The 140,505-nt window shown below is 44.5% G+C and overlaps 6 protein-coding genes across 11 annotated transcripts in view; 5 read left to right on the top strand and 1 right to left on the bottom strand.

Moving 5' to 3' along the window:
• The window catches only part of FANCD2 (FA complementation group D2), a 49,658-nt gene extending 18,626 nt beyond the window's left edge, over positions 1 to 31,032 (top strand). For 2 of the 5 annotated variants that reach the window (XM_069561836.1, XM_069561837.1), the window contains exons 18-44: positions 446 to 556; positions 4,444 to 4,553; positions 5,635 to 5,689; positions 6,733 to 6,852; positions 7,290 to 7,363; positions 7,664 to 7,810; positions 8,335 to 8,435; positions 8,738 to 8,853; positions 9,891 to 9,999; positions 10,955 to 11,065; positions 11,324 to 11,436; positions 12,439 to 12,582; positions 13,846 to 13,959; positions 15,035 to 15,163; positions 15,302 to 15,420; positions 18,504 to 18,614; positions 19,677 to 19,807; positions 20,673 to 20,766; positions 21,393 to 21,515; positions 22,332 to 22,425; positions 23,098 to 23,169; positions 23,879 to 23,917; positions 24,851 to 24,925; positions 25,694 to 25,768; positions 27,957 to 28,103; positions 29,550 to 29,645; positions 30,637 to 31,032. In XM_069561836.1, the coding sequence (XP_069417937.1) occupies positions 446 to 556; positions 4,444 to 4,553; positions 5,635 to 5,689; positions 6,733 to 6,852; positions 7,290 to 7,363; positions 7,664 to 7,810; positions 8,335 to 8,435; positions 8,738 to 8,853; positions 9,891 to 9,999; positions 10,955 to 11,065; positions 11,324 to 11,436; positions 12,439 to 12,582; positions 13,846 to 13,959; positions 15,035 to 15,163; positions 15,302 to 15,420; positions 18,504 to 18,614; positions 19,677 to 19,807; positions 20,673 to 20,766; positions 21,393 to 21,515; positions 22,332 to 22,425; positions 23,098 to 23,169; positions 23,879 to 23,917; positions 24,851 to 24,925; positions 25,694 to 25,768; positions 27,957 to 28,103; positions 29,550 to 29,645; positions 30,637 to 30,717 (2,811 nt within the window). In that variant the 3' untranslated portion in view covers positions 30,718 to 31,032. Of the gene's footprint in view, positions 1 to 445; positions 557 to 4,443; positions 4,554 to 5,631; positions 5,690 to 6,732; positions 6,853 to 7,289; positions 7,364 to 7,663; positions 7,811 to 8,334; positions 8,436 to 8,737; positions 8,854 to 9,890; positions 10,000 to 10,954; positions 11,066 to 11,323; positions 11,437 to 12,438; positions 12,583 to 13,845; positions 13,960 to 15,034; positions 15,164 to 15,301; positions 15,421 to 18,503; positions 18,615 to 19,676; positions 19,808 to 20,672; positions 20,767 to 21,392; positions 21,516 to 22,331; positions 22,426 to 23,097; positions 23,170 to 23,878; positions 23,918 to 24,850; positions 24,926 to 25,693; positions 25,769 to 27,956; positions 28,104 to 29,549; positions 29,646 to 30,636 lie in introns of those variants that run through there. The other 3 variants (XM_069561833.1, XM_069561834.1, XM_069561838.1) reach the window with 2 other exon arrangements.
• Positions 31,033 to 31,962: 930 nt separating this feature from the next.
• Positions 31,963 to 32,525, bottom strand: FANCD2OS (FANCD2 opposite strand). The gene has a single exon (XM_069562076.1). The coding sequence runs from the start codon at positions 32,521 to 32,523 to the stop codon at positions 31,987 to 31,989; it is 537 nt and encodes a 178-aa protein (XP_069418177.1). The 5' UTR covers positions 32,524 to 32,525; the 3' UTR covers positions 31,963 to 31,986.
• A 4,506-nt stretch (positions 32,526 to 37,031) lies between these two features.
• Positions 37,032 to 44,499, top strand: BRK1 (BRICK1 subunit of SCAR/WAVE actin nucleating complex). The gene is made up of 3 exons (XM_069561899.1): positions 37,032 to 37,325; positions 43,499 to 43,581; positions 43,853 to 44,499. The coding sequence occupies exons 1-3, from the start codon at positions 37,208 to 37,210 to the stop codon at positions 43,877 to 43,879; spliced, it is 228 nt and encodes a 75-aa protein (XP_069418000.1). The 5' UTR covers positions 37,032 to 37,207; the 3' UTR covers positions 43,880 to 44,499.
• A 4,262-nt stretch (positions 44,500 to 48,761) lies between these two features.
• VHL (von Hippel-Lindau tumor suppressor) lies at positions 48,762 to 56,079 on the top strand. Its single transcript, XM_069561898.1, has 3 exons — positions 48,762 to 49,711; positions 52,067 to 52,189; positions 53,948 to 56,079. The coding sequence occupies exons 1-3, from the start codon at positions 49,447 to 49,449 to the stop codon at positions 54,139 to 54,141; spliced, it is 582 nt and encodes a 193-aa protein (XP_069417999.1). The 5' UTR covers positions 48,762 to 49,446; the 3' UTR covers positions 54,142 to 56,079.
• Positions 56,080 to 62,937: 6,858 nt separating this feature from the next.
• Positions 62,938 to 116,875, top strand: IRAK2 (interleukin 1 receptor associated kinase 2). The gene is made up of 13 exons (XM_069562243.1): positions 62,938 to 63,134; positions 71,501 to 71,683; positions 89,853 to 89,999; positions 95,903 to 95,994; positions 97,742 to 97,936; positions 98,019 to 98,083; positions 100,389 to 100,503; positions 102,029 to 102,138; positions 104,089 to 104,284; positions 108,236 to 108,298; positions 110,313 to 110,513; positions 113,965 to 114,256; positions 115,856 to 116,875. The coding sequence occupies exons 1-13, from the start codon at positions 63,041 to 63,043 to the stop codon at positions 115,966 to 115,968; spliced, it is 1,866 nt and encodes a 621-aa protein (XP_069418344.1). The 5' UTR covers positions 62,938 to 63,040; the 3' UTR covers positions 115,969 to 116,875.
• A 2,257-nt stretch (positions 116,876 to 119,132) lies between these two features.
• TATDN2 (TatD DNase domain containing 2) lies at positions 119,133 to 140,264 on the top strand. 2 transcript variants are annotated; one of them, XR_011250982.1, is made up of 9 exons: positions 119,133 to 119,814; positions 119,948 to 120,379; positions 127,241 to 127,735; positions 132,887 to 133,753; positions 135,851 to 135,978; positions 137,132 to 137,315; positions 137,517 to 137,613; positions 137,734 to 137,909; positions 138,287 to 140,264. XR_011250982.1 is itself a non-coding variant. In XM_069562242.1 (8 exons), exons 2-7 carry the CDS (start codon positions 119,954 to 119,956, stop codon positions 137,872 to 137,874), a joined length of 2,241 nt encoding a protein of 746 aa, XP_069418343.1. In that variant the 5' UTR covers positions 119,133 to 119,814; positions 119,948 to 119,953; the 3' UTR covers positions 137,875 to 137,909; positions 138,287 to 140,264. The 2 variants fall into 2 exon arrangements, 1 of the variants encoding a protein (XP_069418343.1); XM_069562242.1 differs by lacking the exon at positions 137,517 to 137,613.
• Positions 140,265 to 140,505: the final 241 nt, after the last annotated feature.

Below are 140,505 nucleotides of genomic sequence, written 5' to 3'. Positions count from 1 at the left end.
GTGGGAGGTGAAGACCAGATTATGAAGGATCTTAAATATGGAGCCAAAGAGTTGCAACTTTATTTTATAGACAAGAGGGAGCTGGTAAAGGATTTTAATGGGGTTTGACATAAGTCCATCTATTTCTGTAAAGAAGAATAAGTAATTCATGGAGTACAAGCTGAGAAATAAGGTCAGAGACATAACTTTTGGCAGAATATTGTTTTCACTAAGAAAAAGAGAAACGTGGAGAAAAAGTATAGGGAGAACTAGGATCTATGTTAGGATGACTAAGTAGAATATCAACCGTTTGGGCTCTGAGGCATAGTTTTAGAGAACTTGACCTTTTGTGAAACATGACTGGCTATCTGTGTGTGTGCCTTTTATGAGAATTTTAATTTTTTTTATTTAAAGGAAAAAAGAAAAGTTAGTTGCTAATCTCATCGTTAACATTTTTTTCTCCCAGGGCATTTTGGATTATCTGGATAATATGTCCCCTCAGCAAATACGAAAACTCTTTTGTATTCTCAGCACACTGGCATTTGGCAAAGAACATGAAGCCAGTAGTCACATCCAGGTAAGTGACAGTGTGTTGAGAAAGAATCTTTTAAACCTCTTCAGCTGAAATTTGTTGAACAAAATCCCCACAGCCTGTGTAGTAGTATGACTAAAGTACATAGCCATAATCCTAGTATTTGTTTTTTCTTTTCCTGCTACAAACACTAAATGCCTACTGTATGCCAAGCACCGAGACAGTACATGTGTATTAGACCTGCCCTTTAGGAGCTCAGTCTGTTAGTATAAATGAGCCTGTAATCTGCTCATTATGAAACTGAGTAAGACAAGCCATTCAGGTACTGTACCAGGTGCCATGGAAAAACGGAATACTCTTGTTCCACAAGGAACATCTCCATCTAACGGGAACTCCGTCTGGGCCTTCTCTCATTTGTGAACACCATTCACTGAAAAAGCCAAAGCCAAGCAAAGTGTCTAAAGTAAGACTGGGTTGGAATCGACTCATAGCTCTTTTGCATCTTCAGTGCCACCTTGTGGCAGTAATCCGTACTGGTCTTTGAACAACTTTTTTTTTTAAACTGTTTAAAGAATTGGCCAGGTAGTATATATACACCATGGTACAAAATTCAAAAGATATGGAAAGGTAGTGAAGAATGTATCCTCCCTCTCAGTCCTCTAGGCTGAGATTCTCTAAAGGCAATCGCTGTTACTAGCTTATAGCTTTCTGAGATGTGCTGAGTATAGACAAATTTGTATTTACCCATATACCTGTTTTCCACACCATATCCTCTTGTTTTGTGTCTTGCTTGTTTGATCTAGCAGTATAGTTTGACGATTTCATCGTAGCAGGACTAATAGAGCTACATCATTATGTTTTAATTGTGGTAAAACATACATGAGATAAATTTTACTGTTTTAACCAGTTTTAATTATACAGTTCAGTGGCACTGAGCACGTTCATAGTGTTGAGCAACCATCACCATTATCTGTCTCCAGAACTTTTTCATCATCTCAAATAGAAATTCTATCCCCATTAAGCAATAACACCCCATTTCCCTTTCTCTATACCCTGGTAACCTCTTACCTACTTTCTGTGAATTTGTGTGGTCATTTAAATAGTTATACACATTGAATGTGTGATCATTTAAATAGTTATACAATATTTGTCCTTTTGTGTCTGGCTTATTTCACTTAGCATAATGTGTTCACAGTTCCTCCATGTTGTAAGATATATCAGAACTTAATTGCCTTTTTTTTTTTCTAGAGAAAATATATTTTATATTTTATTTTATTTTTTTTATTTTTATTTTTTCTGTTTCAAAACACATAATTTTATTTCACACACATACGAAATATTCAATAAAAATTACCAAATACTAGGCACAAAGAAAACCTCAATAAATTCTCCTATCCCTTTCCCAAACTATCTGTCAGGAGATTAAACAACACACAGAACTCTTGGGTTAAGTAAGAAATACAGCGTGAAATTAAAAAGTAATATAGAAATGAATGACAATGAGGTCAAATATCTAATGAGGCCAAAGTGAGACTCACAGGAAATTTTATGGAATTAACTGAAAATATCAGAAACCAAAAATAATGAATGAATTAAGCATGCTACTCAAGAAGTCAGAAAAAGAACAATAAAATAAAGCCCCCCAGAGGGGAACACTGGACTACTAAAAGAATTTTCATGACATAAACAAAAGGAAGGGTATTTGATCACTGAAATCAAAAGGCAGTTTGTACCATTTAGGAGTTCCCAAGTAAAACGTTCACTTAAACAGGCTTGAAATTTCTGCCTCCTCACTTCAGTGACGGCAACTTCATTGTGAGTCAGTCCCCTTATTGCAAAATGGTGGCCAGTATCTTTCTGCTTCATCATCCACATTAAGAGAGAGAGGATGTATTTCTCTCCTCTCAGGTCTCAGTTCAGTCTCTCAGTCGTGTGTCTTTGCGACCCCATGGACTGCAGGATGTGAGCCCTCCTTGTCCATCACCAACTCCTGGAGTTCACTCAAACTCATGTCCATTGAGTCAGTGATGCCATCCAACTTAATTGCTTTTTATGGCTGAATATTCCATTGTATATATAGACTGTAACTAGTTTATCCATTGATGGATATTGGATTTTCCCCACCTTTTGTTGTTTTGAAGACTGCTGCTATGAACATTGATGTACAAGTATTTCTTTTCAGTCCCTGTTTTCAGTTGGGTATATACTTGGTATATATCTAGGAGTGAGATTTATGAATCATATGAAGATTCTATGTTTAACATTTTGAGGAGCCACAAAACTGTTTTCCACAGTAGCTATACCATTCTGCATTGTAATGAGCAATAGAGGGCTCCAGTTTTTCTACATCCTTATCAACACTTATTTGATAAGTGTGTGTGTAAAGTGGTATCTCATTGTGGTTTGGATTTCTATTTTCCAGATGACTAATGATGTTGAACGTCTTACTGTATGCTTATTGGTTCTTGTATATCTGGTTTAGAAAAAGTCTATTCAAGTCCTTTTGCTCACTTTTTAAATGGGTTGTTTTTTGTTGTTGACATGTAGGAATTCTTTATATATTCTGGATATTAGTCCCTTATCAGATAAATGATTTGCAAATGTTTTCTCCGTTTCTGTGATTGTCTTTCCAGTCTCGATAGTGTCCTCTGGTGCAGTTTTGATGGAGTCCACTCAGTCTTTTTTTCTTTTGTTGCTGGTGCTTTTGGTGTCATGCTTATTTTTTTTAAAAAAATCGCAAAATTTGAAGTCATGAAAAATTTTCCCCAAGTTTTCTTGTCAGAATTTTATAGTTTTAGCTCTTAAATTTAAATCATTGATTCACTTTGAGTTAATTTTTATATATGGTATAAGGTAAGGGCTCTACTTCATTTTTGTGTGTGTGGGTATCCAGTTTTCTCTAGCACCTTTTGTTGAATAGTTTGTCTTTTTCTATTGAGTGGACTTGGCACCTTTGTGGAAAATCAGTTGACCATATGTGTGAGGGTTTATTTCTAGGATCTATTCTATCTGTTGGTCTGAATGTGCTTATGCTGGTAGCACGTTTTGATTACCATAGCTTTGTAATTTTGAAATTGAAAAGTGTGGGCCCTCCAAACTTGTTCTTTTTCAAAATTATTTTGGCTGTTTGGGGTCCCTTGAAATTCCGTATGAATTTTAGTGTGGGTTTTCCTATTTTTGTAAAAATTGCTGTTAGAGATACTTGCCTGGTGGACCACTGAGTAGGACTCTGAGCTCCCAACGCAGGGGGCCCAGGTTAGATCCCTGGCTGAGGAACCAAATAGCACATGCTGCAACTAAGAAGCCCTAATGCTGCAGTGAAGATTCCACAAGCCACAACTAAGACCCAGTGCAGCCTAAAAAAAGAAATATTTTAAAAATACTATTAGAATTTTAAAATACTGTTAGAATTTTTAAAATGATTACATTGAATGAGCATATCATCATCTCAACAGTGTTCTGTCTTTAGTTCCATGAACATGGAATACCTTTCTTTTTATTTAGGTCTTTAATTTATTTCAGTAATGTTTTGCAGGTTTTTCAGTGTGCAAGTCTTTTGCCTCCTTTGTTAAATTTATTCCTAAGCACTTTTTTTTCTGTTTGATTACCACTGCCTGAGTGGCCAACGACAGGATAATTTACATTATCCATATCAAGCAACTATCCCAGCAGTAACAGTAATAGCTATTATTATTGAATGTCTACCATATGACAGATGCTGTTCTTGGAATTTTTTGTAATTTGGTCTCTGATCCTTGCAAAACCTTTCCCATTCTATAGATGAAAAAAATTGAGACTCAAAAAAATTGAGTGACTCATCAAAGACCACACAGTTAATAAATGATAGAAACCTTGCTGTTTAGGTTGTTTGGTTCTAATATTTGACTCTCTTGCTGTACCATTCCAACATCTTCACCATTATTTCCTTGCAGGATGACATGCACCTGGTGATACGAAAACAGCTCTCTAGCACCGTATTCAAGTACAAGCTTATTGGTATTATTGGTGCTGTCACCATGGCTGGCATCATGGCAGCAGATAGGTATGTGTGGAAATTCTGATGATTTCTGTGGCTCATGGTCAGTTAATCGAGTTGCTGTCTTACAAAATAAAGTGTTATATTGTTTAGACATCATTATAACAGGAGAATTAAAACCATAATAAGAGAAGTTAGCAAATGTTTGTTGTTACTTTTCCATGTTCTTTTTAATCTTGACTGTATATGTTACCTATAATTTTTGCAGAATTGTGATTATAGCCATTACATTCTCATTGTTTAAAACTAGGGATTGCTAAGAAATTAAGTTTTAGAAAATGTTTCCACAAGAAAGGAACCCTGATCCTCCTGGGATGCGTTTTTTCTGCATCTGCTCCAATCTTAAGCATTAGACAGTATAGGTTTCTCCATTACTGTGTTACTCTTGTCTGGAACACCTCATCTGAAATAAATAAAGTCTTCTTTTTTAAAAAAAAGTATTTATTTTAATTGTGATATAAATAAAGTCTTCTTGTGGATTTTCCCTCCTAGTACTAGTTCCTTGATTCCACAGTTGTAACGTCTAATAGAAGCTTGGGGCTTGATAAGTTGTTACTGTTGTGAAGTCATGAAATTTGGTTCATGCTTCTTCGAAATGATTTGTCATGAATTCCTCGGAGCTCAAGAAACATCCTTAGAGTTCGCATTAGTTATCTGTAGAGGCTGCACAGTATACTGGTTAAAAGTTCATTCTCTGGAGCCATTCTGCTTGCCTGGGGTCAAATACTGGCTCCATTGTTCTTAGCTGAATGATCTGGGATAAGTCACTTTACTGTTCTGTTTCTGTTCAAATGTGTGAAGTAAAGATATTTATAGTATTTACTTCATAGAGTTGTGTGAGCATTAAATAGAACAATACCAAGTGCTTGCTCTTATGATTTTTACTAGTTTAGTTAATGTCCACTTTAAAAAAATCTAAGGTAGCCATCATTTGCTCTAGTCCACCTCTTGTAAGGCCTTAATAACTACTTGACTGTGCTTTCATTCTCCGTCCTAATCTTAGGGAAGGCAATTTTTAAAAATTTATTGCTGGTTGTTATAAAATATTACAGATGTGAATCTAAAATAACTTGTTTTTTGGAAGTAGATCTTCTAATTTGACCCCAGGGAGTGGAGAGCTGAGCAGTGAACAGTGCACCCAGGTGAGTTCTTATCTTGGGGTTGGATATGTCTATGAGTAACTGAGAAATTGCTTCTGGTCACTGTTGGCTGAGTGCCAAAAAGAATTGATGCTTCCAAACTGTGGTGCTGGAGAAGGCTCTTGAGATTCCCCTGGACTACAAGGAGAGCACACCAGTTAATCCTAAGGAAGTCAGTCCTGAATATTTATTGAAAGGACTGATGTTGAAGGTAAAGCTTCGGTACTTTGGCCACGTTATGCAAAGAGCTGACTCATTGGGAAAGACCTTGATGCTGAGAAAAATTGAAGGCAGGAGAAGAGGACAACAGAGGACAAGATGGTTGGATGGCATCACCAACTCGATGGACATGGGTTTGAGCAAGCTCTAGGAAATGGTAAAGGACAGGGAAGCCTGGCATGCTATGGTCCATGGGGTTGCAAAGAGCTGGACATGACTAAGCAACTGAATAACAACTGTTACCTTACCAAAGAGTGCTTCTTTTTTCAAAATATGTTTTCCTGAACTCATAGCTTTTGTAATTTATACTACTCTTTTGGCCTTTAAAATCCTTTGGCTTAGGTTGTATTTTAATTCTATATCTGATCTCCTAATTAATTTTAAATTCTTAGCAAAATAGGTGGGCCATGTTTGAAGAGTAACAGGTTGACTAGAGCGTAGGGACAAGTAAGTGTATAATTGGAGAGCTGGAGATACAGCTAGTTTGGAGATACAAAACAGAGTGCTCTGAATGTGAATCAAGACATTTTGATTTAATTTTTACACAGAGGTAGTCCTTAAAGGTTTTAGCATAGAAATGGTATAATCCAAGCTTTGCTTTAGAAAAGTTAATCTGGTTCATGTGTCTGGATTGGAAAAGAGGTAAGATTGAAAAGAAAGGATTGGTCAGGAGGCTTAGGAGAAACCTCAAGTGAGAGGTGGTGATGAGAGCTTTGCCGATGCAGTTGGAAAAGGGAAAACTTGTTGTTGAATGGGGTGAATAGTTTTTAACTAGGAAGCATCAGCAACTCAAGGACTGGACCATTCTTTCTCTTCGACTGTTTCAGGTGATCTCCTTGCTACAGTTGGTTCATTCCTGCAGTGAGCAATCTCCTCAGGCCTCTGGACTTTATTATGATGAATTTGCCAACCTGATCCATGGAAGGAGGCTAGCTCCAGAAGCCCTGGTGAGGCCAAGTATCTTTTCTTAAAACAGTGAAGCTCAAGGGCTGCTTTACTATACATTCTTCAAATCATTCTCTCTGTTGTATTGCAAAAATAGATCTGCCTGTGAGCTCTCCCATATTCTAATTGGGAATGCTGTTCTGACTCACTCTGCCCCAGGCCTCTCTTCTGAGGCCTCCTTCACATACTAAGAGTGAGAATCATGATCATTTGGTTAATGATATTGTTAAAAGCTACCATCTATTCTGTGCCAGGCACTGTATTAAGCATTTTTCATGTATTATGTCTATTCCTCATCAGAATAATGCAGTATGTATTACTGTTATTTTCTTTTCAGAAGTGAGGAAACAGGCTTCAGAAAGGTTAATAGTTTATTTAGGGCTTTATAGGATGTACACCCTGGGCTACACAGACCTTTTTGTTTGTTTGCTTCCTGAAGGAATGGCTTGGGCAGACCATCTTTAATGATTTCCAAGATGCGTTTGTGGTGGATGCCTGTGTTGTTCCAGAAGGGTAAGTGCTGTTTACCCACTGACATGGTTATATTGGTAAAGAAATTTTGTTAGTTATGTTGGTAGCTGGTACCAATCTCAGAATGTCTTTGACTTCGTCCAAGTCTATCCTACTCTTCTAACTTCCCTCCTCCCAACCCCAACACCCCAGCAGTTCCAGCTCCAGGATTGCTAGAAGATTCCCCACTTGTTCTTTCTCACTTCTCCTCATAATAGAGAAGATTGGTTTGTTCTAGTGGTTTTTCCCATAGAGTTGCCATACCCTGATGCTGGGACCTCAGATTCTGGGTTCTCTTCACAGTGATTATCCATTTCCTGTGAAAGCACTCTACGGACTAGAAGACTACGATAGTTGTGATGGGATTGTCATCAACCTCCTGCCACTGTTGTTCTCTCAGAACTTTGTGAAAGATGGGAGTACACTGACTTCGCAGGAATCAGACCAAAAGTCAGTATACTTTTTCTTCTCTAAAACCGCTGTTGATATGTTGAATGTTGACAAGGAGTGCCACAGTTCTTGTAATCTGTTGGCAAGTTGATTGAAAAGGATTTCTCCCAAGACAGGTGGTATTTGGATGCATTACCAAGAATGGATCAGACTCCTTGTTTTCGCCCAGATCCTGGGATTGGGATTTGCAGTGGCTCATGACAGCCAACAGATACTTTGCGAGGCTGCTTTTGTTTCTGTTCCTTTTCCCCACCTGGGAATGTGTTTGTCTACCTTTGCCAGTCATGTGCCTTCCTTCTGTGTTACCTGTACTTTATCTTAGTGCGTGGACATTTCACTCTTACCTGTGTCTTGTTCCCATTCAGTTCATTATTTATTTGCTGAGCATCCACTATGTTCTTTGTCATGTTTTTAAAAGTAGACATTTATTTTGGGCAAAACTTGCTAATTACAAGATCGGGCTCTTATAAATATAGACTAATATGTTTATAAACTGTGATCTAGAAATGGATTTTCCTTCCCAGATTGGTTTCTCCGTTATGCCTGGCTCCCTATTTCCGGTTACTGAGACTTTGTGTGGACAGACAACATAATGGAAGCTTGGAGGAGATTGATGGTTTATTAGGTATAGAATGAAGTTATCAGATTGTTTCTTCTTTGTAACCTTTTTTTGGTAAATTTAGGGAAGTGTGGTACATTGGTACTTGTAGGGGGAGGGGAGGGAATCTTCTAACATCACAGAGACTTTTAAATTATATTTGTTGATGCTGCATGGTATGAGGGTATTTTTGAGACTAACTGAAACTTGACCTTCAAATACCCATTAAAGGGGGAAATTAGTAGAAGGAGACCTAGCTCTGGGGGCAGCATCCAGATTCTGTTGACTTCAACTAAAAGAGATTAGAAATGTTTGTTCTTCTCTTTCAGATTGTCCTTTATTCCTCACTGACCTGGAGCCTGGAGAGAGACTCCAGTCCATGTCTGTTAAAGAGCGTTCGTTCCTGTGTTCACTCATATTTCTTACTCTTAACTGGTTCCGAGAGGTGAGCAGAGTTATTGGGACGTTTCACCTACTGTCTGTAATTTCTCTAGAAAGGAAACTATTTTCTTGGTTCCCATGAGACTCCTTGTCCACCAACCTCTAACTCCTGTGTGTCTCTTCAGCGATTGTGTCCCACCCTTCCCTAATCACATGCACCTCTTGATGTAGCCAAATCAAAATGCTTAGAATTCACTTAATGTTGCCCATGCTTTACTGCCTCCAAGCCTTTTCACACTATTCTGCTTCCTGCATGGAATAACTTCACCTTCTCCACTGTGAAAATACTGTTCCTCCTTACAGGTATGCACTTAGTATTTCGATTTAGTGAGATCAAATGAAGATAGTTTTCACCATCCTTTAGAATATATTTGTACTTAATGAAATGCACAATAATAATGAAATATATTGAAAATGACAATAACATCTTATATCTATATCACATTTCCTTTCTCATGCATATTGTTTCTAAGAATATTTATTCACTTGAATGATCTCTTCTTATCCTGACAACTGTATTATGGTACAGGCAGGGTAGGTATTACTATCCTTGTCTTATTCATATGAAATTGCAGTTACAGAGAGTTCAAAGTCATTAAAATTTATCAAACACATGTGCCAAATGCTGGGCTAGTTTCTTTATTCACACTTAATCCACACAACTGCATTCCCATTTTATAAAGAGATAGAAGCACAGAAAGGTTCAAGATTTGGCCAAGGTCACACAGCTAGTAAGTAACAGACCTTGGACTTGTTTCACCAAAGGTTGTACTCTCTAGCTGCAGAAAGTTACTTAACTTCTGTTAAGTAACAAGTTCTGCCTTGTTACTTAACTAGGAATAAGTAAAACTGGTATTAAAATTTAGATCCTCCTATATTGGCCCAGGGCTTTTTTTCTCCAAAGCACCTTGCTGAGAAGACTTTGACATTGCTCACTAGGCTCACAGATCCTTTCACTGAATGGCACTTTTAGCCCTTGCTGAATAATGCAAATGAGGTTAAAATCTGAACAGTTCACAGATATGATTTGTACTCCTACAGGTTGTAAATGCCTTCTGTCGGCAAAAGTTGCCCGAGATGAAGGGGAAGGTGCTCACCCGGTTAAAGCACATTGTAGAACTGCAGCAACTACTGGAAAAGCACTTGGCGGGTGAGGGAAGGGTCCTGGCTGGGAACCCTGCTGGGCAATAGTGAGGAGATAGAGGACAGCCTTTAAGCCAGACTCAATGATAGCTGCCCCTAATTCATGTGGGACATGAAAATGTTTGCTCAACAGAAATTTTAAAAAATGAATACAGCCATTTTCCTCCCATTGTTTTCTCCAGGAGTCCTTGGTGTTTGAGAAAAGACAAGATATAAAACACTGGTTGGGCTTTTGTAAATTACTTTGCTTCTTCAGATGTCAAACTTTCAGTGCCCTTTACCTTCCTGAACATCATCAGGAGTAAAGCTGAGAGGCCTCTTGATACCCTTTGACCATTAAGAAAACTTGTTTTACAGTTCTAGCTTGATTTTTCTGGGGAAAACAGAGCCTCCCTCAGGCTCTCATCTAAATAACTGTGTGTAAAACAAACTACTCTGTGACCAAATATTGCTACTATCTTTAGATTTTAAATGTACGTTTATTTTTAGTTCTTAGCTGTTTGGATACTTTATATCTTTATTTAGAATGATTTTATGTTGCCGCTAAGTTGCTTTAGTAGTGACCGCAGAGACGGCAGCCCACCAGGTTCCCCTGTCCCTGGGATTCTCCAGGCAAGAACACTGGAGCGGGTTGCCATTTCCTTCTCCAATGGATGAAAGTGAAAAGTGAAAGTGAAGTCGCTCAGTCGTGTCCGACTCTTAGCGACCCCATGGACTGTAGCCTACCAGGTTCCTCCGTCCATAGTTGACCATAATCAATCAATGCAGTATTTCTATAAGTTATCTTTGGCCATTTTACTGTGCCAAAATGGTTAGTGTCACATGACCTGCAAGCATCTGATAGATAGTCAGCCATGTTTGGTAGTTCTGGAAAATAGGTTTTAGCTACTTGGGTGATTATCATTCAAATTTAACAGTGGTGTATGGTTGGTATACATTGAGCTTCCTGCTCTCTGTTTCAGTCACCCCAGACTATGTTCCTCCCCTTGCAAACTTTGACTTGGAAACTTTAGAAGTAACACCTCATACCAGTACGGCCGTTTCAGCAAAAATCAGAATGCAAGGAAAGACAGGTATTTTCTTTTCCTCTTATTCCGTGTCCTCCTATGTGTTGTGTTGAATTGACTTAGAGGTTATATGCATCAAAGGATCAGTAATGGGAGAGATTATATAACTGAACTCTTTCTTTAGCATGGTTATCAATGAATTGTAACTTAGGGTTATAAAATTAACGTTCTTCATCTCTAGGTAGTCTTTTTCTTGAAGGCAGTGATGTTTCGCAAACAAGATTATTGATTATTTCAGTTACTTTTCTCCTTTTGAAACATAAGGAGGAAAGAAACGAAAAGCAGATGGCGGCAAGACATCCTCCCCTGATGTGCTTTCAAAGGAGGATAGTTCAGAATGTGACCCTACACTAGCTGAGAGGAGCCAACAGGAAAAGGTATTGGAATGATGAGTCTCCATGAAGGTGTGTAACAACCCAGTGAAATTAGCAAGGGCTAGCATTATCCTATGCATTTCACAGAGAGAAAAGTTATGGAAAGGAGAGGTGAAAAAACTCTGATAGGCCTTGGAGTGACCCTGTGAGTAACAGAGGTTGGTTTAGACTCGAAATATTTATCACTACCACACACTGGTTCTTCTCATTATTTTCTTGATCATATTACTCCCTTTTTTGCACCCCAGGAGTACTTTGAATTATAGCAACTATCAAATTCTGTCTTTGCACCCCAGGAGTACTTTGAATTATAGCAACTATCAAATTCTGTCTTTGGATGTATTCTAAATATACTTCTTTTAGCCTTTTTTCCTCATCTGATCCCAGATTATTCCCTTCTCAGTCAGTTGAGATAACATGAAATGCTTAGTAGAGTTTCCTAATACAGATACTTAACAATTTCCTATAATTGTACCACTCACAGAGTTGGTTTGTGAAATTGCTTAAACCACATGGATCCCAGTTATTTCTGTTCTTTAGCTGTTGTTTAGTGAGTATTTGTTATGTATAACTCCTCTAATCTCTCAAAATCAAGTTTAGTATTGATACCTATATATAATAGATGAGAAAACTTAAGACCCAGAGAGACTAGGTGACTTGTTCAAAGTTATACAGTTAATAAGTGCTTCAGCAAGGGTTTGAAGCCACATTTTTGGTCCTTAAGTTCACAGTTTTCTGATCCACACCATAGTGCCTTGATTTGCCTAATAGTTCATCCCTAAGTGGAAACCAACCAAGAGTCTAGATATGCATCCTATATCCCAGTGTTACATTGGGTACTCTGTCTCAGGAATATTTTGAGACGTTGGAAAAAGAAAGTTGGTAAAAGAATGTAATGAAGTGTAACTTTTTGTATAAAGTAAATGCTTAATTGCACTTTGAAACCTTCATTTAAAATTAGATTAATATAGAAGCCTTGTTCTGTTGGTTACTCGTACTTCTTAGGAATTCAAAGGGAAAGAAGAAAAGACATCAGTGTCATTACAGAATTACCACGCTTTTTTCCGCGAGCTGGACATTGAGGTCTTCTCTATTCTGCGTTGTGGGCTTGTGACCAAGTTCATCTTAGATACTGAAATGCACACCGAAGTAAGTGACAGAACTGAGATCCCAGAACTTAATCTCTTCTTAGGAAGTTCCTCAGCTCTCTTCCTGTTTCACAGAAAACACCATGACACTAGGAGAAGTTGGACTCTGGCTTCCAAAGCCTTTATATGTGAAAGTGCAGATGAATAATTATCCTCATCATCTTGATGTTTATAAATCTAAGTGTTTTTTTTTTTTTATAGTACATTAGACATTACAGAAGATCATGCTAATGGTGTGATCCTTACTTTAGGTTACTAATAACCAGCTGTTTGGATTACTTTTATAAAGCAGCACTATTTTGGTTTATAGTTACTCAGTGTTCTTTTCACTTTTTTATGATATTTGTTCAGTGTCCATGAGATACTTGTTGAGTCAGTTTTTTGTATTTGCCGCTCACCTAGACATTGGCAATTCAGTAGTAGATACAGCTCGATGCTCGCCTTCAAATAGCTCATAATCTAATAAAGGAAGTAGACAACCAGTAGTACATGCTATGTGGATGATCTGAACCAGGTACCAGTGAAACTGAGGAGAGAATGGTATTTATAATGAACTTGAAAGTGGAGGACATTTACACAGAGAAGGTACTTTCTGATATGGGGTTTCACCAGAAGGTAGAGGTTTTCCAGGTTAAAATTTTTTTTTTTATAAGAAATGGTGTGGATTTTGCCATAGATTTTTACAAGAATATGTATTTTTATAAGAATATTTATTTTTTCAATATTTCTATATCAGCCTGTACTTGGAGATTCTCCATAAATGTACAGTTAAGTGAAAAATTTGAAGTGAGACTGCATTGGACCCATTCTATTTCTGGTAGTGCAATGTGCTTATAATGATTCTGCCAGTCTTATCTTAATAGTAGTGAAACATTTCAGGGAGAGAAAATGCAAAATAATCATTTAATGAACAGAGAAAAGCAAAATTTCCTTGAATTAGTCATTTTTTTTTAATCCCAAGGTATTTAGGAAAGGCATTACTGGTCCATAGCTGGAAGGATATACCAGAGGCATTTGTTTCTAGAGAAAAGGTGTGTCATTTAAAACTATACTGCCTCATTCCTATTAATAATTTTAAATTTTGTTTTACTTAGGAAATGCATGACTTTGACTTGTTGATATGTGAGGTGGGGGAAATTTCCCCCCTTTCTTTTGGTAATGATCAGATTCTTTACACATTGTAGACAGTAAAAACATTAAACTGTATCCCCAGAAGATCGCTAGAGCATGCTGGGAATTAGTCTTTCATTCTTCCTTGTAACAGGCTGCAGAAGTTGTGCAACTTCAGCCCCCTGAACTGCTTTTCTTGCTGGAAGATCTCGCCCAGAAGCTGGACAACATGCTAACACCTGTGGCCAGGAGAGTCCCCTTCCTCAAGGTTAATACAGACAGGAGCACTGGGCCTGTCCTATGGATTTGGAAACAGAGAGGTCTGAGTAGTGAATGAGCTGTCAGTTTCTCTGACACTGTTTTTGGGTGGTGTGGTCGTAGCCCGGTTGCCAGCCTACAGTCACCTTGCTTCAGAAAGGAACTCTAAGACCGAGAAAGCAAAAAGCCACCCAGAACAGAAGATATATTTCCAAACGTCCTGAGAATTCCTGAATCCTCTTCTTTGCTTGGGTTTTGGTTTTAATACCTTCCCAAACAGCCTTTGTCCAAGGCTCAGCATGGTAGTTGGCAGTCTAGAACAGTTCACAAGCTCAAGTGTGTATCTAATGGACAAATGCATGTAGCATCTGGGGAAGCAAATGGATGATAGGAACAGCAAAATGTGAGAGTTTTAGGTGTGAATGTTTAAAATATCCAGTTACTTGATTCTTCTTGAATTTAATATTTGGTCTACATTCTTATTAGACTAAATGATTTCTATTTTTGTGTGAGCTTTATCTCATTAGTAATTTGGGGTTTGTATGTCTCAAACACTGTGCTGTGCTTAATTGCTCAATTGTGTCTGACTTTGAGACCTTATGGCCTGTAGCCGGCCAGGTTTCTCTGTCCATGGGGATTCTTCAGGCAAGAATACTGGAGTGGGTTGCCATGCCCTCCTCCAGGGGATCTTCCCAACCCAGAGATTGAACCCAGGTCTCCCTCATTGCAGGTGGATTATTTACCATCTGAGCCATCAGGGAAGCCCAACAATACTGGAGAGGGTAGCCTATCCCTTTCCAGGGGATCTTCTCAATCCAGAAATTGAACCTGGGTCTCTGCATTGCAGGCAGATTCTTTACCAGCTGAGCTACCAGAGAAGTCCCCTCTCAAACACTGTGTACTCTGTAAAAGCCAATCTCTTGGTTATTTGAAGACTGAGTTGAGTTTCCTGTCAAAATATATCCCTAGTTTCTTCTTTTCGCTCTACCTTCTGGCACAAGGTTTGATTAAACCCCATAACAGACTCTTAGTTTCAAAGAAGTTATCCAACAGTTTCTTCCCTAGTAACTCTGCATTTATTATAGAGCAAAGGAAACCGGAATATTGGATTCTCACATCTCCACCAGAGATCTGCCTCAGAAATCGCGTTTAGGGTTGTTCAACTGCTGAACCCCATGTGTAACCATCTGGAGAACATTCACAACTATTTTCAGGTCAGAATCCTATCTTATCATTGTAGAGATTTAGAAATTGCTAAATGAACAAGAGATTTCATTTTTGCCTGAAAAATCTTAAAGGATAATGAGAGCAATTGCTAAAGCAACAGTCTTAAAAACACTTTTCCCTTGTAGTGCTTAACTGCTGAGAATCATGGTGTAGTTGATGGACCCGGAATTAAAGGTCAAGAGTGCCACATAATGTCGTCCTGCTACCTGAGGCTCCTGCAGATTTTTCATGGGCTTTTTGCTTGGTGAGTATGTGGCAAGTACAGCAGGTAGAGATGATCAAGAATGTCCTTGCTTCTGCCTGACAGACACCAAGGCACTGAGGTGTAGAAAAGAAGAAAGGACTCCAAAAGGTTATGTCAATATGACACTTACTCTTTCTGGAGTGTTTTTGTCTGCATCATTTAATTTGGTTTGGCACACTTTATCTATTATTAACTCATTTGAAAATCAGATGACTTGCTCTTTTCTAATCTGTAACAAATCTGGCCATCTGATTCTTGGCTAGTTCGCTGTGGCACCCTTTCCCTAGTAGCACCAGGGTGAGTGTTGTAAGAAGTTGTTACTCAACAAGTTGCAGATAAATTCCAGATTGTGTGGTAAAGAGCTGCAGGCAGTGTAAGCCAGGGTGTGTAGGGATGCCTTCATGAAATTGTGGGACTTGATGGGGCCCTTGGAGGGTAGATGGCTTTGGGAGGTAAAGGAAGAAACTGTAAGGCACGGCATGGACAAGAGTAGAAATGAGGGAGGTGTGTCCCTTACATGCTTCTGTTCCTCAGGGCTGAGTCTTGGCCTCTCTGTTCTCATACAGGTTTCCTGGGCTGTCTCAGATAAGGTTAAATTCGGGCTAAAATTTAATTTCTGAGCTACAGGCATTTAACTCCCAACTGCCTACTCAGCTCCTCCTTATAGCTGTGCCATTGACAGCTCAGATTCATCACATCCAAAGCGTGTTTCATCCTCCCCACCACTCCTTCAGCTTTCCCTGGCGAGACAGATGGCACTACCAGTTGCCTGAGCTAGAAGCTAGGAGTTGTTCTTTGTCCCTTTCCTTCTCTCTACCCTTTCTCTGTTCCCCATCTGATCACAAAATCCTGTTGCATTTATCTTATAGATTGCATCTCGATGGCCACCTGTCCTCTCTTTCTCCACTACTTCCAGACTCCTGTTATCGCTCACCAGACCTAGAACAGCTTTACAGTTGGTCACTCTCTGCCTCCACTTTTCCTCTTTTGGTCCCTTCACACAACAATTAAAGTAATCTTCCCAACATAAATCTGATTGTATCCTAGCCCACCTTTGTTTTGATTGCCGTTAGAGTTCTCTTGAATTCAGTCTCTTCTACTTAGCTTCTAAGGAGTTTTATTATCTGACTCTTGCTATTCTACTCACTGTGGTGCACTCTGCCCTCCAGTTATACTGAAATAATTTCAGCACCCTGTATAGCATTTACCTGGAAGGCTGCACATACTCATCCTTCTGCCAGGATCTTCCCCTTCCTTGACCCTCCAGTCTTTTTTAACTCATCCTTGAGATCTGGATTTAAACTTCAGTTCCTCAGGACCATCTTCCCTGACCCCTAGACTGGGTAAATCTTTCTGCCTCTCTTATCCCCACTTCTTTTCTAATACTCTTAGGATAAAACTTCTCACATTTTATTATAATTATTTGTTCATCTGTCTTTCCTGCTGGACTGTGAGCTCTATGAAGCCCTAGACCAGCCATTATCGTATTCTCAGTATTTAAAAACACTGCCAGACAAAGGATTTGAACAGATGCTTAATCAAGGAGATATGTGGGTGGCAAGTAAACATATGCAAAGATGTGCAGCAGTGTTAGTTATTAAGAAAATACAAATTAATATTATAGCACAAATGCAGTAAAAAAGACTTATCTTGCCAAGTGCTGGTGAGGACATAGAGTAATTGGAGCTCTCACATGCTGCTGTTGTGACTGTAAAACGGTATACTCACTTTTGAAAACCGTTTGGCAGTTCATCAGAAAGTTAGATATACACCCACCATACCACCCAACCATTTTACTGCTAGTAAAAGTAGTAATTTATCCAAGAGAAATGAAAGCATATGTCTGCACAGAGTCTTGTATATGAATATTTATTGGAACTTCATTTGTAATATCCTCAAATTGGAAACAATTAAAAAGTCATAAAATGGTGAATGGATAACAAATTGTAGTGTCTCTCTGTGGTAGAATACTAAATGCAACAACATGGATGAAAAAAGAATTATACTGAATAAAAACCAAGACTGTAAGAGTATGTAGTACTTGGTTCTAGTTATATTAAGTTTTAGAAAAAGTATATAATCTTGTAGTGACAGAAAACAGTTCAATGCTTGCCTCTCATTGGGTGGGAGGATGGAAGGAGGGCTGGATTACGAAAGAATATAAGGAATCTATTAAGAGGAATAGATATGTTTATTGTTTTCATTGGGGTGATGGTTTCTTGGATTTGTATATAAGTCATGAATCAAATTCACCATTTTAAATGCATGCAATTTAGTGTATGTCCATTACACTTTAAAAAAGCTATTCAGGAAAAAACAAAAACAAAAAACATTATAGGCCCTCAGAATTAATTTGTGGAAAGGAAGAGAGACTACCACTGGTGATGCGGAAATGTTTCTAGAGGAGTGAAAGTTCTAGGGGGTCAGGTTGTGCTGGGCTTTGAAGGTCAGGCGAAAGAATTTGAATGTTGTCCAGGGAAGTAATTTTGAAGTTTTATGATCACATCCATGGTATAGTAAAAGCAGTGTTTTAGAAAAATCCTTTTGGCCTAAGAATTGGAAAGGCAGCCAAAAAGACCAGTGAAAAGATGTTGACGGGATCCATGCATGGGATGATGATAAGGGCCTGGCCTAGAGTGATGGTCTTGGCTTGGAAAGGAAGAGATAGTAGGAAAGATAATCAGAAGACAGAGCTGTCAAGATTTGACTTAATCTGGTATGGATTAGACATTGATTTAAGCAGTTTCACAAAATTATTAAAGTTTTTTTGTTGTTTGTTTTGAGAAGATTGACAGTTAACTCTAAAATGAATACAATAAAGGAGAGGTTTTTTTCCCTTGGAAATAAACCTAGGAGGAGGACTGTTACAGATCCTTAAGAAAAGACTGTTTTGGGTGCCCTTCAGCTTCTAGTCTGGTATTCAGAGCTGTGACTAGATTTAGCGCTTGAGTACCTTCAGTACTTTAGTTCTTTTTCTTCTGTTGATTTAATGATGGTACAGAATAGTGGCCAGGATCCTTAAATGCTGTCCACATAATCTTCCTGAAACTGAGCTCAGCTACCTTTCCTTGACTTTCCTTTAGGAGTGGATTCTGTCAAGTTCAAAATAATAATTTACTGTACTCAGCCCTTGGGATCCTTACTAGCCGACTGAAGCCAGGAGAGCATGACCAATCCATGGAGGAGCTGCTCAGGTGGGTTGGACCGTATGTCCCTGAAAGTTATCTAAAGAAATTCCTAGGAATAAAACAGGCAAGATTTCTTGGAGATAACTTGGTGTTTTCAATGCCTTTTCCTCATTTATGTGAGCTTTCTCATCTGTGTATTCAGATATATCCTTAAGCTTTAGAAACTGTTGAATAAATCAAACTAAATCCTCATGTATCCTTCATCCTGTAAAGTTTGCACTTTCAGGTAACAATGATGAAAGTGCTAGCCAGCTGTAGTCATCTCTTGATTATCCAGGTACCTACTCTGTCTCCCAATTGGGTTGGATAATTAGGTAGCAGTCAGTTATCACTTCCCTCGTCTTGAAAGAAGAGGAGCCTAGACTGAGAGCACAAGAGATGAGAAGGAGCTCTAAGGAGCATGGGTTCAGCCTCTACTCCAGCTTCACCCAGAGCAGTTTGGTCTTTCCCCTACCTCCTCTGAGAGCCTAGGCCATCACTGAGTCTGCAGTCTGCCTTTAGAACCTTATTTCATTTTCAATACAGTTCTTTTAAATTTGTTTGACTTACTTCCCACCAGTCAGTCAGTAGTTGACTCTGATTTTATTTTAAATTTTAGATTAATTGTGTTTCTTCATCTGCCATTACTTTAGAACATGAAAAGCTAACTACATATGATACATGTATCAGAAGCTCTGCTTTATCATTTCCTTTTACCTTGTCCCTATGAACCCATAATTTAAACATTATACCCAGTGTGTTGCCTCTTGCCTTAAAGAGCAAATAATTTACCTGGGGTTGCACACGTCAGCATGGCCTAGGCTAGCACTTGGCTATCTTGGCATATATGATCCTCTTCAATGCTGGCATCCCATACACTGGGTCAGGCCTCTACACCCTGGCTTTCTCCATACAAAGTTACATTTCTCTATAAGATCTTGAAAGAAGGTTCTACTAAAGCACCTGCAAATGAGGAAGATTCTGCTTAGACCATCAGGCATTTCAGTGGACTTGTATAACTCATGGATTTAGACACATCTGTAATACTTGTGATGGTGGGTTTTTTATTTTTTTATTGTCTCTTTACAGACAGAGCTTCCATTATTTGCAAAATTTCCATGCCAGCATTCCCAGTTTCCACTGTGCTCTTTATCTCATTCGACTTTTGATGGTCATTTTGGAGAAATCTACAGCTTCTACTGAGAATAAAAGACAAATTGGTGATGGATCCTCTTTTTTTCCTTCATGAATAGACTAGTAAACTTGGAGCTTCCTAGAACCTTGTAAATTTTACAAGCAAATCTCTCCCTCACTGTGGATATGCCTTCTTGCTATACCAAGAAGGACATAGTCCCAGTAGGAGCTATGTCTGAGCTCTGCTGACATGGCTTAAACTGAGTGTGGTTAGTTTACTTTTTACTTGGCTGGATTTGCTGTTTAACTTTTGTTTATTCATATCCTTTTTTTTGTTGTTGTTTAAGTATCTGAGACATTTGACAGAAAAACATAAGCCATTAAGCTAATAAAATGGGACAGAAAGGAGAAATCAGGATTAAGTGTAAAGAAAAGTCTGGTCCATCCCTGATCTTTTTAACTATCTTTTGACATTGCTCTTAGAATGCATCTCACTGATAAATCTTAATTGGCAGCACAGACAGAAAGCAAGAAGAAAATGCAAAACCTTTATTATTCCTGTTGCTTAAAGGGGGAGGGTTTTATATGAATCTTGGAGGCCCATACTATTTATTGTTTATTGGCCTGCCAAGGAGTACCTGAGATGGACTTCCCACTGCCCAGCAGCATTCCTTTACTCTGTGTGTCTGTATGGTTCTGTTTGTGTCAAGACAGGGTAAGAGGGTGGGACATGTTAGATCTTAGAGAAATGGGTTTATTTCTGGTAGGAGGACTAATAGAGCAGGAACTCATGAAGGCTTTTTTTTTTGGTCAAAAATTGTCTGTTAGCCTAGGAACTTCATAGTAAATATAAAAGAATAATGTTTTTGATCAATTATCATCCCCCAAAGACTGCAAAACAAGAATGAAGTTCATTTTCCATGAATGAAATTTGTCTTGTTTCACCAACAGCTTCCCTGGCCAAACAGTTCCTCTGTCGAGTATGGCCTAGTGGAGAGAAAGAGAGGAGCAGCATTCCTAGTGACCAGCTCCAGGCTTTGCTTGGGTAAGAGGCTCAGCTTCTGTCCACAAGCCAAATAGCCTTCCATTTGCCCCTGTTCAGATCCCTTGTCTGGTCAAAAACTGAGAAATTTATCTTGGTTGACGATAATTTGGAAGCAGTGAAATAGGTGTGAAATTAACGTAATTTAGAATATATGGATTTTCAGATCCTCTAGTTCTGTTTTATACTGTCAATGCTTTAGTAAATCAAATCATAGAGGAAGTGGAGGAGTCTGCTGTTGTATCCTGCCTTGTTAACCCATGAGTCAGATATTTATTATTGCCTACCATATCTAAGACACAGCCATCACTTCTATCGTGTCTGACTGTATTTCTAATGGAGACATCATTTCCTTTACTCCTGACAAGTAATTGGAATCTTTATGTTATTAAAAATAAATGTTGGGAATTCCTTGGTGAGCCACTGGTTAGTGCTCAGCACTTTAACTTCTGTGGCCCTGGGTTCAATTCCTGGCCGGGGAACTGAGTGTGTGGCATAGCAAAAAATAGATTAATAAAATAATTGCTAATAGTTGGTTTAAAGCTTAGTACCTGGATATGTCTCAAGAAAGAAATCTAGATTTAGAGATTCTGTAACATGTGTTCATACTCCTGTGACTATCAATACAGCATCTACCTGGAGCACACAGACAGTGTACTGAAGGCCATAGAGGAGATTGCTGGGGTTGGTGTTCCAGAGCTGATCAACTCTCCTAAAGAAGCCTCTTCTTCCACATTCCCTACACTGACCCGGTAAGGGAGCACTCTCCTCTAGTCCTTTCCCTAAGTTAGAATCATACTAATGTATGTAGGTTCCAAATAACTACCTTACTCTTCATCTAGCTCTGATACAGAAGGTATGTGCAGTCATTTGTTCAACACATAGAATGTCTGCTGTGAACGCTCTTCAAGCAGCCCTCACCCTGCCCATATGAAAGGATGTTATTGAGGAATGACTTCAGTAGTTACAGTTTTTAGAGACATTGGGTATTTAATCACCACACTTTTTTCAGTGCATTCACCCTTTATATGCGAAATTATTTTTCCAATATTTTAACCACCTTTAGAAGGATACAGTGATTATTGTGTCTAACCATATGTGTCTCACTTAATGCGTTTTGTGTCTCATAGTATCCATGGTTATCTGATATTCATATAGTCTTTATAGTTTATAATGCATTCTTACATTCCTTATTTCATTTGATCCTTCTGATGAATCTGTGAGGTAGATATCATTTCCCCTCTTTTACTGATGAGGAAAATGAGCTTTAGAGAGGGAGCTTGCTTGGAACTAGAAACTTAAAGTTTAATCTTCTGATCACTACTTTCCTGTTCTTTCTCTGCCACCACACTCTCCCTTCATGAAATTAATCCCATGGTTTCACAGGCCGTCTTCTTGGCTCATTTCTAAATCCTTCCTGCTCTCACATCCCCCTAGAGTGGACTCTAGTGAAAGCATGTTTCGAGAGGTGGGGAGGGAAATCACTTTGGGTTCCCTGGTTTCACCCCAGGACTTTCTTTGTGATGAGTGCATCATCATTGTGTGAGTGTCATACTTTTCTCTTGTAGGACCACGTTCGTCATTTTCTTCCGAGTAATGATGGCTGAACTAGAGAAGACAGTGAAAGGTCTTCAGGCTGGAACAGCAGCAGATTCACAGCAGGTGAGTCAAATTGTCCCACCTCAGGAAGCAGACTCTGGATTATTCAGAAGATTCTGGTTGTTCTTCTCCTTGGGTCTAGAATTTTCTCCTAAGCTATTTCCTTTAACTTATTGAGATCCAGAACTTTTTTCAGAGAGTTCTTGATGTCCTTTCTTCTAGTTGGAAGTGAGAATTAAGCTGTTTTCCCTGGCTACTTCCTGGGGATAACCTTGGACTCCACAGACCTAGTCTGGAAAAAATATCTTTGGTTGCCGCCTCATGTACCCAGCTGCAACTTGTGAGCTGGCATGAGGTTAACAAGCCTGTTTCAGATGCTATGGTCCTAGGCCTTGGCAACCTGCTAACCAGAACAGAGCTAGCCTGCTGGGAGCAAGAGCTTGCTTAGGGAATCAGAGAAACTACAGGGATATGTTGCAGAGGCTTTTTCCTACTTGTAAGTTATTGAAGAGGAGTTGTTTTCTTAAAAAGTCTCAATAAGGTACCCCAGTGATACCATATATGCAGGCCTCCAAACCGTCTTGTGGGTTCACTGGTTGCCACATCTGTTTAGGAGGATAAGTGGTTTAAATCTCTGTATAGCTCTGTAGTTCAAGAACCATATATTAGTGGGAACATGGTAAAAGAAGTATTTGGCTGCAATTCAAAGATGCCTGTATATTCGGCTGCCCCTAGATTCATGAAGAGAAGCTCCTCTACTGGAACATGGCTGTTCGAGACTTCAGTATCCTCATCAACCTGATAAAGGTGAGTATGGAGAGGCTCCCTGTTCCATCTCACTGGCTAACTGCAGAAACTGCCAAGGGGCCTGACTTCCAAAATGGGCCCTCTCAGCTCCTCCCCACCTTTTGTTGGGCACCTGTTTCCCCATCTTATCCCTGTGCCCTGCCCATCCTGGATAGCACCTCCCTGCTTCCTGTGCAGTGTCTTTCCCTTCTCTGCCTTCCTTCTTCCAGTCTGTGCCATACTGTTTACTATTTAATGACTCCTTCCCCCGGTCATTCCCCCATGCTCTCAACACACCATGAATCTGAGCATATTCCCCGTGGTCTCCATCTTCCAACTTGGATGCCTTCTTTATCCCTCATGTACACTCTGCTCTCCCCGACTCCATGATTTTGCCCAGACTGTTCTCCCAGCTTAGAATGTTTTTCTTTCCTTTCTGCCTCTTTCTTCAGGTTTCCCATCAAGGTTTGGCATCTCTGCAATGCCATCTTCTTAACATTCCCTGTTGGAATCAATTCCTTGTTCCTCTATGCTCCCCTCTTCCCTTTCTTGAACTTCAGTTATAGTGATTACTTTATTCTTTGTGATTGGTTTGTTGACATGTTGATGTGCCTCGTTCATTTTAGACGTCTGTACAACACTCAGAGCTGTGTTTTGCACAGTGGGGAAGAGGCTGGGGAGCTCAGAGAAGCAGATCTCAGCTCTGGTTTCTTGTCCTTCATCTTTCCAGGTGTTTGATAGTCGTCCTGTTCTGTTTGCATGTTTGAAGGTGAGCAATAGCCTGGGCCCTCTTTAGTGTTTATTCTTCCTTTGGGTCAGCTGAGTGGAATTGCTTAATACCTTGCCCACAAGCCAGTCTCCAGAATCTCTGCTGATAGGTAGTCTAGAAGAGACCACGGATATGTTTTCCTATATTAATTGGATAACCCAGAGAAGTCAATTTTCCTATGAGTTTGAAAACTTAGAACTAGGATGATTGGCTTAAGGAGCAGTAGTCACTCCCTGCCATTCCTTCCCAGTCAACAGGAGGGAAGGAGGAGTGGGTGAGTCCTCTTTTTAAAGCCCGTGGGTGGCCTCATCGATGTGGGAGCTGGCCTTCTGGTATCCTCCAGGGGGATATCCTGGATTAGCCCTAGATTTGGTGATAAACACATTGGGTTAAGAGCTAAGGAAGGCAGCAGGGAGAATGCTTCTCCCCTTTCCCAGCGGTTCCTTCCGGTGGATGGTGCCCCATACTGTTGTCTCCTGGCTGCTGCTTCCTCTTTCCTCACAGCCCCCACTGGTGCCAGTGTGAGGGATGGTTGAGAGGGGGCAGTCCCTTTCCTGATGGGTGAATTGGGCATTTGGTCGTGTGCTTCCTCAGCTCTACCCTGTTTATTCCTTTTGAGAGTAAGTTGTCCTCTGGGAGCTGAGGCTCCCCTCAGTTCCTCTGTGCCCTCATTCTCAAGCTGAGCAATGCCCCGCACATTGACTGTGTGTGCGGCAGGTAAGGCTGCTTAACTCAGGACGCAACAGGCCTGTTTAGCCTTTGCATTAAGCTGTATTCTCTGGATTAACCTTTTGAACCCTTTCTGATTTATTTTTTACATATAAAAGAAAATAAACCCTCTGGTCTGGGAAATGCTATGCCGTCTCAGGCAGGGGCATTTTCCACAAAAGACCTCAGCGAGAGGTCCTCACCAGCTTTTCTTCTCTTCCTCAGTATGGGCGTCTCTTTGTGGAAGCATTTCTGAAGCAGTGTATGCCGCTCCTAGACTTCAGTTTTAGAAAACACCGGGTAAGAACTGAGAGCAGAGAGCACAGGCATGCTCTGTGTAGTGGTTCAGAAAGTCTGTCCACAGTGGCTCCTAGGCAGCCATGGGGACAGCCCCCTCACCCCAGCTCTGGCCACAGACTGACGCAGGCGCCTCTGGTCACCAGCTCTCCCAGAGACGCCTATGGAGGACTGAAGATTCGCTAGTGGACCCACCTCCCGACTTCTGCTCCAGAGCTGAGGATGGTTGTTTCTTTAAGCCTGATTTTATTATGCTACTGCAGTCCCAGGACCTCACATATTAGTGTGTCATTTGTTTCTGTGTACTTCTCTGGGTCTGATATCAGGAATTACCAAAAAAGGAAAGAAAACTCATTTGTGTCATAAACTGCACTGTAAGCCCGGAGTGCTAACCACTAGACCGCCAGACAAGTCAGGAGATGATTTCTTGCATATATTTACCAAGTTGAACTTTGCAGAACACTCTCATAATATTTGGCTGGTCCCGCATAGCTCAGAAAGAGAAAGAGGGAGGACAGCCAGTGAGTACTCCTCCTTCTGTTTGAGGGCCAAATCCATGTAAACTTGAAAAATTATGAGTCACTGTGTTGTACACCTGCAACTTGTAAAATTTTTAAATCAGCACTACCTCAGTTTGAAAAAGAGATGATTATCCATCTATGGCTGGAACCTGAGGCTTAATCCTCTGGTACTCTTGGTTGCAAGGATATCTTGCACGTAAAATGAAATGAGAATGTTTCATTTGGCATTTGTGCATGTTGTTGGTTGTAGAAAGATGTTCTGAGCTTACTGGAAGCCTTCCAGCTGAGCACGAGACTGCTTCATCACCTGTGTGGGCATTCCAAGGTAAGAGGGAAAGCAGGCCACAACTGTTGGTTTAGTCTGTGGTGCCGTCTTCCTTTTTTACCCTTCTTAAGTCTTTATTTCTGAGGCTATGTCTGTCCAACGGCAGTTTATCAGAGTGGTCAAAGCCTCAGTTGCTGGCTGAGATTGGGTAATCATCGCGAGGGAAATTTTGCATCTGAAATTTGACTCAAACTCCATAGCCCTGTTTCTTCTAGGGCCTCTTCTTTAGTGAGAGAATGTTGGCGGGTGTGTAACTACGTACCATACTCTGGGCAGGAGGAGTATTATGGAAGTGATGACTCTACTGGAGACGAGGAGTTCTAAAAGCAGCTGTTTTTAGAGCTTTTCTGCTGTATTATTTCCTAGTCAAGGAACACATCTGTCTCTTCTGAGAATATTTTAGCATTCAAGGACTTTTCCACTTAAAGTGTACAGTTGAGCCCTTGTCACTTTTTGTCTGAAGGGGCACAGAACTGTGGAATTGTGAAGTCATTGGCAAGCCTATGATTCTTCCACCCAGTGCCTGTCATTCATTTCCTCCCCTGCTTCTAAGTTTTTAAGGTGCTGAACAGTGGAATTTTAAGGACTCCCTCCACTAAAAAGGGTTACTTTCTGTTGATTAATGTCAGTATAATATGTGTTCAAGAATATTTTAGGTAAATTCATTGCTAATTGATCAATGAGAGATTATGATAAGGAACTGAGAGGTGTTGGTGATATGTCTTCTAAGCTGCTTTAGCTTAAAGGACAGCTACCATTCTCTTCAGAGTGCTCTCAGTTCAGCTCACTTCAGTCGCTCAGTCGTGTCCGACTCTTTGCGACCCCATGGACTGTAGCACGCCAGGCTTCCCTGTCCATCACGAGCTCCTGGAGATTATTCAAACTCAAGTCCATTGAGTCGGTGATGCCATCCAACCGTCTCATCCTCTGTCGTCCCCTTTTCCTCCTACCTTCAATCTTTTCCAGCATCAGGGTCTTTTCAAATGAGTCAGCTCTTCACATGAGTTGGCCAAAGTATTGGAGTTTCAGCTTCAACATCAGTCCTTCTTCCAATGAATGTTCAGGGCTGATTTCCTTTAGGATGGACTGCTTGGATCTCCTTGCAGTACAAGGGACTCTCAAGAGTCTTCTCCAACACCACAGTTTAAAAGCATCAATTCTTCAATGCTCAGCTTTCTTACAGTCCAACTCTCACATTTATACATGACTACTGGAAAAACCATAGCCTTGACTAGATGAACCTTTGTTGGCAAAGTAATGTCTTTGCTTTTTAATATACTGTTTAGGTTGGTCATAACTTTCCTTCCAAGGAGTAAGCATCTTTTAATTTCATGGCTGCAGCCACCATCTGCAGTGACTTTGGAGCCCCCAAAAATAAAGTCTGCCACTGTTTCCACTGTTTCTCCATCTATTTGCCTTGAAGTGATGGGATCAGATGCCATGATCTTTGTTTTCTGAATGTTGAGCTTTAAGCCAACTTTTTCACTCTCCTCTTTCACTTTCATCAAGAGGCTCTTTAGTTCTTCACTTTCTGCCACAAGGGTGGTGTCATATGCATATCTGAGGTTATTGATATTTCTCCCAGCAGTCTTGATTCCAGCTTGTGTTTCTTCCAGTCCAGTGTTTCTCATGATGTACTCTGCATAGAAGTTAAATAAGCAGGGTGACAATATACAGCCTTGACGTACTCCTTTTCCTATTTGAACCAGTCTGTTGTTCTGTGTCCAGTTCTAACTGTTGCTTCCTGACCTGCATACAGGTTTCTCAAGAGGCAGGTCAGATGGTCTGGTATTCCTGTCTCTTTCAGAATTTTCCACAGTTTATTGTGATCCACACAGTCAGTCTTTGGCATAGTCAATGAAGCAGAAATAGATGTTTTTCTGGAACTCTCTTGCTTTTTCTATGATCCAATGGATGTTGGCAATATGATCTCTGGTTCCTCTGCCTTTTCTAAAACCAGCTTGAACATCTGGAAGTTCACAGCTCACATACTGTTGAAGCCTGTCTTGGAGAATTTCCAGAGTACTCTATCAGACTACTATTTGGGGAATGTGTCTCTGGTCTATACCGGCAGGGCTTATGCTCTTGTTGAGTGTTCAGGGTGTTAGGAGTTCGAAAGTTTCTGTATAGGAAACGTGAAAGCACAATGATAAATGCAGATGAATTGGTTGCATTTGTTTCCATTCAGATTCGCCAGGACACAAAACTCACCAAACATGTGCCTTTGCTCAAAAAGACCCTGGAACTGTTAGTTTGCCGAGTGAAAGCCATGCTTATCCTCAACAATTGCAGAGAGGCTTTCTGGCTGGGCAATCTTAAAAATCGGGACTTGCAGGTAAGCCTGGGACCCTGCCAATGATAATCTTCTTCTCTTCTCTTCTGTTCTTTGTGAGAGCATTGGAAAGTATCTAAGGAAGGTGACCTAAGCTCCACTCTCTCAATACTCAAAACTGCTTTTCTCTTAAGTGACTGTTTAGCTCTTAAGGTTACTTTGCTCTTGGGCCTTGGTTGCAAGTTGCACCCCTCAGCAGCAGCAGCAGCAGAGGCACCAAAACATACCATTGATGTATTAATAAGAAAGGCCTCAGAGAAGCAGATCAGGAAAACCTTTTTCTACAACTATGGAAAAACTTTTTTTTGTTGTTTAGTTTTGTTTTTTTCACTCTAAAACCAGTCTATTCTATTCCTGAAATTATTCTCTGTGCTGATTTTTTTTTTCTGACTGATTTTAACAAGTAAGCATTTCTTAGTTCTTTCAATTGTCTGACTGACGGGCTGAAATCTTGTATTGTTTATACTATTTCTTTGGTGTAACACCATTTTTCAAATATAGCCCAAGCCCTTCTCATTCATGTTTATAATATGAGTCTCATAATTTATACATGAAAATAATAAATCCCCAGAGAGTTAGCTTCCTTTCTTTACATCAGTGTTATTAGGTAGATACTCTTGTTACTATGAGAATTGAAGCTCAGAGAGGTTAAGTAACTTGCCATTCAGCAATATGAGTGGAGAAAGGGTTTGAGTCCAAACAGTCTTCATCCAGATTTGGTATTCCTAAACCATTTTAGTATACTATCTTTCAGCCTCTAAATGGCCATTTGTGATTGGTGTGGATTTTTTTTTTTTAGATTCAATTTTTAGAAGTTATTTATTTTTATTGTTGGGTGTGCTGTGTCTTCGTTGCTGCTTGAGGGCTTTCTCTCATTGCAGCAAACAGGGGCTACTCTAGTTGCTTTGTACAGGCTGCTCACCGCAGTGGCTCCTTATTGTGGAGCTTGGGCTCCAGGGGTCTTGGGCTTCAGTAATTAATTGCTGCACGTGCTTGAGGCATATGGGATATCCCCAGACCAGGGATTGAACCAGTGTCCCATGCGTTGGCAGGCAGATTTTTAACCACTGGACCACCAGGGAAGCCCTGTATATAGTTGATGTGTTGATGTTCACGTTCACATAGTTTAAGCTATTTGAGAAAGTTTAGAATCGTATTGAGCATTACCTGAAAGAGTCACCAGTACAATCTAGCCTTGTAAAACTAGTATGATACTAGAATACAAAGATGACTCTTTTGTAAAACTATATACTGTGTGAGAGCCAGAAGCATCTCAGAAGCCTTGGGTTGATTATCACTTCTCTAGCTGCTGGATCACAGGTTGGTGTCTATGTTTGATCATGTTTGAATGACTTTCTTTGCCTTGCCTATAAACTTGAGCCTTTCTGCCCTTGAGACCCATGTGTGATCATTATAACCCACCATTTGTCTTGGCCCATTCACATTCAGGGTGAAGAGATTATATCCCAGAATTCCCAGGAGAGCACTGCAAATGAGAGTGAGGGTGAGACATCATTCCAGGTCTCTGAGAGCCAAGGAGCAGAGGTGCGTGCAGGACTTCTCCTGCCCAAGTTTATGATTACTTCCTTCTGTGGCCATCTCTATTCCCTCTAAAAAAGGCTTCTGCACTTAGGTGAATTCTGTGAGGGCCAGAAAACACACACACACACACTGTTATAATCACTCTTGAGGGGAGATAGGAAGAGGTCAAAGTGTTTTGTGAGTGTTGAGAAGAATGAGTTAAACCATTTAAGCATGTTGTTTGAATATGCAAAATAGGGATGTAAAAGCCAAAGCCAGAACCGAAAGCTGCACCGCGGAGGACTGAAATCACAGTGGCAGTCCTTACGCTCTCCTGGGCTCCTCCTGCTGCTGTTTGGATTTTAAAGCAGAGAAAAATGTATTTATAAAAGTTCTTACAATCTGGGCAGGTTATAGATATCGAGAATCTCAGATTTAAGAACCCTGCTCTGGATACAATTTGTAATGCCATTTGAGGCTGCAAAAAGATCACTTAGTATGAAAAATTATTTTATTACATGGTTCTCTGTTTTATTTGTATCGACTACCTCTACCTTGTCCTCATAAAAAAGTTTGAGGCAGACAATATTCTATTACTTTGATGTTTTGTCCTAAGCAAACCTCTCAGATTAGATTTTGCAGATCAGAGAGAATCTTATGCTGGATTCCTATTGCATTTTGAATTTAACCAACATTTCATTCTATACTGAAAGCCCATTTTACTCCTCTGTCACATACCTGCTGTAGTGCTAGAGGGCTGTGGGCTTATTTAAAAATCACACATGGTTGGGTTGCTGAATGGCCTAAGTCAGTGTCAAGATGGCTCCCTCTATCATCTTGGCTTCAAGGCCATGATACGAGAATGGGGCAGCCTCTGATTCTTTTCTCAAAAGAATGGTTTAAACCTATCATTGGTTTTAACAGTGAAACAGTGTAGTTGTACATGCTGTGGGAGCAGTGTTGCAAGCCATGGGGTTGCTCAGATGACCTCAAATAATTATCCTTTGCCTCTTAGGGTGGCGAAGAAGATAAAGCAAGTGATGGAGAAAAGGAGCGAGAGAGTGATGAAGATGAGAGTGATGACGACTCTGATTAGGCTACAGAAAGGTGCTCCTTCCCTGTCTTTGCCAGCCACTCACCACAGTGTTCAGGGTTACAGATGCTGCCGGTCTGCCTTTCTGACTGCAAGCATCCTATTTTGTCCTTAAAGAGGGGGTTCTATTGAATCAACTCAATTGTGGATTTCATGGATTGTCTACTAACGTTAAAGACAGTGGCTTAATGTCTACTATGTTAAAGACGAACATAGCATTGCTTACCCATTTGGGTGAACACGGAAGAACAGTCATAATTCTAGGCTTTGGGAGCTAGTTTTGTACCAGTTTTCAAATAAATTCTAAGTTCTGCCTCAGCTACCTTTTGGAATTTCCTTCATAGGTGGGACTGAATTGGAGTTTGTACAGAGAAATAATGGAGAATTAAAATCATATGTTCCCTATTAAAAGGACTGTCTTATTTGAGATGAAAACACATTTGTGATCTTTTTGGAGGAGTGACAGATTTCTTTTAGTGCTCAAAGTCACATGTTTGGCTGCATTTTAAATTTTTTGGTGGTTATGTAGACATATCAGACAAAGGTGAAAAGGGCAGTATCCAACTCATGTTAACTTTGCATAAATAATTTTTATTTCCACATTATTCTGAGTTATACGTATAATCTAGTTACAAGAAAACTACAAAATTACTTGTAGTTGATTAAAAATAGAACATTAAGCATATACTTCAGCTAAAACGGGGAACTCTTCATGTCTTCTGCTCTTATTTCAGTGCCAGACTGTTAATATTTAATATCTGTTAATATTTCTACCTACTTTCATACTCTCCAGTAATGTTAGGGAGTGGCTGGTTAGGCTTTTATGTTGTTTTTTGGTGGGGAGGTTATTTAATCATTGACCTACATACACATTTTTGACCCCTTCATCCTCATGTATGTAGGAATCCATAATTTCCGTCCTTGACATTCTTTGTTTCTCCACCTCATTGTGGTTTTAGTGCTGAAATGAGTTCACAGTAGGCTCATTGGTATATATGGTTTAATGGTTCTTTATCACATGTACATGTCAGTGCTAGTTTGACTCTCTTTCAAATGGTTGTTCAGCTTTACAGTGGAAATGTTCTCCTCCCTTGCTCGGTCACTGGCCCATTTTTGGAGGGAAAGGGAGGAGAGGGGCTCCTGAATTGTCACTGCCTGACTGAAAAGCAAAATAGCTGGGGCAAGCAGTTTCCTTTGCAGGGACAGCTCTGCGTAAGCTTCAAGCACATAGCGAAAGACATGGTGTTAGGAACAGGGATCAGATGGGACCCTTTACTTGGAATGTTGCAAGGCAAAGGTGCACTTCTTGTATGTCGCATACAGCAAGAGGATGGAGCGTAACATCTGTTTGCACATGGTCACTGTCATCTGAATCTGAGGTTCCTTAAGTCCAGTGGGCCACTGGTGCTCCCGGCTAATGATTTTGCAGAAGGCTGACTTGTCTGAAACTCTGAAGGTCCCAGTCCACTTTGGTGGCTGAGCCGTGATGACCCTGCCAAAGACAGAATCCACTCCACTGAGGCGGACAGGCTGAGGCTTCCTGACCAGCCCTTTCTTGTTGTTCATGGTTCGGAGCTCTGACGTGTGACAGGGCAACTTGGGACTCACCCCAGGCTCCAGGAATGGGCTGTCTAGGACTAGAGTGACCTCTTGAAAGCACAGCTGCACTTCAAGGTCAGAAGGGGTATGTGGAAAGCAGGGGGAAGCCCTAAAGGGGTGCTTGGAGGAAGGGGTAGGTGTTGTATGCCGCAGCCATTGGAAGCTCTCATCCAGTGGGGTCCATGGTGACCAGAGCTGGTATCCTGCCATTGACAGTCCTAGAGGAGAGGAATCAGAACATGGAATTTCCCTAGCATGCTGTTAGGGAAAGGCTAACAGGGTAGGGCTGTTCAAATTCACATCTCTGTCTCAGTATTAACTTTACCTTACTCTTTAGTTCTCATGAACAGATTCCAGTACTTGTTAGGATACAAGTAATTCTATAAAGGGCAGTAGAGGATAGTGACAAGTATTGAATCTGGTAACTGCTGTGTGTACTTTATTAAACCTAATCACAAGCCTCTGAAGGTAGGTTTTTACCCATGGTACAGATGAGGAAATGGGTTTGTCCAAAAGAGTAGCCCTGCTTGGTATTAGGATCTGTGCTGTGTTGATAACTGCTAAAGACAGAATCTGTGCCTCTCAGGTGGCAGAGGCTGCTGGCACTCCACGGTGAGACATTATTTGTGGATGGGTGCTCAGGAAGGCCTAGCTCACCAGATATTTGTGACTAAATCACATGTACTTTATACCGTTGGTTCTCAAAGTATGATTCTGGGACTGGTGCCTTAAGCATCCTGTGGAAACATGGAAGAAATGCAGATTCTTGGGTCCCCTGCATTCTGCACTTAAACAAAGCCTCCAAGGGAGTCTGATGTGCCTTACAGTTTGAGAACTTATACTTTTTCTTTAAGGAACTTCAGCTTTTACTATTCTTAATTATGGACAGTCAGAAGATCAGAACCTCTTTTGACACAAGTGACCGGCTCTCTCAGAGCCCTGAGGTACTTATACAGCACCTCAGAGGAATTACACCAGGCAGGAGGGGAAAAAGTTCCCAGGACTGGTCCGTTTTTAGTTTTTAAAGATTTTTCTGGTTCTCCTATGTGTTTTTTGGGCTTCCCTGGTAACTCAGCTGGTAAAGAATCCGCCTGTAATGCAGGAGACCCTGGTTCAATTCCTGGGTCGGGAAGATCCGCTGGAGAAGGAATAGGCTACCTATTCCAGTATTCTTGGGCTTCCCTGGTGGCTCAGCTGGTAAATGATCCATCTGCAATGCAGGATACCTGGGTTCGAAGCCTGGGTTGGGAAGATCCACTGGAGAGGGGAATGGCTACCCACTCCAGTGCTCTGGCCAGGAGAATTCCATGGACTATACAGAATTATAGAGTCGCAAAGAGTCAGACATGACTAAGCGACTTTCACTTCACTGGGTATGTTTTTGTCTTTGTTTTTTTTCTTATCTGTGAAAGACCCACTGGTTGAGATTTTTTCCTTTCTTCTTTGAAGATAAAGGAAAAGGCATGGAGGATATGTTGCTAACTCAAAATTTACCCAAATAGAATTTAGACTTTCCATCTTTCTACTTTTTTTTTTTCATCTTTCTACTTTAGAATTGTCAGTATATAAAGGATTTCACTGAGTTCAAGAGCGATGTAACATTCAGCACCTACCTACTATGATAAGGGGCATGGCAGACTCTTTTCTTTCTAGTCAAGTGTATTTCTCTGTATCTTCACTATTCTTCCACAAAGGTAGCAGCAAATGGGATCCCATCCCACCCAGTAATGCCCAGGAGAACTTTGACACCCTCACCATAGTTTGTGAGACAGTGAAGTTTTGTTTTGAAAAGAGAATTGTTGGTGACATTTGAAACTGAAGACCTGCCCCTGACAGTGGTTAGTAGAAAGAAGATTTGTTGATTTCCTCCAGCTGGGAATGTTTCTCCTGAGGTATGCAAGCTTTTGTGCATACTGTGTTCAAATATCTGGACTGCCTTAGGATGAGAAAGTGACAACCAAGGGATAGTTATCTGTTCGAAACAGCCTGTGAAAGGCTTCTGGTACTTGATATTCTGACTCTAAGAGCACACATCCAGGATCAGGGCTGCTCTGGTACCCCATCAAGGCAAGGTGGGGGTGGAGAGTGTTAACTCTGAATATATGATACGGAAAAAAAAAAATCCAGGAGTCCTTCTTCCTTGTCTCTTGAGAGGAAATAGGGCCAGAGGGAAAAGACTTTATCAAATGTCCAGCCGAAATACTCAGCAGAACCAACATGGGGTGAAAGAGGGAGTCTGACCCCAGGTCCCTTACACCACTTTTACATAAGGATCAAATAAAGCTAGTTCACCACTCACTCCTACCAGCCACGAGTGTCTCCATCATCCACTTAAGGAGGATTTGAACCTAGTCAGTCTGTTCAAGCTGCTCTTAAGAGCTCCCAGGTAGGGAACACCTGCTTCTAGCCCCAAAGATTTTCCCTTCATACCCTTCCTCCCATGTCAAGAAACTTGGTCCCTTCATTTCCGCACCTGGGAACGGGGAAGACAGCGTCAAAGTGCAGCTGAGGTCCTTATGAACTGGGATCCCAAGGGGCTGGAGCTGCCCTGAGAGGAGCAGGCTACCCCTCCCAGTCAGAAGAGGGGCTTGTCCCCCGGGGATCCCTACCCCAGGGCAGAGGCCAGATGGATCTGGCCGAGGTGGAGGTGGTGGTGGGAGCCCGGGCCCGGTCCCACCATCCGGGCCGTGGTCTCACCTGCTGAACTCCGCGGGCCTCACGCTCCAGAGTGGCGGCGGCTGTTCCCTGGCTGCATCTTTTCTCCACCGGGTGCTTGGCAACAACCTTTGTGACCCAGGACCGTGGCGGCGGGGTGACGGTGGGGGGGGGCGGGGAGCTGGGAGAGCCCGAACCGCGGAAGGGGCGCGGTGAGAGGGGTATCGAAGCGCCCCGCTCGCTCGGAGTTCCCATCTCACTGGAACACCTGGTTCGGGATTCAGCCTTCAGGAGTGCTGAACCGAATTCTGTTCCCCTCCACCTCTTCCCCACCTCGCCACAGCGATGTGCCTTTGATCTATCTGGTCAGAGAGAACTAAGGAGCCCATTTCAAAGACTGGCCAGGAACCTGCCTGCATAAATGTCAGGGGAGGGGGGAGCTGTGGTTAGTATTAAAAGGTTAGCGCTACCCTTTAAACGCTGCTCTGAGTTACCCCGAGTTCTGAATGCTTTTGTGGCTGCATTGACTAATCCCAGTGCAAGGACCCAGACAGGTGCCCCCCTGTCAAGATGGAGAAAAATACATCTCTCCTTGACTTCCCAACCAAAAACTTTGCTTTCTGTTAAACTTCAAAAAGGAAGATTCTCCTTCTCAGTTCAGTTCAGTTGCTCAGTCGTGTCCGACTCTTTGTGACCCCATGAATCGCAGCACGCTAGGCCTCCCTGTCCATCACCATCTCCCGGAGTTCACTCAGACTCACATCCATCGAGTCCGTGATGCCATCCAGCCATCTCATCCTCTGTCATCCCTTCTCCTCCTGCCCCCCATCCCTCCCAGCATCAGAGTCTTTTCCAGGGAGTCAGCTCTAAACTGACACTTTCACCTTAGTAAAAGAGTGATTTGGCTACATTTTAACTTCATTGCAAACAATTACTCTTTAAGGCTGGGGGAAGGGAGGTCTACCCAGTTGACTCCTATATCCACAGTGCCTGACTATCAGTGCCTGGCAGGGGGCAGTATTTGTAGGAAGAATTAACTAATGGCCCACCTGCCTTCCCTTATCCAGAAACCGCCCATGCACTTTGTGAACCCACGGAACACAGCGCAAACAGCTGTCGGGTTTGTGTGACCCTAGGTGAAGCTGAAGGGGAGAGACTGGGCATCTTCGGGATGGGGTCAGGCTGAGACCCTGGTTTGGAAGACCAAATAGTCTTGAGGGACTTGTCAAGGATTGTCAGATGCCCACTGTGTGTATGTGTGTCCCTGTGGAAGGAGAGAGAAGTGGAGAGAGTTGGAGAAGGTTGGTGGCAGAGAGGGGAAAGGGACAGAGAATGATGAATCTTGGAAGAGAAAATATTTTAACTTACCACTTTTTACCCCAGTAAGTTTATTTTCCTCTTGAATAATTTTGCATAGTTGCAATTTTTTAAAAAAGTGTATTTTGTTTTCCGTTTCAATTTATCATCTGTTATGCTGCCATAGTATTTTTCCTGATTAGCATTTAAATGACTACATAATACTGCTCTGAGTGGCTATACCAATGTTTAGCCATTCCCCAACTGTTGAGATTTTTAAAAAACAGATTATCTCAAAGAACACCTCTGCGCTGAAAGTGTTTTTTTCAATAATTTTGTTAAATATTTCAAAACTTTGAAAATGTGTACAGCTCTTGCTTTCAATTTACAAATTTCCTTCTGAAGAGACTGTCAGTTTACACTGTGATCAGCTAATTTCGACTTTTACCGATTTCCTCTCAGCCTCTTCATAACTGAAAAAAATAACATTGTGTTCATTTGATAATTGCGAAGTGGTACATCATGTTCTGTTGTTTAAAAGGCATTTTAAAAATGATTTGTATTTAATGTGGTTTAATTGGGTATGCCCAGCTTGGTTTGGATATAGCTCGCAAGCTTACTTTGGAGCACTTGAGAGAAGGGGTGAATGCGGCCACATGCGCCCCCCACCCCCCGCAACGACCATAACCGCCAGAGACGGAGGTGGGTAATTGAGGGGATCTTTGCGTCTGCGCACCCTATTTTCCTTGTCGGCTTGGGGCGGGTCTGTTCAGGGGAGTGGGAGCAAAGCGAAGACGCCACCGAGGACTTGACAATGCGCAGGCGCGCCACAAGGCCCTAGGATTCGTGGGTACCCGAGCAAGGGTGGGGAGAGCGGCGCAGGCGCCCTGGCGGCCTGGAGGGTCGAGGCGCCTGCGCAGTCGCGCCTTCTCAGGCAGCAGCCATGGCGGGACAAGAGGATCCGGTGCAGCGGGAGATTCACCAGGACTGGGCGAACCGGGAGTACATTGAGGTCATCACCAGCAGCATCAAGAAAATCGCAGACTTTCTCAACTCATTCGGTCAGCGGGCGAGCAGGGGGAGGCTGGGAAGAGGGAAGCCCGCTGAGGGAGGGCGCTGAGAAGCTTTGAAGGGGAGTCTTGAGTGCCCTAGGCTCCTGCTGATGTTCGCTTCCTCCTTCAGGCCGCACCTTCTCCCTCTCGCCCTGACCCCGGGCTCCACTGGACAGTCCCTGAGAGGTTATCCTGCCCCAGACTGAGCTCATCGGCAGCTTTGCCTTTACCCCAGATCCATTATCGAGTCTTTCTTTCCTTTTCCCGGACACGTCCTGGCAACCCGTCCTTCGTCTGCGCCTTTTCTTCTCTTCAGTCGCCTCCCTTCCTCCTCTGTGCTTCGTTTCCAGTTCCCACTTGGCTCTCAGAACGCAACATGATCTTGTCACTGCCCTGTAAAGACTCTAGAGGTTTCCCATCTCCTTTCGGGTCGAGCCTTCTAGTCGCCCCTCCGGCCCCTCCTGTCAGTCCCTTCTTGTCCTGTGCTGAGCGGGAGCAGATGAGGGCAAAGTAAGGTCCACATCTTGTCACGCTATGGACATCTCTGTGTTGCTAGTATGAAACCAACAGTGGGTGTTCTGCTTCTAGCAAAATCTTTCCTAGGCATTAGCCTACTCGTGACAGTCTTAAATTCTTTCCGCTTTGTCCCACATCCTTCTGGACAGCAAGACCGTAGCAGAGACCCCTACCTCCTGTTTTCCAAGTGTTTCTTTGACAGAACTGAGCACTCGGTAGACTTTCTATGTCATCATAAGGAGTGGGAATGACATTTTTCCAGCTGGTGTGCTTCTGGTCCATTCTCTCAGCAGTGTTAAATGGTTAAGATTAAGATTAAGGAGGGGTCAGTGATGTATAAGAAAAGATTTCAAAAGGAATTATTTTCTAGCTGGAGAACTTGACACATCCTAAGGAGTCTAAGGACAGAGCAAAAGTTTGATCAGAAGGCATCCGCAAGGGAAACTGTCTTGAGTACAAGGCTGTCTCAGGCTCGGTGGGGGAAAAAGCATCATTTTCCTGCCTTTAAAGAATTTCTGTCTTGAAGATGAAATAATGACAGCTTCAGAACAAAGCAGAATATTGTTTATGTTTTAATATATTTACATACAAGATGTCTTGGTGTGGTGGATTTCCTTACTCAGGGAGTGGGAGTGATGTCAGTATTAATGAGAGACAAGAATAGGATAAATTTTGTATCAGTGACACAGATTCACACGTATAACTTAACTGTAGTGGTTGTAATAGGAAATGATAGTCAAGAAATCATAGAGCCCATGTAGCCTGAAATTATTTTTTTAAGTTCCATGCAGACTCTTCCAGTGTTAGTTCTCCTGATTGTCTCTTCTGGTTCCCTAGAGAGCTGAACTGTTACGGGGGTTCTTTAAGGCACTTTATACTCATAACTTTTCCTTAGAGGAAGGACCAGATAAAACAAAATATTCCATGCACAGGGAGGGATAGAGTAATGACATAATGGCATCTTTGAAACTTTGGCTTAGACTGGAGAGGCAGTGAACGTGGTTGGACAAATAACTGACAAAGAATTTTTACTTTTTAAAAGATATTTATTTATTTGGCTGTGCTGTTCGATCTTTGTTGAGGCAACTGGGATCTTTAGTTGTGGCATGTGGAGTCTAGTTCCCTGACCAGGGATTGAACCTGGGCTCCTTGCATTGGGAGTACAGAGTCTTAGCCATCGGACCACCAGGGAAGTCCTGAGAGCCTTTACTTTTAAAACCAGAAGTAAAAGACTTCGTTTATATGGTAGGAGTTAATATCTAATACATAGACACAGAATATCCTAACAGAGTATTAAGAATGTCAATTCAGTAAATCAAGCATCTAAAGTAAGTTAAACTGGGGCTGTTTTTCATAATTAAAAGTGACCTAGTGTCTCAGTTCCCCCAGTTTGTATGTAGATAACGTAATAACTTTGTTTCTGAGCATTTAATCATATTAATCCACCTGCAATGCAAGAGACCCCGGTTTGATTCCTGGGTTGGGAAGATCCCCTGGAGAAGGGATAGGCTGCCCACTCCAGTATTTTTGGGCTTTGCCGGTGGCTCAGTTGGTAAAGAATGCACCTGCAATGTGGGAGACCCCAGTTCGATTCCTGGGTTGGGAAGAGCCTCTGGAGAAGGGAATGGCTACACCCACTCCAGTATTCTTGCCTGGAGAATTCCATGGACAGAGGAGCCTGGCAAGCTACATACAGTCTATGGGGTTGCAAAGAGTCGGACACCAATGAGCAACTTTCACTTTCAATCATATTAATAAACATATAATAAACATGCATTCATCTCTGACATAAAATTTTTGGCATGTTACTGTAGTTTTAGTTGGTGAGTCTTGGAATTAACCAAAAATTGAAGCATTTGAGCATAGAGTTTGTGGAGGAGAATGTCTATTTTCTTGCTATATAAGCAAGGAAATATATGCTGCTGTGAGGTTTTATCAAATACATGTGAGTTACATTTTATCAGACAAAAAACAAAGACTTTTCTCTCTCTCTCTTTTTTTAGTTTCCAGCAAGTCCTAGACTAAGGAAATAGACACACAGGATTCCAATCTTTCAGGAGCTGGAAGAAATGGCTTCCCTGGGCTTTGGCCATTGTTTTCCTTTAAGGTGGGGGTAATGGCCTAACATTAGTAATTACTAGGTAATTTTTGAAGATATTAGAAAGTGGATTTAGCCCTTTTAATGAAAAGAGAAGTTAATTACAAGTAGGAATAATTAGGAAGCACAATTAAAGCTTAAAGCAATTTGACTTGGCAGTTAGATATACCTGAGGCAAGGTCCCAGAGATTGACGATATCACGATATAAGAGTTTAGACAAAGACCAACAGGCTGAGAAACTGGATAAATCATAAAGATAGGTGAGTACATTGTCTTGGCATTGGATGACTCAGGATGGATGAGTGTGGGATGTATTTTCCCATTCTGAGCCATTTGCACGACTCCTCCATTCTGATGTGTGCCCGGGGAGCTTGTATCATGTGAGTAATGTGATCTGGTGGCACAGAGGTGTAGCAGGTGTTTCCTTTAAGGGGGCAGCTATAGCTCTTTGAAAATGGCAGCAAACCTACAGTTTTCACCCTGACCATAGTAGGCTGTGTAGACCATGTGCCAGGATACCTAATGACTGAACAGCTCTACCCTGTGATTCTGGCTGGTGAGAGTAGGGTTTTGATCCATTTGTGGTTTTCTCTTTGAGCATGGGAGGACCACTGGGACCTGAGGACACACGCATCATGATGTACACAAGCATCCTAACACTAGGCCTATTCTGCACTTTGAATGGTGAAGTTTCTAAAAATAGATTGCTACCAATGATAGCCTTTTATTTTTATACCTTTTTTTCCTGACTCTGAAGCTAATACATGGAGAGACATGTAACCAAAAAAATAGAGTGTGCAGCTATTTTTAAATCTTGATTTTCTTAATAGTCAGCCAACAAATATTACTTGCCTGTTGTGACTCCAGCTGTGTGTCAGATGCTGTGAGAAAGGAATAAATAAGAATAAATGGACAGAGCCGCGTTTAAGAGGTTTCGAATTTTGTTGGAGAAATAAAGTCTTCCCTTGTGGCTCAGTCCATAAAGAGTCTGCCTGCGATGCAGGAGACCTGGGTTCGAGCCCTGGGTTGGGGAGATCCCCTGGAGAAGGAAATGGCAACCCATTCCAGTATTCTTGCCTGGAGAATCCACTGGACAGAGGAGCTTGGTAGGCTACAGTCAGTAGGGTTGCAAAGAATCAGACACGACTGAGCGACTAACACTTTCACTTTGGAGAAATAAGATCTTATGAGAAAGACAGTGTTGATTTTTGTAGGCTGAAGTTATGTGCAGTAAGAGTTTAAAGAAGTTGTTTGATAACTGGCATTTGTTAGCGGTGGTCATGTATGCACACCGTTAAACACCCTGATGAGGACATATGGCATTTTCAGTTACAGTCTGATGATAATGTACATATAAATGCATTGTGGTTTCAAATTTGTCCAGCTGCCAGGTGCTTTCCCAGTATTTTGTTTGAACCAGTATGTATTTAATGGAATCTGAAATACTACTGAAGTTTCTAGAGTTCAACATGTTACATTTTCAGCAGTGCTTATCTGTGCAGGCCAGTAACACAGTGTTGCTCTTGGATTCTGACTCATCACCAGATTGACAGAGCTGGAACAGAACAGCCACCCAGGAAGGAACCCTCCCTCTCACCACCCTACCCCTTCATTTTGGCCATGACTTTTTTTTATGGGAAATGACAGGTTGTCAGTGATAACATGCATGCTCATTCTGAATAGCCTTTGAGCTTCTAGAAACCAGGCTGAAAAGAGATCAGGTCCTGTTGGGCCTGGGAATTAGAAGCAGCAGCACTTGCAGATTAAACACACACACACACACACAACCCACACCCCTGCCAAGAACATGTATGTGTATGGCTGAGTCCCTTCACTGTTCACGAGAAACTATCACAACATCGTTAATTGGCTTACCCCAATACAGACTGGTTTTGGTGTTTAAAAAAACAAACCCAATATTTAAAGGAAGAAAGAACAGTGTCCAGGATAGGCAAATCCTTACAGAAGAGGGAGGATTATGTCCACTTGGCAAAGACCTCTCAGAGGTCCACTTTGAACTGACTTGAAGAAGAATGCTGAGACAGGCAGGATGAGTTAAGATTTGGACTTGATGAAATGAAAGTCGAGGCAAGAATCAGGGTGTAGGAGATTTCTTAAATTAGGTGCTGAACTACTTTTGCATAACATCTAGGGAAGAGTTGAAAAGGAGGATTGTGAGCTAAGTGTTAAATCACTGGGTGGGAGACTGTCTTGGAGAACAGATATTTAGAACTTCAGGAGTCAGGATTATTGAGTGATGACTGAACATCAGTGTTGGAGGAGGGTGGGAATAATTAGCGCGCCTGGAATGTTGAGAACAGTTGGAGGAAGAGTGGTCAAGTGATTTCTGTTAGAGAAGTTTTGTAGGGGAAAAGGTATCTTAGGGCAAGTCTAGGTTTCCTTTTGGGCGAGGTGGTAAAAGAGACTGGAAAAGTTAGAGGAAATAAAAGGAACTGTTTGCAGATGGAAGGCAGGCCCCACAGGGTTTTTGATACTCTCCAGGTTTTCTCTTGTTCCAAAAGGCCTGTGCAGGGACTGTTGGGTCATCAAGTGCCCCAAGAGCAGCAGCGTGGCAAGGCCTCCATGAGCTCAGCAACACCACACCTTCTCTTCTTCTAGGGTCTGCTGCTTCCTTGGCCTCTGCTTTTCTTCCCTATTAAGATTATTTTCTTCCTCTTGTCATTTCCCCTCTCTTGGAAACTCTCGGTTTGCCCATTAATCATCAAGTGGCCATCTGCACAGCCTTGGTGTATCAGTTTTTTGTTTTCTATGGCTGCCATAACATTACCACAAAGGTAGTGGCGTAAACCACTTACGTTTATTATCTCAAGTCATGTGCATCTGAAGTCCAGCAGTGGTTTGCTGGGCTGAAATCAGTGTCAGCAGATTGCAGAGCCTCAGAGCCTTCAGCTGCCTTCAGCAGCCCAGAGCCTCCCTCCTCAGCTGCAGGCTCTAGGAGAGGAGCTGATTCCTTGCCCATAGCTTGTGGGCAGAACTCATTCTCTTACAGCTGTAAGAATAAGATCCATATTCCCTTGCTGGTAGTCAACTAAGGACCATGCCCAGCTTCTAAAGGTCACTTGCATCCCTTGGGTCATGGCCTCCTCCTTCCATCTTCAGAGCCTTCAATGACAGGTTGAGTCCCGCTCACGTCCCTTGTCCTTCCTCTGCCTTTCTAGTGCCTTTCATGTCTATGTTTATGGACTTGTGATTACATGGGGTCCATCTGGGTAATCCAGAATCTCAAGGTCCTTCACCTCAGCCACATTTGCAAAGTCCCTTTGCCTGTGAGATACATATTTGTGGGTTCTGGGGATTAAAGTCTGGACATCTTGGCGGGGGGCAGTATTCTCTGCCTGTCACATTTGGTAGGAGGTTAAGCAGATCCTCCCTAAGCAGCTGTGTTCCTAAGATACTTCTCACCTTATCCTCCCACTGCCTTGCTTTGCCCACTCGCTCCCATTTGTGCCTTGCATGATACAGCATTCCTCCTCTTCATCTCAGGGGGCTGGCATGTGTCTGTGTCTGGAATGGCATTAATCCTGAACGTCTGTCTTCTTTTACCAGATATGTCTTGTCGCTCAAGACTCGCAACACTAAACGAGAAATTGACAGCTCTTGAACGGAGAATAGAGTACATAGAAGCCAGGGTGAGTATGCCGGGCACTGGGCGTCCTCATGAGGCAGGCGTGGCTCTATGAGAGAGAATGCACATTCTCACTTGTTGCTGCAAAAACTTGGAAGCAGAAACAGGCTTAAAGAAGTTAAGTACCTTGCTTGAACTTAAACCTGCTTTCTGGGACTCTGAAGCTGTCGCCTTTTTCTACCACTCCCCAGCTACCTAAGATATAAACATTTAATAAAATTTTAGACCCTGTTAATGCTTTTGAATTTGTCTAATTGTCAGTTTTCCTTTGACAGGTGACAAAAGGTGAAACCCTCACCTAGGACTGTGCCATGCTGCTGCTGGGAAGTGTGCTCTTACAGCAGGCAGCCTCTCGTGGGAAAGGCCCCAGCAGCCTTCAACTCCTTCCTCTCTCCTTAAAGAACAACAGGGCTTATTCTTGTTTTTCTTTTTTTCAAAAGTGTGGCCTTTGGGCTCTGCTATGCACACCCAGAAGTGTGATGTGGCGTGTGGGGAGGAGTCCGGGGACCTCTTGGAAACATTGTTAGGCATTTTACCTCTTCAGGAACGTTCTGTAGAAGTACATGTCAACACTTTTGAGGCACTGAGAGCCAAAAGCCTGGGACTCTGTCAAGGTCCTCCCCACCTCTCTCTCTCTCTCTCTCAGTCTTTCCTTATAGCTCTCATTGCCTGTGCATTGATTCTATAAACAGTCCTTGTCTTCTTCCCACTTTTGGCTGGGGGTGGGAAGCAGTCCTGGCTGAGATGCCCTGGTGAGGTGGCTGCCAGAGAATGTTGTTGCTAACCCACCAGTTTCTTGTCCTTTTGGGGAGGTCAAGGCCAGGCCCCCACTTGGCTTGAAAAGGGACATTTTCAGAGTTTTCTGTCTGTCACTTGGGGTTTCTTTACCTCTCATATTTCCCTAATAAACTCCTCAACTTTATCTGTCTGCTGTGATTGTGGTGGGGAGAGGAGCTAGAGATGGGGTGCACCTCTTCCACAGAAATCTGATGTGTGGGATTCTTAATCTAACAAAACTTTCAGATGTAGCTGTTTGATCAAAGCCTAGGTGGCTTGCAAGCTGGAGCCCCCATATTTGGACTTTGAGCTCATTCATCCTGGGAATCCTTTGGTCATTCAGCAGACATTTACCAAGTACTTACTATGTAGGGACTTTATACTCCAATAAAATATACAGTGTTGAATCAGGTGTGATGCTTACCGTGTATTGAAATACCAGCATCTACACAGTTTAACTATAATCCATGGCAGACTGTGAGTTTTATTAGGTACAAGCAAAATGTCTACTTTTAGAAAGGAAATCATTTAAACAGAAGTGTCTACACTTTTCATTCTAGCATCAAAGCCTACTGTAAACTTGTGCCAACCCACTAGGCTTAACCCCCTTTAAGAATTTTCCTTTTAGTCACATAGAAGTTATTTCCCTATTCAGATCTTTTTTGCTACTGAAGGTCTAGCTTAAGGCAAACCTCCTCCATAAAGTTTTCCTGTCCCCCTTTTCACTGAGCGCTGCACTGTTGCTTTTTCGCAGTCCCTGCCAGCCTGCCAGGCTAACACCACTTTAGCCCTGAGTTTGATCTTTGACTTAGCATCTTCATCTTACGGTATATATGAGCACCTTAGTCTTGTATTGTCTAGCTGGGTACTTTGCAGAAGGCAGGCAGTCAGTAAATAGCAGTTGAAAGCTGCAAGCACACATCTGTGCTTAGATCCTTGTTTAGACCTTTGGAAGACCATCTGAAGTAGAACCTTCTTTTAAAAAGGTGATGCTACTTATGGAGGCAAGACTGTTGTCCTTTACTTTGGTAACAGCTGTTTTTGAACATTATTGAGCTCATCTGATATGCTTTTAACAATTGCTTGAGATTGTTATTCCTAATATCTTCCCTGTCCTTTCTGGGATAAAAAAGTTACTATTCCTAAAGTTCAGGTTTTAGATTATCTGGTGCTCTGCAGTCAGTTTAACAGATACTTATCAAATTCCTACTATATTCAGTGACTATAATGAGATAGTAATAGAGGCAAAAATGATGGTAATCTTCCTTAGATGACATGTGAAAATGATAATTTTTTATGGTGCTATAGACATTCTTTAATGATATTAAAGTAATATTTCTAAAATAGTGCCCTAAATAATATGATGTTGCTAATGGTAAGCTGCTGGTTGTAGGGAAAACAACTGGTATGGGAACCAGTGAGCCCAGCCTCCTCTAGTAGAGGTAACTGTTCCATCTTACCTGATCCTTTGAGGTGTCAGAGTGCTTTCCTGTGTAATCACACCCTTTATATATTGAGCCTCAGCTCACCCAGGGATATATAACTAGCATTATCTATAATTTATTGAGTACTACCATGTGTTAGATGTGCTGAGTGCTATGTATACTTTGTCTTTAATCCTCAAGCCCTAACAAGTAGGCTTTCTTCATGAAAAATTTTTTTTAAGATTTGTTTTTTAATGTGGACCATTTTTTAAGTCTCTATTGAATATGTTAAAATACTGCTTCTATTTTATGTTTTGGTTTTTTGGCTGTAAGGCTTGTGGGATCTAAGCTTCCCTGCCAGGGATCGAACCTGCAACCCCTGCACTAGAAGGCAAAGTCTTAACCCCTGGACCACCAGGGGGGTCCCTCCATGCACTTCTTTAGGGAGGCTAAAACTTGTGCCAAGTCATACAGAGTAAGTAAAGGTGCTAGAATATGGACCTAGACGTATCTGTCTCAGATTCTACTTGTGAATGTGGTAAATCTAAAACCAGATCTAAAACTTACTTTCTCCTTCCTAGTTCATTGCTATTAAATAATTTTTAAGCTGCTACGCACCCATGTTAGTTTTACCTGCCTTTTCACTGTCCTTCCTTTGGTAAAGAAGGCTTCATGGGTTTTCCTGGCTCTGTCTAGCAAATGCTGCTCACATTGATGTCTATATTGTTTCAGTTCTTCCAGCTTCCTTTCTCTGAAGGCTTGTGTATTGTCTTTTCTGGAAGTCTTGCCTAAGGAATTTTATCAACTCTGACACTTTCCCTAGCTATCTGTGGGTTTCCTTCTGAAAGACCGTATTTGGTCAGGCTCCAGAAATTGGGATATTATTCTCGGGTTATACACATCTTTGCACATAGGTCATTTCAGCCCATAAATAGTGTTACCCTAAACCACCATTTATTTTGTCCCCAATGTGTCCCTTCAACTTCACATAGAGTTCTGATACATTTTACTCTCACTGATGATGATAAAGTTATGGTTTGCATTTTAACACTAAGTCACTCAGGTCTTTAAACATAAAATGTTTTATCCTTTTATAACAAAATTAAGATGTTGATAGGCTAGCTGCTTTGATTTGACAGGAGTTCAGAGAGGTTAAATGTTAATATTGTACCCAGCTTTTCTGAATCAAGATTGTTCTCAGTCATCTCATCATCATGAACAAAATTGTTCTGGATAAAAGAACTATCAAAACTCAACAGCTAAGAAAGCAAGCTAATAAGGAAATGGACAAAAGATTTGAACTGATAACTTCAAAGACAAAAGGATGACAAGGTCATGAAAGATCTTCAACATTGTTAGTAATTGGGAAAATATAAATTGAAGCTTCAGCCAGATACCACCATATGAACTCTATCAGAATGGCTGATAAGATTTTTCAAAATGCACAAAATCCTGATAATAATGCAGGCAAGGATGTGGAGCGACTGGAACACTCATACATTGCTGGTAGGAATGCAAAATTATATAACCCACTGTGGGAAAACAGTTGAACAATTTCTCACGAAGTTAAGCATGCACTGACTGTGTCTCAGGAGTCTCATCTATAGATGATTCTCACCTAAGAGAAGTGAAAACTTAACAGACACACACATAAAACCTGTATGCAAATGCTTATAGCTTTATTCATGATTGCTCAGTGTCCCTTACCTGGTGAGTGTATTGTGGAGTACCACTTGGCAATGGAAAGGAATAAACTTGATAGGTTGTACAATATTGATGAATCTCAAGCATACTAAGTGAAAAGCCAGACTCAGAATTCTACATGCTGTGTGGTCCCATTATATGACAGTCTGGAAAATTATAGAGATGGAAGAAAGGTAAGACTTAAGCCTGGGGGTGGGGTTTGATTACACTCATTTTTGGGGGGTGGGAGAGGGTGGATTATTCTGTACTTTGATTGTCCTGATGGTTACATAACTATCCGTTTTATCAAAACACAGCTCTATACACCAAAAAGAGTGAACTCTACCAAATGGAAATTTAAAATAAATTTAGGGGGAAAAAAATAGCCTGGTTAGACACATCAAACTCATTGCTATTGCCTCTGATGAAGGAGGGGAAACAAGGTGGAACTTAAAGGAATTTTGGCCTTATCATTTATGTTGTCTTAACTTTAAAAAGTAAATACGACAATGTACTGTTAATTTTATATGGTGAGATTATCAGTGTTTGGTTTATTACTCTATACTTTTTAATTGGTCAAATATTGTTTAGTTGCTAAGTTGTATCCAACTTTTTTGGGGACCCCATGGGCTATATGGCCCAACAGGCTCCTCTGTCCATGGCATTTCCCAGGCAAAAATACTGGAATGGGCTGCCATTTCCATCTCCAGGAGATCTTCCCAACCCAAGGATCAAACCTGCATCTTCTGCTTGGCAGGTGGATTCTTTAATTCTGCCACCAGGGAAGCAAAAACAAGGCAAAATATATGTTAAAAGAAAATTTTGAAAAGGCTGAGAAGTAGAAGAAAAAAAAAATCACTAGTTTTGAAAAACGAGTACGTTTTCTTTTTCTCTCTGTTTGGCATAGTGTAAAATGTACTCCAAGAACAACATAGCCTGTAGCTTGGACTTAAAATACCCCAAATACCCTTTCTTTCCTCTTAAATATGTAAACGTTTGCAATGATACAATGTCAGTGTTAAGGTCTGTGTTTAATAACTTGTTTTAACTTATTTCCTCTGTATTCTTTTATGGTAAATGATAAAGAATTTCCATTGATGGTGGTGATATAAAATTTCCTCTCAGATGTGTTCAATTGGGTATGCCTAGAAAAACTTTTGGAGAAGGCAATGACACCCCACTCCAGTACTCTTGCCTGGAAAATCCTATGGATGGAGGAGCCTGGTAGGCTGCAGTCCACGGGGTCGCTAAGAGTCAGACACGACTGAGCGACTTCACTTTGACTTTTCACTTTCATGCATTGGAGAAGGAAATGGCAACCCACTCCAGTGTTCTTGCCTAGAGAATCCCAGGGACGGGGGAGGCTGGTGGGCTGCCGTCTATGGGGTCGCACAGAGTCGGACACGACTGAAGCGACTTAGCAGCAGCAGCAGAAAAACTTTGAAAGGAAATACAAAAAGCTGATGATACTTATTGCCTCCAGGGATTCTTTTGAGGTGGTTGGGGGAACTAGGATGAAAGGGAAAATTTCACTTTATGCTACTTTTCTGTACAAGACTCAAATTTTGTGATCCAAAATGGAGACAAAACAACTTGATTAATAAAATTAGTAAACAAATAGTGCAGATGATAGGGAGAATATGGCAAAAACCATGACGGTCTTAAGGCAATGAATGAAGCTAAAGAAATGCTGTGTGAAAAACCTATAGGAGGCACAAGAATCTAACGTTCAGAGGAAACCATGGGGCAAAATGGACTAGCGCTACCCTCCGCCTGGGAGGATAGTCCGCTAAGGTTAGGTGATACATTTGCGCATGCGCACCGCCTCTAGCCCACCGTCTTCAGGGTGTAATCCATCCTCCACCGGGAGCGCGCGAAAGCCGCACGTACGCCTGCGCGGGGACGCGCACGCACCCCCAGCCCCGCCCCGCCCCGCGCTGCCGGCGAATCCCGCGAGGCCCGGGTAGTCAAGGCTCTCGGAGGTAATGCCCCGGAAGGCGGGGGACGCGGAAGAGGCTGAGGCCGGCGCTGAGGGGGCCAGTGCAGAGAAACCCGGCGCCGAGCGGGAGATGGAGGCCGGGCGGCTGCGGCCGGTGCTGCGTTCCGTGAACACGCGCGAGCCGTCCCAGGTCATCTTCTGCAACCGCAGCCCGCGCGTGGTGCTGCCCGTGTGGCTCAACTTCGATGGCGAGCCCCAGCCTTACCCGACGCTGCCCCCAGGCACGGGCCGCCGCATCCACAGCTACCGAGGTAGGCGGGCCGGGGTCGCCCTGTCGCGCCCGGCCGCGCCGCCCCCTTGAGCTGAGCGCAGCAAGCCGCGCTCTAGGCCTGAGATTCACGGTGACGGTGGCGCCGTCTCACCGAATCCCCGCCCCATTCGGGGGAGGCAGCTGCTGTTGTGTCATTTTTATTCCCATTTTACACTCGAGGAACTGAGGCCCCAAGAGAGGTTGTGACAGATTCAAGTTGACGCAACTAGTAAGTGCCAGAGTATCTTTCTGAGAATGAGTAATTTGCACTTGAAGATCAACCCCACGTGTATTCCATCCCTCACGCCCATTTGTTCAGTTTGTGATTAGGAGAATCCCACATTCTCCGGTCCGCACCGGGTCCCTGCCTTCATGGAGAAGTGTCTCTTCTGCCCATTAGAAGAGACAAATGCATAAATAGATAAGAACAAGCCAGTGTCATAATTGCTGCAGTAGGAACGGAGCACAGCATTGCACCTGCTCAGTGAAAGAGAAGGGGGTGTGCTTTCAGTTAGGGAAGCTTCCCAGAAAAGAAGGAGAATCCTGGAAGATGCATGGAATATGACCAACCCAAGAGAAGTTGAGAGCTGTAGACAGACAGAACCGCATGGCCTGACACCTGGAACCTGGGAGAGGGGAGAGGGTATGGAATGGGAGAGGAAGTCTGAAAGATGATTTTACCCCTAGGAAAATGGGGGCCATTGGAAATTATTAAAGGATTATTAAATGCCATGTCAGTGGCATTGCCTGATTTAATACTAAAAAGCTTCCCCAGGATGCAAGGTGATTTGGAAGGGGAAGACTACTGGTAAGAGTTAGAAAACTAAAAAAAAAAAAAAAGAGTTAGAAAACTTTTGTAATAACCCAGGCTGGAGATGTCTAGGCCTTACTGCCTAAGGAGGCAGTAATCTTCCCTTGGTTTTCAAAATGAAGTTAACGCTTACTAAAAATTCACTATCTTTCTCAGAGGATCTTGATGAATCTTTTTTCCATGAGGGGAGCATAGTCAGTGATGCTCTTCAAACTTTTACACCAAATTTCTTCTAATACTAAATGAGGAATGGGAATTCTTTGGGCTTCCCTGTGGTCCAGAGGGTAAAGAATCAGCCTGCAATGAGGGAGATCTGGGTTCAATCCCTGGCTTGGGGAGATCCCCTGTGGAGGGTAGGGCAACCCACTCCAGTATTCTTACCTGAAGAATACCCATGAACAGAGGAGCCTGGCGGGCTGCACTCCATGGGGTGTCAGTCAGGCATGACTGAGTGACTAAGCATGCACCAGTGTTTAGGACTCAGCGGTTTCTCTGCTGGCCCTGGTTGGATCCTGGTGGGGGAACTAAGATCCTTGCAGGCCATGTAGTATCCTAGGAAAAAAAATAAATTTTTTTTTTTTTTAAATGAGGAAGAAGTCAATTCTTCCAGACATCCACATTTACTAAATGCAGTCTTATATCCGGGAAATTGTGTGACTTTTGTATTCTCTAAAATTTATCTGTGCCTGATTTAATGCAAACATTAAAGCAATTACTTACCTCCTGAATGTACTTAATGTTCCTAAATTATACACTTAAAAAATGGTTTAAAAGCCCATTTTATGTTATATATATTTTGCCACAATAAAAAAAACATTACTTCTCACTTGACATTTCTTAAATTTTGCCTCCAAATCGTCAAGTAAACATATGCCCAGGATTTCATGCTGTTTTTATTCTGAAACAGCCTCCTTCCTTCCTTGAACAGAATCTTAGGCCTGGGATTTTTTGTCTCCTTCCAATTGTCCCCCCCCCCCTCTTTTTTTGCATAAGATATATTTATTTCTTAAATCCATTTTTTAATTTGCATGCAGTAAAATACACAGATCCTAGCACTTAATAGGTTTTGACAATACCTAGATCAAGTTATAGATTAGAATATTTCCATTATCACAGAAAGTTCTTTCTTGCCCCTTTCTACTCTTCTGATTTTTCACATCCTTGATTAGTTTCATCTCTTCATACAGAATGTACCCTTCTCTGTCTGGCTTTTTTCTCTCAGTGTGATGTTTTTGTACCTTGTTGTTTTTGAGAAGCACAGATCTGAGGAGTTGGTGACCTCTCTCCTTTTAGTTTGCACCATTGGATGTGATTTGCAGTTCCAATACTTTGCTTTTGCACCAAGGTAGCAGAAAGGGCCTTCATTTTGGAACCTGGTATAGTTGCTCTTCTGTCTACTGTCTCCATTGCCTTTTGTGAGGATTCAATAGAATAACATTATTGGGAGGGCTTTGTATGGTATTCGAGCATGAGAGGCAAGTATTTCAGTCTGGGGAGATGAAGGCAGTAGATATGTGACTACTTAACCTCTGCTTGTCTTAACAGGTCACCTTTGGCTCTTCCGAGATGCTGGGACATCTGATGGGCTTCTAGTTAACCAAACTGAGCTATTTGTGCCATCTCTCAATGTTGATGGGCAGCCTATTTTTGCCAACATCACACTGCCAGGTATACCGATGTTCCATCTTACTTTTTAAAAAGATAGGCTGTTGTGCTAAGTAGAGGATAGGCGCTTGAAGGAGCTCAGTCCTTAGTGATTTTTGCCTGATGCTGGGCAAGGTATCCAACTTTTCTGTGTCCTATTCTCCACCATAAATAAAATGTAAGAAATTTACTGGTATTCTCTATCTTAAAGATGTTGTGGTGTCTCAGAAGCTCTTTGGGCTTGTCAGGAGTGGGCTATATTAAAATAACTGATTGTAGAATTATGAGTGCATTTTGTTTCTGTGGCCTTGGAGTAGAATTATGCTCTGGAATCTCAAGAGAAAAAATGTGTAGAGAGTGAGATATCATGCCTTATTTATGATTTCTGGTGTTGTATCTTTTAATGTAATTTAATCCAATCAAGCTTACTGTGCCAGTCTGGGGTTTAAAAAAAAAAAACACCTCAACAAATTGAACATTAGCTTCATAGCTTACTACTTGTTTAAAACTCAAGTGATTTTTATTAGATTGAACCCTAGGAAACTGATCTTTTGGTTTAAAAAAAAACCTAAATATCTGTGGCTTCATAAGGTTCAAACTAGTATGTGTATATAGATTTTGTTTTAAGGCAGTGGATATACAGAACTGAACACTGGTAAGTTAAAATGTAGGAAATTTTGCCTTATAGGAGACCTTTAAAGAGTAAGTTCCCCAGTGAGTTAAAAATAGGATTTGAGGAAATTGGTGACAGTCAGCTGGAATCCCCAAAAGGCCATAGGCAGAAGGAGGTTTCAATAAGGAAAGGTTGAGACCTGCCTCAGGAGGAACAGAGTAGTCAGCAGCTGGGCTGACTTCCTAATATGTGGGACCCAGTGCAAAATGAAGATGTGGGACCTTTTGTCCAAAAATCAGGAAAACTACCATTTAAAATACTAAAATATTTTCCCTTTCTTCTGTGTCTCTCTCACAACTTGTTACGGTGTTTTTTCTGTTTGCTACTTAATGCTATTTTAGGAAAAGTTAAAATTTTTTAATTACTAAAAAAAAAATAGGATTTGAAGGACTTCCCTGGAGGTCTAGTGGTTAGGACTCCGTGCTTCCACTGCAGAGAGCACAGGTTCGATCCCTGATCAGGGAAACTTAAGATCCTACAAGCTGTGAGGTGTGACAAAGAAAAGCAAAAACAGGATTTGAGTTCCCCCCAAATTCCAGTTATATGCTATTTTGGGTAACTTTTGCTGTGTGACAGCTACCCGTAACCCAAAAACAGCCATTTTATTTGTTCATAATTCTGCAGGCAGGGCTGAGTTCAACTCAGGGGTTATTCTACTCTCTGATGGTCACTGGTGTGGCTGCTTTCTGCTGGCAGGTTGGCTGAGGGCTGGGCCTCTCTCCCGTGTTGTCTCGGTGCCTGGCCCTTTTCCTGTGGTCTCTCTTGCTGCATAACTCAGAGCTCCTGAGGGCGTAAGAGCGATCATTGCCAGAGCTTCTTAAGGCTGAAGCCCAACAGCACAGCGTCACTTTGCCCACATTCACTTAATTAAAGCACACCATAGGCTCAGCCCAGTCTCAAGGGAAGTTCCTCCACAGGGCCATGAATACTATGAGATGTCTATTAGAGCCATCACGTTACACTCTGCCACAACCCACGTACTCACTTTTTTTGTCCAACGTGAGGTCCAGCTGTCAAAAATGTTTAACGGCCTCGGTTGGCCAAGCCTTGTGAGCGCTCAGTCCCCAGGCCTGAGTCTGCTGCTGAGAGTTGGTTTTCTGCCCTTGCAGTGTACACCCTGAAAGAGCGGTGCCTCCAAGTTGTGCGAAGCCTGGTCAAGCCTGAGGATTACAGGAGACTGGACATTGCGCGATCCCTCTACGAAGATCTGGAAGACCACCCCAATGTGCGGAAGGACCTGGTGCGGCTGACGCAGGAGCATATTGAGAACCAGCGGATGGCAGGGGAGATTGAAGATGTTTAGCTCCGAGTCACACTCCTGGGTCTCAGCTTTTGACGGTCCTGACAAGGCTTGATCTAGAGCTAGGACTGGTCACCTTTTCTCAGCTTCAAGGTGTCTCATTCTTGGAGTGAAAATGCTCCATTGCTTAAAACAAAGTTAATTGACCTCACTACAAGGCATTGTGATGTCTAAGGGCAAATATCACAAAATGTAATAATTATGCCTGCCTCTTGTAGAAATATTTATCAAGGAAAAGTAGTTGCATCTTTGCTTCCTAGTGAGTGAGGAAAGTTTCTGTGTAAGGACTTTTGTGGAAGTAATTACAGCGAAAATTGTCGCTTATTCTTGAGTTGTAAGGAAGCAGTGGCGCCTGCTTTTCATTGTTGTGTTGTGGTTGGTGATGTGCCGGCCTCCCGCTCTGAAAGACAGAATGTCCTTGGGGCAGGGGAAAATCTGTCTGCTCTTTGAGACCCTAGTGCCTCGCACATTATGAGCCTTCCATCTGTGTTAGTTGAATGAACAAACCGGTGGGTCCTTTGGTAGAAAGGTTTTGTTTTAGAGGTTTTGATCCCTTTTTTTTTTGAGGGGGAGTGATAGTGGGGACCTTAAAGTATATATAGTAAACAGATATTTAAAAGGGAATCATTTTTATAGAAAGCAATTTTTTTATAATTTTCTAAATTTTGACTTTTCTTAGTCCATTGTTGTCACAGGGCTGTTTTACTTCTGTTTCTAAGCCAGGATTAGCTTTCTACAGTTCTTGTGGTGATAGCTTTTTGAAACTTGCTATCGGCACAGGAGACAGGAGAAAGTAGCCATTACCTTGTTTAATCATAGTATTAAAGAGCTACTCCTGTACTATAAATAGGTTTTTGCCAAGTGTGGGTATTTCTGTTTCTTTTTGTAAATTTGTGACATTTCTGTTTAATTCAGCAGTTTTTCATCAGGCAGGGTCTGGTGACACTTTGCACCTGGCTAGAGGAGAAGACGAAGAAGCCCTCTAGCCTCTGGAATGTTACAGCTAACACACTGTGGATTTAGAGAATAGCCTGGAATGTTTTATAGTTTTGTACATGTCCAGATCCTTTCCTATAGGCTGGACTTAAATTCATTAATTTGAATTCAGTACTTCTATCAGGCATCCTTTTTTGGTAGCTAATCGTTTAAAAAAAAAAAAAAGGATCCTCCTCAGTAGAGAAAATTTTGGCAGAAACAGAAAAATAAAAGGAAAAAAGATCCAGGTACATACATTGCTTAAATACAACCACTAACTTAACATTTTGAACTTTCAGCCTTTTCTTGGCTTGGTTTTACATAGTTGAGATCATACTGAATATACAGTTTTATATTCTACTTTCTCATTTAACTTTATAACTTAAAATATTTTTCCATGGTGTTATAAGCACTTCATACTCATGAGTGCAGCCTTCCTTTTATAAATAATGTGGGACTATTTCTTGCCATCCTTATTAAATCCTTCTGCTAACCTTTGAGCACATTTCCTGTGCTCTGATATCAGAGTGAAGTGAATGAATCAAATGCCTTACAGTTTTTCCACCTAATCATATTCTCCTCTTTCAACATTCAACAAATAAGGGGCTTTTGTTTTTTAATCTGTTGTGTTATTCATTCAGTGACACACCTCTAATTTTTTATCTAATTTTTGTTGTTGAATTGTTGGGTAGAGAAGAAAATATGCTGGTATAGAAGGCAGCCATATGATTTCAAAAGTAGGATAGTATGAGAGATTTAAGGAAGTCTGTTGGTGCTGGATTAGTTCAGTGTTGGTTTTATTATTTTTTTAACCTGCCGTTGTGTCAAAATGTTCCTGTTAAAACTTGCAGCTTGAGCACTGTTTTTGTGTTGTCCAAAGAAAATCGAAAACCTGTAGCATGTATGTACTCATTTGAAATCTTATGAATGTATTAAATGTATTGCTCTTGAGAGATTGTGATCTTACCTGTTTTCAGTTTTGTTTTTTTTTTAAAAGCTTCTTTTGGATACAGTAAGTGGTGCTGAGTAAAGGAAATAGGTAAGATGTCATTTGCCAAGTTCTTCTGTCTTGGAGAGGTGTGAAGACTTTAATGGCCTTGGGGAGAGGAAACACAAGGAACCTGGTTCTCTGTCCCTTTTCTTTCCAACCCTGGATTTTGCTTAGAACTTTGATTCTTTTAGCTTTTCTTTTCTTGTAAAGATGAAATATCACTAAAAATTTTAAGCACTACAGAAAAGGATGAAGAAGAAAAGCATTCACATTGGGAACAAAGGCTTTTTCTTTTTTTTTTTCATGAAAATAGAACCAGCCTTAACAAACACCTCCCTAAAGAAGATACACAGATAGCAACCAAGCATATGAAAGGATGCTCCAGGAACTTGCCTGGTGGTCCAGTGCTTAAGACTCCATGCATGCAATGCAGGCGGCGTGAATTTGATCCCTGGTCAGGAAACTAAGATCCCACATTCCAAGTGGGGTGACCAGAAAAAGTATTTAAAAAAAGATGGTCCACGTAGTACGTCATCAGAGAATTGCAAATTAAACAGCAATGAGATACTACTACACACCTATTAGAATGTTCCCCCACACACAAAACAAAGCTCACATCCAGAACACAGACCATACCAAATGCTGGTGAGAATGTAGAACAACAGGAACTCTGATTCACTGCGAATGGGAACGCCAAATCATATGGCCACTTTGGAAGACAGTTTGGTGGCTTCCTACAAAATTAAATGCTTATCATATATCCAGTAATTATGCTCCTTATGTATTGACTCAAAGGAGTTGAAAACGTACGTCCAAAAACTTGCACATGGATGTTTATGGCAGTTTTGTTCATAATTGCTAAAATCTGGAAACAAGCAAGGTGTCCTTCGGTAGGTGAATAGATGCATATATGATATATCCAAATAAGGAATATTGTTCAGCACTAAGATGAAGGGAGCTGTCCACCAAGAAAAGACAGATAAAACTTAAATGCTTATTACTAAGTGAAAGATAGCTTGAAAAGGTCACATACTTTATGATTCCAAGTCTACAACATTCTGGAAAAGGCAGAATTGGATTAAAAAGGGATTGGAGGGACTTCCCTGGTGGCCTAGTGGTTAAAACTGCACACTTCCAATGCAGGGGTCATGGTTTTGATCCCTGGATGGTGAACTAAGATCCTATGTACAGTTGGCATGGCCAAAAATAAATAATTTTTTTTTAATTTACAGGGCAGAGAGGATTGGAGGAGGTGGAGGGATGAATAGACCACAGAATTTTTTGAGGTAGTAAATTTATTCTGTATGATATTATAATAGTGGATACATATTATTATACATCTGTCCAAACCCACAGAATGTGCAATGCGGAGTGAATCCTAAGGTGAACTGTAGACTTGGGGTAATAATGATGTGTCAGTGCAGGTCCATCAATTGTAACAAATATACCACTCTATGGGGGATGTTGATAATGGGAGAGACTGTGTGGGAACAGGAGGTATATAGGAAATCCTGTACCTTCCTCTTAATTATGCTGTGAACCTGAAACTGCTTTAGAAAATAGTCTATTTTTTTTAAAAGTGGTTAATATCTCACTAGGACTTACCGTATATTGAGAGGATGAAAAGAAAGCAGGGTGCCCAGCTCACTAAGGACATGAAATAAATACCCGTGTTTTAGAGTCCTAAAATAGGAACACCAGCATGAACTTTTCAGCTATTTCATGTTAGGTTTCTGTATCCTGTTCTTAGCACCTCAGCCCCACTCTATACTAGTCACTGGGCTGCCTGTTACCCCTTCACCATTTCCCCTTTCTGTCAGCTAAGCTCCCTGCCTCAACAGAACATTTTCCTGGAGACTTCTCCTGTTACCACACATACCCAGTAACCCATAGGCAGATCACACCAGTTGACTCCTGGTGGTGTACATTCTGTGAGTTTGGATGAATTTCTAATGACATCTATTCACTTTTATAATACCAGACAGAATAGATTGACAGATATGCTTGTGATGTTAACTGAAAGTGTTGGGCAATAGCACCGGACACTTAAATGAGAGAGAAGCCTGCAAAACTTGTTTCAGAATTTGGAACATGAAACCTCAGGAAAGTACAAGTCAACATACAAATAAATAGCAATATGCTCTCTCCCTATTCAGGTAGAAAACACAAAAGATTGTTTTGTTCCAGTTGGGAAGAGTTGAGTCCTTGATAACTGGACTGGACCCACAAATGTTAACAACAGACCTAAGATTTCTGAAAGACTCGGAGGAAATCATTTTAGCAAATTATTTTATTTTTAGATAAATTGAAGAATTAACTGGGTGAAGGATAGCCTAGCAGCAGTTTGCTAGGGAGGACATAAGACAACATTCTTCACCTGAAGGAGCAGGGTATTTCCAACTTGGAAATACTAAGAACTTGTGCTTCAGTTATCCAGTGCTCAGAAACAATCAGATGGAAACTAGAGTAGGTCTGGATTCTAGCAGGTCTGGATTACCGTTGTCCTGTAGCAAATGCAGAGGGAAGGGAATTTGGGGAAGGGTCTACTATGTCCTTGGGGCATCAGTTTTCCAAAAATTGGTTTATGGTTTTCCTTGATAAACTTTAGGACTCCCCTACCCTTCCTGTAGATGAGAAAGCAGACACCGCTGGAACAGTGTCCGATACTGGAAATAAATGTACATTAATAGGAGATGGGCCAAATCATGTATGGTGCTCCTAAATAAACCATTAGAAAGGAAAAGGTAGATTCTTATGTATGGACATGAAGAACTATTCATTATTAGTTGAAAAACGTAGAAAATGTGTTTTTAAAATTTTTATGTTAAAAAGTTAATTTTATAGAGGTCTAAAGATACATGCAAGTATATACACCAAACTATTAATAATGGTTGTCCTTCCAGGATGAGATATGGGAAGGTGTTCATTTCTCTGTCTCTGTCTCTCTGACAGGAAAAAAAAATATATATATATATATATATACTGCTACTGCTAAGTCACTTCAGTCGTGTCCGACTCTGTGCAACCCCATAGACGGCAGCCCACCAGGCTCCCTCGTCCTTGGGATTCTCCAGGCAAGAACACTGGAGTGGGTTGCCATTTCCTTCTCCAATGCATGAAAGTGAAAAGTGAAAGTGAAGTCGCTCAGTCGTGTCCGATTCTGTGCGACCCCATGGACTGCAGCCCACCAGGCTCCGCCGTAGATGGGATTTTCCAGACAATAATACTGGAGTGGGGTGCGATTGCCTTCTCTGATACATATATATATAAGGCTCTGCCTGAACTCCTGGTACACAGCTCCTAAAACCATTGAATTCAAATTCCTAAGTGATAAGATCACTAGGAGCATCTTTTATTCTAATGAGAGGACTCTGGGCTGGCTCTTGTATGACTCCTGGAAGAAAGCAAGGAATTTTCAGCCCTAGCCACCCTTCTTCAGCCTAGGACACAGTATCTAACAGATCTAATTCCATATTTCTCTTCATCTGGATGTTCATCTGTATTCTTTATCATATCCTTTAATAAAGTGGTTCGTGTATTTCCATAAGTTCTTTGGGCAATTAGGAAATTAATTGAACTTAAGGAGGGGTCCTGGGGACCTCTGATTTGTAGCCATGTTGGACAGAAATAATGAATAACCTGAGGATATATAATGAGTAGTACAACTACTTGGATGGCATCTGAAGCGGGTGGGGACAGTTTCATGGAACTGAGCCCTTAACCTCTGGGATCTGACACTATCTCCTGGTAGATAGTGTTAGAATTGAGTTAAATTGTAGAACACCCAGCTGGTGTCCTAGACGATTGCTTGTTGTGGGGAAACTACCCCCTCTCCATCATTTGGTGACTAGAAGTGTCCCAAGTGAAGTGTTGTGTGTAATAGTGTTATTGAAAGCAACTTGGGTCCACTTGCAGCACGCAGTAAAGCCAACCTACTTACACTGAGTTGTGGAGAAGGAAACTCCTTTGTTTATTTGCAGGGCACCAAACAAGGAGTCCGGGCAGCTAGTGCTCAGAAAACCTGAACTTCCTGAAGCCTTTCAGGAAAAGATTTTTGGGTTTTTTTGAAACCTTTTATTTTATGTAAGAGTATGCTGCTGCTTCTGCTGCTAAGTCGCTTCAGTCATGTCTGACTCTTAGCGACCTCATGGACTGCAGCCTTCCAGACTCCTCCATCCATGGGATATTCCAGACAAGAGTACTGGAGTGGGGTGCCATTGCCTTCTCCCATGTAAGAGTATAATTGATTATAATGTTGTTAGTTTCAGGTATACAGCACAGTGATGCAGTTATGCCTATACATGTATCTATTCATTTTCAAATGGAGAAAGGTTTTCAAGATAGGGTGAGGAAGTGAGGGTTGTGGGGTGTATGATCCAGTCCTGATATTCTTCTGATTGGTTGGTAATGAGATAATGAGGAATTAACATCATCAGTCTTCTAATTCTAACTGGCCTGGGGTCTACATGCTTGTGGGCAGCATATGGTTCACTTCTTCCATCTGGTGGGGGTTTTAGTATCTACAAGATAGTTCAAAGAATTTGGCTCAGAATGTTATGTCTAGCCCTTGAGGAGGAAGTAACAGTCCTTGATTAATGGCTAAACTATTATTATTTTGTCTCACTTGACTGTTTTCCTTTCTTCATTTTCTCACTTCTCTGATTAAATTTATTCTTTGGAACTCGTGGAGGGTCTAAGAGGCTGTATTTTTCCTACAGACCAGATGGAGGCAGAGGATGTGGTGGGGGGTGGGGTCTGCTCTGAGAAGGCACCCCGTAGTAGGGTCCTGCTCAGTTACAAGTAAAGAAACACAAGAAGGGAGAACTGGAGATTTCCCCTAGGTAGGTGGAACAAAGTCCAGGACTGGTTTTTGTTTTGTTTTCTTAATTTCTCTCCTTTGTTTAGGACATGATCATATACTATCAGAAAAACCAATAGTTATTTTTATTAGAGAAGAAAAATATGTGCAAACTACACAGAAAAGCGTTATTTTGGTTATTTCCTTTTTATCAGCCTTCTTTCACTTCCATCTTCCTGATGTCCCACTGGTTCTCAGCTCTGCCTGCACATAAGTAGAACTACCTGGGAAGCTTTTTGAAATGCCAGTGCTTGAGTTTCCACCCAGAACAATTGCACCTGGATCTCTGGACAGAGGTAGGGTTAGGCCTAGAGGTTATTTTTTAAAGTTCCCAAATGATTCTAAGGTGTAGCAGGGATTGCAAGCCTCTGTATTTCCAAGGGAATTAAACATGAACATGGAGAAGGCACTGGCAACCCACTCCAGTACTCTTGCCTGGAAAATCCCATGGACGGAGGAGTCTGGTAGGCTGCAGTCCATGGGGTCGCTAGGAGTCGCACACGACTGAGCAACTTCACTTTCCCTTTTCCCTTTCATGCACTGGAGAAGGAAATGGCAGCCCACTCCAGTGTTCTTGCCTGGAGGATCCCAGGGACGGGGGAGCCTGGTGGGCTGCCGTCTGTGAGGTCGCACAGAGTCGGACACAACTAAAGCGACTTAGCAGCAGCAGCAGCAGCAAACATGAACAGGTCAAAATGGCACGACTATATCACTAATTACATTTAGCTTCAGTAACTTTTTAACCGACCCTGGTAGGGAGGGTGTTGGTCATGGAAAAGCTAATTAGGAGAAACTATGTATTCTTCAGGATCACAGGAAATTTTTCGGAGAACAAAATAGGGAACAAAGAGCTATTCCTTGCGATCAGACTTGGGCTGAATCTCGTTACTTGACCAGTTTGGCTTGGACAAGTTACAACTGACTCAAGCCTAAATTTCCTCATCTGTAGAAGGGAAATGATAAATGTATCCTGTAGGATCATTGTAGGGATCTACACACAGATAATATGTGTTAGATGCCTGGTACTTGATAGGTGAGTGGCAACTCTATTAATTAGTGATAACAAAGACCTTACTTGGAAGAACTTATTCTAAAGAGTGGGGACAAAGTCGTGTCCATAAGCTGGCCTGCTGAGGCCCCGCACTACTCAAGCCTCTCTGGAGGAAAGAATCCAGCACCTAGAGCAGTGTCTGGCACATAGTAGCTGCTCAGTAAGTATTGGCCCTTAAAATCAGTCTATCCTGAGTCTCCTATTTAATACAGAGACCTACCCCTGCTTCCTCTGGATTCCTGATTCCTCATAAATCACTCCCAGCAACAATAGCACCTTTGAGCATTTCATGTAACTTATTCATTCAGTTCTGTTTATCGCTAGTTTCCTCCACCCACTCCCACCCCCGTCTAGATTGTAAGTCCCATGAAAACAGGGACTTTTGTAAGTTTTCTGCACCTTTGCATCTCCAACACACTAGAATAGTGCCCAGCTTCCCTGGTGGCTCAGACGGTAAAGGGTCTGTCTACGATGCGGGAGACCCAGGTTCAATCCCTGGGTCGGGAAGATCCTCTGGAGAAGGAAATGGCAATCCACTCCAGTACTATTGCCTGGGAAATCCCATGGACAGAGGAGCCTGGTAGGCTCCAGTCCATGGGGTTGCAAATAGTCCGACACGACTGAGGGACTTCACTTACTATTCACTTACTATAGCAGGTTATTAATAGACTATCTCTTGAATGAGTCGAATGTGGCTGAGGGGCTAAAGCCCTGGAGGTGGAGTCAGAAGGTCTCTGGGGATCATCACTGGATTCCCTTGTGGTCTTAAAGGTGTTTTTTCTCTCCTCTGGGCCTGTTTCTCCTCCGGGCTCTGACAGACTTGGTTTTTCAGCCACTGGTCAAGCCGGCCGGGCGGCGTCGCGCCCCCAGTGTCCGCCAGGGGGCAGTCGCACACAGGGCCGGCCCCGCCCACTTCCCGGCGGCGCGCGGTGGGTGGACCCACGAGCCCACGGGTACAGAAGCGGAGACCTGCCTGCGTCGGACTCAGTTGTCAGGCCGCCTGCCCGCCAGCCCTCAGAGCCTGGCCATGTCCTGCTACATCTACCAGCTGCCCTCCTGGGTGTTGGACGACCTGTGCCGCAACATGGACACGCTGAGCGAGTGGGACTGGATGCAGTTCGGTGAGTGGTCCTTTCTGCGACCCCACTAAGCCCCCTCCCTGCGTGTCTGCCGTGGTCCTTGATGTCAAGGGCTCTCTCTGCTGCTTTCCTGGGCCCGGGCCTCCCTGTGTATCCTCAGGCAGGTGCTGCCCCTTCTCTGTTGGTGATCTGAAAGGTTTGAGGTGATCTCAGATGATTTCTGCTGTTAGTCTGTCGCTAAGTAATGACCGGCTGCACTTCTCTGTTTACGGTAAAGCTGAAAATCATTGCTGTCAGCAATGACTAGTGCTTACTGTGTGCCCGGCCCTGACGCAAGCCCCTGACACGGATGATCTCATTTAATTTTCACAGCAACCTGTAAAGTGCATATTTCTCTTACCCCATCTTACAGACCAGGAAAAGGATTTAGAGGTAGAGTCACTTGTGAGGGCAGCCACTTGTGAGAGTCACTTGTGACTCGCAGTTCCTAAGTGGCGGAGTTGGCTTTAAACCCCAGCGTCTGGCTCCGCCAGGACATCCTTAACTCCTTGGTGTATTTTCTTTGTTTGCGCCTGGTGCTTGACTGAGGGCTTGGCATTATGGGGCATGCTGAGTGTGTGGTCCTCAGGCACCCAAACAGAGGTCTGTACTCCAGGCTCCACCAGATCCAACTGGTGACTTTGGCAAGTTACTTAACCTTAATCTGAGTCTCAGTTTCTTAATCTGTAAACTGGAGGTGGTTGTGAGGAATGAAAATTATATAAAAAGCTCTTGACACTTGTGTGTCAGAGTTTCTTGTAAGTATTAAGGAAGTATTAACAATGACCATTCTTAGTTGTTTTTTTTTTTTTAAACCGTGCGACTGGTGCCACTTTATGTGAAAGGTAATATCTGTATTTAAAAAAAACTGAGATCATGATATATACCATTTGAACAAAGAATGTAATATTTATGTATGGTGGAAAGAATAATAAAATGAACATGCATGTTGTTGTCCATTCAGTTTGAGGAAATAATATATACTTTAACCTAGTAGTTCTTAACCAGGGGCAATTTTGACCCCTTTAGGGAACATTTCTAATGTCTGGAGACATTTTTGGTTGTCGCAGCTTGGGGGGTATAGTGAGTAGATGCCAAGTGTGTCGGAAGCTCAGTTGTGTCTGACTCTTCGCGACACCATGGACTGCAGCCAGGCTTCTCTGTCCATGGAATTCTCCCAGCAAGAATACTGGAGTGGGTTGCCATTTCCTTCTCTAGGGGATCTTCCCAACCCAGGGATCGAACCCAGGCCTTCTGCATTGCAGGAGATTCTTTACCGTCTGAGCCATCCAGGGAAGCCAAGGATGTTGGTAATTGTCCTACAACACACAAAACAGCCCCCTCCTCAAAGAACTATCCAGCCTAAAGTGTCAGTAGTGCTGAGGTTCAGAAGTCCTGCTTTAAACCAATCACAGAAATAATACATGCTTATTGCAAAATACTGAGGGAAACAAAGATTAGCTCAAACTCTGCTGCTCAGTGATGCTATTCCTATCATTTGGGTGCCGATAATAATAACAACAGCAGCCGGGAACATGAATTACTAACCATGTTCCAGCAGAGTGCTAGGTGTCTTATACCTTCTAGTCTTTTTTTTCCCCTAAGCATATTTATTTATGAATATACATTTTCCAAAAATCATATAATTTTGTACATTCTACTAGCCTACTTTTTTCACTTACGCTGTATCACGATTATTTCTCCTTGCCAAGCAGTATTCTTTAGCGACACAGACTTCAATTTTTATTTCAGTGTGTATTTTTATTAACTGTTTAGTGGAAAAAAATAGCAGATGTACTAGGTTAAATGAACAAATCAGGCCCCTAAAAAGTTGTATCTTTCCCTTCCCTGGTCCTCAGCCTCCCCTTTCCTCCCTGCAGAAGCAGTCCCTTGGTAACACATCAGGGCATCTCTGAGAATATCTGTCATCATCTGATTTTCTAGACTGCATTGTGACCCTTTGCTCAGATGATCTGCGATCTAACTACTTTTGACTGTTTCCTGGGTCATGGACAAACACTTTATGTAAGAGACTCTCTCTAGTTTTTTCCGTGTTGGCCTCAGTTATGAAGGCCAGGACAACTTCTGTTTCTAGGATATTAATTTAGAAGGCACTCCAGTGAAGTTCTTCCTCTTTTTTTTAAACTAAAAAATTTAAAAATTGAATTATAGTTGATTTACGGTGTTGTAACTTCTGCTGAAAAGCAAACTGATTCAGTTATATATATTTATATATTTTTTAAAAATTCTTTTCCATTGTGGTTTATTACAGGATATAGGATATAGTTCTCTGTGCTATAAAGTAGGACCTTGTTGTTTATCCATTTAATATATCACATTTTGCATCTGCTAATCCTCAACTCCCAATCCATCCTTCCCCCATGCCCCTCCCTCTTGGCAACAAGTCTGTTCTCCATATATGATGATTAAAAAACAGCACAACTTCATTGAGATATAATTCACCTACCATGCAGTTCACACATTTAAAGTGAACAATCCAATCACATCTAGTATATGCAAAGTTGTATATCCATTTCCATATCAATCTTAGAACATTTTAATTACCCCAGAAGGAAACCCTATACCCCTCAACCATCTCTCCCAACACCCCCAAACACACCTCCTGTTTTCCCCCAGCTTTAGGCTTTGCCTGTTTTGGACATTTCATATAAATGGAATAAATCATAAAATATGTACTCCCTTGCAACTGACTTATTTAGCACCTTTCTACAGTTCATCCATATTTTAGTGTGTATCAGTGCTTAATTTCTTTTTATTTATTACTGAATAATATTCCATTGTGTGGAGGTACTTCATTTTATTTATTCATCTGACAGCTGATGGACATTTGGGGTTCTTTCCACTGTTTGACTATTATGAATAATCCTTCTGTGTACATTTGTGTCCGTCTTTGTGTGGCTGTATGTTTTCATTTCCCTTGAGTAGATACCTAGGAGTGGAATGACTGAGTCACAGCATAACTATGTTTAACACTTTGAGGAAGTGTTACACTGTTTTCAGAAATGCATTTACCATTTTACATTCCCACCAGCTCTGTATGAGGGTCCCGATTTCTCCATGTCCCCCTCCATCCAAGCACTTGCTACTGTCCGTCTTTCTGAGTTTCTAGCCATCTGAGGAGCCATTCGAGGAGGTATGAAGTGATTTCTTGCTGTGGTTTGGTTTGCATTTCCATAATGACTAATGATATTGGGTGTCTCTTCATGTGCATTTGTACATCCTCTGTGGAGAATACTTCTGACCCCTTAGACTCTGGAGACACCAGAATTGCTCAAGGTTCTCAGAGGCTTCCCATTGTGATTTAGGTTATAATCCAAATTCCTCACCAGGCCCATCCCAATGTGAGCTCCACTGACTCTTGTGTGACTCTCCTCCCACACCCAGCTCTTGCTCACCCTGCTCCAGCTATGCTAGCCTCCTTGGTCCAGACTCAGGGCCTTAGTACTTGCTGTTCCCTCTGTCTGGGACATTCTTCCCCCATCTTCCCCAGGGCTGTTTTTCTAGTCTCTTTTAGACTTCTATTGCTGCTGTAACCAATTACCGCAATTGAATGGTTTAAAAACAGCCTTTATTGTGTTACAGTTCTGGAGGTCAGAAAGCCTAAAATCAAGGTGTTGGCAGGGCAGCTGTCCTTGCAGAGGCTCTAGAGGAGAATCTATTTCCTTGGTTTTGCCAGCAAAAAGCAAAGAGTACTCCAGTACTCTTGCCTGGAAAATCCCATGGACGGGGCAGCCTGGTAGGCTGCAGTCCATGGGGTCGCTAAGAGTTGGACTCGACTGAGTGACTTCACTTTCACTTTTCACTTTCATGCATTGGAAAAGGAAATGGCAGGCATTTCTCCAGGCAACCCACTCCAGTGTTCTTGCCTGGAGAATCCCAGGGACGGGGGAGCCTGGTGGGCTGCCATCTATGGGGTCGCACAGAGTCGGACACAACTGGAGTGACTTAGCAGCAGCAGCAGCAGCAGAGGCTGCCTGCATCCCTTGACCTGTGGCCCCTCTTCCACTGTCAAAGACAACAGGGTAGCACCTCCAGCTCTCTACCTCTGCTTCTGTAGTCTTCCCTGAATCGGACACTCCTGCCTCCTGCATATAAGGAGCCTCGGGCTCATTCAGATAATCCAGGATAGTCTTATCTCAAAGCCCTTAACTTAATGCCATCTGCAAACTCCCTTTTGTCATGTAAGGTGCCATATTCACAGGTTTTGGGGTTTAGGACACTGACATCTTTGAGGGGCATAGTCTGTCAGTTCTCAATTCATATGCCACCTTGTTTGAGAAGCTGACCCTGTCCCCCTTTCTTTTTTTTTAATCTCAGCTCTATGTTTTATTTTCTTCATTTCTCTTAACATGCTATGACCCTGTTCCTTATTTGTCTATGTTTGTCTGTCCCCAGAGAATGTGAGCGCCATCAGGGCAGGAACATCACCTATCTGGTTTGCTTCTGTATTCTTAGTGCCTGGGGCAGTGCCCGGCCAGTGCAGACACTCAGTACCACTTGAGTGAATGATGGGCTGAAGGATGTGGGAATGGTGAGGACGTAAGATGGCCTGGAGCCCCGTGGTCAGCCAGCTGTCTGTGCTGAGTCAGAGGTCACTGGGCTGGGAGCCAGCCATGGCCCCCAGGTAACAGCTCCTTGCCAAGGCAGCACTTCATGGTTTTCTGTTCAGCACAAGTAATCATGATTGTCCTTCCAGCCCTAAAGAGTCTCAGCCTCTGCGAGTCTCCTTTTTTTGTTGTTGAAGTTGAAAGACCTTACTGCAAATTCCACAATTTATTCTTTTTTTTTTTCTTTAATGGCATTCTAGTTTTTTACTATTACAGATAAAGCCAGTTGTTTTAAAAGTGATCATCCCTTAGGGCAGATTGTGATACTGGGGAATGGAGGTGGAAAAATCCATAAAGTGATTCAAAAATCATACAGTCACAAATACGCAAACTCTTTGGATTTGACAATTTTGGCAGATATTGTTTGCCTCCTGTTTGTTTCCCTATGATTGTGACTGCATTGATGTTTCCCCTTGGGGGAAAACAGCCTTCTTACTGTTTCGCTCATTCCAGGTGTATTCCGAGGGGTCCTGGGGCAGGGATTCCTTTGTTAGGTGGCTCCCCTTCCTCCTCTCTCATGCATGCACCAGTCTTCGTGTACAGCCCTGCTTTGTCCCTGCCCAGCTGTGTGACTTCAGGCAAGTGACTGCCTCTCTCTGAGCCTTTAGTTTCCTCATCTGTAAAATGGGGATGAGTTGCTGAGAGGCTTAGGGGACAAGACATTCTCCCTTTTCCTCAACCAGGAAGGAGTCTGGTTAGTCCAGACAAGGAGCACTTCATCCAAGGGTGGATCATTTCAGGAGACTGTTCCCTCTCTGCTCCAGAGAGCTTTGCAGATGGGCAAGGTTTTCTCCTGTGTCCTGCAGGACTCAGGATCCCAGACCAGGAGGGTTGGTCATCATGTACTGTTAACCTTCGGGGATGAAAGCAGGTTTTCATAGAGCAGAGATGGCTTAACAATTACAGCAAGCATTTATATCACAGGTATGTTATCCTATATGTATAACTAATCTAATCCTTGCAACAACCACTGAAGCAGGTGCCATTGTTTTCCTCATTTGAAAACGAGGAAACTGGGGCACAGGGAGAGGGGAGGGGGCGCCTGCCCTAAGCACACTGCAAATAAGTAGCAGAGAGAAGACCTGAACCCAGGCCTCAGAATCCAAAGTCTAGGGACTTCCTTGGTGGTCCAGTGATTAAGACTCTGCACTCCCAATGTGGGAGACCTGAGTTCAAACCCTGGTCGGGAGACTACATCCCACATGTCACAATTAAAGATCCTGAGAGCCGCAACTAAGATCTGGTGCAGCCAAATAAATATTAAAAAAAAAAAAAGAGAAAAGAAAAGAATCCAAAGTCTGGTCCCTGAGCCTGTGACTGAACATCCATCCTGCTGACATAAGCATGTATTTTTATTTCTGATAGAAGAGCCTACAAGAGTATAACCAGTGCTTTCCTTGGGGTCTTCCAAGTAGGGTGATCATGGGGGCTTTGATTTTCTCCCAGTTTCCAAATGTTCCACATGTGATGACCAGGTACTGCTTGTGAGTGTTGGGCAAAGAGCCAAAGGCTCAGCAGGGCACTCGGCAGTGACTCATCCCACTAAGATCTGTATCTTAAGCCTGATTTCAGGGTCTTGTTAAATGCTGACAGGTCAGCGCTGAGAGAGATGTCACTTTCACAGAGCTACAGTGTCCACACTGCAGGGCAACTCCAGGTTTAATTCCTCTTCCTCCCACGTTGCCCGTGAGGAAAGTGCAGCCCGCAGAAGTGAGCGCTGCCGCAGTGGAGCCCTGGGGGCAGCTTCTGTTCTTCCCATGACATCATGCTGCCTCCAGAGAGTGGGAGGTGAACCTGTGGACAGAGCTTGTGTGCACGGAGGGCTGGGAAAAAGGGGTTCCTTCCTCTTCCCTCCACTCTTGTCTCTCTGCCACTGGAAGCAGCCCCTGACCCTGCTGACATCACATCCCACGGACCAGGAATCTGGCCTGGGGTTTCCAGTGACTAAGGTTGCAACTCAAGAACTTTCCATCTCTAACCGGGCACTTCTCCCAGAGGCTTTCTCTCTGTGGGAGGCTGTCACAACCTTCCCCATTCCTCCAGAGCAACAGGGACTGTTCAGTAGGATCGTGTCCCTCCCCGGCTCTGAGGTGTTTCCTAGTGTCCTGGTGTCTGTGGCTCCTAGGATCAGGTTCAGACGGTAGCCTGGCATTCGAACTCCATCGTTATGTGATCCTGGGCTCTTGTCTTGCTTTTCCCCACTCGGTTCACTTATGTTTGTATATTTTCAAGCAGAAAAGCTCCGTGGACTTCGGGTTGACTCACCACTGTATCTCGAGCTTGTCACAGGCCTGGAGCTCAGTAATATTTTGTTGAATGAATGTATGACTTGATGTTCCCATAGATATCTGCTCCATGATTTCTGAAATCCTGAAACTGAAGTCTGATCGTTTTTGTCCTAGTTTAAAAATAAATAAATAAATGCCTGCCTCACTTCAGGAAACTCAGCAGAATACTATGTGACCATTCAGAAATGCTAAATATGAAGAGCTTGTAACCAACTTGAAAAATGCTTACGGTATAATGTTAGTAAATAAGGTCTAGATACACATTCTTTCTTACAGTCGGGCAACAACTGCATCCAGAAGCACAGCTGTCTATTTTGAGGGGGAGAGTCTTAGAAATGGAAAGTATCCTAGTGGGATGCTGTGTCATTTATTAGCTTTTTCGCCCCTGCGTTTTCCAAGCTTTCTTTAGCAAACAACCATTAACTTTATAATAAGAAATGAAGAGAAGGAATACGTTAGTTTTAGCATTGTAGACAGTGCGTGCATGCTCCGTGGCTTCAGTCCTGTCCGACTCTTTGCGGCCCCATGGACTGTAGCCTGCCGGGCTCCTCTGTCCATAGGATCTCCCAGGCAAGAATACTGGAGTTGGTTGGCACGCCCTCCTCCAGGGGATCTTCCCAACCCGGGGATCTAAGCCAAGTCTTCTGCGTCTCCTGCATTGCAGGTGAACTCTTTACCGCTGAGCCACCAGGGAATCCCACTGTAGACAGTAGCCCCTGTAAATTGTACGGTGCTTCAGAGTCGGCAGAGTGCTTTTTAGATCCATGGCTCTCTTGCTCCTTATAACAGTTCTGTGAGGATGGCGGGCTGTGGATTCATTGATTCATTCATTCAGTTCCCCCTGCCAGGGCTGGGACTTAGAGGTGAGGAGAATGAGATGCCCAGGGCAAAACTGTAGGAGGCATCTACTCTCCGGCTGCTTCAGGTGCAGGACCAGCCCTGAGAGTGAGCACTTCCTTAAAGTTTGCCCCCTGGCTGCCTCCACGGCCTCACTTTGGTCCTGGCCCTGCCCCCACTCTGTGCCAGGCATTCTTCTCTGTTCTGAGGCTCTACCAGTGCCTACATGGGGCTTCTGTTTGGAAGGGAAGACAGGCAAAGTTCTTTCACATTCTGTTACACTTGAGGAAACTGAGGCTCCCATCCCCCTGGGGAAGTGTCTTGCCCATAGCAAATAAGCAGCTAAAGCTCAAGGCCCCTGACCCTCTTGTCCAGTGGTCTTTCTCCTAAGTCTTGCGTGGCAGCCCAGGGTGACATTTACATTCAAGTGTGAGCATGCTGGTCCTGGTGGTGATGAATGACTTGAGCTGCTGGTGGAGTCCGACTCATGGTAGAATTTCAGGTAGAGTGAGGGGCAGGCGGCTTTGTGATGGACGGAGCCGGGCCAGCATGGGGACCCTCTGGTGGAGGGACTGGCCTTCTGACTCTGAATTATTTTTTCGTGCTTACCTTCCAGCCTCCTACGTGATCACAGACCTGACCCAGCTGCGGAAGATCAAGTCCATGGAGCGGGCCCAGGGTGTGAGCATCACACGAGAGCTGCTGTGGTGGTGGGGCATGCGGCAGGCCACCGTCCAGCAGCTGTTGGACCTCCTGTGCCACCTAGAGCTCTACCGTGCCGCCCAGATCATCCTCAACTGTGAGTCCCCAAAGTCCCCTCACAGCCAGCGGGGGCTGCGCTTTCTGGCCTTAAAAGCTTTCCTGATCTTAAAAACATTGCTTACCACCTAAATAAGAAACTAATAACCGTGGTCACCCCCAGGGAGAGGAATGGTGTGGCCAGGGAAGCAGCAGTTGGAGAGAGATTTTATTTTATTGATTTTTTTGATTGTCAGTCTCTTTGCATCTTTTAAATGTTGGTTCTCTGTTGCAAAAATAAATAGAAATTTAAAAATAGCTATAACATAACAATTCAAGAAAGTCAGCAATAAAAATTATTTATGTCCTCATCCCGTTTCCCAATTTGGCATCCCAAGAAGTAACCACTAGTTATAATTTCTCGTCTATTTTCCTAGAAATTTTCTAGGCAGATGTTTATATGTATCTGCTATACTTTTAATACAGATGGCAGGGAGAAGACCATGCACTCAGATGTCCCCTTGTTTTCACCTGGCAGTTGATCTTCCAGGCCGTTTCATATTGAGATCTTCTGTCAGCAGTGACATTGTATTCCTATTACATAGTGTATTTATTGATAAGATAAATATCAACTGCAGGTTGCTCCTAGCAGTTGCCTATTGTATACAGTGTTGGGACACACACCTCATTTGCACACATATGTGAATCTAGTTGTGGGATGATTTTCCCAACATTGGAATGGCTGTGTTGAAAGTTTGTATATTTTAAGTTTTGATGAATTCAGTACCAGTGTTACAAACTGCCCCCCCTGCCCGAGATATGGCTGTGGTGGGAATATATTAACAAGTAATAAATAATAACCTCCCTACCCTGAAGGGTGTCAGTGAAACTGAAGAAATAGAATATGTCAAGGGCCTGGTGTTCAGCCAGTGCTCAGCAGAGGCAGGGGGATGAGGGGGCCTGATAATCTACACCTGGGCCCCCCAGCCCCATGTTCCCAAAGAGACCCTTTCAGTGTGGGGCAGTGAGCCAGGCCTCTCACAGGTACCTACTGAGCCCCTGCCCAGTGCCTGGTGCTATCCGAGGTCCTGGAATACAGGTGGGAAAGCAGCAGGTCCTGTGCTCTCATGGAGAGCATAGTGATAGGGAGACGGCAGATAGAAAAACAAGTAAAAATAATGGGAGGGAGGGACTGAGTAGGGACTTCTAGAACATGGTGGTCACGAAAGGCCCATCTGGGGAGGTGAAGATGGAGGAGTGAAAAGAAGGCACCCGTGAGAGGAGTTGGAGTGAGAGCCCAGGGGAGAGGGAGCAGCCTGTGCGAAGGCCCAGGGGTGTTGAAGGAACTAGCATAAAGATGGTGTGAGAGGTAGACAGCAGGGCATTCAGAGCCCCACCGGACTGTGGGAGACCTGTGGGCCCTGGGATTGTCCTGTCTGGGGTTCCTGAGCTGGGAATAACCTGACTGAACCAACAGACCTCAGTTCAGCACCTGCCTTCTGGAATCAGGAAGGGCTTTCAGGAGGAGGAGTGGGGCTTAGAGCCCTCCATCCTCAGAGATAAATCAGGACCTATCAGAGTGGCCTATAGGTGGAGACACACAGTGGTTGGTGTGATCAACACCTGTCCTGTGTAGCTGCTTGCAGATCCCTCTCTGCCTTGTCTGCAGCCCCAGAGCCTGACATGTGGTACACTCTGAGTTGAGTAGATTTGCTTTCAAACATTTTTTTCATGTTTTGATAGAATTCGTGATAAACTCTAAATGGGATCAGAAAGAGGTGAGGAAATTTGTGCCTGTCCAAGGATGCTAAAAAGAGAGAAGGGAAAAAAGAGAGAGCTGTGCAGAGTGGGGGCTGCAGAGTGGAGCAGGAAAGCTGTTGTTGGGTCAGGTCAGCCCGAATGGAGGGACGTCCGGCTCAGGCCGCTTTGGGGCGGATACTGGTTTAGGGCACCGGGAAGCTGCAGGGGGGTCTGGAGGCCTAGGGAAATTGAGGAATTGAGACACATCTCTCGTTGGACACACCAGTTTGCCATTGACGTCAGAACCTGACTGTTGACTAATCTTGAACATATTCTTAACAATTTGAGGTCAACACACAGCTTAATGCCAGATTCAGAGAAACACTCATTGCAGTGTGACACTCTGAAGCTGACACTGACTAGGCACTTTTGAGGGGCCAGGCACTGAGCTTGGGTCCTCCCAGAACCCCCTCGAGGTGGGTGCTCTAAGGAGCCCCTCCTCCCACTAAGAGGACACTGAGGTCAGGAATGGCTCAGAGCCTCCCCAGGGGCACAGGTCTGGTCACACCCAGGCGCGTCTGGACCAGAGTCCTCATTCTTAGCTTTTCCCATGGGAACTTCACTGCTCGCAGTGTTTGGTCTTCCAGGAAACAGTTATCTGTCAGCCTTTCTTCCTAGAACTTTACTCAGTTCCCTACTTTCCTGTTCCAACCTGTAACCTCTGAGGACTGTGAGAGTCGGCCTCCGTTCCCCATTCCTCCTTAGCTCTGCTGATTAAAATTGCCTGAGGAAGAGAGATTTGTTTTGGGATTTCGGTTGTGTTTTCACTATTGCTTTCAGTCCTCAGGCAATACACTTCCCCTTTCGGTATCTTGGGGTTTTTTTGGGTTTTGTTTTTCTGTGTGTTTTTTTTTTTTTTTTTTTAATTTGGAAAAAAAAAGGTGCCGTAAATCTTGGTCACTTTTTGAAGTTGAATACAAAAGGCATGAGTGAGGCATATTAAATTTCTGTTATTCCAGCAGACTAGATCAGTTTCCCTTCCCTAATTGCAGCATTGCTTTTGTTTAGTCCATACGTCCTGTGGGACTCTGTGCGATCCCATGGACTGTGGCCCACCAGGCTCCTCTGTCCATGGGATTTCCAAGGCAAAAGAATACTGGAGTGGGTTGTCATTTCCTTCTCCAGGGAATCTTCTGGACCCAGGGATTGAACCTGCATCTCTTGCATTGGCAGGTGGATTCTTTACCACTGTGCCACCTGGGAGGCCCTAACTGTAGCATTAGTTAAACCTTGCTTTGCATTTATTTGTGGCACGTGAGTGTATTCTCGGTTCTGTCTCGTCACAACAAAGATTTGGAGCGAGGACATTAAAGCCCTCGGTGCATCACAGCTCTTGGGTCTTGGACAAACCGTGTTATAACTCTTAGACAAATCAGTGTTGCAGCTCTATTTTATTTAGAAGACAGCAGGAGTGTGAGGGCGTGCCAACCCAAAGACTCGAAGAGAAGAGAGTGGAGAAGCGCGCCAGCTCGAAGGGGACAGGGGACGTGGGGAGGGGGAGAGAGGGAGAGAGAGAGAGAGAGAGGGAAAGACCCAGCGAGAGGGCTCGCAGGCACTCACGCACGCAGGCACGCACGCACACAGGCACGTGGGGGGAGAGAGCAAGAGAGAGAGCAAGCATGCTTTGGCTCCTCCTTTTATGTTTTTTCCTCCTCCTGGGCCTGCCCTATGCAAATTGGGCTTAGCCAGGAGTGCTGTTTGTTCTGAGGTCTTCACTCCTGTCCTCGGACCTTCCTTTGTTCTATTTTTGCGGGCTTTTCCCTTCCTTGTCTTTTAGCCATGCCATTTTGGACTCCTGTTTTCTATTCTAGCTACCTAACATTTGCTGAAGATTGTTTATGAGCTTGCTCAGCTGCCCGTAGCAGTTTGAGAACCTGAGTTCTGCCCACCACTTTTCAGAGAACTTTAAGACTAGGTTTGATTAAAACAGAACTTGAAAACCAGACACCAAAATTCCCACATATAAAGCCGCAGAGACTTAAGACTCTAGGTAATATATTTGTATTTAGCAGAGGCCTTCCGAAGGTTGTACCTGAACCAAAAGGCTGAGTGTGGGGTTCACAGGGGGCCACACATGTGTCCTGTCTCTTGAAATCATGTCCTTCAAGGGGCTGCTGGTCTCATTGTGTAAAGAGCTGAGTGTGTGGGTCTCTGTTCCTTGATATTTTCTCAGCCTTAATTGCCAAGACCATTAATATTCAATTGTCAGACATTAAATGTTATAAGAATTAGAATAAACTAGTACAGAAGCCGTCGGAGAAGGCAACGGCAACCCACTCCAGTATTCTTGCCTGGAAAATCCCATGGATGGAGGAGCCGGTAGGCTGTAGTCCATGGGGTCGCTAAGAGTCGGACACGACTGAGCAACTTCACTTTGGCTTTTCAGTTTCATGCATTGGAGAAGGAAATGGCAACCCACTCCAGTGTTCTTGCCTGGAGAATCCCAGGGATGGTGGAGCCTGGTGGGCTGCCGTCTATGGGGTCTCACAGAGTCAGACACGATTGAAGTGACTTAGCAGTAGTAGTACAGAAGCCATACCATTCCTTTTTCTGGCAAATCTGCTTGCCAGGGTCAACCCTTTTTATTCCTTTAGCTGTTTCTCAGTAGTTTCCTATATTAGCATCCCAGGTTCATTGCTGTTACTAAGGACAGACTACAGTGACTTAAATAAGATTTTAAAAAGACTGTGTGCCGCCACACATGCCTTCCAGCTGACAAGAAAGGCACGATCCCCTGGGAATTGCAGTGTAACCTCCCTTCACAGGCCATTGGCCAGGGTTGATCACATGATCACACGTAGTTGCACGGGAAGCTGGGAAATGTGATCTGTAGCTGGGAACCTGTGTGCATGACTAAAATGTCTATTACTCTAGAAGACGAGGGGATACATGTTGGAGGGACAGCTGTCTTCCTTTGGCCCTTTGCTTTGGGACACCCAAATAGCTGTATATATCCTTCTTCCCACAAACAACGTGCTCACCCTTTCCCCAAGGGACTCTCTTTTGGCAAGAGGAGTGAGTCCTTTGCTTGGTCCATCTGGCAGCCCCTTGTTCTTCTTAGTTGACCAGTGATTCTTAAAGTGTATTCCTTAGACTTCTAAGGCTCAGCGTCCCCTGGGAACTTGTTAGAAATGCAGGTTCTTGGGCCTTACCTCAGTTGCTGGTATAGATAAAGGTTAAGAACTGCTGTTCCAGCACCTGGTTCTCTGATTTCTGACCCTGTTTTGAGGGCTGGGGTAGCTATTGGTGGAGCTGTCCTGCTCCCTGTTGCTGTGGTCTCATCGAAAGTGGGAACTTCTGAAAAGGCTGGCCTTATAGGGGACTACATGGCTTTTATAGCTCCCTTCCTGCTGGGGAGAAGTGGTTTGGGGGCCTCAGAGAAGCTGTGGGGTCAAATAATGGCCAGCTTTTGTCACACCAGGCTTGTGGTTTCTTTGGCAATACATTTCCCTCAAAATGCTAGAAATTTCTGGTCTCTTGGCTTCTAATCAGTTCTGTATGTGATAACCACAGCTGATGATCCAGCCTAGATAACTTAGTTCTTAGCCCTGAAAGGTTTGATCTTTTATTTACTGGCCTATGTACTCAGCCTGCCCCACTTGGATGGGACAGAAGTGTTCTTCTTTTGACTCTTGCTTCTGGGCTCTGTGTCTGACAGATAGTGGTGGACTGAGAATTAGATCAGTGGTGGACTGCGAAGTGTGGCTTAAGACAAGGGTTGGTGCCATGCTATCGCCTCCTGCTGGGACTTTCCCTTTGGGACCCCTGACAGGGGATGTGGTTCTTGGTCAACTTGGATTTTCTACTACAGGCCGCATCATCATTTTCATCTCCACTTTAACGTGGTCTGGCTCCACAGGAGTTCTCCCTTCGTTGGAGGTCTCTTGAAAAGGAAGCCACATACACCAACCCTCAGAACATTTTCAGCTTCTCCATTTAGAGTTACGGGATTCCTTAGCACATGGACTGCCTTCCGCTGCCTTTGGTCTGAGGAGCGTGATCAGCTTTCCAGCCTGCCATACTGGTCCTTGACACCTCTCACATTATTACATTGATCTGACTCCTATGTGTTGTGCTTAGTCATTCAGTCGTTTCCGACTCTGAGACCTTATGGCCTGTAGCCCGCCAGGCTCCTCTGTCCATGGGGATTCTTCAGGCAAGAATACTGGAGTGAGATGCCATGCCCTCCTCCAGGGGATCTTCCCAACCCAGGGATTGAACTTAGGTCTTCTGCATTGCAGGCGAATAATTTACCAGATGAGGTACCAGGGAAACCCTGGCTCCTATAAGAAAGGCCAAATTAACAACAGGTTAAACTGAAACAAGATTTCTCTTCATTAGTAGTGTGTGTCCTGGCAAAAAGGCTGATAGGGTGGATCCACAGTGTCAGGGATTCAAGCTTTTTTCCTACCTTATCCTGCTATGCTGAACATGTGGTTTCCAGCTTGTGGTTTGAGATACTCTCTTCAGCTCCTCTTCTCTTTTCCATATTCCAGCCAGCAGAAAGGGGTGGGGACTTTTCTTTCCTTCTAAGGATATAAGCTGAAAGATGTACTTTTATCACTTCATTCAGCTCAGTTCAGTTCAGTTACTCAGTTGTGTCTGACTCTTTGAAACCCCATGGACTGCAGCACACCAGGCCTCCCTGTCCATCACTAACTCCGGGAGTTTACCCAAACTCATGTCCATTGAGTTGGTGATGCCATCCAACCATCTCATCCACTGTCATCCCCTTCTCCTCCCACCTGCAATCTTTCCGAGCATCACGGTCTTTTCCAATGAGTCAGCTCTTTGCCTCAGGTGGCCAATGTATTGGAGTTTCAGCTTCAGCATCAGTCCTTCCAGTGAACACTCAGTACTGATCTCCTTTAGGATGGACTGGTTGGATCTCCTTGTTGTCCAAGGGCCTCTCAAGAGTCTTCTCCAACACCACAGTTCAAAAGCATCAATTCTTCAGTGCTCAATTTTCCTTATAGTCCAACTTTCACATCCATAAATGACTACTGGAAAAACCATAGCCTTGACTAGATGGACCTTTGTTGGCAAAGTAGTGTCTCTGCTTTTTAATATACTGTCTAGGTTGGTCGTAACTTTCTTTCCAAGGAGTAAGCGTATTTTAATTTCATGGCTGCAGTCATCATCTGCAGTGATTTTGGAGCCCCCCAAAATAAAGTCTGCCACTGTTTCCACTGTTTCCCCATCCATTTGCCATGAAGGGATGGGACCAGATGCCATGATCTTCGTTTTCTGAATGTTGAGCTTTAAGCCAACTTTTTCACTCTCCTCTTTCACTTTCATCAAGAGGCTCTTTAGTTCTTCTTCACTTTCTGTCATTACGGTGGTGTCATCTGCATATCTGAGGCTATTGATATTTCTCCCAGCAATCTTGATTCCAGCTTGTGCTTCATCCAGCCCAGCATTTCTCATGATGTGCTCTGCATGTAAGTTAAATAAGCAGGGTGACAATATACAGTCTTGACGTACTCCTTTTCCTATTTGGAACCAGTCTGTTGTTCCATGTCCAGTTCTAACTGTTCCTTCCTGAGCTGCATACAGATTTCTCAAAAGGCAGGTCAGGTGGGCTGGTATTCCCATCTCTTTATTAAGTTCTATTTACTGGAACCTAGTCACATGACCATAATTAGCTGCAAGGGAAGTCTGAATGTAGCTTAAAAATGTAGTTTTTATCCAGGCAGCTGTCTGTCTAGCTAAAACTTCTAGAATGTAGGAAGACAAGGGGAATGGATATTCTCACCACATTTGCACTCTCTAAATAATGTGCTTATCCTGTTCTTTTCATATATATCAATTTAAATATTATCCATTGACTTCCTAGAAGAGAATTTGGCTCTACATGTTGCAGTAAAAAGGAAAAACAAGATATGAGTTTTTCTTAAAAATCAGTGAGCAGGCCTAAACATTCCTTGTTTTTTTTAATCTAACTGATCTTAATTTTGCATGTCAGTAACTAAGTTTGCTTTTCTGCCCTCTAACTCTGCCGGAGCTACAGTGCACATTTTCTTCTTTGACTGTATGCTAAATACATCCCCTATCTGGTGTTTACCCTTACAACACCCTTCCCCTTGTAGTTACACATCAAGAAGAGGGCCGCAGAGCCCCCTAACTATCAGACTCAATTATTGGATTACCGATGCCAGTTTATGACTGTCTTTGAAACAACGTAAGAGGGAAAAATCAAGATCCTATCACCTTTGTTCCTCCTCATCATCTCATGACTGCAAGCCCTTGCCTTGTAGAAGTTGCTAGACTCTTTCTTCATGGAGGAGGGACACAATTCTGGAGGCATGAGCCTACTATGTTCCCCTGTCTACCGGCTGAGAATAAAAGCCATCTTTCTATTTCCTCCAAACTCTGTCTCCGTACTTTTTATTTAACTTTGGTGGGCAGAGAAGGCCAAGCTTTTGGCTGGCAACATACACACCTCCTCTCCCCGTTCCTCCCAATACGTGTACAGCCATACATTGATATCCTCTGTAATCTGTAGATGGATTTCTAGTTCCTCTATAGTCTGTAGGTTGTTGTTCTAACTTTTAACGAATATCATTACATATTTGATGAATTTTCCATCAGCTCTAGACAGTACCCTTCTTTTTTTTTTTAAGATATCTTTTGATGTGGACCATTTTTAAAGTCTTTATTAAATTTGTTGCAACTTATTTTCTGTTTAATGTTTTGGTTTTTTGGCCAAGAGGGATCTTAGCTCCCTTACCAGGAATCAAACCTGCATCCCCTACACTGGAAGGCAAATTCTTAACCACTGGACCACCAGGGAAGGGCCTAGGCAGTACCTCTTGATGCTTCACTTTGTAAGATGAAGTGACTTTCCTTTGCCCTTTATTACTCTCTCCTCTCCGCTTTCACCTCCCGACTTCCACCAGAGACCAGACATAAAGTGACTTTCCATGGATGTCTTCACATCCAGGCTCTTCTGAGCCCACAGGGAAGAGCAGGGTCTTAAGTGAAGCCCCAGTCTGAGTCAGCATAGGAAGAGGAATGGGGCCTTTGTATTGGATTGAAAACTGTCTTTTTGTGGTAGGGAAAGTACCGTACGCATAGGATGTCCGCAGAGTGACTCATGGTTTAGAGTAGCATTTCCCAAATCACGTGCCTGTGTGCTCCAGCAAGTTAACCCCCTGCAAACGAAGGGTTCATGAAAAAATAACCTTGGGCAATCCGTATGCTTTATCATCCCCCCTGAGATACACACCAATGTTTTAAGGCTCTGATAAGTTCTATAGCAAAGGAACCTATTTAGGCCAGTATTTTCCATTTACATTTGACTATGGGAGCCCTCTTTTCATTTGATGCTTATTAATATTCCCACGGAATCAGTACACCGTGGGAATCACTGCTCTAGTAAATGGTGGCCATGGTGCAGTTGTTGGGCATCCCAGGGGAGCCTCACGATGGAGAACCTGGGGCATCAGGGGTGGCATTCACATGGTCAGGCCAGCATCAGAAGAGTCTGACCCTGGGACCTAGGGTCAACCATCACCCCGGGGCTTAAAACCTGAGAGTCCTTCTCCTGATGGGGACATTTCCTGATCACCAGGCTTAGGGAGACGGCTGTGTGCTGGCATCTGGGGGTCTCAGGAGCTGGAATCAAGGCAGAGGCCAAAGTATCAGAGCTGTGGCTTCCAGCCAGAAGTAGGTTGGCTGTCATCATGACTGAGCTTCAGAGTTGATGAAATGCCACTAAGGTGGGCACAGGAGCTGAACCTGCCAACAGCAGTGGTCTGATGGCTCTAGCTCTGAGCATGCTGGCATGAAACCAGCTGTGCCTGACCTCTGAGGTAGAACTCTCCCTTGTTCTTCCCCATAGGGAGCTAGATACACAGAATCTGGAGAGGAGAGTCAGCAGTGAACTGAGGCATGTTATCAAGTGCCCACCATGTGCTAGGTGCCGAGGACACTGCAGTGAAAATATAGACTAGATCTCCGACCTGAAGGAGTGTGCAGTTTAGTTGAGAGCTGGATATGAACAGGATGATGGCATGGAGATGGGTATCCAGCCGCAGCAGGAGTGCTCAAAGAAGTGTAGGTAGGTAGGTAGGAGGGTGGGAGAAGGGAAGGTTTGATTTCATCTGGGGAAGCTTCCCTGAGGAACTGAAACTCGAGTCTCCACTCAAAGGATGGGTGGGCCAACCACACAGGCATTTGCAGGCAGAGGGAACAGTGTGTGCAAAGGCCTGGTGGTGGAAAGGAGCGATGCCTGGCCGTGGTCAGGTCCGCTTTCATCAGGAGTGACGGGAAGGTTTGGGAGGGAGTATCCCCACTGCTCTGGCCGTGGTGGGGAACAGGGGCTTCTGAGGTTCGAGGTGTCAGCTGAATAGGAGAACAAGAAGGTTCTGGAACCTGAAGGGACTCCAAGGGAAGTGAAGCAGGTTTCTTCTTTCCATCTGCTGCTGTCATCTTCCTGGGAGTTTTTTCTTTCAAGTTTCCCAATTTTCACACAGTCTTTTCTTAGTTGAGCAACCTCCACAGTTTCTAACTTTTGTTTGGTGGCTCAGCCAAAGTCATTTCCTTCCTGGAGCTGGGCTCTCGCTGGGTGGGGAGTTTCTGTCCGTTGTCCAGATTCCTAAAGTGAAATGGAAGAGAACAAACCCTTCCTCTCCCAAAGAGGCTGAGCAGTTGCAAGGACCAGACAGGGCTGGTGTGTGTGTTCTCCTGGAGACTTCCCCAACATCCGCTCCTTTCCTACCACTAGGGAACAACAAAGTGTCAGAAGGACTCAGGTCCTAGGACCCCAGGAGACTTGTCCCTGGTGGTGGCACTGCACTGGACCAAGAGCCCCCTGCCCCTCCCACCACATCCCAGCCAGAGTCGTGTTACCTGAGTGCTAGTTATAACTGGTATTTAGCACCTGATGTGCTGGGCAATATCTTACCTCACAGATCTTGCTATTCTCATTTCATGGATGAAGAAGCTAAGATGCAGGGATTAAGTCACCCAAAGCCACACAGCGAGTAAGCAATGGGCTGGGAAGGGATGCAGGTCGGCTTGACCTGCATCTGGGGGACATCACCAGATGGCATCAAGTCTCACTTTCCCCTCTGAAGCACAGGTACAGACATTGTCCTGTCTGATTGTCTCATAAACGGGGAAGCTTCAGAACATAAGTGGCACTAGGCTTTCTGAACATCCTTGCTGTGTGACTCAGCATGGTCTCCTGACCCTCCTTCCACGCATTAGTGATTCCACTGGAAATGAGCGAGGCTTTGATCATTGCGGGTTTCTTGGGAGTCCATGTGAGCGTGGACAGAGGGGCACATGCGGTGCCTTTCAACCAATCCCCAGTTTTTCAGAGAGGATAGGTGGGAGCTGGAGGGAGAGGAGCTGAGGTTTACTGAGCTCCTGCTCTATGCCACGCTGTGGAAAGCAGCTCCTCTGGGTTACGAGCATTAGACACATGTTGAGGTTGCCCATTAATCAGGATGGGCTGTGGTACATTGCAATCACAGATAAACCTGGAATTCTTAGTTGTTCAATGTAGCAAAGATTGATTTCTCAGAGTCTAGGGCTGCCTCCTGCCTTCTGGCACTTGGTAGGCCATCAGGAATGCATGGTTTCCACAGTCACTGTGGAGGGAAAGAGATGGGCTTGCTTTGTCCTGGGAAGTGACAATGGCTTAACACCTTAACACCTTCCACTTAACACCTATTGGCCAGAACCAGTCACGTGGCCCCAGCCTAATTGCTAGGGAGGCTGGGGCCTGAGGGGAGCAAATGACTGTTTGGTAAGCACCATCTCAGCTGTAGGGAACCTCAGTTCAAGGGGGTTTATTACAAGATTCTACCTCACTGTGGCCTGCATGGTCTCACAGGGTCTAACCCTTGCCCAGTTCTCTCAGCTCATCTTGGCTACTCTCCCCACCCTCCCATTCATTCAGTTCAGCCAGTAGGTCATCTTTCATTTTAGAAGATACACCGAACTGTCTTCTGCCTCAGGATTTTTGCATATGCTGTTCCTTTTCTTTACAATGCTGGGCCCTGCCCACCCCCGCCCCCCCAACTCCCTTGCATTCTTTCCGTGGTTCATCTCTCTCATCTTCTGAGTCTCAACTTAAACGGCACCTGTCCACAGACACCCCATGTAAGTAAGTGTCAGGCACCCCTCCCTTCCTCCAGCTTGTTTTCAGCACAGAACTCCTCCCAGTTTATAATTAGATATCTTTGAACTATCATGTGGGTTTTGATAACGGTTGGCATCCCCTATCCCTAACACAATGAGTAAGTGAATGAGGATGGATCAGTCATTTTAGCAGCTAGGGAACGGTTCCAATGGAGGATCCTAGACAGGGTGATTGGGAAGACAGGTCATGCTCTCTGACTTGCCTAACTTCATGTCTAGCTTGAGCTGGGAGTTTCTAGGGCTGTGTGTGTATGAACTTTGGATGCCCAGGGAGGGAAAGGAAAAGGAAAAGTGAGGGTCCAGAAAGTTCTGTTTGTCCTGCCGTGGTCAGCTGGCACCTGGGTTCTTCACTTAGGGGCTGAATCACTTTTATTTGCTCTCAAAGGAATCCATTTAAGCCACGTGAATCAGAATAAACACAAAAAATAAATACAAATATATAAATACTACATCACTGTTTACCTTCAGGTGACACCCTTCAGCCAAGGGCTGTGAAGAGTTGGGGAAATTCCAGACTTGCTCACTGGGGAAATACCTTGCTGGCAGCTGGAGTGCCCTTTGCTCAAGCGTGTGGCTCCAGGATTTGCCACTGTGTCAAATGTTCCCAAGTTGCTGGCCCCAGCGAGGAGACCTCAGGGCCCTCTGCCAAGGGCCTAGCACGCATAAGCCTTTTGACGAAAGGAAATGGGGCCTCCATAAGCAAAGTATAACTAAGAGAACTATGTCAGACATCACGTTACTGAGGTATTACCTAGAGATAGCAACTGGCCTTTCCCCCCAGAGCTGTCATCTGAATTCAATAGGTTACACATATGGGAAAACACAGAAGAAAAAAACGCCTGACCTAAACTCGGGGGTGATGATCATAACAATAGTAAATTACAATAGTAGCTTATAACTATTGAGCATTTACTTATTTCATCATCTCTGGGGGCGGAGGGCGTAGTTCCTCATCCCACTTGTCAAATGAAACTTGGAGAGTTTCCTTTGCCCACGAGCCTGACTGTGGTGTACATGAGTGGGCTGGAAGCCCTGAATTCACTATTGGGCTCCACAGCACATGTGATCTGAGGCTCATTAGAGAGTGGGGCATCCTGAAAATACAAAGCAGAGAGAAAAAGGAGTCAGACCCACTGTCCTCTGGGAACTATGGAGAGCGCAGAGAGAAACGCTTCTGACTCCCTTCCTCTGCCCCTTGGAGCTGGAAACTCAATGCTCATCATTCTGGGTTAAACCAGCAGTTCTGAGCCTTATCTAGGGAACTTTTGAAAACATCCAGACTCTGAGTTAATTGATCTGAGAACCAACACCTCAACCCCTTGGCGCCCACAGCCACCAAAGATGTTACCTTGAGCTTTGGCATCTCCTCCCATTTCTAGGGGTCTTGACAGGAGAACCCCAAGTTGCCTGTCCTCCTGGGTGTGAGCAGGCCAGCTGCCAGCGACACAGCGGACAGAAGCAGGGCACAGCTCTCTTCTGTTCGGGCTTCTGTAATACTCCGCACCACGGCCACTGCACCTTCAAGGCCCTGGACTGCCCACTGAGACTCACATGTCCACTGGAGGGTTTAAACTGTTGGAACTGTCCACCCCAGATGCTTCCTTCAGGGAACCTCAATTGGGATCAGAGATTCTTCCTCTGTGTCTTTTGAGCAGCAAGAGAGGACAGAGAATGACTGAGTCACAGTTTGTGCCCTCTCCCGTCACTGGCCCAGTTATGTATCTGGTTTTAGTATCTGGTTTTATATCTGGTTCCACTGACTCCTGGGATTGTCCTGGGATAGAAGGATTATAATTATTCTGACTTCATAGAAGATGCAAATGAAGCTCAGAAGGTTAAAAAATCCAGCCTTAGAGAGGCTGGCTCTGGAAGCTTCCCCACACTTCCTCTCACTTCTACTCGGTGATCACAATTCCTATTTTTGGTTCTCGTGAGACAGCAAAGTCAACTTTTTGTGTGGACTCTTTTTGAACGTGTAATTGCAGCGGAAAAAGAGTGCTGTCTCCTTGAAGTGTGAGGCTGTTCCCGTATATCAGTCATAGGCATAAATGATGTCACTGGCTTGCTTTTTGGTCTTGGCAGACAGGAAGCTTGTGAGATTTAAAGATCATCATGACCCTTTTGTGTGAGCGTTATGTCCTCCTTTGCCCCATCCTGCCTTTGATGTTCTATTTTTATTTCAACGACACTCTGCTGTATGTACTGGCCCAAAGGAGTGGGCGTTGTGCCCTCTCAGGTATCACGGATCAGTTTCCAGGCAGTAAGAGGGGAAAAGCCACAGTTTCTCCCACTCCTGGGTTTGATGGTAGGAAAAGAGACAAGCGAAAGTGTGCCCTGCACCTTCCAATTCAGATCAGGCATCAGCAACCCCAGAGTCAAACTGAAGATATATCATGTTTATGACATATCATGTCATGTCTGCATCTCAAAACCGTCTGAAAACCCACAGAGTGCTGAGACGGGGGTTTCACAGGAAACTGAAGCTTCTCAATTTGATTGCTACCGCAGGCCTGAAGCTGGGTTCCATCAGCTGTCCGCTATGCCCTTGTGTGTGACTAGGTGGGACTCAAGTGGACTTTAGCTGAAATGCTCTGATGAGTTCAGTTTCAGGCATCTGCTAGGTGCCTCAGGAATGTTCCCTCCCCAGGCGGGTGTGTGCCCCAGTCCCACGTTTGCACAGAGCACTGTGCCAGCTGTAGGCTCCCGCATGTCACTGCACACTCTCCTTAGGGTGAGAATGTAACGAAGCTGTTTCTGTTCCTGAGGGTGGAGGCCAGAGAGGTCAGCCACAGATGGGTGGGTGGCCTTGATGTTCCTACCAAATAGATCTTGACTGAGAGGCAAAGGTCTATGCAGAAGGGGAAAGAGGAAAGGGATAAGTCACTGAAGTAAGGTCAGGCTGGGATGGCCAGCTTCCCTCCCATTTGACTGATGACGAAGCAGGCTCAGCCAGGCCTCGGATGGGGGAAGGTGCCAGTTGGGGTGCAGGTGGGGAGAAACGAAGTGTGTGACCTCTGGGGCCCCCATATGGGGTGGCGTGAATTTCAGTTTGGGAAGATGAAAAAGTTTTGGATGGATGATGGTGATGGTTGGACAGCAGTGTACATGCACTTTTCTTTTTTGAATAATATTTATTTATTTATTTGGCTGTGTTGAGTCTTAATTGCGGCATGCTGGCTCTTCACTGCAGGCATGCTGGCTTCTCTCTAGCTGTGTCTAGTGTAAATGCAGGTAATGCCACTGAACTGTAAAATTATTAAGATGATAAATGTTATGTTTTATGTATTTTACCACAACTTAAAAGAACAAATGCAGTGAAACAACAGCAAAAAGTTGTAAATGATTCAGAGTTAGGTTAAATGAAATCTAAAAGACTCCAGCCCTACATTCTTTGCGCCCAATATGTGGGCTGCTCAAGAGATAACCTGTGGGACTTCCCTGGTGGTCCAGTGGCTGGGACTCTATGGTTCCAACGCACAGGGCCCGGGTTCAGTCCCTGGTCAGGGAGCTGGATCCCATGTGCTGCAACTAAAATCCCGCATGCCACAATGAAAATTGAAGATCCCACATGACGCAACTGAGCCCCAGCGCAGCTAAGTAAGTTATTTTTTTTTTTTAAGAAAAGAGAAAACCTATTTTAAAAATATGATACCACCACCACCAATGAAGTTCCCATGTTTTGAGCTAATCAGTTAACATGTGCTGACTCCTCCTAGCCTCATGGAAGTTGTCCAAAGCCAGCACAGCTGGGAGGTGATGAAACTGGTGTCTGTGCCAAAACCTGGACTCCAAGCAGCTAAGCTCTGCTGCTGCTAAGGCGCTTCAGTCATGTTCGACTCTGTGCAACCCCATAGACAGCAGCTCACCAGGCTCTGCTACTTCTTTATAAGATAAAAGATATCTTATGAAATGCTGTGCTTAGTTCCTCAGTCGTGTTTGACTCTTTGTGACCCCATGGACTGTAGCCTGCTGGGCTCCTCCGTCCATGGCGACTCTCCAGGCAAGAATATTGGAGTGGGTTGCCATGCCCTCCTCCTGTGGGTCTTCCCAACCCCGGGATCAAACCCAGGTCTCTCGCATTGCGGATGGATTCTTTACCATCTGAGCTACTAGGGAATCCCATGAATATGGGAATGGGTAGCCTGTCCCTTCTCCAGGGGACCTTCCTGACCCAGGAATTGAACTGGGGTCTCCTGCAGGTGAATTCTTTACCAGCTGAGCTAACTGGGAAGCCCATCTCATAAGACAGTTCCATTTAAAGGAATAGTATGTCAGTGACAGTAAAGGAAACAAAGAAAAAGTCACCCATTATCCCTCATTCGGCCTTCTGGATACTTTTGTGCATTCCCTCTGGCCTTTCCTCACTTGCTTGCACCCTGTACCCTTTGTCCTGCTTTCCTCGGGTAGAGCTGCCCCAGAGCCGAGCCACCTGCAGAGGGGAACAGGACTGCTAAGGACAGTGCATTTGAGTGGTTCTGTCCTGGCTGGGTGAATAAAAGTGAAAGCAGCCCCAGATTTGAATCCATCAGCTCTTTGGCTGGGAACGAACCATTTCACCCATCTGAGCCTCAATATGCTCAAAAGTAAAAGGCAGAGATATCTGTCAGCCACCAGAGATTGTTGAGAACATCAAATAAATCTGCATGGCCTTCCATGTGCAGTGCCGTGAATTTAGGCATTATTATTGTTCTAGGCCTAGAGCTCCTGTGTGAGAAGTTTGGTCCAGTAGCAATGATCAGTTTTATTTACAGAGAAACACAGTTTGTGTGTGTGCTCAGTCGTGTCAGATTTTTTGCAACACCATGAACTGTAGCCTAGCCTAGGAGGATTCTCTATCCATGGAATTCTCCTAGGCAAGAATACTGGAGTGGGTTGCCATTTCCTCCGCCAGGGGATCTTCCAGACCCAGGGATCAAACCTGAGTCTCCCGCATTGGCAGGCAGACTCTTTACCGCCGAGCCACCCCGGGGAGCCCCAAGACACAGCTTACCTGTTGGAATAAATGCTCCTGCAGACCCAAAGGCTGGACATGTTTTGTTGAAGCCCCACCCGCTGCCCACGTGAGAATGAGCAAGTGGCCAGTCTTCCCCACACTTCGGGGCACTCTGTTTTTTTGGTTCTCAAAAAAATATGGGTCTACCTCCCATCACCAGGAGGTGAAGGGCCTTGAATGCAGGGCTGTAGAATTCGGATTTGGTCTGGGAGGCAGTGGGGGGTGGGGGTGGGGTGTCAGAGGGTTCGTGTGCGGAGTGTGTGTTTTATCCTGAAAGTAGGGGGTCAGAAGGGCTCTAAGCAGGGAAGTGGCGGGGCCAGGAAGGTATCTCAGTAAGATGAGGCCTGGGGAGGGCTCTGGAGGCCACTGGAGCTGGAGGCCGGGACCAACCTGAGAGGATGGCAGTGCTGGGGGAGGGGAGAGGAAGCCGGTTCTTAGGAGCAGGCTCTGTGGAAGCTGGTGGAAACACACCTCCCGGCAACTTTGGGGTTTCCCAAATCACTGCAGAGAGGAAGTGATTACTCTCAAAAGGCAGCTGACCTCCACCCAGGCTCCTTGAGCCGGTCCTGCCTTCTCAGGCCGTGTGATCTCGGACAAACCACTTAACCTGCTCAGGTCTCAGGGTCCTCATCTCTGGCAGGATGCACTGCAGGACCTCGGGAGGATTTCATGCTTGCAGAACTGGGGCTGACCAGACGTCATGGCTCGCAGTTGACGTGGCTGCTATTTTCAGGCTTCCCATCTCTAGAACAGGGAAGGATGCAATGTCTGCACTGCTCATGGAAGGGGAAGCGGGAAGACTGGCAGTACTTTTATACTTAGGGGCTCAGCTAGGGACTCAGCAGTTCCCCCAGGTGTTCAGGGAACCCCGTGGTCTACAGAGCCCTTTCATGTCTGCATTCTCGTTCCCTCCGCCCGACAGCCCTGTGAGGGAAGCAAGCAGATGTTATCATGATCATCACTTCGGTCTCATAGGTGAGGAAACAGGCTCAGAGAGGGAAGGAAAGTGACTTATCAAAGGTCACACAGCTGGTAGCATTGGAAGTGAGGTGGGTCTGACTCAGAGTGCCTGAGCTGGACGGTCACAGAGATTGTCGGGTCCAAGCGCTATACATTACAAGCGGGGAGACCAAGGCCCAGAGAGGGAAACAGCTTTCGGGGGCGCATGAATTTGAAGCCAACCCCAGACTCTGAACCAAGTCTCTTGACTTTTCCATCCAACCTCTTGATGGCTCACCCACTTCACTGAATGGTAATAGCTTTCTCTCTCCCTACCTCATTTCAGGGAAACCAGTTCTTGAAGTCAAGTCTTCCATCCCAGACTTCTCGGACACTGTGAAGCCAGAAAAGCCTTTGGCAGCTTCTGTAAGAAACACTGAGGATAAGCAAGAAACGGGGCAGCCTGTGAGGCCACCCATCTTTCCAGGCTCAGGTAGTTTTAATAAACTTAATTTTTTAATTTAAAGGAGATTTATTTAAGGAACTGTTTTATCTATGAGGATATTTAGCTCAGAGTATAATAGCAAAAAAATGGAAACAACGAATGTGGGTGGCAAAATTAATCACAGATGGTGGTAACAGTAAAATCCTGCTAACAGTGATATAGGGAGGAATATACACGGGCTTCCCTAGGGGCTCAGATGGTAAAGAACCTGCTTGCAACGTGGGGGACCTGGGTTCAATCCTTGACGTAGGAAGATCCCCTGGAGGAGGGCATGGCAACCCACTCCAGTATTCTTGCCTAGAGAATCCCCATGGACAGAGCAGCCTTGTGGGCCACGGTCCGTGGGGTTGCAAAGAATTGGACACGACTGAGCAACTAAGCACAACAGAGCACGTGTATATACACATGGAAATATGCTCGTGATACATTGAGGTTAAAAATGTCAGATGACAGGAGGATATATGCCATCTATTGCCTTTGTTTTTGTTTGGCCTCACTGAACAGCATGTGAGATCTTAGCTCCCCAGCCAGGGGTGGAACCCTGAATTGGCAGAGCAGAGTCTTAACCATTGGACCACCTGGGAAGTCCCCCATTTTTTTGTAAAAAGGAAAACGAAACTCAGTAACAGAGGGCTTTGTATGTGTTACACACTGTTCTAAATTTACCCTTCAAAGATGTTGACCTATTTAACCTTCAACTGACTGTGGGAGTTTGGTATTATTTTTCTCCCCATTTCACAGATGAGGAAACTGAAGCACAGAGAGGTTATCATCATGTGTGGTAAGAAGTCATACACCTTGGAGTTGCCACCATGTAAATGCTTATTAAACGTTAGCTGATCTTAGGAACATTCCAAGCACCCCAACTAGGTTGAGTCTGGAAAGTTAATTCTAGGCCAAGTAGTCTGAATTATTTTCTATAGCCTATCAGGTTCATATGCAATGAGCCCATGTATTTTACCTTTGGTTCCCCAAGACCCAGCACAGGCTCCGGGCAAGGAGCCTAGTGACCTCTTCATCTGCCCTCCCCAGGCCCCTGGCCCTTGCAGCCATGGTGGGGGTTGGCAAGAGGTGCTGCCTGCCCCATAGCCTTCCTCCCCTCTGCCTGGCACAGATCTGCTGCTCTTTGTTCTGTGGAGTTTGAGTACGGAGCATGAAAGTGACTTGCTCAATGTCATGTGGGCAGGAAGTAGCATCTGAACCATGTGATTTGAATGCTCATGTCCCCAGCCACTGCACACACCACTGCCCCAAAGCCTGTCAGCCCGCTCCAGTTGTCTCTACCTCCTTGTCCCCGGGCAGGTGACTTCCCCAGGGGACCCGTTCTTCATGCCATCCTTCCCACGTCTCCTCCGAAGTCCCACCTACCTTCTATTCTTCTGCAGTCTCCTGAGTTGAGAGTCGGAGACCCCAAATCCATGAAACCTCCCAAATTCGTTGATGTGGCCCCCGAAGCCAGGGTCAGTGTCAGCTGAGAGGAGCGGGTATGGGCTTTTGCATCCGGCAGACCTATATTTGAATCCCAGCTCTGTCCTCACCAGCAGGAGACTGACTACTTTAGCCTCTCTGTACCTCATTTTCTTCATCTAAGAAATGGGCGTAATAATAGAAACCACATCATCCTGTGTGGGGAGTAATCATACACCTTGGGGTTACCGCCAGGTAGATGTTCATTAAGCATTAGCTGATCTTAGGAATGTTCCAGACACCCCAGCTAGGTTGAGTCTGAAAAGTTAATTCTAGTCCAAGTAGTCTGAATTATTTCCTACAGCTAAAGAATTTTTTTTTGTTAAGGGCAGAACTCTGATCAGTGATTAAAGATAAAGGGGATATGGTCCTAAAGCTCATATAACAGTGGTTGGTAGCCAAAGGGAAGGAAAATAATAAAATAGGGAGATTCTAGGTGAGTGCGGGTGAGGCTAGAGAAGATTACTGATATAGCAGCTTCTTTAGAGGTTCCTAAGCTCGGCTGCTGTGAAAACAAGCACCATACGTCTCTGCCAGCCTTCGCACCCTTCGCTTTCTTGAATGACACTTGGGAGGACACGTTCTCAGACAAGTGAGGACGATAACTATCTTAGAGACAGGAAGTCTATTGTCTATCTTTGCCCAAGCTGAAAATATGGGTGTGATCATTAATTTCCTCAAATAACCCAAAGCCAGTCTTCTCTTGGGAAAACCCCAAGGTTTTATTGGGCCCCAAAGTTCCAGCTATTTCTCTCATAGGAGTGGAGAATGTGGAGGCAGAGGTAGCTGGGGAGGAGGACTGACAGGTGGGAACGGTGCCTGCTGGCAGTCACTGGATCAGCTTGACACCCTAGGGCGGAGGGCTCTTGGTAGCTAGGGAGGGAGACATAACCTGTCAAAACTCCATGGCTGACCAAGCAGTGGGAGTGGGTTCAGCCCATGTGAGTTGCTCCAGAGTTCACATCTTAACCTCTGTATCTCCTGATCCCCTGGCAGTAGGTGTGGAGGAAGTAGGGAGCGACATGGAGAAGGAAAATACACAAGCAGATGAGCCATGGGCAAGTTCTCAGCACCTCCTTAAACAGATGCTCAAAGCTAGATTTCAGAAAAAAGGCCACTGAGTGACTGAAATAATTGTCACAAAGCCTTACCTATAGGAGAGGCATCGGCTGTTCATCAGAATTGATTTGCTCTTATTCCGTATGTAGTTTTACCAGCCTTGGTATCCCATATATACCAGAGGCTGACCTTTGTGCTTTATGCCATCTTTTAATCTGGAAAAGAACTCTACAAAGAATGGACAATTACTGTTTTCTTTTGTTGTTGTTTCTTCATTTTTACATTTGAGAAAGCTAAAATGAGGCACAACTCACCCAAGTTCAAATCTTTAGTAACGACAGAGCCAGGGCTGGAGCTCAGTTCTGTCTGCTACCAAGAAAGAGATAGGGAAGCTGTAGAGGCTGACGCACTGCCTGCCACAGGGCAGGATCCAGAAAACTCCAAAATGAAATACAGCACCCTGCCTGCAGTGACGCAACTCAGCAAGACAAGATTTTGGTGCATTCTGCTTGAGAAAGCAAATATTCTAGAAAGATTTCTGTGGGAAATGGCACATGAAAGATAAACTCTAGTGTTTTGGAAATGACATTTGTGTAGACCAGTGTCTTCCATGAGTGTTTCCAAAGAAAGCAAAGGCTTGTTCTTACCTGATTTCTCAGCCTTGCAGTACTGGCCCACATTCCACTCCCTTTTCCCCCACTCTCCAAACCAGAGAGACAAACAGACTGAACCACCCTTAGTAGCTCTCCTGTGTCACAAGAGCAGACCTCAGCGATCCCCCTACTCTGAGAGGCCTGGTGCAGCCCCCAGAGCAAACCCCAGGTATCAGACCAGAGAATCATGGCTGTGTGAGGCCAGTGTGGACCTTGGTGTTGCTGGGCAGTGGAAAAGGGTAAGGGACCATGTGTGCAGCCTAGTGCGGCCACCCTGCGGTGGGGAGAGCGGTTGTGCAGAAATGCAGGAAAGAAGCAGTGGGGGAGTCGAGTTGGCCTGGAGCAGCTGTCCCCAGAGCGCAGAGCCTCTGCCCGCCAGTGTCCGTGGAACACAGGTGTTAGAGCATGTATTACATGCACAGAAGACTAGGGATTCAATGCTGGATACTTAAGATGTGAATTGGGCAGAGTGAAAGAAAACATCGTGGAGCAGCTCCGACGCACGACCCACACCTAAGAGTGGATGACTATGACCGCTGTGACTCAGGCCAAGGGCACTGAGCCGAGCCCAAGGGATGGCAGGGCGACCGTGGAGGCCTCTGAAGATGGAGCTGCTGTGGGTGGAGCAGCCACCCAGGGAGCCTCCCCTCTGCACCCAGGCACCAGGGTGGGGCTGGGGTGGGGGTGGGAGCAGCTGTGGCCATCAGCCTGGGGGCAGAGGCACAGAGGGATCTGAGGGAGCAACTGGTCTTTGGTCAGTTACACTGCCAGCAGCTGTTCTGCAATGTGTTGCTGGTTTTACTTACTTTATTTGTTTTACCTTTTTATTTTTTTAAATTGATTTACATTGATTTACAATGTTGTGTTGGTTTCAGGTATACCGCAGAGTTATTTAGTTATACAAATATATATTTCCATTCTTTTTTTTTCAGGTTATTTTCCCTTATAGGTTATTACAGAATATTGAGGATAGTTCCCTGTGCTATATAGTAGGTCCTTGTTGGTTATCTGTTCTGTATATAGTAGTGTGTATCTGTTAAACCAAGCTCCTAATTTATCTCTCCCTCAACCTTTTCCCTTTTCCCTTTCATTTTTTTTTAATGGCTGAGTAAAAATACCCCATCTTCTTTATTCATTTATTCTGGTTTTATTTTTTCCTTTTTATTGGCCAAAGTTTAATATCTATATCTGAGCTATAGCTCTTATTCCGAAGCTCAGTTTAAGTTGCAGTGCCCTGAGGGACAAAGAGGGTATGTGTGACTGTGTGTACACCTGTGTATTTTGGGGAGGGGTGTTTATTGTTACTACTCCCGTTCTGGGGGTCTCTGGTGCAGTGTGGGTGTACCAACATGGTACCTTCTAAAGTGTAGTCCTTTCAAATATAGCCAGTGCTGGAAAATATGGGGGGAAAAGGGAAAACAGAAAACAAACAAAAACTCTAGAAGCAGCAGAAAACTCAGGGAGAGAGGCTTAGGGTGGCCCCTCTTCTCAGAGAATGAAAGAGCCTCAGACTTTGTATCAGATGAGTTTTGTTTTATTAGCTGCCTGGGTAAATAGTTTTGAAAAGCTGGTTATAGTTTCACCATGGTGCTGTTTTCAGTCTTCCGAGTTAATTTTTATGGCCAAAGTTGCACATTAATCACTCCTTTCCTGATGATGCAAGCCAGACATACTTGAAGCAGGTGGATTTGGTCTGCAGTCCTGGGGCCAAAGTCAGGTTCCCTTGGAAGGACTGGCCTCCTGTTACACAGAGGCCAGCCCTGCGGTAAGACCACTTGGGTATTTCCAGAAGATGACATCTGAAGCTCTGGCTTCTGGCTAAGGTCCACTTTAATGTGTCTCTTGTGAATCTTCTCCATTCACGAAGGCAGTGAAAGCACAAACTCTGGAGCCACTGACTGGGTGTCTTTGGAAAGGTGGGGTCACCTCTGTGTGCCTTAGTTTCACCACCTGTAAAGAGTAGATGATGAGTCTGTCCCCTGGAACTGTTGTGAGGGTGAAATGAATTAGGTCAGGGAAGCGCTGGGAACAGAGCTAGGCATACTCTCAGTGTGTGCTAACTGAGCGTGCCTGGAATGCTTACCGCAGCCTGGGCTTTCCCGTGGCCTCCTCATGGGCTGGTTCCTCGGCCTTAGTGCCCTTCCTCCCTCACAGCTACTTGTTGCAAATGTTTCCCCCGCTTGGAGGTCCAGGTCAAGTGTTCCTTCCTCTGTGAAACCTTCCTTGATTTCACAGCTCACTGAGGCAGACCTCTCTTGCCTCTCCCCAGGGAGGCTGGTTATTGCCATTCCTGCCACATGGAGGTTTCTAGAAGTCAGGCTCTGTAGCTGATTCACTTGTGTCCTTCTCAGCTGCTTTTGGGGGAGGTGGGTTAGGGCTGGGAGTCGGAAGGCACAGGGAGCTGCCTGTGAAGGCTGACTTTGTCCCTTCCATCAGTGTGGCCCTGGGCAGCCCTCCAGTGCCTCCTTTCCTCCTTCTGTCACGGGGGGACTTTGTATAGGACCAACCCACAGGGCCGTCAGAAGTCTTCCACAGGGTAACATTCGAGCAGCCTGTAGGCTAGTGCCCGGCTGTCAGGAAATGGCTGACGTCATGATCGACAGTAAGTGTCACTGGCGTGAATGAGACACTGGCTGGGTCTGGGAACCAGTCAGGGACCCCTCCCGCCTTCCTCCAGCAGCCGAGGCCTGATCCACTATCCCTCCTTTCCAGGACCTGCTGCAGCCAGAGTCAGCCTCCCAGCCCCTCCTGAACACGCCTGTTCTTCCTTAAAAACCGACCAGCCTGCCTCAGCTGATTCAAAGGTAAACCCCCCACCCTGAGTGTAACCCCCGGCTTTAACTATCTTTCAAAAATGCAATGTGTTTATTCCCTGAGACCAGTTTGGGGGTTAGGGGTCCGAGTGAAGAGGAGAATCCCATCGAATTACTCTGAGCTTCTAAGACTCTTAAGTGCTGACCCTCAATAAAACAGGAGAGAGGGTCGGGGAGAAGGCGCGCTTTAGTTTTTAATGAGCTTTTCCATTATTTGTGTTTAAATGAGAGCTGATAATTGGCATCCTCCTCACCCCCTGAAATATCTTGGTGGCAGTAGTCATTTGCTTAGAACATGCCTTCCCTCCAACCTTTTTTCAACACAAAATATATCTGATTTATCCTCAATTTTTAATGATTTGGATCCAGGGTCACAAATGACTTCTGTGAATCTTAAGCACTTTTTGCCTTTCTAAGCTCTTTCTTTCATTTAAAAATGTTTTTAAAAATCATATTTTATGACTGCAGTGGTATAAAGATGAAAATAATCCAAGTTGGATTAAAAATTTCAGCATTTTCTTTGAGGTAAAATGTACATTTTTATTCTTTAGACTTTGAAAGAAATTATGTTAAGACGTTTTTGTGGGCCCCTAAAAGTGTCCTGGTGCCTGGCAGGGAAGCCAGTGCTACACAGATCTGGTCAGTGGAGCTCTTCCATAAATGGGACTGTCACCTAAGCAAGGTGATTTATATTTTAATAATTAATCATTTTCAAAGACAACTGAATAATTGGGAGAATAATCATGAAGTAATGTTAAGAGAAAACACCAGAAATCAAAACAATATGTGTGACATGATCTCAGTTTTTATTTATTTATCCTTTATTTTTCTTCTTTTTTTGGTTGAACTGCAGCTTCTGGGATCTTTAGTTCCCAGATCAGATATCAAACCCATGAACCCTGAAGTTGAAGTGCACAGTCCTAGCTGCTGGACTTCTAAGGAGTTCCCACAATCCCAATTTAAAAAAGAAATCCCCATATATCTAATTGGCAAGAATTACACCAACTTTAATAACAGTTAGGAGGATAATGGGATCATGCATAATTAGCCCCCAACTCTAATTCTTTAAAACTGTTTATAAGAGCCTGCTGTGCTGTGCTGTGTGCGCACGCTCAGTCGTGTCTGACTCTTTTATGACCCTGGGACTGTAGTCCGCCAGGCTCCTCTGTGCATGGGATTCTCCAGGCAAGAATCCTGGAGTGGGTTGCCACTTCCTCCTCCAGGGGATCTACCCGACCCAGGGATTGAACCACATCTCCTGCATAGGCTAGTGGGTTCCTTACCACTGTGCCACCTGGGAGTTCCTTATAAAGCATATATAACTTAAAAAAATGGAAATTTATGTTTATGCCCAGCCACTGACCTGGAGTGGAATCTGACTTCAGTTGTTTGACCCTTTGTAAACTGAAAATAAAAAATAAAGGAAACATTGACCGTGGGCTGGGAATACTCACATTGTAGTTAATCTATAGGTAGAAAGGTAATTTTACCTTTCAGGGTGCTATGATTATCTTCGTTTTTGCTGATGAGGTAGTGCAGGCTCAGAAAGGTTAAGTAACTTGTCCAAGGTCACAGAGCAGGTTAGAAGTGGAGCTGGGATCTGTCCTTTTCGTATTCCTCCTCACTGGATGAGATGATCCCATTCACCCCTCAGCTCTGCTGTTCTGAGATTCCCTGAGGTAGTAGGGAAAATAGTACTTTCCATATTAATCTCTGTCTCTTCTCTCTGAATTTCCAGGATTTCAGTGCCTCCATTCCTAAGCAAGAGACACTTTCAAGCCTGGCTGGAAATGACCTTTTCTGGAGTGAGGTAGATGTGATCCAGGCAACTGATAACTTCAACCCAAGCCACAAAATCAGTGAGGGGACCTTTGCCGATGTCTACAGAGGGCAAAAGCATGGCACACCGTTTATCTTCAAGAAGCTCAGAGAGGTAGGCACTTCTTGGTTTCCAGTAAGAGGTGGAGGCTGCATGGTGAGGCTGGATTTTCATGTTTCAATGTCTTTTCCCACAGATGGCCTGTTCAGGTCCAGGATCAGTTGAAAAATTCTTCCAGGCAGAGGTACAAATTTGTCGTAGGTAAGCCTCCTCTTTGGAAAATACTTTGTTTGATAGTTATAGTTCTTCCTATGTGGCAACATGTTTTAAGCATTTTCTTTATGTAATCCTTATAAGAACCCTGTAACATGGCTACTATTATCACATTATTTTACACATGGACAAATTGTGGCACAGAAATGTTAAGTGTTTTGTCCAAGATCACACAGCTAGTATGTGGCAGAGCTGGAATTTGGTTGGTTGATCTGACTCCTTACATGCTTTTTCTCTGTAGCCACTATATGCATGGATTAGAATTATAAAAGAACCTCGGCTCACTTGGCTCAACTCCATCCTTCCAGGGGGGAAAGAATCTGTTTCTGTCCCATTTTTTTGAGATGGACAGAAATGTACTGATTCCAACTCTAAAAGCAAATGATGACCCACAGGCTTAGCCTGGCCTAGCTCTGTTTTGTTTTTTGTTTTCCTAGCTCGGTTTTAATGTCCTGAGAGCTAGGAACAGTTTTATGTTCTTAAACGGTTAAACAAATAAAAAGAAGATAATTTCATGACACATGAAAAGTACGTGAAATTCAAATAGCAGCGTCTATAATGAAGTTTATTGGAACCCAGCTGTGCTCATTTATTTCCGTGTCATCGGTGGCTGCTCTTTCGTGATCGTGCACAGTGGAGGAATTGTACCAGAAGCCAGATGGCCTACAATGGCTAAAATATTTACTGTCTAGTTTTTTTCAGAGGAATTTTGTTTACCTCTGATCTTGAGCAATAAGGGCCATCAAAAGTCATCCTCAAACCGGCGTTTTATAGATGATGAAACTGAGGCTGGAGAAGTAAAGTGAACCTCTCATCACAGAGCTTAGTGGGGGTAGGGGGACTGGGAAAGAGAGGGGGAGGACAGTTTGCAGACCTGGACACTTGGCCTGTCCCTGCTGTCATTGCCTGATGGATTTAACACATGCATACTAGGCCTCTGCAGTGTGCTGGACACCAGCTGTCATTCGAGCTGGCAAGACACTCTCTGAGTTTCTCTGCCGAATATGCAGTCTCGGGAAAGCAGTGGGGGATGACTGTGGTATATTTTAAGAAATAAAGAAAGTTTTAAACAGGAAAATAGAAATCACCTATTTTCCATAGCGTCTGTAAATTACTACTACAATATTCAGATTTTTATATATTTTCTTTAGTCCTTTTTCTCTTCATATATATATATATATATATATATATGACTACACACAAACACACACACATATACATATATACACATCCTTATCTACACACATACACATGCACACACACACACACTCTTAATGGAAACTGGAAATCTGATTCCCTTTCCATCTTGGTGTAGTGCCTTCCTGGAGTAAGCAGCCATTGCTTCATTCATTCATTTGGCAAGTGTGAGTCATCAAGGCCTTTCTTGGTTCTCGGGAGTGCAGACATGCAGCAAACACAGTGTCCGCCTTGGGGAGTTCACGGTGCCGAGGGGAGAGTGAATGTAAATAACTGGTGAGGGTGGAAAGTGTGCAGTAGGATGGCCTAGCCGGAAGCGGAGAGGGGCTGAGGGGCAGGCAGGCGGCCCTTGAAACAGTGTTCAGGAGAGTCCATCAGCATCTGCCTCAAGGTGGAGGAGGGGAGAATGAAGGGGATTTTTCAAAGGTATTTAGGCAATGAAAGGTGACTAATTAGATGGGAGAGGTAAGGAGGTTTCTAGGAAATTGGATGGTTGGTTGGTTGGTCATGCCCTTGGTTGAGCAAATAACTGAGGCTGGAGAATCAGGTTTGGAACTTGTTGAGTCTAGGTTGTTCACCTGGAACACTGGGATGCAATTTGACATTCAGGTCTGGACTGTGGGTTGGACCTGGAGAGATGTAGGGGTGCTTCTCATAGAGAGGGTGCATTTTGTAGAGGTGAGAGTTCCCTGATGGAGCAGCTTATAAAATGAGCTGATGAGCCCATCCAGGGAGACTCAGGTTTCAGAGAAAGGCAGAGGAACAGGGTCTTAGCAGAAAAGGCCAGGGAAGAGCTGTCAGAGAGGCAGGAGAGTCAGGCGGGAACAGTGACTTTCAATCTGCCAGAAGAGGATTCTGTGAAGAATCACAAGTGGTTGGGGTATCATGTACTTTGAGTTCTTTGATTTCAAGCATCTTGAAGGCATGCAGTTGTCATCTCTTTACCCTCAGGAGTCAGAGCATTTGGTACCTGGGAGCTTCCTGGTGGCCTCAGAGGGTGGAGAGGGCCGAAGAGGTGGAGGAGGTAGGAAATGGGGGAGTCTTTGATTATTCTTTCTGTCTGACTCCTCATGCCTGCACTGATGCCTAATTTCAGATGCTGCCACCCCAACGTCTTACCTCTGCTGGGCTGCTGCACTGGAGAACAGTTTTACAGCTTGATTTACCCATACATGGCAAATGGTTCTTTACAGGACAGACTCCAGAGTCAGGTAAGGGGCTGGGTCATGGTCAAAGAACAGGACTAGGCAGCACTCGCAGAATCAAGGATTAAGCACTTAAAGGAATCCAGAGGAGAAGGGGGCCCCGGAGCGGCCCTTCAAGGAGAGGAGTTGGGCCAAGATAGATAAGATCTGGCTAAACATCTTCAGGAAAAACCTATTTAGAAAGTTTTTTGACAAAGAGGCATTTAAGTCAAGAGTGAAACAAAGGTAGCCCGTAGCACTATGTTATCCAGTATTGTTCTGAAGGTGCAAGGACAAGAGAAAGGATGAACAGATACAGAGCACGGAAAGTGGAGGTAAATTTTTCTTAAAAATGATATTCTCATAAATTCCTATTTGTTTGTGAATGTATGGAATATTTATGGAGAGATACAGAAAACTGGTGCCTTGACTGCCTCTGGGGAGAACTATGTAGACGGGGCTCAGGTTGGGAGACAAACTTTTACTACATACTCATTTGACCTTTTGCATATCATATCATATGAGTGTTATATCTATTAATGTTGTAAGTTTTAAGACAAACAAGCCTCCTTCCCATAAAGTCCTCAAAGAGAGTGACAAAAGTTATTCCACAACAGAATTATTGGTTCCCTTGGGAGGGATCAGATAAAGTAGTTATTCATGGTATAGTAATGATTGTTAGCTTTGCTGAGCTCTCACTGTGGGCAGGACACCGTGATAATGGCTTTGTACATCTCCTTCAGGCCTTGCCACAACCCCAGAGGTTCCCCCATTTTCAGAAAGAGGAGTCTCTGCTGCAGAGAAGCAAAGGAACTTAGCACCCAGCTGACGTGTTATCAGGGCAAGAGTTTAAATGAGGTTCATGTGGCTCCAGATTCCAGAGTTTTTGAGAAGAAATCTATTGGCAAGGCCAGTTCTTAGAGGATGTAGAATCTAAGAGGTCACCTGAAAAATGAGAAGGGATTTTTCTTGGACATTCAGTCTCAGAACAACGGTGGAAGTATAGAGGGCTTTAGACCACCCATAATCTCTATCAGCTCTTGTGAAATCTCTCCAAATACTTGTAAAATCAGCTCATGTGCCTGATGAGCCAACGCAAGGTCCCTAGCTCCTCTCCCAAGCAGCCCCTCTTAGAGAACTCCAGAACTGCTGCATGAAAGTCAGGATAAAAATAGCTGCTATTTATTGAGCACCCACTGTGTGGCAGGTACTATGCTGGGGGTGTACTATTCACTCCTTTGAATCCTTACTACAACCTTAAAGCATAGGGATTAACGTTTCTATTTTATATAAGAAAAAACTGAGGCTCAGAGACGTTGAGTGTCTTTTCCAAAGTCACACAGCTAGTGTGTGTCTGGGCTGAGATTTATACCTAGATCTGTCTGATGTCAAAACCAGCTCCCTGCCAGTAAACCATGCTGGCTGAGCCCTGTTGTAGAGGACCTGAGGGCTGGCGGAGAGACAGGAGCCCAGGACTCTGCCACTTTAAAGTCCATTGAGACTTTAAAAAGGCACAGGTGTCACTATTCTCTCCTCCTTTTCTTTCTCTTAGGGCGGCTCAGACCCTCTCCCCTGGCCCCAGCGCATCAGCATCTGCTCAGGACTGCTTCATGCTGTGGAGCACCTGCACAGCTTGGAGATCATCCACGGCAATGTCAAGAGGTGAGAGAGGAGGGCTGAGCCCCGCCCCAGGCTGGGCTGGCAGGGGTGAGGCCACGCACACCGCTGGTCCCGTTCCTCCCCCTTTGTCTCTCTTTTCTTTGACTTTCTCTCCCCTCCTTGCCTTTCATGGATCTCTTTTTCTTTGCTGTTCCCTGAAACATCAGTGTTTCTAGGGGGTACTCTGTCTCTGGGTGCTGTCAGCACGACTGCCTGTCTCCGTGTTTGTCTTTCCCTAACAGAGGTATTTCCCCAACAAGTTTGTTGGTATTTCCCCACAAGCCTTCCATTCCCCTGCCGTGTTTCACTTCCCCTCCAGCAGCCGATCTGGACTGGGTCCTCGAGCTGTGGCTGTGACTGCCGGGCTCCCTGGGCTTCTGAGACCTGCCCTTGTTCGTGCATCTGTTGCCACAGATACTGTGACACAGGTTAGGTGTGCACCCCAGCATCTCAGTACCGTGCTCCCAAGATTAGAAACATGGAGAGGGATTCCAGAGGATACCAGAAGGCCTGGCAACAGTGACCTCGAAACCATAGAATTTGCACTTCCCCAGAGTTCTCTCCTCTTTTGGCCAGTGGAAGCCCTTTCCTCTTTTCTCCCCCCTGATCTTTATTGAATTCTGCCAACAATTGTAATAGCAAGAAAGGAAGTGAAGGTCCAAGAGGTCATCCTGACCCTATTACCCTGACTCACCACGTGGCCTCCATTTCTCTGCTGTTTTTATTTTTCTTCCAGCCCCTGCACACACAGATATCTCAGCCCTCAGATAGCACTATTACCTGATTACCCAGTCATAGTCTCTTTTCCCCCATGAGTTAAACATTTTCTCATGTTGCATGTCATCAATTTTTTGGTATTTCTTTGTCTTCCATTGAAGGTATTTGCCCATAAATTACATAACTACTCCTAATAGCCAATATTGGAATTGGTGTCTACTTTTTTGGGGTGACAAAATGAAAGGCTTTATTGAAAAGGGGTGTTTAAGTGAACAGCAGCAGGGTCAGGGAACCCAGGAGAATTGATCTCTGTATCTACTTTTTAAAAACCACTTAGGGTTAGTTTGAATATTTCTTTTGAAGGTTTTATTTTTTTCTTTGATGTGGGTCATTTTTAAAGTCTTTATTGAATTTGTTACAATATTACTTCTGTTTTATATTTTGATTTTTTTGGCCATGAAGCATGTGGGGTCTTAGCTCCCTACCCAGGGGTTGAATCTACACACCCTGCATTGGAAGGCAAATCTTTTTTCTTTTTTTAACATTTTGTTTTGTATCGGGGTATAGCCGATTAACAATGTTGTGATAGTTTCAGGTGAACAGCGAAGGGACTCAGCCGTACATATACATATCCATTCTCCCCCCAAAGCTCCTCACATTGGAAGGTGAAGTCAATCACTGGACCGTGAGATAAGTCCCCAGATTGAATATTTTTATACATGTAGGTTAGTTTTTAAAAATTAATTTTTTTTCCTTTGGAGTACTTTCTGAGAGTATTCATTCCTGTAGGTTAGATGCTTAAGTCTAAGAATGTTTTTACTGTTCTTATTCCCCATGATCTGAGCAGGTTCAGTCCCAAAGAATGCTGACGTTTAGACTTGAGTCAGCAAGGCCATAGCTGGGGGTTGGAACAGCTTCAGAAGAGATGGAGCCAGTATAACCTCTGGGCTCAGGGCTGACATCTGTGGCGATAAGGATGGCTGCACCTCTCTGGCCACCGAATGCCATTTCTGGGGCAGCAGGACTGATCTAAGCTTCATCCCCATTTGCTGGTGAAGGTGGGCTCCCAATCCCCACTCCCCCATCAGGACTGGCTCATAAACTTGTTGAGGGTCTTCAGTGACCCTTGCTGGCTGGCACTGCTCACTACTACGTTGCTTTCCAAAAGGGTCTCCATGGCAACCTCTTCTTGTCCACCTCCAAACAACAAGGTTCTCTCTGCCTTCTTTCCCACAGCTCCAATGTTTTGCTAGACCAAAACTTCACCCCCAAGCTGGCTCATTCGATGGCTCACCCATGTCCTGTCAACAGAACATCAAAATACACCATGATGAAGACCCACCTTTTCCAGGCCTCCACTGCATATCTTCCGGAAGATTTCATCAGAGTGGGGCAGCTGACAAAGCGAGTGGACATATTCAGCTGTGGAATAGTAAGAGCTTCCTTCTGTGCTCAAATCAAGGCCTGCACACATCTGTCTTTCCCATGGCTCCTCTGTAAGCACAAACTTTGTTCCACAAAGTACAGCAGGAGTTGGCAAACTATGGCCTACAGGACAGAACTGGCCTACAGCCTATTTTCTATGGCCTGTAATTAAGAATAGTTTTTATGTTTATAAAAGACTGAATAATAATAGCAACAGCAATAATAAAAGAACGTGTAACAGAAATTGTTTGTGGCTCACAAAACCTAAAATATTTACTATCTAGCCTAGAAAGTAAATATCTCTAGAAATATTTACTTTCTAGAGAAAGTTTGCCAACCCTTGAAGTAAAGCTCCCCCTCCCCATGAGTGTCCAGATTCTAATAGGCTACAGATAGCTCCTGACTTCCCTGATGTGCATTCAGCCTGCCATCTAATTATCCATCCACCTGGCTATTTCGTCTTGTTTGTTCATCTGTCTGTTTAGTCCATCTGTCCATCCATCAGTCCAGTTATTATCCAGCCATTCATGCAACAGCCACCCATCCATTCAGAATCCATCCAGCCATCCAACCCGTGTCCTAATCACCACTGCTGTCCATCATTACTGTGCGCCAGGCACTTGGGCTATAAATGTAACTAAAACACAGTCCCTCTCCCAAGAGTTCATGGTCTGAGTCTAGCATCTCCAAAGCACATTTCTATAAAATACCAGTTCCCTGAGGTCTCAATAGGTTTGATGTGTTTAAAGGGTTTTGATGTGTTCAAATAGGTTTGAGAAACGCTGGGTTGAACAAGGTTATGCAGGAAAAAAAGTTACCACAAAAAATTAACCAGGGCCTTTCATATGGTAATGGTCTTTAATCTGGTAATACTGAAGCAAGGGTATGCAGCATGTCCCAAATTCCCTTGACTATGGAACCTTGTTTTCTTAGCATCTCTAAACATCAGAGACCCGGGGATCCCAGTCTGGGAAGTTTGGGTTGAGAAAAGTGACGGTTTCTGGCTGACCTCTGCCTAGAGCCAACAGCTGCATCTTGGCCCTTGCCTTCTCTCTTCGTCTCCAGCCTCAAACTCTGCACTTCCTCTCTTTGACCGCAGTTTGTCTGGTTCTTCCACTAATGTCCTTCTTCTGAGCCACCTTCTGCCCTCGGCCCAGCTTCCACATACCAGGTTCTGCTTCCCTCTGTCTCCTGGCCCATCAGCCCTTCTGGTTTACTTGTCCCCCAGTTCTTTTCTGCCTCACCCCCTCCCTACCCCTACCAGCCCCACTGTGGGGGATGCTCAGTGAAGCTCAGCAGGGTCAGCCCAGGATCCTCCTCCCTTAAGAGCCAGTGGAACTAAACCCCAAAGCTGCCAGGCACTTACAGTGTAGAGCTGAAGAGCATGAGTTTGAGTCCCAGCTCAGCTGCTTTCAGCTGTGTGACCTAGGGTATCACTGATAACTCTGGGCCTCAGTTTTATACTCTGTAAAATGGAGGTAATGATGCATATAGACATTAATGAGATTCATAAGATAACATATATAAACTGGTTAGCAGAGTATGTTGCATTGATCAATACGATTATTATTATGGGGATTATTGTTAATTATTATAATTATCCCTGCCTTCACACCCTCACTCCTGATTTCTGTTTATGCTTGACTTTTTAACTCAGTTCTTGATGTAACAATTGACTTCCCCTTTCATTCATTCAGTGAGTGCCTACTGGCTCCCTTCAGTCTTTTTCTCAGCTCTGCTACTGATGGATGGTATGATTTCCAACTTTGGTTCTTGTTGTGGGGAACACTGCCTTTCTCTGTTGTTATTGTTGTTTTTGTTTATCTTTTTTTTTAATTTAGCTGGTTTACGACATTGTGTTAATTTCTGCTATACAGCATAGTGACTCAGTGATACACATGTATACATTATTTTTTATATTCTTTTCCATTGTGATTTATCCAAGGATATTGAATGTAGTTCCCTGTGCTATATAGTAGTAAGACACTGGCTTTTTTGATGAGCGCTAAGTAATTTTTGTGAAAGGCCTGGCACAGGGCCTGCCCTGTGGAAGAGGCAGAGGAAGCTTGTCTGTTCGTTTCCTCTTGTTCTTTCCTCCAGTCTCGGCGGGACCTCGGCTGGAGTCCCTTTTCTCTTGGCTCCCCTCCGGCAGCTGCACGGGTGCCTTCTGCTGCCCTCTCCTGGCCGCTTCAGTCTGTTAGTAACGCTGCAGGCCCTTTCAGGGTGGAGGAGTTCTTGGCAGTTGTTCAGTAGCTCAGTCGTGTCAGACTCTTTGAGACCCCATGGACTGCAGCACGCCAGGCCTCCCTGTCCTTCACCGTCTCCCAGAGCTTGCTCAAACTCATGTCCATTGAGTCAGTGATGCCATCCAACCATCTCATCCTCTATCGTCCCCTTCTCCTCCTGCCTTCAGTCTTGCCCAGCATCAGGATCTTTTCTAATGAGTTGGCTCTTCACATCAGGTGGCCAAAGTATTGGAGTTTCAGCTTCAGCACCACTCCTTTCAGGATTGATTTCCTTTCGGATTGACTGGTTTGATCTTCTTGCAGTCCAAGGGACTCTCAAGAGTCTTCTCCAACACCAGAGTTCAGTCAGTTCTTTGGTGCTTATCCTTCCTTATGGTCCAACTCTCACATCCATACATGACCACTGGAAAAACCGAAGCTTTGACTAGACAGACCTTTGTTGGTAAAGTAATGTCTCTGCTTTTTAATATGCTGTCTAGGTTGGTCATAGCTTTTCTTCCAAGGAGCAAGCATCTTTTACTTTCATGGCTGCAGTCACCATCTGCAGTGATTTTGGAGCCCCCCAAATAAAGTCTGTCACTGTTTCCGTTGTTTCCCCATCTATTTGCCATGAAGTGATGAGACTGGATGCCATGATCTTCATTTTTTGAATGTTGAGTTTTAAGTCAGCTTTTTCACTCTCCTCTTTCACCTTCATCAAGAGGCCTAGTTAAGTTCCTCTTTACTTTCTGCCATAAGGGTGGCGTCATCTGCATATCTGAGGTTATTGATATTTCTCCCGGCAATCTTGATTCCAGTTTGTACTTCTTGGCAGTAATTAGACCTTATTCTGTCTTTGAGAGAAGTTGTTGGAGGGAGATTTAACACTAAGCTGGAGTACCCACTCCCCTCATATATACAGTCATTAGATCATCATGTACCAGATAAGGATACAGGCTCACATTTTAGTTTCTTGCCCACAGATCACCCCAGCATGTAAGGAACAGAGTCAGAATGTGAACCCAGGCCTATGTGACTGGCTAGACTCCGTAGCCAATGTGCTGTTACCTCCGCTGAGAATTTCTGTTCAAAGCAGCTCTTGCATTTATTAAGATACAAATCACAGTTTGTCAGTTTGGTGGTGGCTTACACCAGCTCAGGACTGTGCTCCTTTCATGAATGGATGAATTAATGAGCAAATAATGTTAATAAAAGCCTGTGGATGAAAATGCTATGGATATTGCCAAGATTTTCTGTCTGGAAAGGTATCTGCATGTAGATTCATCCTTTTCTTGAGATTAACATAGCAGTGCCTGCTTACCATTTTTGATGGGTTTTAAATGAAAATATATTTAATATACAGTGTGTGTGTTTACATATGTATGTATGTATACAGATAGATGTTTATATATATGGGGGGGAGGGAAAGGTGTGTGTGTGTTTGTGTGTGTATATCTATCTGATGGTAATACACACACATTTGGTTTTCATCCTCCTTGCTTTGCTATCAGTTTAAACCTCTCCTAGCAGCTGAGTGACATGTTTAGCTAGAGAAGGTGTTTAGTGATGTTTACATATTCCAGATTTGGGGCAAGTGTCTATGCTGGCAAATGACAGAGCCAGGCCTGAAGCTCAGACTGTATTCCTGAGAAGAAGCTTCTCTCTTGGCCAGAATCTCCTGTGTGAACTTGTGCATGTGTGTCCGAACCGTGCTAACTCTGTATTCTCTCCAGGTGTTAGCTGAGGTCCTCACAGGCATCCCGGCGATGGACAACAACCGGAACCCAGTTTACTTGGTAAGGGAACCAACCCTTCTGGCTCACAGCTATGAGGGGTCGAGGGGTGGGGAGAGCAGGAACCTCCACTGTACCCATCTGTACCCATTTTTATCGCTAATGAGGCCTAAATCCAGGGTTTGGTTTGTACCTGTGCAAAGCAGCTGTAACCTTCCCCCTTCGCCAGCCAGACAACAACTACTTTTGCATGAAAATAGAGTTTAGAAAGTTTGGGGGAAATCCATTTCTTCTGTCTACATGTCAGGCAATCAAATAGGGTTTGTTTGTTTGTTTGTTTTGGCCACACCATGCAGTATGTGGGCTCGGTTCCCCAAGCAGGGATCAAACCCAAACCCACGCCCACAGCAATGGAAATACAGTATTAATCTCTGGACCAGCAGGGAAGTCGTAGCCGTTGTCTTTAAAGTGGTGAAAGTAAATTTCAGCCCTTTAAGGTTTCTATGATAATTTCTAAATAATTTCTATTTTGTAGGTTTATAACAACTCTCATTCAAGTATACATGTGTGTGTGTATAGTGTCAATTTCAAAAATGCAATGATACAGCCCAGCTCTGTGCTTGACACTTTATATATGCATGTGTGAGTGCTCAGTCATGTCCTACTCTTTGCAACCCCATGGACTATAGCCTTCCAGGCTCCTCTGTCTGTAGTATTTTCCAGGCAAAAATACTGTAACAAGTTGCCATTTCCTCCTCCAGGGGATCTTCCCAACCCAAGTCTCCTGCACTGGCAAGTGGATTCAGTTGGGAGTTGGTTAAAAAAGTGACAATAGTGGGGACTTCCCTGGTGGTCCACTGGTCAAGAGTCCTCCAGGGAACACAGGTTTCATCCCTGGTCCGTGAGCTAGGATCCCACACACCACAAGGGAGCTAAAGGCACGTGCTACAACTTCTGCAGCCTATGAGCCCTAGAGCTTGTACTCTGCAACAAGAGAAGTCATCATGATGAAAAGCCCTTGCACACCCTGATTAGAGAGTAGCCCCCATTCACCCCAACTATGGGAAGCCCGCGTGCAGCAGTGCAGGCCCAGCACAGCCGGAATAAAGAAAGAAAGAACAACAATAGGGACTTTCCTGGTGGTCCGGTGGTTAAGACTTCACACTGCCACGGGACAAGACCCATGACTTCGTTGGGAGTAGCCAGCTGGGGAGCGTCTCCTTACACCATTCCTTCAGGGCAATCACTGTACAGGTTCTCATTTGTTTCAGATGGCGTATTAATTTCCTATATTTAATCTATGTAATCAATACAAGTAATATATTTATAACCTATTTATATAAGTAAATGCATACATGCAAAATGTATCATGTAACATATAATTTATGCTATAAAAATATATCTATATATTTATATAGCAATATATCTATTGTTATTTATATAGCATATCTTCTGTTTTATGCATAGTTCAGATTTCTGCTAAGTAGCATAAAATATAACATGTAGTACAAAATTTATAAAATATAAAAATATACATAGTATTATTTATATAGTACATCTCCTATTAAATGTATATGGGCCAGAATCTTACATCCTAACAGTTTCCTGTAAATGTTAACAAGGTGAGTTATTAGCATAATTATACTATATTGTACTATACTGGTATAATTATGCTATACTGTACTATATAAATGATAGCTATTATTACTATTAATTACAATCACTAATAGAGCATTGAATGTTGATTCTGTGTCAAGTTCCATACTTTATGCACTATGTCTTCTAATTTGTGTTAATCCTATTCCCATTTTCCTGATGAAGCAACACAGGCCTAGAAAGGTTAAGCCCCTGCATGATGTTATGAGGGTACAATGAAATGCCCTGTACATGTGAGGAATTTAGCTGTTCTCCAATTCTTGGCTATTTTACTTGTTTCTGGGATCCTCGCAATTATTTTTTAAAAACCATGCTGGTTTTCGGAGTGTTTGCAGCTCTGGTGCCATCCTGGAGGTGGGTGGGGCACATGTACCCCACACCCCTGGACCTCACATGGGGGTGTTTCCACTCTTTCCCACAGAAGGATTTACTGCTCCATGAAATTCCCGGCAGCACCACATCGCTCTGCTCCAGGAAGACAGGTGTGGAGAAAGAGATGGCCAAGGAGATCTGCCAGAAATACCTGGAGAAGAGAGCAGGGAGGCTGCTGGAGGCCCACGCCGAGGCCTTGGTCATGGCCGCCTGCCTCTGTCTGCGGAGGCGCAACGCCAGCCTGGCAGAGGTGAGCCTGAAGCTCAGCCCTTCCCTAGTGATGAGCCCTGTTTGTGAGTTGGCTTTACCAGGGGCCCATTACAATCTGTTTACCAGTCCCTTCACCGAGAAGTGATTTCATACTCCAGAGCCGTATTTGGTTGCAAACAGCAGTGTCTGCTGGAGCTGACAGCAGCTAAGCTGGAGTCAGAGGTCCTGAGGGTACCTCGGACCATACTCTCAGATGTAACAGAAGTCTATCTGTTTTCTCTGAACCTGCTTTATTCCTCGTCCTCTCTGTGGGCCCCTTTTCCTTCCCTCCATCCTCTTGGTCGGAGAAGGCAATGGCAACCCACTCCAGTACTCTTGCCTGGAAAATCCCATGGACAGAGGAGCCGGGTAGGCTTCAGTCCATGGGGTCTTGAAGAGTCAGACTGAGCGACTTCACTTTCACTTTTTACTTTCATGCATTGGAGAAGGAAATGGCAACCCACTCCAGTGTTCTTGCCTGGAGAGTCCCAGGGACAGGGGAGCCTGGTGGGCTGCTGTCTATGGGGTCGCACAGAGTCGGACATGACTGAAGTGACTTAGCAGCATCCTCTTGGTCAGGGAATACAGGCATATTCATTTACATGTCATAGTTCTGTTTTCAGTAAGTGGCCAAGTCTCCAGGCCCCAATTTCAACCTCTTAGTGAGAGAAACTCATTGGCTTAGCTAGAGTCAGGTGTCCACCTGTTGGCAATCAGGTAAGGTAGGAGTTCAGTATATGAACCTCCTGGCTAGGGGGGTCAAGCCTGGCAGGTGGCAGAGCCGAGTCCCAGAGAAAGGAATCATTTCTTAGCCCATGGACTAGGCAGACACACCAGAAATCAACCACCACAGCAGATAAACATTTTCCTATGGCTAGGATATGCAGAGGTGGTTTCCATGGTAGTAGGTATAAATTTGGGGACCAAATTTGCTATGTCTTTTTAAGACAAAATAACTGCCTGAGAGGGCTCTTAGAGGTTATCCCGCTGAGTGATTTTGAAGTGGTGTCTGGCAGAGAGGGGCTCCTTGGGAGAGAGAGAAAAGAAAGAGAGCTGCAGGCCCTACCCATGACTCCAACCAGACATCCATTGTCACTTTTCATAACTGTATTGGGTTCTTAGTATTTTATTTGAGGAAAGGGTTTGGTAGCTGGAAAAACAACAACAACAAAGCCTTCAAACACCAATGTTTACAGCCAAGCCTCCCATTTTACAGACGAAGTCAAGACCCAGAGAAGTGGGGATGAGGCCAGAGGGATTTTTGGTCAGAGCCATCTGGACTCCTGGCTCAGCCTCAGGTTCACCATCTTTTGCACCGGGGCATGGCAGGAGCCAGAGACCAAGTCCCGACTCTCAGCCTGGGCTGGCTTCAGTTACCTGAGCGCATTCGCTTATTCAGCAGTGGCGTGCTGGACCCTGGGGATAAATGGGGAACAAGGCAAGCCAGTTCCGCTTTCCTGGAGTTCACAGACATTGTGCAGTAACTGCCTGGTGAGTGGTGTATGACAGGGGAGCCCCACCCAGGACTTTCCCGAAGAAGTAATACGTAAGCAAATGAAGAGCAATCCAAGCAGAAGGAACAATGCATGCAAATAGCCTGAGTTGAGCGCCATCCTAGCAAGGTCAGGGGCCGGGTCGAAGGCCAGGGTGGCTAGAACACAGAGTGCATGGGGCAGAGTGGCTTGTGATGAGGCTGCTGGGGAAAAAACCTGACAGTAGAGGGCTCTGCAGGCACAGTCAGGATTTGGAGAAAGTCACTGGGGGTATTAAGCAGGCGCAGAACATAATCAGACTTATGCTTTAAAAAGATCTCTTTCCCGCAACCTTCCTTCGTTTTATTCTTTTGTTCAGGGTATCAGTTAAAGTACATTAAAAGAAGCTGCTATGATGAGGAGACTCCAAAATAAGGGAGATAGAAATTTACTCTTTTTAGCTCAAGAGTTTGAGTGTTGGCAGTCCAGAGCTGATGTGGCAGTGTCTCAGTATTAGGGATTCAGGCTCCTGTAAAATGGCTCTGCTATCCTTATCATGTGGCTTCCATTTCAGAGTCCAGGAAGGCTGCTGTAGCTCAGGCCATCACATTTACGTTCCAACCACTGAAAGGGAGTTTAAGAGGAGAAAAAAAAAAAAAAAAAAGAAGAACATATCCTCTTCTTTTTAAGGGTGTGACTTGGAAATGCACACATCACTTTTTCTCACACCCCATAGGCCAGAACCAAGTTATGTAGTTCTGTAGTTTTTAGCTTGACAAACATTTACTGAGTACATTCTGTGAAGATTTATCTCAAAAGGTAACATTTGAACTGGGCCTTGAAGCATGAGGAAGCATTTGCTATGTAGAATAAAAGGGACAGGGGACTATACATATACACAAAGGAATGAGAAGTGGTCCTCGTACCCAGTATTTCACAACCAAGCTAGGAAGATGAGAGACCAGTAAGGCCTGGACTTGAAGACAAGCAGACTTGGGTTTAGTGGTCAGCTCTGCCACTCACTGACTGGGTGACCTTGGGCAAGGAACTTAACCTCTCTGATCTTTTAAATTTTTATTTATAAGAACTCCCTGTACGTTGTGCGTCAAAGGTGCTGTGTAAATTGCAAGGCCCTGAGCAACTGAGATTTGTTATTTTTACTAAGGGTAGGTTTGTGTGCCATTTGTATGAGAGAGAATATGTGTGTAAGGAAGAAATATTTCTTCCCTGCCTGCCTTTAATCTTCCTAACCTCCCTAACCAGAAAAGCCCTCAGGTGCAGTATCTATATTACTTAGGGCATTTCTAGTTGAAAGTGATAGAAACTCGATTCAAATTCTTAGATACAGACACACAGGCATGTAAACAGAAAGAGAAAGAGAAGGAAGAAGGGAGCCTGTGAATGAGAGATTTATTGGCTCATTTAACCACACCACAGGCAGGATGGGCATTGCTGGGGCAGCTAGGCCTATGGTCTTAGCCAACAAAAGCACAACAGTTTGACTCTCTTGTGCCTTTGGCCCCTGTGCTCACTCTCTCTACCCCCGCACAGCACCCCCATCTCTAGCCCCTGCTTTACTCTGTGTGGGAGCTTCATTTTCTCCTACTGTAAACACGTTTTCTTTGTGAGGCAGGGTATCTGGCTGTGCCACTGGGAAGGAAAAGACAGTGTTTCCTCAATAAATATTAGGTGCAAGAGTCCCAGAGAAGGATTCTGATTGGCCTAGTTGGGTCACATGGTCAAATCTGGACCAATCATTAAGGTCACAGGGATGGGATACTGAGATTGACCCATCTGGGTCATGTGCTGAGGTCGACGGTGATGGGGTCAGCTCTTTTCAAAGGAAGGATGCTATTCTTCCAGGCAAAGCAACAATCATTTAGTTCTTCAGTCTCTCTCTCTCCCCTTGCCTGGGAGATCTGTTAGAATTTTAATTTCAGAAAGAGTTCTTGATGAGTGCTCTCGTCTCTCTTCCCCAAGGTGTGTAGCTCCGTGGCCGCTGTGGAAGAGCAGCTGAGAGGTCAGGAGACCTCGCTCCCTTGTAGTGGGCTTTCTGAGGGCACAGGCTCTTCCTCCAACACCCCAGAAGAAACAGATGACGTGGACAATTCCAGCTTGGATGCCTCCTACTCCATGAGGGCTGCACCCTGGGCTGGGGCTACCTCCTCACCTCCCCTGACAGCGGATGAAGAAGGCATGCTGCTGGCTGGTGGAGCAGTGGAAGCTGACTCCTCCACTGAGGCCTGTGCCCTGCCAGAGCCTCCCCAGGATGGTAAGCGTGGGGTCTCAGCACTTATACATGGTCACTTATGTCGCTTAACTCAGCCTATCATTTATTCCTTTTCTCCCTCATTCATGCATTAATTTTGTTATTCAGCTGTCGACCTGCCAGCTGACTGGATGAAGAGAGTCATCCTCCTTTCCATCCGCCCCTCCCGCAATGTCCAGTCCCTCACTCAGGCCTCTCTATTGATCTAAATATCCTTCACCTCCATCTGCTTCTCTGCATTGCCTGTCCCCGTAACCCTCCCCCTTGTCTAAACTACTCTCCTCTTGCTGGATGACTTTACAGCCTCCCTGTGGCCTCCCTGATCTGCTCTGGTCCCTCACCAGTTCTTCTTCCAGGGACCAGCCACTGTGGTTTTTAATTTTTTTTAATTAATAGTGATTTTACTTATTTCTCTTTCATATAAAAATGTTTCCCCCTGAATCACCATTACTAGATATAGGAAAGATAATTATGTTTGCTTCCACTTATAAATATAGTGTATGATATTTGTAAAAGATAATAGTATTGGGAAACTATACAGGGAAGAACAAAATTGGCTTTTTCTTATAGGAAAAACTGGAAAATTAGTGCCAATTTTCTAATATTTTAACAAATCTACAGTGAGCATTCTTCAACTTATTTATGTATATCATTTAAATTAGGGTTAATCACATTATAAATATTACTTCTATGCCAGCAAAATGCATATTAAAAATTCTGATGTTCTCTACCAAACACTCATCAAAAAGATTAGGGAAACTTATAATTCTAATGACGAGTTAGAGAGTCCTCACTTGCCTACATCCTAGAAACTTTTTTTTTACTTTACAATACTGTATTGGTTTTGCCATACATTGACATGAATCTGCCATGGGTGTACATGAGTTCCCAATCCTGAACCCCCCTCCCACCACCCTCCCCATATCATCTCCCTGGGTCATCCCAGTGCACCAGCCCCAAGCATCCTGTATCCTGGTTTTTTAAAAACAACTCCTGTCACCCCTCGTTTAAAGCCCTTCTGTGGTTCCCCATTGCACTTAGAGACCAAGTAAAAATTTTCCCCTGGGACTAGCAAAGCTCCTTGTGGTCTGTCGCCACCTGCCTTTGCATCCTCACTTCACACCTTGCCAGCTGCTTCCAAAGATACTTTCTATTTCTGCCTCCTGGGTCCAAATACACCAGGTTCCTTCTGAAATAAACATTCAGAAGGCCTTTACAATTCAGCATCCTCTTCCCCTAGTAAATGTGGCTCTGAGTGTCTCAGACTCTGACCTTTCCTGTTGTTCCTCTTCCTACATGGAAGTGAGAGGAAAAAAAGAAAGCAAGCTTCATTCTAACACTGTCCCCCACTTCCAGGGGAGAAACATGGAAGCCCTTCCTCTCTGAAAGGTAGGGGTAGGTGGCAGGTTTTCCCTGCAAAGGCAGAAGCAGTGGCAATGCTCATTCCACTTAGGCCTGATTCAGAACCCCGATTTAAGTGAAAAATTCTGACCAAGTCTGACTTTCTTAGAATTACAATAATAGTAACTATTTCCAGCTGTCAATAGTCGCAAAAGGTATTTATGTTTTGTTCAAGTTGCTTTTCTTTACATTGAATGTCAGCTACAGAGACTTCGTGGAAAATCGAGATCAATGAGGCCAAAAGGAAACTCATGGAGAATATCCTGCTTTACAAAGAAGAGAAACTGGATAGCATCGAGCTTTTTGGCCCCTGATGACTTGAACACAGCTGAGGACCCTCGTCCTCCATTGGAAAGATGAACATCAGATCAAGAAAAAGATCTCAGGAAGAATCGAGATCTCCCAGGAAACACCAAACATCAGCTTCCCTTGGGTCAGGTGGAGAGACACTTCCACTTTTCCAGAGTGAGTCACGGGAGATAGGACTCAGCTTTCCAGGACACACGAATCCACGAAGTCCTCTTCCTTTCTGGGATTTGTCAGTCAGAGCTCTGGGTTATCAGGCCACTGAAGTGAAAACCCTGGTACATGAGCCCAGGATGTGGGCGATTTTGTGGCTCTGGGGAGTATGTGATGATAACCACCCCCGCAGATGCCGTTGCCTGGCTCTCACTCTCGACAACCACTGGAGCATTCTGAGTGCTGATGGCACTTTCCGAAGCTAAGCTCTCTAGGTCATATTTGCCACCAGCCACCTGCAAACTTCCATGACCTCAAAGACTTTCAACTTGCGTCCCAGTTCGGTTCTTCACTCCTTCCTCAAGGTCTCAAGTTTCACATATGCCAGACACTTGGCAGAAGGCTCTGGAGGTTTCTCTGCTTTCTCTTTTGGAAATCTTGCAACTCACAGATATTTATTTAATGCTTACTCTGCACCTTTATTTTCCCACCCCACTAACGCTAATACTTTAAATGTAGCTGTTATTTAGAGAGTATGTGTTATTTATGGCTGGATGAAGAACCAGGGGAACTAGTTTCATGATTGATTCTGCTGCTAATTAAGTCAAGCATTTAATCTGTGGGACCTCAGTTTCCTTGTAAGTAACATGCATTCATTCATTCTCCCTCCCTGGGCTGTTGGGGAGGAAGAGGTAGAGACATGGCTACAGAAATACTTGGAAAATGCACATCTTGTTTTATTAAATAAATTTTTAAAAAGGACATTAAGTGTCTACTTTTGTTATTCAACTAACATTTATGCAATGGGTTTATTTCTGAAAAGTCATGTTGCAAGTCTTTTGTTAAAATGCTAATTTAAATTCAGTGTGTCCTATTTTAAATAAGCCTAATATAGTGATTTTTTTATTTTGTAAGATAAAAACACATTGGTAAAGCTAATGTGTATCATAATTAGTTGTGTGTCCAGATAATATAGAGAAGTTTCTCTGCATCCATGAGTGGTATAGGGTATAGCTAAGAGGTTGGGCGCTGGCTCTAAAATGTTGGCTGTTAATAGTTGGATGATCTTGGGCCAAATTAGGGAGTTACTTTGAGCCTCCGTTTCCTCATCTGTACAATGGGGGAGGATAAAAAGTACCAGTTTCATAGCTTTGATAGTAAAAGGGCATTCAACAGCCCCCCAGCAAGGTCAGCTTTGTACCAGTACATAAGAAATCTGAGTGGGCTCCAGCCCAGGTGGACAGTGATTTGTACTAACACCTTTGTCTTAAGCTCTGGTGGCTGCGAGGATTCAACTAGAGTCTGTGTTATGTACCCCAAAAAGGACCTGAGATGTGGTAAGCACCTTCAAATTATGAACAGTATGTTTCTAAAGCGTTTTGAGCAATAGAGGACAGTTGCCAACTGGGTAATGTTTCCATATGACCCAGAAATTCCACTCCTATGTATCTAAGAAATGAAAACATGTTCATATAAAAACTTGCACGCCAGTTTTTATAACAGCAGTATCCATGATAGCCAAAAGGTAGAAACAACCCAAATGCCCCATCAACAGAATGTGTGGCATATGCATACAATGGAATTGTATTCAACCATAAAACATGAAGTACTGAAGCAACATGGGTGACCTTGAAAAGATAATGCTAACAGAAGCCAAACATATATACTTCCATTTTTGTGAAATGTCCAGAACAGGCAAATCCATAGAGACAGAAATTAGGGAGTGGTTTGGGGAGGGAAGTGGTAATGATCACAAGATTTTAGAGTGATGAAATGTTCCAAAATTAGATTATGGTGATGGTTGCACAACTCTAAATATACTAAAATATAATAGAATTATATATTGGTCAACTTTATGGTATGTAAATTATATCTCAATAAAATTATTAGAAGCACACAGAGTGGTTACTCACAGAGGTAAAAAATTTTGTATCTTGAGGCTCCATTTCTCATTTTTTACTACACACAGGGTATTTTCATTTATTCTGGATCCTGTTTTTTCTTGTCTTTTTTGGCTATTCTTCCTCAACAGTACATTTGGAGCAGGCACTTCTTTTTGCGTGCTATTCCATTGTATGGTTATTCTGTAATTTACTCAACTAACTTCACTTTCTGGATACTGAGACTGTTTTCATTCTTCCTGCAACCAAACCTTTCAAACAGGTTACATCAGTATAAGGTCAGTTGGTAATGTATGAGAGTGCATTTCTGCACATCCTCAACTACAGAGAATATCATCATGCTTTTTGATCACTGCTAACCTAATGGGTGAAAACATAATTTTATTTGTACTCATTAAATGATTGAAAACGGAGCCATTTTTTTATATGGCAACATGAAATTTAATCAATTTTGTGATTTGTTACGTTCATCAGTTCCTTTAGCCACTTAATTATCTTATTGTGAAAGTTTTTACATAGTAAGGCCACGAGCCCCTTGCTATGTGTTGCAAACATCTTTCCAAGTTTGTACCTTGTTTTTTAAATTTGATGTTTGTTTGCCAGAGGATAGTTTACATTTTTGTGTAGGCTTTTGTCCCCCCACCCACCCCCCACCCCGTGGTTTCTAATTCCAAATCCGTCAGTTTCTGGGTTTGTCACTGGGTCTCTGAACCACAGTTTCCTGCTCTGTAAATGGAGTGATGACGCGAGTGTGGGTTTGATCAGCGCATCTGAATCTGAAGGCGTCCTGCTAAAGGGGACAGCGCTGAGCAGTAGGGAACAGCCCCGGGAGTACGGATCAGTCGGTGCTCCCTTCCCCTACTATCCAGCAAGCCTGAGGAACTGCTACCCCGCCTCTGCTTCGAGCTCTACGAGCTAACGTGTGTGGCTCCGCCCGTCTAGCTTCCGACCAATGGACGAGTTTCGTAAGGCGAAGGGTTCCGCCTCCAGACTTACTGACCAATAGAGGAGCTCCGTCTTGCTCGGAGCTCCGCCCCTTGTTGATCTGAGCAATGGGCGCCCTCTCTTCAGCGCAGGACCCGCCCTCGCCGCACGCCGGGCTGCGGGCCGCACAACTCGTTCCGGTAGGCGGGTCCAGCAGAGGCTGGTGTGGTCCCAGCTCCCGCAGAGGCAGGGCCGGCCCCGCAGGATTGGGGCGGACGGCAAGCGGGCGGCCAAGGCAGGGCGTCAGGGCGGTGCAGGTTGCGGAGCCGACGTCCGGGCCGCGAGAGCAGGGACGAGCGGAGCAGACCCGGGGATAGTCAGAGCAGGCGGACCCAGGCGCCGCCGGCTGAGCGGCGGCTCGCCCCCTTCCGGCCCGGGGCTGGTCGGCTGGGCCTCGGGGGCAGGGCGGGCTGCGTGCCGGTCTGGCCCTGCTCTGCGGCCCGCGCTCGGTGTTCTGGGCCTCCCGGCCGCGGGCCCGCCCAGGGGCTGCAGGACTGGCCTCCAAGTGTGGACCTAACAGCGCCCTGTAGCCGTTTGAAGCGCTGACATCTGCGAAGGGCTTTGTATTGCAAACTCAATCCGAGCGCGTCGTAGTTCCGGAAGCGCTTTGACATCCCCGAAGTAGCGCTGTGCAAACTGAAGCTATTGGTAATCGCGGAAGCACGTTGTGGGCTCGGAAACCTAATCGAAGGACACCTTTAGTAAATCCTGGGACCTTCTGGACTTCTCCGAAGCGCTTTGCTATCGCCGACACACGAAGCGCGTTAGCGTCTCTGAAACCTTGAGAACTGTGATGGGCAGTGGAAAAGGGGAAAGGTCAGTGAAGTCATCCCCTGGCTGTGACCTAGTGGCCTGCCCTCCCGCAGGGGTTCCTGGGAAGGCGGGAGGCTGAGGAAGGGGCAGCCAGCTGGGGTGGTGGTGGACTCCCGGCCGCCTGTTTACCTTGCAGGTGCCCATGGCGTCGGAGCGGCGCAAGGTCAAGTACCACTGGAGCAGCACTTCGGATCGGAGTTCCCGCAAGCGCAGCTGCCTCCGGGAGCCCAGTAATGTGGCCCCCTCCAGCCGCCCAGCTCACAGCTCTGTGTCGCGTTCAGGAGGGGCCAGCAGCCCCAAGCGCCTGAAAGCCCAGAAGGAGGACGATGTGTCCTGGGGCTCATCCCTCCACAAAAGTTCCACCTCTTCCTCGCATTCCCGCCGCAGAAGTTCCACCTCCTCCTCCTCCTCCCATTCCTCTGGCCCAGGTGCGGGTGGGGCCGCCTGCAAACGAGGCCTGATTCCGAGCTCACAGGGGTTCCTTTCTTCAGGGGGATCCCCTCTGCGCTCTGTCAGACCTTCTCTGGAAGAAATGGCTTCTCTCGAGGAGGAAGCCTGCAGCCTTAAGGTAAGTGGCCCCAACGCCTTGGAAACGGCGAAGCCCTTTCCACTTGGATTGAGATGTTGGCGGTGGAGTTTTGGTGAAAGGACGCTAAGAATAAGATGTCTGTTAAGATCTCTGGGGTCTTCCCAGGGGACTAAGCGCAAACTGGATAGACGCCAGGGGATGACCTGAAGTTCCGTTGAGAGGTAGTTTGCAAACTTGCCAGCACTTTGAAACTACTTAAAAATTCTTGAGGTTCTGCACGAGTGTGGGCACAGCTTCCTGGTATTGAAGTATTTCTCAGGTGCTTGTAACTGGCCATCAGTCATGGTGGAGATTGGCTGTGCCAGGTGGCTGGCGTGCCCCAGAGACATAGGTGTGTGTAATTTAGTTGTTAATTTACTGAGTTGTACCATATACCTCGAGGCACAGAACCAAGAAAAAGGATTTGGTTTTTGGTGTGGCTTTTCACCAAGGTTATGTTTTCCAGCACGCTGGGCTTTTGCATGGTGGGGCAAGGTTATTTTAGAGGTTCAGCATTTAGTTCCCCAGTGGGAACACACAGGAGGGTTTCATAATGTTGGGGAGCAGACTGAGGAGTGCTTCACGGAGGAGGTGCGTTTCACCCACTTACTTAACTTTTTTTTTTTTTAAAGGATTAATGACATTTTCTCAGCACCTGCACTGTGTGTGTGAGAGAGAAAGTTGAACATGAGTTTGTAAATGTTCTGTCTCTTCCAGTCGGGTTAGAGGGAGGAGACGAGTCCTAGTTTTTGTTGCCAGCTACTGTGTGAGCGTCAGCCACCTCTTTAATTAGTTTTTGAGCAAATATTTATTGAGGTCCTAGCTTGTGCCAGGCAGTGTTTCTAGTTGCTTGGGATTTGCTTTCTAGGTTTTGGAGGTATGGGCCTTTAGAGGTGGGGCGTTCTGTACATGGAGGAGCAAAGACAGGCAAAGTCTTACTTGGGTAAGATGGGCTGCCCCTAAATAAAGTTATCATTAAAAAACCCAGAACCAGCCAGAAAGAAAACAGTTTGTCCTAAAGCCTTTGCTGAGTGGTTTCTGATGTGGAACTGAGAAGTGAGGCTGTATTTAGCTCTGTGTCCTTGCTGGCAGGTTGTTATCCTTAGGAGAAGTGTTCACGTGTTTTCTATGTGGCCCTCACAGTCAGAACCCTTGTATGGGCACACTGATTTTTTTTTTTTAATTTAATGGTGAGTTGAAAGGCTTTGTCTTTGACATAAGTGTAGGTAATGTGAAGTATGTGTAATATGACACGTGTAAATGAGGTAAATATGAGGCTAGTTTGATCTTGTCACTTATCCTTGATGCAGTTTCAGTGGTTTGGGGTACAAGGTAAAGCGATCAGTTGATTAAATTGAATCTCAATAACCAGATCGTGAGGCGAGGAAGAATCTAGCCTAGTCTTTCAGGGGTGCTGCGTGCTGGGCTTGGGTTCTCTTGGGCCGGAACTGGAGCGTTGAGGGTGTGGCCCCTGATGGGGGGTGGTCTCATCTCATGGCACACACGCCTCTCCTCCAGGCCTCAAGGGCCTGCTTTACCACAGTCACTCTCACGGCTACCCTTGGAGAGACGAGCAGTCTGGTCCTGTCTCAGAAGTCTTGGGGTCCTTCCCTTGGCTTGCTGTCAGTCATAAGCACTTGGGTAAGGATTGTGTGTCAAGCACTCTGTTGGATGGTGGCCCCACGAGCCTTCACAGGAGCATGGTGTCTGAAGGGAGGCCTGAAGAAGTCACGAGACTGCCTCAGGATATGGTTTGATGGAATGGAGGCTGAGGAGCTAGGTAGGGGGCAGCTTGCAGTGGGGTGTTACAAGCCAAGGGAATTTGGATTTATTCTAAGCCATTAGGGAGCTCTGTATGGAGGGAAGGCAGATGCGCTTTTGGAAGATCATTCATGTCAGTGCACTCTGCGACTTGATAGAATTAATCCCAACTATCTTTCTCTAGCACTGCTAAGCACTCTCCCTAGAGAGGGTTTGTTAGTTTGAAAACAAGGTACAGTACTTTACTCATTTAGATGATTTGAAAATGCCTCTCTGACCGTCCCCTCTCTCTGCCCCTCTTCCCCGCTTTTTCTGCAGTCATTTGCAGACTTGTTTGTCTAACAAGTCAAAGCCCTGTCACCACTCACCTGCCTTCTTCCCACCCCCCCACCTGCCCTCTGCATGTGCTCTGTGGACTTGGAGAGATACACACTTGGCTCTGTGTGTCCCCCTCAGCAGAGAAGTCTGTGTACCAGGTCATGGAGTATTCCGAGGGGAAGATGTTTATCTTGGTTCATTCTGGCTGCTGTAACAGAATGCCACAGACTGAGCAGCTTACAAACCACACAAATCTCTCGTAATTCTAGAGACTGGAAGTCTGAGATCAGGGTGCCAGGTCGGTGAGGACCCTCTTCTGGGTCACAGACTTCTTTTTATGTCCTCACATGACAGACAAGAAAGCTGTCTTGGGGCCCCTTCACTAGGGTACTAATCCTGTCAATAAGTAGTAGTCACTTTCGTGACCTAATCACTTCCCAAAGAACACACAGAATAACACCACCATGGGATCAGATTTCAACATTTGAATTTTGTGGGGAACACATTTAGACCATAGCTAGACTGGCACTTTGGAATCATTAGCGATTCCTGCTGGCCAGCATCTCCTTGTTGTGCCTTATTACCTCCAGGATAATTGTTGGCAAGGTTTTCTCAGATTTTTTTTTTTTTAATTGCTTTTTGGTCTGTGCCGGGTCTTTGTTGTGGCAGATGGGCCCCGTGACGCGTGGGATCTTAGTTCCAGGACCAGGAATCTAAGCCATGTCCCCTGCATTGGCAGGCGGATTCTTAACCACTGGACCCCCAGGGAAGACCCTCAGATTCTAATGGTAGTTGATGATTTTCGCTTACTTTATAGAGAAGGTTAAATGTCTCTGTTGTGAGCACCTTCACCTACCTTATATTTAGCCTTTAGTATGACATATCTAAGTTTTTTTAAATTTATTTTTTTTAATTGAAGGATAATTGCTTTACAGACTTTCGTTGTTTTCTGTCAAATATCCACATGAATCAGCCATAGGTATACATAGGTCCCCTCCCTCTTGAGCCTCCCTTCCATCTCCCTCTCAGTCCCACTCCTCTAGGTTGATACAGAGCCCGTTTGCGTTCCCTGAGTCACACAGCAAATTCCCACTAGCTGTCTGTTTGACACACAATACTGTAAGTCTTCGTGTTACTCTCTCCTCTCGCCATACATCTCACCCTCTGGCTGCCCTCCTCCCCCGCCCCGCCTTGTATCCATAATTCTGTTCTCTCTGTCTGTTTCTCCATTGCTGCTCTGTGGATAAATTTATTGGTACCGTCTTTCTAGATTCATTATATATGATACATATACATTAGTATATGATGGTTATCTTTCTCTTTCTGGCTTACTTCACTCTGTATAATAGGTTCTAGGTTCATCCACCTCATTAGGACTGACTCAGATGCATTCCTTTTTATGGGTGAGTCATATTCCATGGTATGTATGTACCACAGCTTCTTTATCCATTCATCTGTTGATGGGCATCTAGGTTGCTTCCATATTCTCAATATTGTAAATAGTGTTGCAGTGAACAATGGGATACATGTGTCTTTTTAACTTTTGGTTGCTTAGGAATGAGTTTGCTGGGTCATATGGTGGTTTTATTCCTAGTTTTTAAAGGAATCTCCATACCTCTTCCATAGTGGCTGTATCAGTTTACATTCCCACCAACAGTGCAAGAGCGCTCCCTTTTCTCCACACCCTCTCCAGCATTTATTTGTAGACTTTTTGTGATGGCCATTCTGACTGGTATGAGGTGATATCTCATTGTAGTTTTGATTTGCATTTCTCTAATAATGAGAGATGGGGAGCATCTTTTCATGTGTTTGTTAGCCATGTGTATGTCTTTGGAGAAATGTCAGTTTAGGTCTTCTTTCCACTTTTTGATTGGGTTGTTTGTATTTCTGGTATTGAGTTGTGTGAGCTGCTTGTATATTTTGGAAATTAATCCTTTGTCAGTTGTTTCATTTGCTATTATTTTCTCCCATTCTGAGGGTTGTTTTTCACCTTGTTTATAGTTTCCTTGCTGTGCAAAAGCTTTTAAGTTTAATCAGGCCCCAATTGTTTTTGTTTTTATTTCCATTACTCTAGGGGGTGGGTCGTAGAGGATCTTGCTTTGATTTACATCATCATTTGATTTATGTTCTGCCTATGTTTTCCTCTAAGAGTTTTATAGTTTATGGTCTTACATTTATGTCTTTAATCCATTTTGAGTTTATCTTTGTGTATGGTGTTAGGAGGAGAAGGCAATGGCACCCCACTCCAGTACTCTTGCCTGGAAAATCCCATGGATGGAGGAGCCTGGTGGGCTGCAGTCCGTGGGGTCGCTAAGAGTCGGACATGACTGAGCGACTTCACTTTCACTTTTCACTTTCATGCATTGGAGAAGGGAATGGCAACCCACTCCAGTGTTCTTGCCTGGAGAATCCCAGGGACAGGGGAGCCTGGTGGGCTGCTGCCTATGGGGTCACACAGAGTCGGACACGACTGAAGTGACTTAGCAGCAGCATGGTGTTAGGAAGTGTTCTAATTTCATTCTTTTACATGTAGCTGTCCAGTTTTCCCAGCACCACTTATTGAAGAGGCTGTCTTTGCCCCACTGAGTATTCTTGCCTCCTTTGTCAAAAATAAGTTACCCATAGGTGCATGGGTTTATTTCTGGGCTTTCTATCTTTCCCTTTGGTCTATATTTCTGCTTTTGTGCCAGTGCCACATTCTCTTGATGACTGTAGCTTTGCAGTATAATCTGAAGTCAGGAAGGTTGATTCCTCCAGCTCCATTCTTCTTTCTCAAGACTGCTTTGGCAATTTGGTGTCTTGTGTGTTTCCATATGAATTGTGAAGTTTTTTGTTCAAGTTCTTCAAAAAATACCATTGGTAGTTTGACAAGGATCGCATTAAATCTGTAGCTTGCATTTGGTAGTATAGTCATTTTTCACAATATTGTTTCTTCCAACCTGGGAACATGAAATCTCTCTCCATCTGTTGATGACATGTCCAAATTTTTAATTCAGTTTGGGGAAGGAAGAGTGGAAGGAAAAGTTTGAACTTTATGATGTGCTGGAGAAGGAGGTTTAGTAGGTAAGTCAGGTCCGACTCATTGTAACCCCATGGACTGTGGCCCACCAGGTTCCTCTGTCCATGGGATTTCCCAGGCAAGAATACTGGAGTGGATTGCCATTTCCTTTTCCAGAGAATCTTTCTGACCCAGGGATTGAACCCGTGTCTCTTAACATCTCCTGCACTGACAGGTGGGTTCTTTACCACTAACGTCACCTGGGAAGCTAAAGCTTGTCAAATATGAATCTCAATATTTGACCTCTCTTCAGTTCAGTTCAGTCGCTCAGTCATGTCTGACTCATTGCGACCCCATGGACTGCAGCATGCCAGGCTTCCCTGTCCATCACCAACTCCAGGAGCCTACTCAAACTCATGTCCATTGAGTTGGTGATGCCATCCAACCGTCTCATCCTCTGTCATCCCCTTCTCCTCCTGCCTTCAATCTTTCCCAGCATCAGAGTCCTCTCCAATGAGTCACTTCACATCAGGTGCATTCACATAATTCTCAGTCTTGTGAGGTGGGTAGTGTCATCTGTTTTATTATTTTTATGAGAAGTAAAGCCATAGTTAGGCTAAACCCTTAAGATTTTAAGCTTGTTTGTTTTTAATTGAAGTATAGTTGATGGAAGTGTTATCTTTATGTCTTCCTTAACAAATGCTTAGATACCAATGAACAAATGTTTGAGCACATGCTATGTATGTAAACCCTGGGATAGTGAGACTCAGAAAGGTCAAATGACTGGACCAAGGCCACACAGCTTGTACAGGTCAGAGCATAATCCCAGGTCAGTCTGACTTCACAGGCAGTGTTCTTGGGGCTGCTGCCCTCCTTTGAGCACCTGCTCATCCTGGCCCAGCATTAGATGGGAGGAGCAGGGAGATGAAGAAGGCAGCATCCTTTCTTGGAGGGGCCCTTTAGAGGGTCATGCAACCCAGACACGAGAAAGCATTGCACATCTTGGCTCTCGAGTGATGAGACTTTCATGGGGGATCCTGTCTTTTGCTTCACTCAGTGGATGTCCAGTGCTTGGGCGAGGCCGTGCTGGGGCTGGTGGTGCACAGAATGAGACAGTTCATCACAGTACGAGGTGTGGAGTGTGGTAACAGGGATATTTGGAGTACGAGAGGTCACAGGAGTGAGTGACTAAGCATCGGGAAAGTCCTCACAGAAGAGGTGTCATTTGAGTTCTCTTGATGGACAAGTACATTTCAGGAAACAAGAATAGTGTGTGTCCAAAAAGGTTATGAAATGCTGTTCTGATGCTTAGGGCACTGCTTATTCCAGGGCCCTCCTTTCCCCCTTCTCCAGTGCTTCCCTCATTCTCAGGACACCTGGGTGAGTGGAGAAAGGCAGGAGATGATGCTGGAAGGAAGGCTGGGGGCCAACTGGGGAGGAGAGCTTCTGGGGTCACACTCAGGAGTCAGGCAGACACAGAGCCACTGAAGCATGTTAAGCGGCGGTGTCACGTTGCCAGATGGTAGAACTCTTTGTGGCAGCTGTAGACAAACAGTGGGCGGAGGCATCCTCTGTGGTACCCATCTCTGCCCATCCTTCATGACTGCTGCTTGGAGATAGCCCCTTTCATCTCTTTTAGCTCGCTCTTCTAGTCCAGTTTCTACTGAAACTGTTGACATGGCTGCGTGTGCTGAGGGCTGGCATGACGTCTCCACTAATGTCTCATTTGCTAAGTGCTTCGTATATGAAATCACCTTTCATAATTTCTTATTTTTTTCCTCCAGGTTGATTCCAAAGATAGCCCTCGTAGCTCTGTGGATTCTGAATTGGCAGCGGAAGTGGAGGGTCAAAATGGTACAATGGAGGAACCACACAAGGTCCAGAAAAGGCAGAGGGATAGACTTCAAGACCAGGGCTCCGCCATGATCTACCTAAAGGCCATCCAGGGCATCCTGGGAAAGTCAATGCCAAAGAGGAAGGGAGAGGCGGCCCCACAGGCAAAACCCCACATCGCAGAGCGCCCCCGCCGCGGAGAGGGACCAGCCGGGAGTGGCAGCGTGACTGCTCCTCAGAAAGAGAGAGAGTCCACCCCAGAGGTCAGAGTGGAGGAGGAGGATGCTGTGCTGGAGAAGAGCAGCTTCTTTGACAGGAGGGTGGTGATAGACCCTCAGGAGAGACCCAGCGAGGAGCCCCTGCGTGGCCGAAGGGTGCTCACCGAAGAGTGCTCTCCACCCCTGGAGTTTCTGGATGACTCTGACTCGCATTTGAATGGCCAGAAGGTGAGTCAAGCTCAGGTCCAGCGTGGAGTTGTGAGTTTTGTTAAATGTCCTTGGTCTTTTTAGTTTGATCATAAAGTATTACTCATTCAGCACAGTCCTTGACTTACCCAGGGCTTCAGGAAACAAACTGATAGTTCTCTTGTATCATGCCTTTCCGATTTATTAAGAAACCTCAAGTCAGTGCTAGCTTTGTTTTCTGATTTATATGTTAAGATACAGATTTTCCTGTGTAACAAAGGCCAAAATAACATTGACTTAAGCGGTTTGCCTTGTAGAGGATGGGTCCACGGTGTGGGGGACCCGGTGCCTCCTGCTTAACTCTCTGCTGGCGCTTGGCGGTTTCCGTATTGTGGTTTGGGTGGCTGTGACCAGGCTCCGCACATTACTTTGACATTCCAGCCTGGAGGAAGGGGAGAAGAGCAAAGGACATTCCCTCCCTTTTAAGAGTTTGGCTCAGAAATAGTCCCCATTGTATCTGCTCATATCTGTTGAGAAGAATCTGGCCAACACTTGCAAGAGAGTCTGGAAAAGTCCAGACTGACTTCCATCTGGGAAACACTACATTCAGATAAACTTCTGTTGCTCTAGAGGAAGCAGAGGATGACACTGAATAGCACTGAAGGGAAACTAGCAGTTTTTAACATTGCTTCTGATTCGGAGGGAAAAACATTCCCCTGTGGTACCCATCTCTGCCCATGCTTTGTGACTGCTGCTCGGAGGTAGCCCCTTTCATCTCTCTCTTCTAGTCTGTGTTTCTAAGTAATTTCACACTGTTTATTTTAAAAAAATTTAGACATCTGTGGACTTTCTACATAGGAGACGAGAATTTAGTTCTCTACACTTCGACGGTACCCACACGTGTAAATGTATCCTCTCTGCCTTCCTGTAGCTCCCTGGTTCATAATACAATTTTTAGTCAAATGTGTTTACAGTTACCATGCCCGTATTCACAGCTGACTGACTTAGTATACTCTGATTATGTTTCCGATCTTATAAAAGTTTGTCTACCTTGAAGTTCATCTTTGTTTCTTTCCTGTAGCTTTCTGTTCTTATGACTGTTTCATCTCCAAACTGCTAGTACTGTTGCAGGGAGGGGGGCCCCTTCCAGGGCCTGAAACTGGGCTCTTGTCTAACCCTCGGAAATGAACTGTCCGAGGAGACACATGTGCTGATAAAGCAAGAGATTTTATTGGGAAAGGGCACCTGGGTGGAGAGCAGTAGGGTAAGGGAACCCAGGAGAACTGCTCTGCTATGTGGCTCACAGTCTCGGGTTTTATGGTGATGGGATTAGTTTCTGGGTTGTCCTTAGCCAGTCATTCTGACTCAGAGTCCTTCCTGGTGGTGCACACCTTGTTCAGCCAAGATGGGTGCCAGAGAGGAGGATTCTGGGAGGTGGTTAGACATGTGGTGTCTCCTTTTGACCTTTCCTGAACTCTTCCGGTTGGTGGTGGCTTATTAGTTCCGTGTTCCTTACCAGGACCTCCTGTCATGAAACAACTCGTGCAAATGGTTACTATGGTGCTTGGCCAGGGTGGGCGGTTTCAGTCAGTGTGCTTCCTCTAACAGTACCATAAAATTCTTCTCAATATTGTCAAAATAAGTAGTCTGCTCCCCACCTTTTTTTTTTTGAGGGTATATTCCTTTTGATTCCTTACAATTCCTTTTTCCCTTGGTCTCCTTTCATCTCTGCTTTCTTTATGCGTAATTAAGGAGAGTGCATCTGATGATAACACAGGCTTTTAACATTTTTGGCATACTTAAATTATAAAACACTGGCTCAGTTTTTTGACTTGTCCTTTTTTAGACATCCTGTTTGATTTTGAGGTTTTCTGTATGCTTTCTCTTCATGGGTTTATGCTTTTTCACGTCCATTTCCTATAACTTTAATAAGAGCTTTTTGGCAGGAAGGACAAAACCCACATGTGCTGTATTTAATTGGAAACCCCAAGAGCAGTAGGTTTTGTAAACTACTTTTCCCGCCAACCCAGTGTATAATGCCTGTGTTTCCTGTCTAATGTAGATCATTGTTTCGCTGCCTGGAGTTCCCTGGTAGGGGTGAACTTTCCAAACTTCTATACTGAAACTCCTGTTTGTCAGACTGGACACTTAGATTGCCTGTTGAGTATATATTTGGGTAGGTTAGCAGGTGAGTGTTGAGATCAGACATTTTGAGTTCATATCCTGGCCCTGCTGGTGTACTGCAGTCTTGAGAAAGTCACTTAACCTCTTTGAGCCCCAGTTTCTTCCTCTATATAAAAAGGCATGATTCTTTAAATGTTATCACAGACTAATACGGGGATCAGCAGACTCTGTCTGTGAAGGACCAGATAGTAAATATTTTAGGTTTTTTGAGCTCTTAAGGCCTCCATTGCAACTATTCAGCTCTTCTGTAATAGTGTGAAAACAGCGATAGACAATATTTAAGTGAATGAGCCTGGCTGTATTCCAATAAAACTTTACTTAAACCAACAGGCAGTGTATTGGATTTGGCTTGTGGGGTGAAGTTTGCTGAATGCTATATTAATACATGAAAATACTTTGCTCAGTGCCTCGTGTATAGTAGACTCTCAATAAATGCAGCTTTAAATTTCACCATATGCACTGAACCTTAGGCAGTCTTAAGTAGAGGTAATTGTCAATTTTCCAAAAAAGGAATCCAAAACCTTTTCCTGGCCAACTTGACTATATATAAAGTCTTTCAAGGTCTTAGATGATGTCATCAAAGTCTGTTTATCATATGTATTTCTAGGTACATGTGCATTTTTCGAAGTCATTTTTCCCCCCACTCTGCCATTTCCCATCCCCTCATATTTGATTAGCTTTATTGAACCTTTTCACAGGTTTCTCTGACATGGTCTTTGTTGTCACTGGAGTTACTTTTTGAGTCATGTAATGTGATTTCCTGAACTTCCCTGATGAGAAGAATGAGAATCTGACTCAAGAGATCTGAGATGGAACTGCAGAATTAGTTGTTTTTTTTTAACCAGTACCCTCAGACGATCGTTTGTGAAGCAGCCAGAGGACATCTCTACCCTTCCATCTGATCTGGAATTTTAATTGCTGTTATTTCCATTTAAAGTTTTTATTATGAGATATTCAAAATATTTATGAAGATTACCCGACTACCCATTACTCATCATCAAAAGTGTTAACTCACTGCCAGTCTTGTCTTGTTTGAGCTCTGTATCCCTTTTCTCTCCACAACTTATTTGGAAGAAAATTGCATCTACCATATCATTTCACCCATAAATATTTTAGTGTTTCTCTCTCAAATTAGGATCTTTAGGGAAAAAACAAGCGTAACTACAGTTCTAATCTCTCCCTCTGCCCTCTCCCTCCGGTCCTTAATAGGGTCAACTATCCAGTCAGTCTGGAGAAGGGAATGGCAGCCCACTACATTACTCTTGCCTGGAGAATCCCGTGGACACAGGAGCCTGGTGGGCTACAGTCCATGGACTCGCAGAGTCTAGGACACGACTGAGCACACATATACAGTCAGTGATTAAACTTCCCTATTTCATGATTGCTTCAGGCAGGATATAAGAGTCATATGTGTCATTTTCTAAAGTGTTAAATCTCTTAGTCTCTGTAGATTCCTCCTCCCCTTTCCCATTCCATGTTATTTGTTGTTACATATATTAAACAAAAAAAAGAAGTCATTTGACTTGTAGTTTCCTGTAGCTGAGGTCCCATTGATACGATGTAGCACTTTTTGGTCTGTCTGATTCTGTCTCTGGAAATTCTGTCCCACGTTGCAAATTGCTGTTCCTTTTGCATGCCCTTTGCGAATCTCTTTGCATTTGTTCAGCCTTGGGAGGTAAAATTTTGGGCATCCTACAGTGTAACCATGTCTAATTATTCTTTCAGTTAGTATTTTAGGAAATACGTTTCCACTGTTTAAAAAATGTATTTAGTGAAGAGGAGCTTTCCAACTGGCCCTGTGTTGCCCTATTCCTCTTCCTACATATTTTATTTAAGTTTCCAGTATAATTTTATGCTTAACCACTTACCTTATTGCTGTTTAAAAAGTTATCTTTATAAAAAACTAAAAACTGTCTTTAAAACCTTTGTTTAAAATGATGTCTAGCAGAGAACTGTGAGGTCATACCCCCAGGAACAATTATTAATCTGTTACCTTTTTTTGCTTCCCATCTCCCCTCTTTAAAAAAAAAAAATGAATTTAGGGAACCTCTTTAAATTCTCAAGTTAGCTTGACTGAGTTTTGTTTAGGGTCATATATCTTCTTCAAATAAAAGAGTATAACTTGTACTACAAGAGACTTTGTGAGGACTTGAATATGAAATGAACCCTCAGAGAAGGGAAGTATCATTTTGAGGAGAAACCCTTACCTTCCATTTGGGCATTTTTTATAATTTTAATCAGATTAACTTTTGTTGTTGGGGGAAAAGGAAATAGTGAAATATATTTTGAAGAGCTAGATTGCAGAGATGTTAACTATCTGTTAGTGTATGTCAGAGGTATTTTATTGACATGCTCACATGTGAACGTGTCCAGCAGCTGGTGCTTGGCACCTACCTGTGACCTCTCTAGCATGTGGCTGTGGGTGCTCAGAAGTCATGTGGTAGTCTGCCTCCCCCAGAGGAGCAAGACTGGTTTGACCTAGTCCTGGAAGCTGCAGTCCCTTCTGGCTCTATCAGTTACCATACAAGTTGGCCCAGGTTCAAGGGGAGGGGTCACAGACCCCACCTTTCAGTGGAGAGTAACGTCAAAGAATTTGCAGACACCCTCAAACGACTCCAACTACATGGTGGTATATTTCGAATGTGCAACAGACGTGTTAGTGATGAGATGCTGGGCAGTGCTTTTCTCTAAAAACCGCACCCCCCGATACCCTGTATGTCCTAGAGAGCAGTTCTTTTCCAAGAGGGGTTCTTCAGAAAGGGAACGCAGGCACAGCCTCCCTTCCAGGGAGGGCACATGACACCATGATCCCAAGTTTATTCCGTAGTAACCTGGCTCACCTTCTGCGAAGTAATCAGGAAGCCAGATGACAAAGTGCGCTAAGCACTCAATGCCGTGCTGTCACCGAGGCCAGGGACCGGCCAGGGCCTCTGTTTGGCAGGTGGCTGAGCACGGGAGGCTGTCCTCACGAGGACAAAGGCAAACCTGTGTCTCTTCTCTTCTCCGCAGCCTAAGGACCGGGAGGTGGTGATGGAGCGCACCTCTTCAGGAAGTGACTGGTCCGACGTGGACGAGATTTCCACGGCCAGGTTCTCTCAGGAGGAGCCCGTCCCCCTGAAACCCTCCGCAGTTCCGGAGGCTTCTGCCTTCCCCACGGACTATGTCATGTATCCAGCTCACCTGTACAGCAGTCCCTGGTGTGACTATGCCAGCTACTGGACCAGTGGTCCCAAGACCCCCGGGTACCCGTCCGTGGGCAGTGGCGGCAGCGACACGACACAGGCGGGCAGGAGCTGCCGGGACTCTTCCTCTGCCTCGACAGTGAGCCCCCTGCTCACCTCCAGGGAGCCTGAGGCTGCCAAGGAAGGCAGATCCCGGAAGTCTCGTTCATCTCGTTTCTCTAGAAGCTCGGAAGGACACGCGAAGGAGAAAAGAACATTCCAGGAGGATGTGCTGCCCCGGCCGGGTGAAGAACCTGCATCTAGCTCCCTGCCCAGGAGCCGTCGGGAGCCCAGGCTGGAGGGTTTCATCGACACCCACTGTCACTTGGACATGCTCTATTCCAAGCTGTCATTCAAAGGGACCTTCACCAAGTTCAGGAAGATTTACAGTAGCTCCTTCCCTAAGGAGTTTCAGGGCTGCATCTCCGACTTCTGTGATCCTCGCACCCTGACGGATGGCCTCTGGGAGGACCTGTTGCAGGAGGATCTGGTGTGGGGTGCCTTTGGCTGTCACCCGCATTTTGCACGTTACTACAGTGAGAGTCAAGAAAGAAATCTTCTGCAAGCCTTGAGGCACCCCAAGGCTGTGGCATTTGGAGAGATGGGCTTGGATTACTCTCACAAGTGCACCACCCCTGTCCCAGAGCAGCACAAGGTAACATCGTCCTTCATTTGCTCACAGTGTTCCTCTCTTAGTGGTTACATAAGGGTTTCTCCACTTTGGGACCTAAAGAATTCAGAATCTCTAAAAACGTGGTTGCTCTTATCCAGACCCCCTCTCCCCAACCCCAGATGTCATTGGTCAAATGCTTCGCAAGCTGTTTCTTCCCTTTCAGTTGATTTATGAAAGGAGAGGAGGGTAGGGGCTGAGTGACCTTTACAGTGAATGATACGAATGTCAAAGCTTCCATTCCTTCTTGGGAAGCAACACAGTTTGTTTGTTTCATTAAACAATGTTTTTCTTCTGATTTTAAAGTTAGTGTGCCCGTTGCAGAATATTTTGCAAAACACACAAATGAGCAAAGATGATCATTTCCCAGTCCAGGAGAGAGCGACCACGACTTCCCCCTTGCAGTAGCTTCATCTCCTCTTGTTCTTTTTCTGCTGGCTCCTGGGGATGACACATGCTCCACTGCAGCTGCTGTTCCTGTCCCCTAACAATTCTTTCTTCTTAATAGTTCTTAAAATTCAGATGTGTTTTGGAATTCATATTTTTGTTGTCGCTATCCCTTGGAGAGTTGCAAGGGATAGTTGGTGGCATGTCTTATGAGCACCTTTCAAAGAATCAAGGAAATGACTGCTGTATGTATGTGCCTTTTAAAAAAGAATTTAAAGTAGTAAGTTTAGAGAAAGTAGTAGTTTGAATGTTTTTTCCACCGTGAAAATGTTCCTGCTTCATTAAATATTCTTTGAAAAATAGGCTTTTTTAACAGCCATGTAATGATCCACCCCAAGTCTATAATAGTTTGATTATGCCAATAGTAGCTTTTTAGAAGCAAAAATTAAGTGTTGAAATTAGAATCTCTTGCAGCCTTCTGCCTCTGGAGGAGTTCGAGGAGGGCATATATATTAAAGAGGGCTCCAGTGGGCTGCCAGTACTGGGATTAGCTCATCGTTAAAGTCCTTGAAAGCATTCTGTGTTGTTTGTTTCCTGGCTCACTTTCCTTAGGTGAAAACACAGGTTAAACCTGAATTATGTCAGAATTGGTACTGGCTCATTGCCACTATCTTGAGACAAGGTAGTACGAGTGTTGGACTTGAAAATGTCATTCTCAAGTGAATCACCTGACTCAAAAGCATCTTCTAATTTGATGTTAAAAATTCAAACATGAATTATATTCCACGATTGAAAAAAACTACTCATGGAAATATTAAGAGCATTGTTTTTTTCAAATGTAATGTATCTGTAGGTATTCACCTAGCAGATCTGATTTTGGTTAAGAAAGCAAGTTGCAGGAAACAGCTTTAGTATTTATTCTTTCCACAAGTAGTTGAGCACCTCTGAGAGTCGGGCATCATGCAGATATATCCATGGCAACTTTTCATGTAGGAAGAGGTGTGCAAGGTGATGGATTCCCTCGTGGGAGTGGGAGTAGGGGCAGGGCCAGTGAAGGAGAGGACACTTATCTTGGAGTGGTGCTCGTGAGCCCTGTCCCGCCCCTGGAGCCCCAAATAAGCATTGCCTAGTGGACGGAGCAGCCTGGTAGGCTACAGTCCATGGGGTCGCTAGAGTCAGACACGACTGAGTGACTTCACTTTCACTTTTCACTTTCATGCATTGGAGAAGGAAATGGCAACCTACTCCAGTGTTCTTGTCTGGAGAAGCCCAGGGACAGAGGAGCCTGGTGGGCTTCTGTCTGTGGGGTCGCACAGAGTCGGACACAACTGACGCGATTTAGCAGCAGCAGCAGCAGCAGCGGTTGCTCCATGCAGAGACTGGGTTCTGGTTTGAATCGGGGTGCTCCAGCTAATCAACTGCAAATTATCTGACCTCATTCAGAGCCTCCATTTCTTTACATGATGGGCTGAGCACCCTATCTTAGGGTGTTTTTGAGGATTACAGGTTATAACACACCTAAATAATAATACTACCTAGTAAGCAGTCAGTAAATGTTAGCTATTATTATGCATTATAGAGCTTAAAAACAAAGAATGGGAGATGGTGGGGGTTGCCCACTGGACTGGCTCCTCTGGAGCTAACAGACATCCAGAACGGCCCTCACCCACAGGTTTTGTCGCTACCTTCTCCCAGGTGTTTGAGAGGCAGCTACAGCTGGCCGTGTCTCTAAGGAAGCCCTTGGTAATCCACTGCCGAGAAGCTGATGAAGATCTGCTAAAAATCATGAAAAAACTTGTGCCTCCAGACTACAAGATTCACAGGTGAGAGCCTAGAACTTCAGCAGGCAAATGAAGTGAACATGTCCCTCTGTCTAGGATGTTACTGGGAAAAACAAATGCAGTGAGAAGAGCGTTGATAATGTTAGTTTTCATAGAATCTTTTCAAAAGATTAACATCATTTTGACCCAAATGAAATTTCTGATACTTGATCACTTTTTACGTGAAAAATGACAGCTTCATATGGTTTGAGCTAATACCCTGAATCACTGTGACCGCCATCCCGTGAAGCAGGTTGTGACGGAGGCTCGGTTCTCAGAAATGAGAGCTGTTGATCTGGGGGAGCTGCTGTGGGTCCAGTGACAGCACACAGCATTCCAGGGCACCGGAAAAGACATTTTCTCTCCTGCTTGTGGTTTGAAACCCCATCCCTCCCCACCCCTCCCCACCCTACCTTAAAGCCCAGGAGGTATCTTCTCTAAATGGTATCTAGGGGTTCTTTAGTTGGATATCCTGCTGTGTGCCCGTTCTGGGCATGGGCTTGGCTTGAGGGGGCCCTGGAGGAGCTGTGAGAGACAGTCCGCTGGTGACTGCCCAGAGGATGTGGGGCTGAGCTGGGCACAGGGAGCCAGAGCATGGGCCCTTAGCTGCCTCTGGCTGCAAGGGGGCCAGGAGGTGATGCCCAGCTGGCTCTTTCAAGATGGGTGAGATGGGTTAACTGAAGAAACAGTCTAGATCCCAAGCCCAGTTCTGACAGGTGACTGAAGAGGGTGGGGCTGTCAGGCCTCTAGACCACTGCTTTCCAGGCACCCAGGCCAAGAGTGATGCCTCTGAGTGGAGTGGTCGCCAGAGATGAGACGAGGCAGTCACTCGGCCCTTTTGGGCTGATGTATATGGTACTAAGAACGTGGACAGGTATCTGGTTAAGAGAAGAAAAGTTCACCCCTAGGCCCCTTCCGGTTTATTCGATTACATGGACATAATTTCTGCCCACAGTCATCATGATCCAGAGGGGCTGCATTTGTCAGTTCTACTTCTGACTGTGTCAACTGTGAGTCCTTCCCTCGAATGCAGTCTTTGCATTTTTGAGAATTGTCCACCAGAATTAACTCAGAAGAGGTGCAGTGTCTAGAGGGAGTTGGGCTTTGGCAGAGTGGGTGATGAGAGAATCCTGAAGTGGGATTCTCCTCCTCGCAGGCACTGCTTCACTGGCAGCTACCCGGTCATCGAGCCCCTGCTGGAGCACTTTCCCAACATGTCCGTGGGCTTCACAGCCGTCTTGACCTACTCCTCCGCCTGGGAGGCCCGGGAAGCTCTGAAACAGATCCCCCTGGAGAGGATCATCGTAGAGACGGACGCTCCCTATTTCCTGCCTCGACAGGTAGGGCTGTCTTCAAGCTAAGTTGAGGCGCTGAGGAGAGAGGGTGGGAGGCGGGCGGTCGCCCATGCAAGGCTGGCAGGACCAGAGCGCCCAGTACCTTTCCAGGTCCCGCCCTTGGCTGTGTAGATGTCTCCTCTCTGTTGCTTTGCAGAACCAAAGTCTAGGGGGCTGAGAAGCTGAAGGGTAACCACTCTCTTCCAGGCAGTGCAAAGCCCTACCCTGTAGAGGGTTGTCCAAGGAAGCGTGGGACCCTGCTCACCCAGAGCCCCCATGACTGGGACTCTCCCTGCACCTGCAGGTAAAGGGGTCTCTACACAGCTCCAAAGAGGCCCTGCTTGGGAAGGGCCGGGGAGGGACACATGCCTGACGGCTGTGCACAGAAAGCACAGCGATGTCCTGAATGCTTGGTGTCTTCCAGGTTCCCAAGAGCCTTTGCCAGTACGCCCACCCGGGCCTGGCCTTGCACACGGTTCGAGAGATCGCCAGGGTCAAAGACCTGCCACTCGCCAGCACCCTGGCCACCCTGCGTGAGAACACCCGCCGCCTCTACAGTCTTTAAGCAGGGAGAGTGCCACCAGGAGTCTCCTAGGAAAGGTGGGGAAAGTCACACTACATGTGTAGTTTTGCAAAACCAAGACAAAAAATGACTTGGTCTCTATAAATGTGAAGCAGGTAAACATGGGGTAAGCAATGAGCCTGGTCTGTCTTGAGTGAACTTGAGTTTGTGTGCTAACTCAGTTGTATCCGACTCTTTTGCAACTCCATTGATTGGAGCCCTGCAGGCTCCTCTGTCCATGGGATTCTCCAGGCAAGAAGACTAGAGTGGGTTGCCTTCTCCAGGGGATCGTCCCAACCCATGGATCGAACCTGCATCTCCTGGGTTGGCAGGCAGATTCTTTACTGCTAAGCCACCAGGGATGCCCTGAAGTTGAGTTTAACCTTCATTCTTTTCTCTTCCCCACACCCTGCAGGATGACCAGCGGCCTGACAGGAGAAAGGCCGCGTGAGCTCTGCCTGTGGGTCCCCGCTCGAGGATGTTGGAGAGCCGGCTGGCACAGAGGAAACCCGGACGGGGTGTTTCCTGAGACCTCTGCGGAGGCCTCTGCTTCAGGCTGGGGAGGGTAGGGTGGGGTGGGGTGGGGTGCGGTGGGTGGGCGAGGGGCTTGGGCTGGCCTCCCGGCTGCGGTGCTCCAGGGCGACCCGGGCAGAAGAGGGAGAGGGTGTGAGCGCGCTGCGAACTCACCCACCCCGAGCCTGTCTCTGCTGCTTAGGCGCAAGCAGTCTGTGTGTGAAGTCGCACTGCTCGTTTAGTGCGTGTGAGCCAGTGCTGCGGTTCCTGGTTCTCCACTCTAAACACAACTCCCGAGTGGGAAATCTCTGGGGGACGCTGGCCGGAGACCTGTCTTGGAGGCTGATGCTCCTGGGGCCGGTGAAGGAGCTCCTCGCTCCCCTGGATAACTACGGTCTGGGCCGCACCGTCGCCAGTGTCAGTTCCGTGGCAGCACTGGCTGAAGGACTCAGCTGCGGTCTCAGTGATTCCCCTGCTATTGACAGAGAGGGCCGAGGGGCGTCCATTGTCCAGGGCAAGTCCTGGCTGAGGGAAACCTGGATCGACTGGGGGACCTGAGGAGGAAGCCTATTTGAGGACAAGGACCCTAGGGAAGGTGTTCTTCCCCCTTACTGAGGCCCCCAGGTCTGAAGCTCAGTTGTGTTGAACTAACCAAGGGTCCAGTCTGCTGCAGAAACTGTCTGCTAGCCTGCCCTCAGGGCTCTCAGCCCCGCTGGCCTCCACTTTGCCCCCTTCTCCTGCAGCGTTGGACCAAAAATATTCCTTCTGTACCATCTCTCGTAACGGCCCCTTGTGTGCCCCACCCAGGTCGAGAAGTAAACCAGTTTAATTCTCCAAAGCTCTGCTGGCGCCGCCCAGCCTTGTCCATTGCCTATGCAGAACAAGAGGCCTGGTGTCCATGAATCTCCCGTTTCCCGTCCTGGGGCTCTCCCTCACCTTGGCCTCCACTGTGTTCTTTCTCCATGGTGGAAGTCAGAGCCCCTCCTCGGACTCTGAGCAGCCAGGCCATCTCAAATTCTGAGCTGTGCTCTGCGCCCTGCTGGTGCCTTGTGAAGGTATGTTCCATACAGACCCTGGAAAGTTATGACAGTCAAAGGTTAAGAGTGAGGACGCCCTGCGCTTGGTACAAAAGGATCATTAATTCCAACTTCCTCAGTGAGACAGGCCGCCCTGGGTCCTTTGTCTGTTTCTTGGAGACCAGTAGCCGAAGCCGTCACTTGTGCTGGATCCCTCTAGGTGTTTGTGGAAGGTACTTTGGAACCTCATGAGCTGCAAGGAAAAGGACTTGGGGTTTCGTGTGTGGTATTTCCTCCTTGCCCGGGTACCTAAGTTGCTGGCCTGGGAAGTGGGCCTTGATTCACTGTCGACCTTCCATGGATCAGCTGTGCATCATCTGTGTCTCAGATCTGGGGAGTCCAGAGCCTTGTTCTGCTTGGAAGATTTGGAGGACTAAGTGTTTCAGAGTGCTTCATTGTTCCCCAGATGAACTGCCGCTTAGCCGTCTCCTCCATGACAAGGCCTGGAAATCACGACACCAACGAGGGAAACCAGCTGGGCCTGCGTGCAATGATGGAAGAGTGACAACTCAGTGGATGTCTCAGAGCCATCGCAGATCCCCTGCCAAGGTGAAGCAGCAGGTGCTATCTACTTTTATCTCCAGGATCAAGGATTTTCATTTCTGTTACACAGTGAAATGTGACCTGTGGCAGGCGGGATGGGGGTGAGGGGGGGTGAAAGCCAGTTGGCACTGCGTTTCATTTACAGTTTTTGGGTGGCCAACTGGATTGTTTCTGCTGTGTTGCTGGCATGCCTCTGTATCTCTGCCCCTTCATCCCCTTTGGCCATCTCTTTGTAAAAATAAAGTGATGGATCTTCAGCCAGCTCCCATGGTCTCTATGTGTGTTTGTATTTCTCAGAGTGTTAGCAGTGGTTTGGTTGTTTCCTACCTTTGTACCCTAAGGATCCAGAGGTCTGGAGACCTTCTCGAATATGTCTGTGCTTCAGCAGAATTCAGCTGGAAGTAAGCAGCTTGTGTAACTTCTCCAGATCTCTGCTGCCTCTGAGCATTTAGTCTCATTTTACTGCCCAGGAACACCCAGATACACTTCTGCTTCTTAGCCT

The sequence above is a fragment of the Ovis canadensis genome, chromosome 19 (assembly GCF_042477335.2).
Source record: "Ovis canadensis isolate MfBH-ARS-UI-01 breed Bighorn chromosome 19, ARS-UI_OviCan_v2, whole genome shotgun sequence".
Taxonomy (NCBI): Eukaryota; Metazoa; Chordata; class Mammalia; order Artiodactyla; family Bovidae; genus Ovis; species Ovis canadensis.
The sequence above is the reverse complement of the archived record's forward strand: the minus strand, read 5'-3'. Positions and strand labels throughout refer to the sequence as shown.

Coding starts and splice junctions, on each gene's coding strand:
- IRAK2 (XM_069562243.1), top strand. CDS start 63,041: ATGTCCTGCTACATCTACCAGCTGCCCTCCTGGGTGTTGGACGACCTG. Junction 98,084..100,388: donor GAGGTACAAATTTGTCGTAG/GTAAGCCTCCTC, acceptor GCCTAATTTCAG/ATGCTGCCACCCCAACGTCT. Junction 114,257..115,855: donor GCCAGAGCCTCCCCAGGATG/GTAAGCGTGGGG, acceptor ATTGAATGTCAG/CTACAGAGACTTCGTGGAAA.
- FANCD2OS (XM_069562076.1), bottom strand. CDS start 32,523: ATGGCAGGATACCAGCTCTGGTCACCATGGACCCCACTGGATGAGAGC.
- BRK1 (XM_069561899.1), top strand. CDS start 37,208: ATGGCGGGACAAGAGGATCCGGTGCAGCGGGAGATTCACCAGGACTGG. Junction 37,326..43,498: donor AGACTTTCTCAACTCATTCG/GTCAGCGGGCGA, acceptor TTCTTTTACCAG/ATATGTCTTGTCGCTCAAGA. Junction 43,582..43,852: donor TAGAGTACATAGAAGCCAGG/GTGAGTATGCCG, acceptor TTCCTTTGACAG/GTGACAAAAGGTGAAACCCT.
- TATDN2 (XM_069562242.1), top strand. CDS start 119,954: ATGGCGTCGGAGCGGCGCAAGGTCAAGTACCACTGGAGCAGCACTTCG. Junction 120,380..127,240: donor AGGAAGCCTGCAGCCTTAAG/GTAAGTGGCCCC, acceptor TTTTTCCTCCAG/GTTGATTCCAAAGATAGCCC. Junction 133,754..135,850: donor CTGTCCCAGAGCAGCACAAG/GTAACATCGTCC, acceptor ACCTTCTCCCAG/GTGTTTGAGAGGCAGCTACA.
- VHL (XM_069561898.1), top strand. CDS start 49,447: ATGCCCCGGAAGGCGGGGGACGCGGAAGAGGCTGAGGCCGGCGCTGAG. Junction 49,712..52,066: donor CCGCATCCACAGCTACCGAG/GTAGGCGGGCCG, acceptor TTGTCTTAACAG/GTCACCTTTGGCTCTTCCGA. Junction 52,190..53,947: donor TGCCAACATCACACTGCCAG/GTATACCGATGT, acceptor CTGCCCTTGCAG/TGTACACCCTGAAAGAGCGG.